This window comes from Pholcus phalangioides, unplaced genomic scaffold (assembly GCF_987345545.1).
Source record: "Pholcus phalangioides strain wild (caught in Gottingen) unplaced genomic scaffold, Ppha-v1.0 ptg000029l_1, whole genome shotgun sequence".
NCBI classification, from domain to species: domain Eukaryota; kingdom Metazoa; phylum Arthropoda; class Arachnida; order Araneae; family Pholcidae; genus Pholcus; species Pholcus phalangioides.
This window is the reverse complement of record NW_028301619.1, coordinates 3,577,730-3,721,908: the sequence shown is the minus strand read 5'-3', so window position 1 is coordinate 3,721,908 and position 144,179 is coordinate 3,577,730. Positions and strand designations below refer to the sequence as shown.

The 144,179-nt window shown below is 35.9% G+C and overlaps 4 protein-coding genes across 10 annotated transcripts; 2 read left to right on the top strand and 2 right to left on the bottom strand.

Annotated features, from left to right (window-relative positions):
- The first annotated feature begins 3,378 nt into the window (after positions 1–3,378).
- LOC149067592 (cyclin-dependent kinase 6-like) lies at positions 3,379–43,188 on the top strand. 4 transcript variants are annotated; one of them, XR_016195319.1, is made up of 10 exons: positions 3,444–3,535; positions 3,861–4,169; positions 10,430–10,577; positions 13,236–13,400; positions 20,575–20,684; positions 20,929–20,979; positions 36,986–37,121; positions 39,229–39,374; positions 40,262–40,348; positions 42,248–43,130. XR_016195319.1 is itself a non-coding variant. In XM_089252444.1 (9 exons), the coding sequence occupies exons 2-8, from the start codon at positions 3,868–3,870 to the stop codon at positions 40,334–40,336; spliced, it is 987 nt and encodes a 328-aa protein (XP_089108570.1). In that variant the 5' UTR covers positions 3,379–3,535; positions 3,861–3,867; the 3' UTR covers positions 40,337–40,348; positions 42,248–43,188. The 4 variants fall into 4 exon arrangements, 2 of the variants coding, with proteins under 2 accessions (XP_089108570.1, XP_089108571.1); XR_016195320.1 differs by having other exon boundaries at positions 3,513–3,767; XM_089252444.1 differs by lacking the exon at positions 39,229–39,374 and having other exon boundaries at positions 3,379–3,535; positions 42,248–43,188.
- A 30,951-nt stretch (positions 43,189–74,139) lies between these two features.
- Positions 74,140–103,674, top strand: LOC149067591 (leucine repeat adapter protein 25-like). Of its 3 annotated transcripts, XM_089252571.1 has the most exons (4): positions 74,174–74,218; positions 74,303–74,471; positions 76,652–76,948; positions 97,722–103,674. In XM_089252571.1, exons 3-4 carry the CDS (start codon positions 76,661–76,663, stop codon positions 98,046–98,048), a joined length of 615 nt encoding a protein of 204 aa, XP_089108697.1. In that variant the 5' UTR covers positions 74,174–74,218; positions 74,303–74,471; positions 76,652–76,660; the 3' UTR covers positions 98,049–103,674. The 3 variants fall into 3 exon arrangements, with proteins under 3 accessions (XP_089108698.1, XP_089108696.1, XP_089108697.1); XM_089252572.1 differs by lacking the exon at positions 74,303–74,471 and having other exon boundaries at positions 74,140–74,218; XM_089252570.1 differs by having other exon boundaries at positions 74,147–74,471.
- Positions 103,675–108,398: 4,724 nt separating this feature from the next.
- LOC149067590 (uncharacterized) lies at positions 108,399–125,174 on the bottom strand. The gene is made up of 3 exons (XM_089252573.1): positions 124,864–125,174; positions 117,667–117,795; positions 108,399–109,978 (listed from the first exon to the last, which is right to left on the bottom strand). The coding sequence occupies exons 1-3, from the start codon at positions 124,903–124,905 to the stop codon at positions 109,862–109,864; spliced, it is 288 nt and encodes a 95-aa protein (XP_089108699.1). The 5' UTR covers positions 124,906–125,174; the 3' UTR covers positions 108,399–109,861.
- A 5,298-nt stretch (positions 125,175–130,472) lies between these two features.
- LOC149067589 (protein dpy-30 homolog) lies at positions 130,473–143,119 on the bottom strand. Of its 2 annotated transcripts, none has more exons than XM_089252574.1 (4): positions 142,860–143,119; positions 139,643–139,728; positions 138,158–138,294; positions 130,473–134,860 (listed from the first exon to the last, which is right to left on the bottom strand). In XM_089252574.1, exons 1-4 carry the CDS (start codon positions 142,867–142,869, stop codon positions 134,782–134,784), a joined length of 312 nt encoding a protein of 103 aa, XP_089108700.1. In that variant the 5' UTR covers positions 142,870–143,119; the 3' UTR covers positions 130,473–134,781. The 2 variants fall into 2 exon arrangements, with proteins under 2 accessions (XP_089108700.1, XP_089108701.1); XM_089252575.1 differs by lacking the exon at positions 130,473–134,860 and adding an exon at positions 134,901–137,864 and having other exon boundaries at positions 142,860–143,079.
- Positions 143,120–144,179: the final 1,060 nt, after the last annotated feature.

Below are 144,179 nucleotides of genomic sequence, written 5' to 3'. Positions count from 1 at the left end.
TATTTAGCAACCTTCAATAAAAAAAATCCGACCGAATTTAATTTTTCTCGTTGCTGTGCAGCCCGAGGGGACTGCCCGGCGACTTACAGACTGCCCTTGATGGCTGTGACCAGGGTTGGGTTTTTGACGTCAAAAACTAGTTTAAACTGTCAAAAACGGGTTTGAACTGTCGAAAACCGTCAAAAACCTAAATGAATGCCTTTCGATAATGTTTTGAACACAATAGGTGTACAACATGATGAAAAACTTACTTTTTGGCATATTACAATGTTTTGTTTTTAAACATTAATTTATCACAATAATTAAAACAAAATATTAATTATAACTTGCAATTTTGAATTTTTCAACATAAGAGTCTAGAACATATAAAATATAATTTTATGGTTTATTTATCTAAGCTACTCATTACCTGTGTTCAATTTGCTAAGTGGAATAGAGCTGCTTATTCAAAATATGTATAATAGGGCATCAGGGTTAGGTTTTTGACCCCAGAAACTAACTCGGTATTAAAAGTATCAAAATCTTACTATCAATGATGTCAAATAGTTTTTGTTAACTTGATAGATATGTTAAATAACAAAACAGTTACTTTTATTTAGATTAAAGATTTTTATATTTAGAACAATAATTACTGAGGAAAAATATATATTTTGATACACTCATGCCCATAAATTAAGGATAATGCCAGCTCCGGCAAATAAAGGTTCAGAAACAAAACAAACGTTACTTACTCATAAAGCCCATTTATTAAACAAAAGATAAAGAACAAAAACGATGGTGTATGTATGATACCATTCATAAAAACTACGATTTTTGCTCCCTGGAGCAATTGTAAAAAATATCTCCTTTACAAAAACTTACTATTACATGGTTGGTATGATGGTTAATACATTGTATGTCTCCCATGCGATGAAATACAGTCCGTACAACGCCTAGGCATGCTGAGTATCAAATTATCGATCTGATCTTGGCGAAGATCACTCCACTCAGCAAGCAATGCTCTCCGAAGTTCCGGTACACATGTAGGAGGTGGTTGACGGGCTGCAACTCGTCGGCCAAGCATGTCCCACACATGCTCTATCGGATTCAAGTCAGGTGAGAATGCTGGCCATTCCATACGGGTCATATCCTCAGATTCAAGGCATTCGTTTACGATGTTTGCTCGGTGAGGACGGGCGTTGTCATCCATAAACACAAATTCTGCGCCCATGGCACCCCTAAACAAATGTACATGTTGTTCCAGAATGATGTCCGATAAATTTGGGCTTTCATGGTTCCGGTTTGAACATGCAGATCTGTTCTGGAACCCAGTATAATTCCACCCCAAACGAGCAATGCTGCACCACCGTAACGGTGTTGTTCAATGATGTTGTCTTGGTGGTAACGGGTACCTGGTGTTCTCCATATGAAAGTCCGACGTGAATCAGACTGCAAGCTAAACCTGGACTCGTCGGAAAACATCACGCAAGCCCACTGTGACGATGTCCACATTGCATGTTCTCTACTCCAGGCTAATCGCTGCCGACAGTGAGTTGCCGTGAGCGGAACACATCTGACAGGCCTGCGAGCATATAGACCAGTATCTCCCAAACGTCTGTACACGGTTTGCCTTGAAACTGTGGTACCCGTGGCTGCAGATAGCTGACGAGACAGGTCGGACGCTGTGCTCCGTCTGCTTCTTTTGGCAGTTACTGCCAAATACCGGTCTTCATTCGGCGTTGTAACTCGGGGGCGACCTGTACTGTAACGTCTACTGACATTTCCGTTATCTTGGAATCGTTGCCAAAGTCTAGAGATGACACTTTGGGCAATTCCAAGTTCCTCGGATACTTCCATCTGAGTACGCCCACATTCCAGGCGGCCGATGATTCTACCACGTAAAAAATCATCCACATGCGTCCTCTGTGTCATAACTATTCGCTTATGGCACTGAGCGCCTTACAGAGCTCTTGTGAACAATTTCACTTCTTTGCCACCATTCCTTATATACCCCCCCCCCCTTACACTCTCGTCATTGTGACGTACTATCGGCATCATCTGGTGGCTTCCTGAAATTTGCATATCATTCTTGCTGATGTGTGTGATAATTCTACAGGTGGAATTTTTACTTTAGATTTCGATTTCCGTGTGATTCTGAATTATCCTTAATTTATGGACATGAGTGTATTTTAAATTTTCTGATCTGACCAAAATTTTATTCCATATAAAAATTCTCATGCAGCATTTGTTAATGCACTAATTAAACTCATTTATTTTCACCTAAAAATTTCTTAGATCAGGGTGTATAAATTCACAGAGCTTTAAAGAGTATTTTCAACCAAAGCAGAGCTGACAAGACTTGATACCCAAAGCATTTGTTTTGCACATTTGAATACAGCTTCGATTGGAAAACCATTGCATTATAAATGCTAGTAAATGTACCATATCATAATGCAAAAGTAAGAATAAACCAAGTTTGACATATACAAGCTAGCATTGCCAAATTAAATGACATTTTAGTCCTACAATTTAGTATTTTGATCGCTAGATATATTTCAATGTTATGCACAACAAGAGTATCGTTTTAAGTATCAGTGGTTATCTAGATAATTTGATAACAGAAATCACCATACATATATGATGTAATAAACCTTTTTTTAAACTCTGATCTGCTGTAAAACGAGTACAGCAGATGGTTTATATCAATGCACACATATATAAGCAGTTGAAGAAATTTTGGAAGGTCAAGAATCATTTTGAATCAGAGAATGTCAAATCATTCCATAGTTTTCCCTTTCGTGTTTATGCTATGCTTTATTCAAATTGTATATTTTATAAGAAAAAAAAAAAAATATATATATATATATTGTGCAAAATAATTTTGTAGAGAGTAGACAATTATTTTAGAATCATATTAAATATTTATTCTTTGTATAACATAGTCACTTTAAACATTACATGCAATTAACATGTGCATTTCCAATGGGAATTTTTATATCGAAAAGCAATATTTGAGGTTTTTGACAGTTTTTGACGTGACAGTTTAAACCGCGGTTTAAACTGTCACGTCAAAGTAAGTTAGTTTAAACCGTCAAAAACTGCCATGTGTCAAAAACCTGCCAATCCTGGCTGTGACATCTACAGTATTTCATTTCTGCATTTCTTTAATTTATATTTGTTCTTCCAATCTTTGTGAGCTGTCGTGGAAGTCGCCATGTTGGTTGCTTTGGATACGGTTTGTATGTCGTCCCTCAAAGAAAGAGAGAAATATCACGTGATTCAAAAACCTCATTTATAATCGCAACATCCCGTATTTCTCCAAGAAAGTATGGTCAGCTGACCTAGAAAGAACATATTTTTGTCTTGTGACGTCAGTTTGACGTCATGATAAACGTGCTCAGTGACTCATGCAGTAATGTAAGCAATTCAATAACAGTAAGATCTTTCCCATGTGCTTCCGTAAGCCGGCTTTATAGCAAGGATCTAAAACCCACTTGTTGAAACCTGTTCATTGTTCAAGTTTTGCTGCTGTCACAGGTGTTTACAAGTTGAACAGGTGAGGTGTTTATATATATACACTAAAACTTTTCCTCTACGATGTTGGTGAATGGCATTCGTAAAATCCAATGTTGTAAAGCTCAATATTTAGGACCAGTTTTTTGAGTTTGATAAAAAACTATGAAAATCGGAAAAGATTAAAAATTTTACACATCCATTGTTTTTGTTTGATTTCGGGAAGTTTAAAAACAGTTCCGTTTTGGGGGTTTTTTTTTTCGTTGTTCTTTTAGGTGAGAATAACTTGTTTATATAATATTTTATTATAAAAATTTATTTATTAATGAACAGTGTTTTTTGATTTTATTTCCAAATTTTACCTTAAGTTTTAGGATGCAAAATAAATCTGATGAAGGCGTGAATAGTTCTTTTGTGATGGATGATGAAGATTCAGATTTAGATGATGATATCCCAATTGCGGAGATGAAAAAAAGATATAAAAAAATTGAAACCATTGGATCTGGAACATATGGTACTGTCTTCAAAGCTAAAGATATGGCTCATCCTGGTGTATTCGTTGCAATAAAAAAAATGGTATTGATTTGGAACCATGAAGAAGGTGTTCCAGCAACAGCAGTTCGTGAAATCGCTGCTCTCAAGCATGTTGAGAGTGTTAATCATCCAAATATAATCAGGTGAAAAAATTTACTGATCACACATCCTTATTAAGTTTTTTTTATTTATTTTAATGTAGGAGTTTTTGGTACACCAATTTTTTCTATTTTTGATGCAAAATGCTTGAAAACTGCCATTTATAAAAAAAGAGGAAAGTAACTAAAAACTGAAACATTAAGAATAAGAATTTTACCGAGTTTATTATTCTGTTAATGGGACCTAATAGTTTATAGCAGCAGTTCTCAACTGGTGCTCCGCAGCCGCTCGAGGAAAATATAAAAAACTGTAAATTTGAAAGAAAAACTATTGTAAATGTTTTTGAATAATAAGAGTAAATCACAGCGACTTTGATGAATAAATAAAAAATATGCTTAAGGGGCTCCGCCATAGACATTATATACCAGAAAGTGCTCCGCGAGTCACAAAAGGTTGAGAACTGCTGGTTTACAGTAACTGCTGTATTAGCCGAAGTGAGTTGGTTTTATCATGCCAAAATAAGTAAATGGCTGAAAGTGTCAAGCTTGATTCAATCAGATAATAAATGATCTCCTAAAAATAAATTAATTCACAGCTAAAATAGAAAATTTTTAATTGTATTAAAACTTTCCCATGAGGATTTGTTCCAAAAATATACTGTGGAACCTCGTTTATACATACATCTCTCATGAAAAGGCTACCCTATTTGTATTATATTTGGCTCTTCAGTCACAATTAATCCCAAAACATTTTAGTGTTAAAATATTTCGTTAATGAGACGCAGAACTTTAATTATTCGACTTTTGACTCAAAATCATTGAAAAACAATATTTTTATCCATCAAACCTGAGAGATTTTTGTAGAGTATAAAAAAAAATAATATTCCTTGCCACACAAATTTTATTATCTCTTGGATACATTTAGAAAAAAAAAGTTTGAAAAAAACATTTATGGTATTTTATCTGAACTTTTGAACTATACAATCATTACATAAAATATACCAGTATGTTAAATTCCAGAATTTTTTTACCGATATTAGGAAAGAATGTGTACAGATGGTATCTTAAGTTATAATAATAACATGTCTTTCGAAGTATAGTAAAAAGCTCTTGCTACAACAATACTCGATGAATCTCTCTGCAACAATATTTTTTCAAATCTTGTTTGGAATTGCCTGTAACTCCTGATCCACTGATATCCTTTACTACAATAAAAATCCCTCTGTAATGTTATTTTTTTAACAGACTTTGGAACCCTTACAACAATATTTTTTACATCTTGCTCAAAATCACTTTCAAAATTTTTTGAATTTGACACCGGCTTTTGTTCTGACATGAGTGTCTAATAACATAGATATTTTGTACCATCTGATCACGGAAAGTGTTTTAAGTTGTTGATATTCTTACTTTCAACTGATATTTCTACTCGTGTGTAAGACACAAAAGTGTTATTCAATAAATCCATCTACAGGGCAATGGAATTTTATTATTGTACTATGAGTCACAATTTTTTACGGCAAATAAATGTTTAAAAGCCCATTTTTCTGGTAGTACTAACAACGATTTGCAAAAGGTGTCCGCAACTGCATGAATTTGGTGGCACGCGATGATAATATTGCCTCTACAATTATATTTTTTGTTGGACCTCAAAGTATGATTACATTGAGATTTCACTGTAGTAAGATTTCACTTAGTTGCATCACCTTGTGCAACTAAGCATATTTGCCATTGTTCATACCGAGATATAGCAAAATGTAAATAAGAAATGGAAATGCAGATTAGGTACAACTTTTCTTGCCACTTCTTCCAGTGCCCCTGTCACTGCTTGTTGCACATCTTGAATCATTCCAAGTGAACAATCAAAGAAAAGAAAAAGCCATGTGGTACAAGATCAAGTAATAAGCTGGTTATAGAAGTACAGCAAAGTGTTGTTTTGACAGGTATTGTATTCTATCTAAATGAAAAACTGGAAAACTTTAATCAAACAATTGATATAGTGTTTGAGGGCCAATCAAAAGTTATTGGAAATGACAAAAAAATAACTGCAGAATATATATATGCCGGGACTTCCGGAAGTCCCCACACAGAGGACTTGGCATTCCAACCTTTCTGTGAGACATTTGAAAAAAGGTTGTAGAACATCGTGTTTAGGAATCAACAACAAATTGTAGGTCCTAGTTCAGAAATTTAGCCTGTTACAACACAAGTGACCTGAGAGTGATTCTTTTTATTTGTTAGCTTATTATTGAAAATGGAAACTTTTGTTGCATTACATTTTGATAATTTTTACATTTTCAAAAAGTTATAAAGTAATTTATCATTCGAGGTTGGGCTCAGTATAGTATATATACAAAATTTGATGGAAGTTAAAACATTTAGAAGAATGTACACATAGCTGTTTAATATAGATGACCAGTCTTTTATCAGGGGTGTTTAAAAAGAGAGAGTGATGTCATATTGTCAAAACAAAACAGAGTGGAGCACGGTAGCCCAGGTCGATACGATACTCACCTAAAGTACTGAAGGACGTTTAAAGTGTCGCGAGTTCGATATCTGGTTTGTCCTTGTCAGCCCCAAAGCAGAATGTTTAGCACTGTTCTGCGACAAGCCCTCAGCTGACTGGAAATGTTCCCCATACATGTAATAGTGTTTTTTGCACTTTTTCTTAAAATTCTTACAAATTGTTCTGCTGTTGCACCAATTGTTCTGCGAGGTCCGTCGCAGATTTTGGCACATTCTGCTTTGGGGCTTGTCAGAAACTATCCTGATGCATGGGTACAACAAAAAACGGCGACATGACCACAGAAAAAGATTGCTACCACAAGGAGTCCTGCATCAAGGGGTTAGCACACCAACCTCTCGGTGAGTATAAAAAAGGCTGCCATTCAGAATCTGCAATAAATTGTAGGTCCCAACAGGGCTGTTTGGTTTAAACCAAGTGGTTTTTTAAAAGAACCAGTTTGGTTTTTTTCAAAAAATCAAATAAAAGTGGCTTAAATATCATTTTTTCCTTGAAAAGTATCATATTGGTTCATTATTATCTAAAATTTTTCATTTTTGCCACATTTTATATTCTTGGGAGTACATTCTGATGGTATATCTTTAATTGTGTATCTTTAATAGCATAAGTTGGTATAAGTGGTTTTTAAAGTCTCATAAAAGTAGACTGAATATATATATTTTTTTCATATGAAGTATCTTAGTTATTTAAAGTTGTATACAGAAGCCAAAATTTCGCATTCTTACCACATTTTCTAACCTTTGGCTACATTCTGATGCTCTATCTTAAGCAAATTCATGAATAAGGATTGCATCACACACATCTAAATGTAGTGGTGTATTATCTCACAGTGTTACTTTTTCCCTTCACAAAGAAGCAGCAACAGTAGTGACACCATCATGTTAGGGGCACACACACACAGGTGGTCTTATAATCCAATAAAGACACCAGCTGTCCTTAAAGAACAAAGACTAATGTACTAGTAACATTACCTCACAGACATTTTCATTTTCTTTCCCATAAGAAGTAGCACATCTCCTACTGTATATCTCCAGTCTTAATATTCAATAGTTGTTTTTTATACTTTCACTGTTAAGCCCAGTTCATCAAGGTTCTACTGTATAGTAGTAACAGATTTATGAAAAATAATCAGCTATATACAGGGAGATTATAATTAAAGTTTTGATTCCAAAACTATACAATAAGTGCTGGTCAGAATGACTTGAAAATTTGCATGGATACTCCTGAAGCAATGGAAGTTTCTTTCGCAAAAAAAAAAAAGGTGCAAAATGTGCAAGTAGATAATGCTGTACTTGGCCAGCAGTATAATCTATTTTGTGCAACCACATCATTTCGGCACTTCCACAGCATCAGTGTGTGGATATATGAACAACTATCAAGATGAACATTGCAATACCAGTAAACCAGCTGCTGAAGACCCATTTTGACAATAACAGGATGCAACTTAACCCTTGCAACTTCTGGCTGTGGGGGGTACCTCAAAATGTTATGAACAGTGGTCAGATTGCAAACTTTGATGAATTGCAATCTCCAGCACATCCCCTATATGTTAGAAGTTCCTAAAGGAATATTAACGTGGGCATGGCCCCCACAGGGGGGGGGGCTGACAGGGCTCCAGCCCTGGGGCCCGGAAGTCAGGGGGGGGGGGCCCGTGGAAAGATCTTTTTGATTTTTTTTCTTTCAGATATGTCCCATAGGAAAATAGACAGGACTCCTTAATATCAATCATATCAATTTGTACTCTTATGGACGGATATCTTGAACTACGTACCTTAGATCTCATTGAAATTTTTTTTAACTATACACATGTACAAGTAAACAGAAAAAAAACAACCCAGAAACGAAGAAAAGAATATTATTGTACAAGGCCCCCCCTCCCCCCCGGCTCTCATGGCAGTCGTTCTCCTAGGAAGGAAGAAAAGATATTGTGATGGTCATAGCTACTGAGACGTCAAGGACACCAGCATTTTCTGTGTCCTCAAGGCTATAGTTGGCATCATAGGGCATTGTTAATATCATCGGAAAATGCGCTTTTATGTATTTATTCGTTACAAAAAATTGTAATTGATTAGTTTATTTATAAAATTCACTTAGATGTGTATTGTCCCTGTGCAAAAGCTTACTGCATAGTGCTTTTGTGTTGTACACATAGTGCAGCAATACAAATAACGTTAGCTTTCGGTGATCATTTAGTGCAAAATATTGATGTCATCAGACGTCTTCAAAAGAACAAGAACAAGTGGCGAAGTTAGAATTAAATTCAAAACGATTTTGAACAAAATATAAAAAATATTGTGGCGATTTCAAAATTCTGCTAAAAATATCGGGTTATAGAGGCGTTTATCATAGTAGATGATGTTGTTTGTACTGAGAGTTGACATTAAGCCAGGCAATTCCAAACAAGATTTGAAAAAAATATCATTGTAGATGTATTTATTATCGATTATCGTTGCAGCGATGTTTTGCTGCATATACAAATGCTGTATCGTATGCAGGATTTTCTCATGGGGGGGGGGGAAGAATCGTATGCAGAATCTTAGTTATAATCATCCTGTATATCGTAAATCATTGCTAATTAATCTGCATTATTTGTGCTTCATTAAATACATTATATTCACTTAATTTTTATTATAGTTTTTGCAAAATAGCTTCCTAATTAACCATACTGAAAGTAACTGGAGAAAACATCTTTATATTATATGATTAATAATAACATTAAAAGAATTTTCAACCACAAAGTAATCCATTGAGTTAAGCAAAAAATAATTAAATTGCAAAAGTTGGTTTTTGTTAAAATGTAAGAAATATTTATTGATTAATTAATATGGGAATAGTGTTAATTACATTAATAAACATTTTATTTTAATTAATTAATAGAAGTTTGAATTATTTTTCAGAAGTTTTATCGTTTTTAATGTTAATACTATTTAAAACAAAAAACCGGTTTAAACCAAAAAACCCAGTTTTTTTTTGGACACCTCGTGTGCAGAAAAAGACAGTGGTGCAACAAAAATGATCAAAACAGAGTGAGAATAATTTTGTCTGCATCATCAGATAAACAGTTCTCCACTGCATGCTATGACATTTTAGAAACACTGCACTTGTTGAAGTGAATAGTAGGCAATGCAAAGTGTAGAGGTAAATATAAAGAAAACTGGGCAAATAGTGTCCTGGTTCATTAGCAATGTGAAAACTGAGTTAAAAATCAGTGATTTTGAATAAATTTGTCATATGAATGTTTTCAAAAACAAAGCAGCTGAGCACTTAATGGAAGCATTCGTAAGGTTCTCATCTAAAATAGCTGTTTTTTGCTCAAGCTTCAAATTCATGTAGAGTAAAAAATATGCATCTGCACTTGGCAATGACCACTATCCAACCAGAGCTCCTGGAAACCCCAGGCTCACTTATCCGCCATATTTGAGCGAGGTGTAACATCAATATTATCGCTACAGCCAATAACTGTTCCCTATGTTTTTTTAATGATTAAACATTACTTTGAACAGAAAATTGGTTTTACCTCTCAACGAGTCCGCTTGGTATATTTGAGGTACCTTGATACAACTCAACTAAACCAGTGTTTTAAAAATGAGTCATAGCGCACTGTAAAGAACTGTTTATTAGAAGAAGTAGAATGACATTATTTTCAAACATCAGTCTCATGACTTTGTGCATGTACATTGTGTAGGCCTACTTTCCTTTTTTAATTGATATCACATGATGAACTGCTGAATTCACGTTTTCCTCTATTGAGTATTTATGTAACTTTTTCATTTGTCACTTTCAGACTACTCGATGTTTGCATTGGAACCAGAGATTTTCTCGAACACAAAATGATTATTTATTTGATTTTTGAGCATATGCATCAAGACTTGGCTTCATATTTATCTGAGTTGCAAGAAAAGAGAAGAGGACTTGGTTTTCGAAAAATCAAGGTAAATTGCTTAACCCCCAGCACTACCGGAGCAGTCTTTGACTGCTGTTGCAAAAATATGTGATACAGCTGTAAATGTTGATTTATTTTTAGATTTAAAGAAGTACCATAAGAACTAGGGTTTTCTGTTTTGAAATATTGTTGTATTCGTGTTTTTGGGGGACACAGGGCCCCTGGGGTCCCAATCCTGTGAAGAAATATTCTGTTTCTAAAATTTATATAGCGTATTTCAGAATGTTAATTGCTTCACGACAGCCAAGTGACACCTTACTCTAAATCTGGAGGTTCCAATAGGGCAAAACAATGGAGAATTACAAGTGATGCCAGACTTTTCATGTATAAGCAGAGCTAGACAAATCCCAGATCGCCACTAAAACATTAGTATTGGCACCTAAAACTTTGTTGTAAGAGAACACATGTTGTACAGCACAAAATTTTTATAATTTATAGCAGCACATCTGCCAACATGAAAGAGGGTGACTATGCCTCAAAAAGTGAAAAGGATTATTTTGGACTTTTTTCTTCAGGTAAATTTTTTTTTTTTTTTTTTTTTTTTTTGGTGCCTAGATATTTTTTTTGTAATTTGTCCAGCCCTGTGTATAAGGAATTATATAAAACACACAAGAGAGGGTACATGCATAGGTTTGTATGTGGTCATGAATTATTTATTTAGGGCACACACTTCACAAAAATTCTTGGGGGCTCAAGTGACCTGAATCTTTAGGTTCGGTTAGCAGAAAGAACATGCAGTGTTGTCGCAATTCTGTAGCTTTTGTTTTCAAATTGTTGCAACAGGCAAACCATTTTATTATTTCTCATATAATACTATAATGATGTCAAAATAATTGTTACATACATGTAAAAACATGCACATACGAGCACAGAGGATTTTCAGTTATGCTCTTTTTTACACTGATTTTTATAAAGAATTTGTATAAAGGGGGTTATATAATTTATAGAATCCTTAATGGTGTTTTATAGAAATTTTATATTCAGTATTCTTGGCTGTGCGCGATCATGCATATGCAAAATTCAGTCACTGTTTTGGTCTACGTTGACATAAAATTACCTTTGTGTCCTATTTTCCACCAAGTATTTGTAAGATAAAATAGATTATTTAAATTCATTCTACTCCCTTTTAAAAATTATCCCATCTTTTTTCAAGCAACGTGTATATTTGCTTCCGCCTAAAATGTAACAAAGCATGACCGATCCTATACCCTAGTTTAAGAAGAGAAAATAAATAATTTTATTTTCTAAAATAATGTATTCATAGTATATTTAAAATTTGGTTTAGCAACAAAATTTTCAACTGTGGTCAGTGACTGCTCAGTAGTTGTAGTTATAAGTTATAAAAAATCAATGCAATGACTTTTTTTTTTTTTTTTTTTTTTTTTTTTTTTTTTTTTTTGTGCCTCAAGATTCCTTTTGAAAAATTAGAAAAAGTCACGGAGTGAAAATTTTAAAATTTTAAAAATAAAGATGTAGTGGGTGATCAAAGTTCAGAAAGGGGTTAGACTGACCACTCAGTAATTCTAATGATAACACTAACACTGTGGTCATTTTGACCACTTTTCAAACTTTGATCGGTATTTGCAATTCTATTTTACAAAATTTGAAAATTTCCCTGCATGACTTTTCCTTTTATAGGGTTCTGTATTTATTTAAAACTTTCATTTTCGTCAAAAATTTTTTTTTTTTTTTAAATTAGAATATTAGAATGTTGTCTGTGTAGGGTGGCCTACTCTCCCCCGCAAACATTGGGATCTGGTGCCTAAATTTTATTTTCAGATTTGTTAAGCCCCAATATTTTTGTGCATTGATGTGATTAAAAAAAGACAAGATTGTGTGTGATCGCAGTGCATGTGTATGTCCACAGTGGTGGTCGGCTGAAATTGGTTTTCAGCAGGTCCCAACTTTGAGGGGCGAATGCAAGTCGATGTAGCCCATTAAAAAAAGTCTCACCACAGAGCAACAGCCTTACAACGATACAATTATTCATTCATTACACTTCACTCACTATGAGTTGAGAAAAAACTCAAAGTTTAAAAAAATTCATTGCAGATGGCAGCATTACACAGAAACAAACTTCACGGAAGGTTCATTATAAATACACACACATTCCAATATGTACCAATTCATTAGAAGTTCCGCAGAGGAATATGGACGAGGTGCATGTGTATGTGGGAAAAACTTGTCCTTGGCAAGGTTGCAATATAACATCATGCTGGTGTTGCGACAATAAGAAATACAAATATACATAAATGATAAAATATGTTAAGCATTACAGCTGAAATTAGCCTGTATAAGAAGTGTTAAATGTTATTTAGTTCAACTGGTTAAAAGTAAATTTTTAATGGTGGATCTAAACCAAACATATTATTTATTTTTGATATAGTTTAGATATAATTTGGCACCATATTTTATTTTTATGGGCATCTTTTTTTCAGCCACCTCATTGGGCATGTTGTGGCCTTTGTATTTGTATATCACATGCTGCAGGCTATAATAGAAAAGCAGCAAATTCGTTAAATTGTAACTATTCCAATTCAACATAGAAGAATTTGGATGAAAAAAATTTCTAATTGTTTTTCCGTGTATAAAAGTTAGTTTATGTTCAAATATCTTCATTCAAATAAGGATTTTTTCTTCCTTGTAGGATATCATGTTTCAGATTCTAACTGGACTAGATTTTCTTCACATAAACAGGATTTTGCACAGAGATTTGAAACCACAAAATATTCTCATATCAAACGGTCAAGTAAAACTTACTGATTTTGGGTTGGCACGCACCTATGATTACCAATCAGCACTTACATCTGTGGTAACCAGTTTTTTTAATTCAGTATAATTATTTTATTTAATTATTAATTATTTCATTTTAGTGTAATTATATTTTTAGTTTATGGTTTATTTGTATTTTCCAGATGGTTTTTTGTTCTGTAAAATTTGAGTGTAATTATATTTTTAGTTTATGGTTTATTTGTATTTTCCAGATGGTTTTTTGTTCTGTAAAATTTGAGTTTAACTCAAATTTTGTGTAAAATTTGAGTTTAACTCAAATTTTTTTACTTTGTCCTTTGACCACCAAGTAGTTTATAAATTGCATCATGTTTCTTTCTTACCATCTTGTAGTAAGCATGAAGAGTGTCATTGCAGTGTCCTGGAATTAGTTCCTTTTCAGTTTTTTTTTAAATTCTTATTACAGAATTAGGATAATAGTCTGCATGTAATAAAAATGTTATGATGAAATATCACAGATGTAAAACAACTAGTTTATTAAATTTGCTGCCAAATACATAGTCAGGGTTGGAAAAATCTGTTGCCCAACTTGCCTGGGGCGTGTCAAATTTTTGATCGGGCATGCAGGCATAATTTAAAAAAACCAAAAGACTTTCGATTTTGAAGACTTCTGATTTTTAATTTTTTTTTATCTGCAATGATACAAGGGTGCCTACACTCGTGTGAAATATCACAGAAAAGTCAGCACAATGCTTTGTTAGGCAGTTATAATAGTCAGAATATTTTGATCTATTTTTACAGCCCTAATATTCAACAGCCTGATGCAGTCATGGCCTTCACATCCTGCAGCTCGATCTCTAGGGCAAATGATGAATGACAATAATGCCAAAATAATGATAATGGGATTCATCCTAGTCCCCTGGGCTGAACCCTTATCAGTTCTTCCATATATGGGAGCCATAGGTGCAGCTATGCCCTTTGCACTTGCGTAAGTCCAGTTCTGTACTATTAATGGGCAACATTAATGATTCACTGGTGATATTAACAGCAACTTGTCTACTTCTTTTATGACACCAACAGTGTGGAAAATTATAATTAGTGGTTTTACTGATTTTAGATTTTTAATTGGTGACCACATTTTTTGAATGTATTTTTCAAAATTTTAATTCTTTTAAATTTTCATATCAATTTACACATTTTTTATCTAATCAACTTTTTGTAATTTTTAAAGTAAGTCCAAAGAATGTAATTTTTTGAGTATGTAAAATACTGATGCAGGCATTCATTGTTTTAAGCTACATGCCTGACTGGCATGTAAATTTTTAAAGCTATGTCAAGCCTTGCAAATGGCTTGTAGACAAATTGGAAGGATTTTAATAGTGCAAGTAAAGTCCATAAAACAACTATTTTTGGATATGTTCTGATAATTTGTCAAAATAAAAAGTTTTTTCGGCTGTCATATTACAACTACATTTTTAAGATAATTGAGGCTTTTTAGGAAATCACAAGCTGAATTTTTTTCCATTTCTTCTCTCTCTCTGCAGTGTTCTCCATACTATCCAAGGTGGTCAGCACATGGTTTGGTTCAAATGTAATAGCAAGGCCCCTTCGTGGGATCTTTTCTTTCTTTCAAATTCAAACTGAGCACAACTCAGGTCTATCAGCATCCATGGGTGATTTACTACCTAGTGAGTTGTGCCGGAAGTGTAACTGTGTGTGTGTATCTAACAGTCTGAATGCGTATGTAGTGTTGTTTGATTTTTCAGTGCCGCCATCTATATTTCAGAAGTGAAGTGAGTGACGTGTTATGACTGAATTACATTTGTACTGATTTTAGGTCTGTTGCTCTCTGTGGAGAGACTTTTTAAAGGGGAGATCAGCTCACATTCGCTCCTTAAAGTTGGAAACCACAGAAAACTAACTTCAGCCAACCACCACTGTGGCGGCAGGGAGGGGGGATCCTTCATGGGATCTATATAACTTCAGCTGATTCCTTATATCAGTGGTTTTCAAGCTTTTACCACCCGCCAGCTTCCTTGCCATGAAAACATTTATAGTGGCTCTCCAGAATAGTCTAAAAAAAGAACCACTTCAATCAACAGTTTTTCTGCATTTAGTGTTTTTCACAATTTTCTTCTGTTTTTCAAATTTGAATATTTCAGCAAATATTGCACTTAGAAACATGGCATTTTTTTCTAGTTGACAGGAGAGACTGCAACAACTTACTGAGTTTCTGAGCACACTGGGACGGCATAAAAAAATGTAATTTTTTTTATTTGCCCCCTCTGGTGCTGGTCCTGGCTTTGTGTATGAGAATAATAAAATGTTAGGGCTTATATGGTTCAGGGATTCTCCTCTGTAATTTCCCTACTTTTGTTCTTATTATATTATTATATATATATATGTTAATATATATATTAACGATCTCCCAGAAAACTTCAACTGTACCACTAGACTTTTGGCTGACGATTGCCTAATCCAGTGGTTGGCAAATCGCGGCTTGCGAGCCACATGGGACTCTTCGGCACTTTCAGTGTGGCTCTTTCACAAAATACCACGTGTGGGAGCACAAAAGTTCCAGATTTTTACGAAATCATGTTTAGACACACATTTCGGCCATTTTGTTCTCACTCCCTTTCCTTCCCCTCCCAAGTGAGTCATCTTTTTCATGGGTTTTTGCCAAAAAAAAAAGTGAAAGCCTGACGTTGTGCTGTCACGTGACACTTCTGCAACCAATCAAAACTGGATTTTGGGTTGAAACTGGGACGTTCTGGAAAAGGTTGTCGAAAACGAGGCTTTTCTCCTAAAGCTGGGTTTTCCTAGGAATAGGTTTCTTGCTCAGCGTGAACCGAATTAGACCATTTCGCGCTGGCAGAAACGTGTTACGTAATTACGCTACGCGTTTATGTTTTCCTAGCGTGGCGCATCAGATCAGGGCGGCTATATAAAGCCAGGTTTTCTGTGCCGCACGCAACGTGAATCACCCAGCGTGACACGCGTCCGCTCACCAATAAGAAAAGCAGTATGACTGTGTTCCTACCGAGCATAATATGGCTCATGGCAGCGTTTTACGTCAGGCGTTATTGGATGACTGCTTCTGGAGGAGTCAAATGCATTGTGCGCCGCGGTTTTGCCGATATTCTCTTCACTTCTTGTGTGTTTTCTTTCACTTCAAACCGGAGCAATGCAGACATCACAGAGTAGCTGATGCCTAGGCCATATACTATAATATAGCCGCCCTGATCTGATGCGCTCCGCTAGGAAAACACAAACGCGTAGCGTGATTATGTAACACGTTGCTGCAGATACGAAATTACTGTACGGTTCAAGCGGCACAAAACACCTATTCCTTGAAAAACCCGGCTTTATAGTATATGGCTTTGGCATCAGCTACTCTGTTGTCTGCATGCTCTGGTTTGAAAGGAAGGGAAAGAAAACACACAAGAGTGAAGAGAATATCGGCAAAACTGCGGCGCACAATGCGTTTGACTCCTCCGGAAGCAGTCAGCCAATCACGTCTGACGTAAAAGGCTGTCGTAGCGCTCTGTAGGGAACTGTCATGCTGCTTTTCTTATTGGTGAGTGGACAGCATGTCCCGCTGGGTGAATCACGTTGCGCAACGCACAGGAAACCTGCTCCTAGGAAAATCCGGCTTTAAGGTACTCGGGGTAGATAGACGTGAAAGACGAGTTTCCTCTCAGAACATGGGGGGGGGGGGGGGAGGGACATGCAATGTTTTCCATACTAAGGAATATCAACCTCTACCCTGCCAGATCATAAAAGATGATGCTCCTGGGCCACCACCTCTCATGATGGGTCTCTCGAGGCCTCTACAACCAACGTCGGTCAACACTGCTAGAAGTGATCCACCAAGGGCCACACGTCTGAAGATGACGCTCCGGGACCACCACCTTACCACCTCTCATCATGGCTCTCCCGTGGCCACCTCTCTCCATCCGAATCTAACATTCGTCAACACTGCTGAAGCAATCCACCAGGGGCGACCATCCAAAGACGGTGCTCCTGGGATCTCTGTCCCACAAGACGGCCTGCCCTGGGCTTTCATCAACGACGTCCTCCGGTTAACATCTCGTCGGACGAGCTTACAGTCAACCCGTCTTCCGCACATTCCCTAGAGAAGCGAGCCAGATATCCGTAAGACAACAAAATAATAACTTAATAAACTTTAAGTAAAGTTTATTAAGTTAATTTTAGAGGGAGCGTTGTGGAGTGAAGAAGATGTACTGTCGAGGATTGAAAAAGGTATGTTGAGATGGTTTGGATATATACAGAGGATGAACGAAAGGAGATAGACGAAACAAGTATACAAGATGAGTGTTGGTGGGAGAGTTGGAAGGGGTTGACCTCAGCGAATGTACCTTAATCAGATCAAGGACATTTTTAGCAAAGGCCAGCTGAGGAGTACCTTAATTAAGTTAATAACAATGTACCTACCTATATAGTTTTAAGTTTGAAAAATTCGGCTCTCAAAAGAAATTTCAATCGTTGTACTGCTGATATTTGGCTCTGTTGATTAATGAGTTTGCCGACTACTGGCCTAATCTACTGTACCATAAATCACAAGTCAGATCAAGAACTTCTCCAACGTAATCTTAATTCCATCTCCCAATGGTGCTTGCTCCACATGGCAAATGCCTCTCAACATTACATGAGACTCTCATGAGAATTGTTTTAGTAAACTTTCACCTCGCAAATTTTCTTATTTTATTAATAGCTTAACTACATCCCGAGCTTCCCAATATAAATACCTCATTGTCATCATTTCAGCAGACCTGCGCTGGAATAAACATATCGATTATGTGCACCAGAAATGTCTTGATAAACTTTTCTTTCTTTGCCAAACCTTAAGCATTCTACTTGTGATGTTAGATTCCTCTGTTACCAAACCTATATTTTTACAATTCTCTCTATGCTTCCAAAATCTGGGACCCCTACACTGCTAGTAATATCAAGAAGCTGGAATCTATACAAAATAAATCTACCCGCTTTATCCACGACAGTTGGTCAGTTCTCCTTTGTCTATTTCAGAACTAAAATGCGAAATTAATTTTTTCCTCTCTTAGTATTGTCACCGTCTTTTTCCCCCAATTAACCGTGCTTCTCAAAATTCTTCATGGACATCTAAATTTTAATACTTCCAGTATTATCTCCAAGCCAACTTGCTGAATCAAATATCTCTAGCAAACTTGACCATCCACATAAGCAGGGGTGGGAACTCTGCGCCAATTGCGCCGCACTGCGCCAAAACTAATATCTTGCTCCATCCTGCTCCAATAGCGTATTTTCGCATTTTTCTGCGCCAAATAGCGAATTTTGCTTCAGTATGCCCGGAATTTCGGAAAGGACGCCAAAAAAATTTTGTTCCTGCTAGCCACGAAACATTTCTTTACGAGAGAGAAGAGCGTGTTTTATTCCACTATACTTAAACTATCGGCTCCTGATCGGGCTTTCCATCGCGAAACCCCGATATTGTCCGTGATCGTGGAACTGAAGATGGCTTGCAATGCCTTTCAGCTTTAAAGTGCAAATTCGAGTGTTTCCGTTTAAAAAAAAAAGTCGTCACTGGAAGCAGCAGAAATTACTGTAGTCGATTGTCATTGTGTTAAATCCCGATGTTTCGTGAAAAAAATTTTCATTCCGGGAGTTAAAAGCGCATGTCCGCCGAATTACGAATGTTAGTTTAGAAACTTTGCCGAATAACGAGCGTTAAATCGCTAATTTTGCCGAATAACGAGCGTTAAATCGTCAATATCGCCAAATAACGAGCGTTAAATCGTCAATCTCGCCAAATAGCGAGCGTTAAATCGTCAATCTCGCCAAATAGCGAATGTCAGATCGCCAATCTCGCCAGATAATGAGTGCTGAATCGCCAAACATCGAGTTAATTGTTCCGAAATTCTCTCCCATTTTGCAACAATTTCTTTCCAAGTATAAAAAAATTAAAAACTTATAAAATTTTTTTAGCTCATTTGAAGTGCTGCTGTTCAAGGCAGCAAATAGTGCCCACAGTAAGCAAAAATCATCTTAAATAGACGGGTGCAAAAAATTTTATGATAGCCGCTCTTTCAAATAAGGTGTCAAAAGCCTAAAACACAAAAATCAAGCTGACGAAAAGATGTTTGATAACAAAAGACAGTGCAGTTTTATTTTGAAAAGGGTTGAGGGTTAATGAAAATATTCTTGTTAATTTCACTGCTCCAATTTATAAATATCTGCTCCGAATCCCGAATTTGCTGCTCCAAATCCTGAATTTGCTGCTCCAAAACTGCTCCAAATCCTGAATTTTGCTGCTCCAAAGCTGCTCCGAAATGGACTTAGTCACTTCCCACCCCTGCATAAGTTAAACCCTATCTCTGCTTTCACTGACTGCTTTAAATTTAGTTTCTTTCCGTATACCATAGTTAGCTAGAACATAATCCCCTCCACTGTCGTTGATTCACCCTCGCCCTTCATATTTTTGAAAAATGTAAAACATTGTCACCATCAATCGCATTCTCATGTATAGGAGAGCCAACTTACACTCAGCCAACATTATTGTGTAAATGAATGTCTTTCCTGTATTTATGCTTCTTTCATTTATAAATCATTCATGATCATCATATTGTGAATGATTTTGGAGTACAATCAGCTAATGCAATAAATATGATATATTTACTAAAAAAGTATTGTGAATTTTCAAATGACTTTTTTTCAAATGTTTTTTGTTGTCATATTCATTATCTCTGAAAATGTTTTTGAAAAATTCTGCATTTTTCTTCTTTTTGATCATCAGTTTTCACCTGGCCTTTTATTTTTTCCCCATTGCAGTGTATTTATTGATAATAGTGCCATAACAAATAGTTGTTCATTATACCTGTATATGCAAAACAAAAAAGTTATAAATAATTACATATTTGATAATGTTACATATGTACAAGAAACTTCCTTTCACTTGAGAAGTAATTTTTCATTTGGTTCTAGTCGCTAGTCAGGGATCATCTGTAAACTCTTATCTTCATAGATCGGTTCTTTCCTGTGTTTCCAGTCTCGCAGATTCCCATCCTTGAACTTTGATCTATATCCATAGAATTCCTGGGAAAAAGGGAGGGAGAACAGAAAATGATAAAAGGGTGTGTTAATATGTATGTTAAAGTAATGTGTTGTTAACCCCATTTCTTCATTCATATTCTCCTTTATAGAAAGGTAAAATAATATGCTTTTGTGAGAATAAATGATCTTTCAATTATATGTTTTAGGTTGTGACTTTATGGTATAGACCACCAGAAGTCTTACTTGGACAAATTTACTCTACTCCAGTTGATGTGTGGAGTACTGGATGCATTTTTGCTGAACTTATAGCAAAACAGTAAGTTTTCATTTTAACATATAAAACTTAATGTAATACAAGCAATTACAATGTGTATTTGGCTATCTTTATGATATTTTATGTAATCTTCGGTGAAATTATGTTCAAAAAACCATTAAGTAATCACTAATATAAAAGAAAACCAAAATTTTCCTTTTTATTTAGGTTTTTCATACAGAAACTATGTATTAAAATGTAAAAGTTTTTGCTGATTGTTAATTTTTTTTACTATATTTATCTTTAGACCATTGTTCCGTGGAATAAATGAAATAGATCAGTTGAGGAAAATCATCAGGTAAATTTTTTAACCATGTTTTTATTTATTTACAACAACCCCAGAAGGCATGCAATGCACTTACTCTGGGAAAGTAAAAATAAATAAAGAAGAAGAAAAAAAGTCATTAGGGAAAGCATTTCATATGCGAAGCTAGGTCAAAATCTTCAATAGCAAAAACAAAAAAATTCTGCGTAGGTAGCACACACACACAAGTTCTGATAGCAGGACGTGCATATTCTTGCAGTACAGCATCTGTACCTGTAATAATATATATAAATTTATATATTACTAAACTTTTTAATTCATTATAATCAGAACTGGTGTTAGACATTTTGTCACCATTAATAGATATATTGATTTATTTAAGCATGCTTAATTTCAACAAATGAATCACAATTCACATCATTGACAATTAAATTAGGTCATAAATAAGAACATCTAAGTTCTCACTTGAAATGAAAAGTAATTATGTTGCATCAGTTGCAACCATAAGCTGATTTATACAAATACAATACCACAACAGGCAAAATGCCCAACGAGGTGGCTGAGAAAAAGATGTCCATAACAAATATGGATGTCATATATTTCAAAAATACAGCAACTCAATTAGGTTTCTCAAATGGGCAGGGGGTCACAAAGTGTGTATACAGTGAACAGAGATAGTGAATCTCCACGTCCACACATACTCCTGCCTATGCCAATAATCAAATTTTTTACAGGGGGAGGGGGGTATATCCGCTATTTTCCCAAAAGGTATGTTTGACTTTTCCCCCAAAGGAAAGTTGGGGGGGGGGGTGTTGCTTTCTACCAACAAAACACTAATCTCAGCTGGGAGGGTGTTCGCTCTTTTGTGAATGCCAGTAGTATGTTACGTGTAGAGTAATTATGAACTCGTCCGGAATATCAGAATACAGGGTGTATTGCAGTATATGTTCTGACATCACGGAAAAGTCATGAAGTCCTGGAAAAGTCACGGAATGAGAAAAGGGTCACAGAAAAGTCACAAAATTTGGGCGAAGGTCACAGATTTTTACATCTTAATAAGTTTTTTTTTTTCTGAATCACTATTTCCCCCCTAAAATCTGGGCTGATTTTATAGTTGTGGCATTCAATATTTTTCTTTCACTATTTCTTTTTGCCAAGTTTTTCTTTTACTGGGTTTGGGGATGGGTAAACAAAATATAAGAATCAAAAGAAAGGCATCTGTCAATGTGTATATTTAGACATTATGGATGGCGGAAAAAGCTATTTAACTGGATAAACAAAAAAAGAACTGTTTCTCTCTTTCTTTGCTTGTTGGGACCTTTCAACATCTGATAGGACATGACCCCCACATTGTGGAGCAGGGCCCCCTACGCTGGGATCTTTGGTGGGTCCGCAAATCCAAAGTTTTCACGAGGGGGGGGGGGGTTCTATAGAGAATTCATAGGAAAAAACAAACAATGATGGTAATTGCCCCAGGCCTCAGGGCTACAGCCTTGTTAGCCCCACCCTTGTGGGGACCACAAAAAAGGATACCAATTTTTTTTCCATGAAGGAAGAAAGTTGTGTTTTTTGCAATTATATCATTTTTTATCATGCCAATCTTTACTGAATAGCCATAGCATACGACAAAAGCATTCAGTATGCGCATGTGACAGAACGAGAGAGTTCGAGAAGACAAATCCCAAACTAGAATAGGGTTCGTGAATCATTCACCATTAATTATTTTGAGATGATTAATTAATTAATGTTTGTTTGTGTTGCGATGGGGGTCAGGACCATCTCAAGACCATCTTGGGCCCCAGGCCAAGTGATTTTTGTGAGGCCCTACCCGGCAAATTCTTGAATATTTAAACCAGATCTCTCTCTCTCATTTTATAAGGCTCCCTCGTTGCTTGAAGCCCCTGGGCCATGCGTTAAGACGGCACTGGGTTCGGCCGTTACTAGGATTTTTTCCACCTTCACAATTCTAAAACTCAATATTTTTATAACAGTGTTCTTTGTTCCCACCTAAAACGGCTGCCTCTCTAAATTTTGTGTCTGGGGCAGTTCCCCCCAGTTCCAGCCAAGTGTCACAGCAAGCTTGAGATATTGATTGCCTATTTATAGTGTGAAAAATAATAATTAAGAATTATCTCGAAGCCCTTGAGCTGGAGCTCTGTCAGCCCATTGTCAGGTTGTTGACTGTCGGAATTGAAAAATCTGCCTGCAGTAAGTGTGTGCCCTCACACGATAGTTTCGTCTCCTATGAGCAACGTTTTCTCAAATTTTTTATTTTTTTTGTGCCTATATGTTTTGTTTGCGCTGTAATGCAATCAGTAAAGAAATCTGCTCATTCGTGCACATTCTATTTAGATGGCGTTTTCTTCTGATGCCCAACACTATCTGGCAATGCCCATCAATTCAAACTGTAAACCGCCGATCTTGGCAGTCGTGCAGATTATTGAACCGATGTGACAAACTGCTTATTGCTCACACCTCTCACTGTTCAACGATGTTCTAGGCTCTTTTGAGCCCACTGTTGCTATGCGTTGCAGCACTTCGCTATGCAACACGACCATTGTGCACACAGCTCAAAACGGTCAATAGTAGTTTTGCATTCGCAGGATGCGTTTTCAACATGTGCGGATGCCCCGCAGAGCCTGTTTCTGAAAGTTTCATCATAGGTGCGAAAGGAACTCCTATACGAGAAAACATTGCAGGGGGGTGTCTATGGTTGCCAGACCATACATACGATCTGCAAGGGCGTATGCAGGGATGGATTACATTGAATTACTGAGGGTTTAGGCAATCTCGCAAAGTTGCTTAGGGGATACGGGGAGGGAATTTCCTTACCCCCCCCCCCCATTGAAAAAATTGTATTGGTATAGGCGAAAAAGCAGAGATGGATATATATCTTCCCTGGTCAAGGAACAACCTATGTCTGCTTATGCGGGGGTCTTATGTAGCTTGAACCATTAGGATCCTGTCGGGTGTTGTGTTCAAATGAATTTTAAATTGAAAAATTTTATAAATTCAAAAAATAATTTAGGTTTTTATTGTAGTCGGAGAGGATCCCCCCTCCAGCGAAGCTCAACATTCATCACTACTGGGGGGCTCCATGCCATGTCTGCGTATAAGGGTCCATTCAAATATTACTCAGCATCGAGGGGGGGGGGGTAGGGTTTCTGGATTTGCTGACTTGTGATGACAATGAGGGTGGGGATTTGAATGATGCTTATGTCATCAACCACCAAAAAAAAAATGAAATATTCATAATGGCATCTTCACTGGAAATGACAAAAATTACAAAATCCTTTCCCAAGTTTGTGGAACCTGAACTAACATTCTCCTCCTCCATTGATCAGTCCCCTATAGACCTCTTTCTCTAAGGCCGTCCGCACACTGAGCAATTCCGTGGCGAGCGAACTACGATTCTTTTTTCCCTCTCCCTCACTTCTCAACTAAATGAGTTGGAGACTGCCAACGGCGCGATTTCTTGGCGATTTTTACGCATCGCGATTGCCAAGCGAGTGATTGGTGTTTCGAGTGATCTGAAAAGAAGTGCGATCCTATTCGAATTGTCCAAATCGTCAGAAAAAATGGAGGCGTTCAATCTGAAATTTGTGAGTTTCGTTGAGAGGTATCCAGAATTATATGACTACACGAGGCCCAGTTACTCCAGGAAGGATGCTGTAGAGAAAGCCTGGAGTGATGAAATAGGGAAGGAAGTAAATTTATCAGGTATGTAGCATTTTTTTTTCATATAATAAGCAATACTAATTCATCGCAGTGTAGCTATTTTTTCATTGTTTACATATATGAAACGTGATGAAAACTGGACATATTTTCATGGCATTCATTCCGGTATGGGATGAATTTTTGTTTTATTTTTTTGGCTTAATACAGTAGGATTTGCTAATGGGGGTCCATGAAAAATTCCACCCTGTGGGGGGGGGGCGAAAGCATGTTATATCCCACGTGCTTTCAGCCGGGTATGCAATGTTATCGTAAACGTTGTCTTAAAAACTTAATAATGTGATTTGCTTTTCGATGATTTAATAAATGAATTAGGTTATGCTTTTTTATTATGCGGATAATTTTTTTTTTGTTGTGAAAAAATAAGCGTCAGATCTTTATAATTACTGTTCATTATATTATGGTCATTATAAAAGGGTTTTTTGTGATCTGGGAATTACTAAACAAATGCATTTATGCCCTAAAAAACCTAAGCTTAAAAAAAACCAGTTTCCTTGTTACATTTTGCGAAAATATTTTTAGAAATCTTAGCCCATTTATTACGTGTTTAAAAATAAATGCAGCAGAACCTCGATAAGCGACTTATAAGTTAACCTCGATAACTTGAAAAATATTATTCTCATGTTCGGCATATTACTAAACTCAATGGGAGAAACCTCCAAGATGTCTAAACCCTGTTTAAGTCAACTGAAATTTGTGCTGTGCTATCACCATTAATTTTTCAAATTACCCTTGCATTGGCCAAGTCCATGAAGTTTACATTGCTCGCTCACATTTCAACATTTCCTCATTTCATTGTTTTTACATATAGTGGTGTCAGTGCCGGGAGTGTGCTCCAGCACCCACAGTATTGTGGTAAGCATCAGAGCACCCACACATTTTATTCAAAAATTAAACCTTCCTTCGTACAGCTCAAGATGGTCATCCACAGGTGTGAAACACTTCCGACGCCCATGTTTGCAGATATTCTTCACACCTCGGGTCACTTCCCACTGTTTGGAACCAGAAAATTAAACCTACTGGCTACGAGCCAAATAAATAATCCGCCTTTTTTTAAACACAGCTATCGTGACATGATACACTTTTTTGCACTCTAATATGAGATTTGGAAACTTTTTGCAAAAAAAAAAAAAATTAGTTAATTTTGTCTATTTGAGATATAGAATTGTTCACATATATATGATTATGCATGAATACAACAATGATAGCAAACCATTGTGAAAGTACGATCACACAAAACTCTTCACGAACATAACATCTGCTTTAGGTCAACATGGACACTCCCGAGTTATGGAGGTTCCACTATTTACTGACATGAAGGCCTAATTACTTTAAAAAAATTTAACACTGTGACAGATGATTGAAATTGAGATGAGAAAAAAAAACACACCATTGCTTTTTAGACATCAAGTACATGCTTCTGTAGTGTTTATTTTGATGACAAACATTTCCAAACAAGGTGTAAACATGCTCAAATCTTAACAATGACTTGATAATATGCCTGAGGAAAGGTTGTGGCAGAATATACTAGAAACTGCAACATATGTTGCAGAACATTCAGTGTTGTTGCAAAACAATGTCGGTAAAACTTTAAGAACGGAACTCTTCTGCACATGAAACACTATCGTGGAATTTTCACTGCAGAACATTTTTTCTCAGCTGAGGGCTCGTTACAAAACATTCTGCTTTAGGGCCAGCTAGACAAATTTAGATACAAAAGATGTGTACATTTACGTCTATCAAACTTCAACCTACGTTGAAAGCTTTTTATTTGGTATACAGTGTGTTTAAAAAAGAATCACCCGATTTGAAATGTGTATATTACGAAAAATATTGAACATTGGTGCTAATTACGATTAATTTTATATTACATGGCTAACCATAGTTTTTTTATAAATCACATTAAAGATGCTCAATATTTCCACCTTGGGATGCACGGCATGTCTATACAGTAGTCAAATTTGTTTTAAAATTTTACTGGAAAATGAAGGCATCCGAATCGGTTTCTAACTGTGGGAAAAGCATTTTAAAGCATATCAAGATATGTGATTCCTGTAACAATGGTCTCTATGAAAAAAAATGGGCACGCACCTTTCTCCTAGAAATTACACAAAAACATTAACTTTGAAACACCCTGCATAATAAACACTGTTTACAGCCAACTACTGTAATTTCATTGAAGTGCGCCGTGTAGCATTACACCCCTATAAGAATTATTTGTTATAAATCAGCATGGGCAAAGATCTGGGGGGGGGGGGAAAGAGGAAGCAGAATTCTCCCAGTGTCAAAGGTGGAGCCACCATTATAAGCCGTGTGCAGTTGGTATTTCAAAAACTTTTAACATCAAGGTGCACAGGAAAACATAGACATTGATGTGTGTGTGTGAGGATATATAAATCACACTATATGTACAGTATTTACAATATTTTATGCATATTATGCCATGGGAATCATAAAAAGAATTATATACAATAATTCCATTGCCAAGGCACTGACCCCTGAGGACTCAAAAAATAATGTGTAAAGTAATTCCTGACAGTGTTTGCAGTAGAATTATGGTGCAGAACACTTGGCGGCGATGAAGAGGTAAAGATGGTGTGTGCCTCGGTTGCTTCTTCAAATTGCTTCGGGGTATATGTATATCCCTCTTTTTTCCGGATTAAATTGTGTAGCGCACACACACTCTTCACTATATCCACTACTTTGCTGTTGTTGCGGCACCGTATTGGCACACTTAGCACTTGGAACTTTTCAGTCATTATGCCAAAGGTGCATTCAATTGTTTTCCTTCCCCTGCTCAATCTATAATTGAAGACTCTCTTCGAATTGTCGAGGATTCTTTTAGAATAGGGACGCATTAAATTTTGCGACAACGGGAATGCCTCATCTGCCACAAAGTAATGGGGGAAAGCACTGTCATGTTCATGGCAGGGCAGTCTGGAGGGAGCAGGAATCTCCAGTTGCGAATGTGTCAACCAATGTTTCATAGCAGACACTCGAAATATGCCGCCATCACTACTCCTACCCGCATACCCGGCCTCTACCATCGTGAATACACCATCTGCATCGCAGCATGCTAACAGCACGATGGAGTGGTACGATTTGTAGTTGAAGTTGGTAGAACCTGTCTTTGGAAGTTTTTCTATACGGATATGTTTTCCGTCTACTGCACCTATGCAGTTTGGCAGGTTCCACAATGACAAAAAACGTTCTGCAATTTGTCTCCATCGTTGCTGCGTGTCAGGTTTTGCCAAATATTGCGTGTGTAGCTCATCCCACAATATCTTTGTAGTCTCAGCTACAATCTGCCCGATTGTGGTCTCCCCTCGGGCAAAGTACAGACCAAGGGAGACAAAGGTACATCCTGTTGCCAGATACCTGCGAAATAATTTATATCAATTACATGGGGATTGGAGACAACAGAAATATATCGAAATTCAAACCAAAAATTATTTTTATTTAGCTGAATTTTTTTTAAAAACTGAAAATTGTATTTCACCTCACTTTTAAAATATGCAGTCTAACCCTGATGTAACGCAACCATTTGTCTTGCAGGTTTCTGGCGCTATAATGAGTTTGTCGTCATATCCAATAGCAAATTAACACATTTAATTCCTTTTATGTGGAAGATTTGTTCACTGGAAAATTTTGTCACTGAGCGGGGTTGGTGTTACAACAGGGTTTGACTATATGCACTTTATAACTTTGTCATTGAATATGTATTTCATCCTAGGCCTTCTGTGTTAATTTTTCGTGTTTTTATTTTGCAGTGCATGACTGCAAAGACAAATGTAAAAACTTGAGAACTACCTTTGTGCGAAAACTGAGACCTCTTCCAAGCGGTTCAGGAACACAAGTCAAAAAACCTTATTATTTGAATGAAGCCATGCAGTTCGCCCTACCTTTTATGAAGACTGTGGGGGCGCCGAGTGGGAATTTGTTGCCTGTTCCAATGGAACATTCCCAAATCGTTGATCAACCCGAAAGCTCTCAGGTGCCAACTGGTGACAACTCTTTGGGACGTGATGACATAGATATCCCAGACTCGCCACCTAAACCAAGCACTCCTCCATTAACATCAGCTGCAGCATCACTTCCTAACACACAATCTCAGAGCAGCAGTGGGATATCCCGAAAGCGAAAGACCTGCAGCACCAACGATGCAGATGCCGCCTTTGCCGCATATTTCAGCATAAAGAAGGCGAAAATGACTGCTGTTTCTGCTGCGCCTCCTCCTACAGATGATCTGAAAGAGTCCATGCAACAGTTTATCGGATGCCTTTTACCCGATCTCAGGTTGATGACTAGCGCGTAGCTCAGATTATTTAAGAGGAAGTCGATCCTTTTGATAGACGAAATTCTTGGAACCAGTCCCTTTGAGACAACACAAGCTGTTGTCCAACCAGTGGAATTGATACATCAGTGCACAGATGTTAGCTTCGATTCTAGCATCCTTCCTTCCATATGAACAGGCTGATACAAGTTTGAGTGAATAAAATCGGTGAAATCAATGTATTTCTCAACAAATTCAAATCAAATGATTAGATAAAACTCCATTATCATTTTGAAACTATGGATTTCGTTATCAAAGAATTAAAATTAAATAAAAGGTCTAATATGAAAAAGACCAAAAGATGCCAAACTTGAGTTGTTTTCATTCTAGACCTTTTTATTTAATTTCATCTTTTTTTTTGAAAAACTGAGTTTTACCTCATCATTTGATTTTATCGAGAAATATGTTTATTTCACTGCTTTTATTCATCTTGTGACAAACATTAATTATATACCACTTAATATAATTGTATACCTTCTGCATTGTATCTAGGGATATGGTTCCAGTCTGATATTTACCCATTCTAAAATTTGTTTTCTTCAGATGTATTATTTCTTTTATGAAGAAATATTTTTTATATGCCAACTACATTATTAGGTTATTGATGTTTGAATTTCCTAATTTAAATGTATAATATGACGGTTTTAACAGCTGGCTGAAGGGGAGATATATATAGGAAAGAGAAAATTCAACTGCCCTTGCAGGGAATCGAACCCATATCCTCTCACTTGCATGGTGAGCACACTTGACTACAAAGGCAATGAAAATCTTAGTCTTTCCTTGGAGCTCATGTGCACTGAACGGGACTGTACATGGGCTGTCTGACTCAATTTAGGCCAAAGCTCGCAATTGTTGACACTGCCACCAGATGGCTACTTAACTAGATTTGACCATCCATGTAAGGTCCCGTTCAGTGCATGCAAGCTCCAAGAAAAGACAAAATATTTGTTGCCTTCGTGGTGTAGGGCACTCACCCGGCAAGTGAGAGGACAGGGGGTTCGATTACTCACAAGGGCAGTTGAATTTTCTCTCTTTCCTGAATATGTCTTTGCATCAGCCAGCTGTTAAAAACCTTCTATGGATAGCCGAGAGTGATATCGTCCTCCGATGAATGTATGATGTTTAAATTTAAAAAAAATTAGGTAATTTGAATTTACTATTAGCCATTTTATTCATTATTAAAATGAGGCTAATTTAAATTGCCATATTCTGTTAGGAAGTAGTATGATCTGTGTGTATCATTGATTTTTTTATCTGCTGTGTGCGTTCTCTAAATAAATCTACAATTTTATGCCAGACTTGAATGATAGGCTACTGTGGAAGTTTGGCAAAGCTGGGAAAAAGAAATGTTGGACATTTGGTCTGCACAGGCCGAATGTTTACCGCGGGTCAAGGGTTACCAAGGGCTTAGAGTGGTAGGGTCGCAATGAATTTCTTGAGCAATTTTGGGTTCTTAGTCTTCAAATAGCATTGAAATTAACAAAAATTGATTATAATAACATATAAAGATATTTTGTTTCGAAATTGTAAAAAATATTTTTACAATTCTTTTAAAAAATATTTTGTGGATTAAAAAAGTAAATTTTTGATCATCTGGGGGGAAGCCCCCAATTCAGATTCCACTGGCCTGCCTCGAGTAGCTCGTGGCAAATTCCCAGATTGTTTGAGTGAGTGATTTCCGGGGGGGGGGGGGGACTTTCTTTCTTTCAAACCAAGCACAACTCAGGTCTATTACCATCTATGGGCAATTTACTATCTAGGAAGTTGTGCTGGAAGTGTGTGTGTGCCTAGAGTTGCTGCAAATATAAATAATTTTGTAAGAAAAATCTTTGTCGGCTGTGGTTTTTATTTTGAATAATTGGAGGGGGAATGAATATCACTTTTAGAATTTTTATAATTTATGTGATGCTGTTATGAGTTATATTTTTGCCTAATACTTGAAGGTTTTAGAACACTTTGGTGACGACAGAAAGCATGTATGTGGATTGATTATTTTATGAATTCTTATGATGCTGGGTAACAAATCAAAACTTGTAATTTTTTAACCACTTCTACATCTATATTTTTAAGAAGAGGGAAAGTTTGTTTGCAAATTAAAAATAAATTTGCATAAGTGCCCCGCCCTTTTTTTTGCTGTAAAACTTGTGCAAGTTATGAAGTTTGCCATGACTCCTTAAAAACTGCTTGAAACTCCTTAAAAAGTCCTTAAAAACTGCTTGAAACTCCTTAAAAAGTCCTTAAAAACTCCTTACTTTTCATTTTGAAAATTTTGTATGAACCTTGTAACAGTGTGCTTATGTGTGTGTGCCCAGCATTTGGCATGTTTTGTGTTCAGTAGCTGGTGCCATCTATCTAGCGCCGCAACTAGATACTTTCACAAATGGGTCAAGTACACATTTTTGCACACCCATGTAATGTAGAAGAAGCAGTTATAAAGGGTGAATTTGGTTCCCCCCTATAGTCCAGAGCGCAGGACACTACGCCCGCCTGCCCCTCCCAGTTGCGACCCTGCATCTATTCTCCAAACTGGTAATGCATGCATTTGAAGTTCAATGTATGCATATTTGTATTGTAGGTCTGTGTGATCGGCGTGGCAACCAGAAGTTTTTTCAAAGGAATAGCCAACTCAAAATATGAAATCTTTAGAAAATCACATTTTTAGCCAATTACCATTGCGCAATCGCTAGTTCCAAACACAGATTTTCACCAAAAGCAAAATTTGGGGGAGGTTATAGGGGGCTCTCTTCCTCCTCCTCCCCCCCCCCCCCCGATCAAAAATTAAAAATACTTTTTTTAGAGAATTAACATAATTTATTTTATACTATCAGTGAAGAAATTGATTCTGGTGGCCCTCCAAAAGTTTTACAATTTAAACGGGCGTTCCAATCCTTTACGATTTTTAAAAAAAACGTGCATTCGCAATATTGTAGGAACAAGACTAATTTACGCCGTAGAGACGCAGCCTTTGAATGCCGGCCAATAGCCGCGAAAGTACAGTAATTTCCTGTATATAACCAGAAGGGAGAAAATCTGCAGGGTAATAAAAATCCGAAATTTGAAACTTCTGTACGGCCCCTCATTCAGGGAAGCAACTAGATATCCCTCATCTTAAGCCAAGTTTTTCCTAGGAATAAGTTTTTTGCACAGCGTGAACCGAATTAGACCATTTTGCGCTGGCAGAAACGTGTTACATAATTACGCTACGCTTTTGTGTTTTCCTAGCGTGGCGCATCAGATCAGGGCGGCTATATTATAGTACATGGCCTTGGCATCAGCTACTCTGTCGTCTGCATGCTCCGGTTTGAAGGGAAGCGAAAGAAAACAAGAGCGTGAAGAGAACATCGGCAAAACACACGGCGCATTTGACTCCTCCAGAAGCAGTGGGCCAATCACGCCCGACGTAAAGCGCTGTCGTGAGGCGTATTGTGCTCTGTAGGAAAACAGTCATGTTGCTTTTCTTATCAGTGAGTGGGCAGCGTGTCGCGCTGGGCGAATTACGTTGCGTGCAGCACAGGAAAACTGCTCCTAGGAAAATCCGGCTTTATTCTTCAACAACCCGCGTGTATATCAATACAGTACAGTGTACAAAGTAGTAAAACCAGTTTTTCAGGGTCGTGCGATCATGATACATGGTAAAAAGAAGATAAAAAAGAAAGGGAAAAAAGTTGGGAAGGTTTTTCTTCTTAGAACTAAAAAAAGAACGCATCCCGGAGGACGTGTGAAGAAAATTTTTACGCGTCCTTTTCCGAAATTCCGGTTATTTGACGCGTTACAACGCATCAATGGCATCTCTGGTTATAATTGGCTTTACTAGGTTTCATTTGAATAAACCATTGTGGGCGCAAAATGATTGTGGTGCTGTAAAAATGAACAAATTGCAAATTTTCTGAGTAATAAGACTCTGATAGAGAAATTTGCTTTCTTTTTATGCTGTAAAACAGTGCTTACTATGGGCGGAGATACGTGGGAACATGAAGGGGTTGCAGCCCCCCTTCCCACAGGATCAAAAATTTGTACGGTTGATCAAAATACATTTGTGCATATATGTATTGACATCATCATGACCCGCAAAAAGTTGCAAAAGATTAAAATTGATTTCTTATCATATGTTTCTGTTATGTAAATTCACTCGCGTTCCCCCATTCCATGAAGACCGACCCCCTTTGTTTTATTAACACAACCCACTTCCCCAGGGGGTCGTGACTCACAGTTTGGGAACCACTGATATGAAAAACTGTCCAGTATTGTGTCCATTGTGTCAAACGAGAAAAGGTTACCAAAAAGTCCCAGAAAAGTCACAAAATTTTGCTTTTGGTATGTGGTAAACACCCTAGAGTACATTAAAATGACTACTGTAGACTCTGGACTATCTGGCCTAATGTGGCAGAAGGGCAGGCCAGAATTCTATCACTACAGTACTCATTTCCTATCCCCCCCAATACCATCAAAAACATCTTTTTTATACCAAAACTCTCTTATTCATTATTTTTTTACCTCAAAGTACCGGCAAGTACTTGATAAATGTTTGGTATGTTCTTAACTGTTTCTGTTTTAAAAATTTACTGTAGAAAAACAAAGGCCTAGAATAAAAAATATTGCATACATTTCAAGATAAAATCTATAATGTCTAACTTAATTGCAGGAAACCAAAAATATATATGATGTACACTGTACGGCAATGTTTTTCAATGGACCCCTATGGGTCTGTGGGATAATTTTAATTTACTATTATTACGTAAAGATTTATTGCTTCTATTATTGCCATTAAATTACATGTAAAATTGTAATTCACTACAATTTTTTATGGTATGTAAATTATAAAAAATGACACATTTTGGATTTCATGGGGTGGCATCATGTGAAAATAACCTTTTGCTACAGGGAGTCCACCGCATAAAAAAGGTTGAACACCGCTGTACAGTAAAGATACACACACACCCTTTCAAAATGAACAAAACATAAACATATAAAACTGAGGCCAAGTTCTTACAAAAATTATTTAAACTTATTCTACTGTTCATTGATAAATGATTACACAAATGTGAAAGATAATATTGTAATTGAAGGGTCGGGAAAAATGGCTTCAGTCCAATAAAATTGAAATTAATATTTTTTCAGTTTTTATAGCTCAGAGCCATCTCTTTCAACCACGTAAAACACCAGAAACAAAAATGCTTTCAGTCTGCTGTAATAAAGGAAGAAAGATATGGGCATAAAGGAGAACAATGATTTTAGTCACAGTGCACAGATGGAAAAACTATCAGAGTCCACCACATGCACAGTAGAAAAGGAATTTGTGACATACGCAGAAAGCAATACCAGATTTCTAAAGGAAAAATTTTCTTTTCCGTCTCCTGAAAAATTTGGTTTTATGGACTGAAACCATTTTTCCCCGACCCTTAAATTCATTAATGTATTATTGTTTTCAAACTAAGCTGGACAGTCAAATAAAAGTTTTCTCAAATGCATACTTCAAATTAGTTTCAACTAGTCAATTTTGCTTTAAAAAAAATTTCTTTTCACTGTACTTAACTCTCAATGATATATTTGAGTATGCGAGGTATCTATAATTAAAGAATGCTATTTCAAAGTTGCCTACAGCCAAAACCAATCAGAAAATTGTGAAATTTTGTGGATGACCTAATAAAAGGATGGGACTTCAGCCAAAAAATTCTAAACATTGCCAGCAGAGGGCATATTACTTTGAAAACTTGTAGTATGTGTATGTAAATTTTTCTGACGTCATGCAGCAGCTGTTATAAAACCTGGCAACATTTACAGAGATCTTGTTTTCAATGTGCTTGTTACGCATAATGACCTTAAGTTTACGAAATCACTCTTTGTTAGTAAAGTTGTTTTACCAAAGTGCTGATTCTGCACTGCTGCTGTAGAGAAATTACAGACTTTGGAAGGAATTCAAGGTCCAATTCAATGTGTTAAAACCTCTAGAAATGATAAAATTTAAATAAAAATTCTTTTTCTAGGAAGAGTAGAAAATGCTGTTTCTGCAGGGGCGGTGCAGGAGGTTGTATTTGGCAGAGGGCAGAACTTCAATCTTTCAGGCCAGCACCAGTGTCCGCCGTATAGCAGAAAAATTGGATAGGCCACGTTGAACTGTCCATAAGATCATATGATCTGTACAAACTTTCACTTGTGTAGCAGTTGCTTCCACGTGATTTTGATGTCACACTCTAGTTCTCACTTCAGTTTCTTGCTTGTGGTGATGTCTATCCAAATTGGCCTCAGAACACACTCTGGATAGACGAAGCGCATTTTCATTTGGACAGTTCAGTGAATTTGAATTGCTCAGTAGCGGTCAAAAAGCAAATAGAATGCTCCGTTTCATTATCAAAAAGGTCTCTTCGTGTTCTCTGAAAGTCGTTCTTCCTCTTTTCTGAGGCTTGGTTTGTCCTGGACTGGAGTATGCTGTAAGGTTTTGGAGACCATACCTACAGAGAGACAGACTTGGTTGAAGGGGTGCAGAAAAAAGCTATGCATTGGCACACAGGGCTTGAGTTATGAAGAGAGACTTCATTTCCTGAATATGTTTACATTGGATGAACACGGGTGTTGGGGAGATATGATCGAAATGTTCAAAATTTTAAACGGGATGGATAAGATGGACCATGATTTATTAGTACACAGCCAATCCACTGCTTTTACAAGGGGACACCAGTATCAATTGGTGAGGGACAATGCGAGGTTATGGTGTCGCAGGGAATTTTTCTCTAATAGGGTTGTTAATAAATGGAATAGCTTACCCTGGGAGGTAGTAAATTGTAACACAATTGACACATTTAAAAAGAAATACGATAAATATGTTGGGGTAAATCAAGAAGCTATCCATACTTAGAAAAAGGCAACCATAAATACATTTTATGGGCATTGTATAATATCTTATCATGTATGTATCTATTGTTTATAATTTTTTGATTGCATTTTTAATTGGGTTGCTGTATTTCAGTAATATAATGACATCCATACTTGTTATGGGCATCCTTTTCTCAGCCACCTCGTTGGGCATTTTGCCTGTTGTGGCTTTGTATTGGTAATACAATTGCAGAATTTGGGAACCACAAAATCTGTGTTCTATCCTAGAAGTTCTGTTGCATTCCCCAAAAGTGACAGTATAATGTGGATTTTCTGCATCGTTTATTCTGGGCCCATACTTCTCCAACAGGTCCAGTGACATGCTTAATCACCGGACAGCGAAATGCATCGCTGTTAGAGAATGAAATTGTTCCAACTCTGCAAGCATGTTAATGCCCTGCATGCACAATCTTTATGCAAGATGAAGCTCCTCCACACACATTGCGAAGTGTGTTAAGAATGTTCTTAAATGACATCTTACAAAATAACGTGTCATCAGCCAGCACTTTCCTAATGTGTAGCCTCCCTGATCCCTAGACTGCAATCCATTAGATTTTTGGCTTTGGGATATATTAGAAACATCTGGTAAGTCATGACAACACAAGAACTTTGCTTTATCTTAAAGACAGCATTTCACGGCACGTGCTCAATATTCCCAACCACATACTTCACTCAACTGTGGAATATGCCATCTTGTGATTTCAGATGGTAGCTGAAAATGATGGTCATTATGTAGAACATGTTTGGCTGAAATAAAAATTGTACAAGTAAAAAGTGTGACTAAATGTGTAATTTATTAATAATGTCCTCTGGTGGCGATATTTGGAACTATTTTTTTTCACTGAAAAAAATTTCCATCTCTTTATTAAGTCATCCAAAACATTTCAGTTTTCTGATAACTGGTTTTAGCTGTAGGCAGCTTTGAAATCGGGGCTCTTTAATTCTGGAATACCTGTACATAGCAAATACATGGTCAAAAAACCCATTATGCTTATTTCTTTTCTCAATTGCTTTGGTATTTTAGAAAGTACATCATTTAGTATCATTTCAGCTATATAAGTACAATACTTTTTTATTTTTCTAATGATATATATTTTGTAGTGTTCTTGGAACTCCTCCTCTGGCTGATTGGCCTTGCAATACCTCTTTATCAGTGACATCATTTGAATTCAGTCATGGAGTATCGCTTCGAAGAATCATTCCTAATCTTGATGAAGACACTGAATATCTGATTAAAGTAAGTTCTACTTAACAAAAAATGCCAGAATCTCATTTCTTTGTGGATAGAAATAGAGCTTTATACAAATTTTTATCTTGATTTAAATCCAGGATTTTTTATTGCTGCTTCTGTGAGAAAGAAATATAAAAGCAGTGTTTTAAATAGGACACACTCATAAAATGTTTTCAAAATCCATTTATATCCTTTACGCTAGAAGGACTGACATTTCATTCTACCTAAAGGGACCTATGCTGCTCAAAATCACCAGAGGTTGATTTTCACTACATACTCCTAAGTTTTGTAAGTTTTATTATGTTTAATTGTACATATGAGTGTATAGGGAAGTCATAAAATATGAAAAATAAAAATTTTTTCCACTAAAATTTCATAATTTGATTTTGTTTTTAATACCCAAAAATTCTTCAATGTTTAACTGATAAAAAATATCTACGTGCTAAATGTAGCAGCAGTTTAATTTGCATATGACACTTTTTATATTTTTCAATATCTTTGCTGTTGTAGAAATACATTTCTCGCCCTTTGAAAATTTATTGTTTTGTTATTTCATAGAGGGATTCTGTCATCACTGTCTTTTTCCTGATACAGTAGCACATTTTGTTGTCAACAAAACTCTAATTTCTGAACAAATAAGGTTCTCTAATATTTTTAAGCTAATTTCAACAAAGAAATAACCTTATCAGTTTTATTTTCTGCAAATCAACCAAGTATTTATTGAGTCTAAAAAAATGTGCTCTGGCAATCTGTGTAATGATACTCCCATGGTGTGCTTTCTAGACATTTGATTAACATTATCAATCATTTTGAAGGAAACTAATCCAAAAACTTGATTTTTGATAAATCAAAAAAGCCATCCATTTTTAAATTTGATTTTTTTCTTTTTTTTACAAAGAGCAACATATGCCTACAATTTGTCATATTAGTAGGAACGACATCCTGTTTTTGTTTGCATGTTATCAATAGGTTGTTAGCAATAATTGATCTAATAATGGGGTGGTTTTTGTTTCCTTCTTCAAACTGGTGATTTAATTATGCAGCATTAGTTTTACCAATTTCGCCTTTTTCTTAACCAAATACTGCTAAGATGAATATAGTAAAATGCATAAAGACCAGTTTCATTATCAGTGAATGGTGATTCAGACCAACTGTAAATTGAGTGCATCCGATTTATGATGCAACTTTTGAGTGTGTGGCAATGCAAATGGGTTGAGTAAAAAAAATTTGCAATGAAACTGCACAAAGAAAATTTACATCATGAAGCAATGCTTGAAACTAGGCAAAACATAGCTAATTAGAAAAGTCTGAATAATTTATTTTGATTTCAAAAGGGATTTTTGGCAATTTGAATATGCAGAGTACACATAGGTAACAGCATGCACAACATTTTACTGGTGAATCGTTGATCCTAACAGCATACTTCTAATTAGAAAAAGTGTCCATATATTGTGTAAAACTCAGATACATCATTCATGTTGCAAGAGGTTGTATTATATTATAGTTGTCAAATTTGCTCCCCGGATAGATACCCATTTTCCCCCAGGCTGGATTTTTTAGCCTAAAAAAAACCTGGGGGGGGGGTTTTTGGGGGAAAAAGAGCTTTTTTTTTAGGGGAAATTGTTTTCAAGGAAAATGCATTGCTTTCAGGTTAAAATTTTATTTTAAGGTTAGTTTATGCATTCCAAAATTTGCTGCATAGCGCAGTGTTAAAATATGTATATTTTGAAGTATTTTTTAAAGTTTTTTGGGAGCAAAAATGGGATAAATAATTTCTTGAAATCACACTTTTTTATAAAATTCTTCTTTATGTAAGCATTTAGGTGCGAGAAAGTTTGGGTTCGATTAAAAAAAACTTTATGGTTCTGGTTACATAGCTAAAGGTTTTATTTTTGATGGATCAAATTGTTTAAATATTTGATATTTTTCCATTGCATTGTTTCTTTGTGTTTGTAGCTGTCTTTTTTTAACCATATTTTATGTTGTGAAAACAAAAATGAAAGATATATATACATGTCTACATATAAATATTAATTTCCCAATTAGGTTCTTTAATACATGGGGGGGGGGAAGATTTTTAAACAAAATAAAATTACTTTTTCCCTATATCCAGGTCCAGCTGCAAACCATGTCTCTGTCCAGATGTGTATTTTGACAGGTGTCTGAGGTCCACAAAATTGCCTAGCTGTGGGAATGGGACAAGGATTAAAGCTGAAGAAGCTATGAGCCATGAATGCATTACTGCAAATTTCAATCAAAGCAAGTTTACTAGCTCTTACAAACAGAACTTATTCTAGAGGTAGTATCCAATAGCTAATATCCAATAGAATGCTCAAAATACACAAATCAAAAAACTCCATACAGCTGATTTAAATCTAATATAGCCCTTTCATTGGAAATTAATGAAGGAAGAAGAAAATGGTCTGCAATAGTGCAGAAGGTTTATGTACTAGTATTTTGAGCTTATGTACATTAGATACTGCCTCCTCTATCTGCTTAAACGGTATTTTCCTTTATAGAACTGGTTTTGTTCAGTCAGTTCTATCTAATGCCTTTTGATGAAGTCAATCACTGATGTTGGAGAAATGTTGAGTCAATACTTGAACTCACAATGTCCCCCTCCCCTCTTAGCCCAAGACCCTATGAGATAATAACAGCTATTTATATATACTAGCTCTTGTTTGTATCCTTTGTGAAGCGGTTGTTTGAACTGGTCTTGATGTTTTGGAGATTTGTCTTCTGTTTCATCTACTATAATTGGTTGTTCTCATTTTATTTTTATGACTAAAATTTGAACAACAATAACATGACCACAGAAAATGATTGTTACCGCAAGGAGTCCTGCACCGAGGGGTTAGCTCACCAACCTGTCTGTGAGTATAAAAAAGGCAAAATGGTTGAACGCTGCTGTTTGGAATCAGTAGGTCTTAGTCTAATTAGCCCTTGTGTGCAGAAAATGACTGGTGCAACAAAAATGATCAATGACTAAAACTTGATGATTTAGTATGGTATGAGACAGAGGCAGATTTATTGAAAAAAAAAATGAGCTTAAAGTTTTAGAGAAATTTTAATTTGGGATTTTTTTATACAACACACTGTTATTTATTTAGAAATTTATACTTAAATTAAAATTTTTTTGTTTATAGAATATGTTGAGGTTCAACCCTTCTCGAAGAATCTCATGTAAAGATGCTCTTGATCATCCATATTTCCGGAAATGATCAGCAGTTCAGGTAAAAATGAAATGAAGTAGCAAATTTTAATAACTTTCTTTTGGGTCTAAATATAAATTTGGGTTAAGAAAATATATAAACATACAGAACTTTTGAAGCATATGTCTGTCTATGATAAAGCAAACACATATAATTGTGTATAGGTTTTTCTTTCTCGTTTTGCATTTTTAGTGAACCTTTTTTTTTTTTTTTTTTTTTGCATTCAAGCTACTAATTTCACTATCCTTAAAGTAGCCTCCCTTGTTAAAAAAATTAAAGAATATTGAAAAATAAATAACACCAGTTTTCTTCCTTGACAGATCAGTAATGGTCTTTATAACCTAAGCATTCTCACAATTGTTAACTAATCTACTCTAGTTTCGGAAAAATGAGCCGCTTTGGCATTTACATGCACATTTGTTTAAAAAAAATTGAAACATCCCAGAAACTTGGGGACCCAGTTCATGAAATCCTTATATTTGAAAGTCCAAATTAACAGATAGCTGTAATTAGTATTTCCGTCTTCTGAGTAGTTTCTCTTGAGCATATTAGAGGTAAAAAATTTTACATTTTGTTGATTTCGAATGCCTCATAAAATTTAAAAATACTTTTTCCCTTTTGTGTCAAAAAAAATTTCGACACTTGAATTAAATCTAATTTGTACATGAATGTTTTCATGCAAATGGACATCAGCTTATCTTCCCTGGTAATGTATGTAAATCTGGAATATTTAAATCTTAACAATACAAGTACAAAATAGCATTCATAAATGCAAAATTATGTGTACATTGCTTCAACAGTGTAGGAAAAGCCATGCCAATATTATGATAATGGATTAAGATATGGTTATCTGACTTTGATCATGCCACTGAAAAATCAATGAAAACATTGACGGGTTCACAAGAAAAATCACACTTAATAGATCTTCCCTCAAGGATGTCACTTGACTAAACGATGTAGCTGAGTCATGTACATGCTCAAAGTGGGAGCATACAAAAGTCTTATACTTTTATAGTCTTAAAGAGAGCATACTCTCTTTGGTCCTGAAAAAAGTTTTCATTGCTTTTGAATTCCTTTCTTGTATACGTCTATTCAGTCACTTGTGACGCTGCTCATATATGGCGAGCTGATTTTTTAATTTGTATAAAAATTTGTTTTTGGTGGCAACAGTGCTTTTTTAAACATGTATAAATACTTAAGCTGTAATCTCCCGATTGCCTTTTGCTTTACCATGCATTTATCATTGTACTAGTTGGTTGATATTTTTCAAGTTCAATAAATTAATCATGTCTAGATGGAAGTACTTCTGATCAAAGAATAATTTGGAAATATGTACCGGTTGGAGTCTCTCAAATTGATTTGGCTCGGTGTATATGAACAGTGCCATACATTTATAAGGTCCTAATTAGTTTTACTAAAAAATTTTGTTAGATAATTTCTTTAAACTCTAGACCAGTGGCTTTTGACCTTTTTGCAAGGTTGCACACCCCCAGTGAACTCCAGTTTACACATTCTCACATCTTTTTAAAAATAACAATATAAGTGCAATCACTATTATTTATCACATTTTGTATCTCACGACTCTGGTTGAGAACTACTGCTGTGGAGGTAATATGGAGTTGGCAGCAATATGAAAATAATTTATTATTTAATATTTTATTTATTTAATATGAAATAATTTAATTAATATCATTTACCTCAATTTTGCCAAATTGTGATATCTAGAGTAAGCCTACTAACAATAAAGACCATAATGTTATCACTCACCAAGTCATCGTCTTTCCTTTTTTTGTCTTTGAAAAAGTTTTAATTGTTAACATTATTTTCTAATACTGGGAAGCTCTTAAATGAATGTATAATTTTCATTCGTGTGCTATGTGATGTTTTTTGCTTGAATTTCACGCATATTTTTTTCCTCAGGGTTATGTGTGTACATACAAGAAAGTATCGAAAATTATGTGCATGTCATTAGATTCATGTTGAGAAGTCAAATTCATAAGGATATTTGTTAAAGAAATGAGTAAATACATAAGTTGGAAAATATTTGGATTTCGTGAAGCAAATGCTCAGAATAATTCTTCATATACTCCACATAGAATATTTTTTTTATATTTAGAGGACATTTTAGTGTGTGGGTACCACTTGTTTTATTTGTGTGTGCTATGTTTTATATTCATTGTTTGAATGATGTTTATATGATGGTTTTTTTCCTTTACTGTGGCATCATGATATTGTTTGTATATTTGTTTAAATGTTTTTGTGATTCATATGTTTTAGTAGATTTATGTTTGAATGTGGTTGTTGATGACAATAATTATTTCTTTTACAGTCAATGCTTGATTTTATAAACTATTTTTCATGTCCATACAGGTTTATAAAAACAAACATTAACTGCATTTCTATTTATCCAAGATTTTTATGTATGAATATTTAATGAAGATGCAAACTCAGATATGTATTATTCATTATATCTCAAAATCATGTTTCTTTTGCCTTTAATTTCTTGCTTTCATTAGCAAATTTTGTGCCAAAATAGTAATAAGTGCCATTCACTCTCTCAATTGTATTTGGAACTTTTTCGAAGTAATTGAATAAAGTGCCTTAATTACTTTTACAATAATAAATTTTTTTCAATCTGCTCGTATTTTACATAAAAATATTCAATTTTAGCTCTCGCATATTGTGCCATGTTTATTTATTTTTTAAAATTTTCATATTCACTGTTATGTCAAACAGTCTTTGACAATTTTTTTGATATCCAGACTGAATAAAAATGTGATCGTATCTCTCATCCTTTATATTCATCTTGATGTCTTTTTGTTGATTATTTTTAAATAAAAGTAAAATAGGTTTTTTAATATATTTTTAAGAATTTTGGTAGACATCTCCTAGCAAGCATCCAGGGTTACCAGTTGCTCAATATTCAATATACTGCAGTTTCTAATTCCTAAAGTTCTTCTTTAGAATATTTCCCACGCCTGCCGATATTCAACTTCATTTTTAAAGCTTTTCCCAACGTATTGGGTGCAGCAGAGAAGTTTTGTGCTCCAGTATTTCATCTGTTATGTAGGTATTTCAAGTTGCAAAGTCTGTGGCTTGTAATGGTAAAGATACTACTGAACAGTAATAATGGTATTGGTGGTAACCATACCAGGGCCGGGCTTTGACAAAGTGGCACACTGTGCAAGATGAAAATTTTATGCCCCCACCCCCATTTCTTTTTTTTACTGTGGTGATATCCAAATGTTGTCACGGCTCCATAAATAGATAGAACCTCTCACAACCCTGGACTGATGCAACGCAACTTACTGCCGTTACCTCAAAAGAGGCAGGGTTGTGTCGGAAAAAATTAGCAAAGATTTATAGCAGTGTCCCCACTTGCCCTGTGTTCACAAGTATCCAGGGCTGGGCTTAGAAATTTTGCGGCCCAGTGCAAAAAAGTTTTTGCGGTCTTCCAAAAAATTCTATGTAGTCGCTCTTTGACTAATAAGCTTTTTGAGTTACAAACATAAATCTTGAGAAGGGTGAAAAGAATCGAAAAACTCGTTTTTTTTTAATTATTTCAAAAACGTGTTGATAGTTGGGATCGTAATCAAAAGAACCCGAAAGTTTAGGCACTAAAAATGGCTGAAATAAGCAGACAAAAAGGCACTAAGAATACCCAAAATAAGCACTAAAAAAGCATAATTTAAGGGTCCAAAAACTAGTTGAAAAATTGGTTGCACTTAATCTGTCTACTGTTTCAATTAGAGTTTATAATAACTGCATTATTATCCAGGTTAAATTGATTTCAAGCTCAAAATAAAGTATTTGAGGTCCCTCAGGTCAATTCCTGGACCACCATTACCAGACGTGGGGCCTGAAGAGAAAATGATCTGTGGGGCTCCGTGTTGTGAATAATTCTCTTTTATCTTATGTATTACTTGGAATAATCACTATTGTATCTATAATTGAAACATAGCTACCTTGTTCTATTGGAGTAAAAAAAAAAAATTATTTTTGTATTCCCACATATGCAAGCACAGCCCTGAGGGTAACACTGGTCAATTTAATCAAATATCAAAAAATATGTTTGTAAAATAAATGGTTATGGTTTTTTTTGCAGTGCGTTTGAGGTGTAAAAACAATCGAAACAATATGGGTCCCCGAAGCTGTCTTTTACTTTTCCTCAGGACATTAACTGATGACCTCTGGGATCAGTCTTCGGTCAGTTATACATATACAACGTAGTCGAATGCCTGCGCGAGACATGCCTATGATCTGAAGCATGTGGAGAAGCAAAAATTTTTAATTTGCCTCTGCTTTTCTAGTATGGGCTGCATTCATCTGAAACGCCACAACCAACACACATGGCCTCCACACGGGTGGGGCTGACAGGGCTCCAGCTGGGGGGACCCACAATGATTTTAACCTTTTTTTTTCATGCAATAAATTCACTTTGGGGCCCGTGAAACATCTGACAAGGAGGCCCACCAAAAATCAGCCGAGGACCCTTCTATAGTGAATATATAACAAAAAAATATGGTAATTGTCCCGGGGCTGGAGTCCTGTCAGCCCCACCCTTGTGAGGACCATGGTTATATGTTAACACCATCAGGTCAAGGTAAAGTTAACGCATGGCAACACCAAGTTCCCAATCCAGATCATCTCGCCAAATTATTCATGTTTAAATGGAGCTGGGAGGGAACTTTCTGATGAAAACTAATACTGAGAGTTGGAAAATTTTGTAAAAAAGTTTTTTTTTTTCTCTCTCTCTCACACACAATGATTAATTAGTGTGATCTACCTGCTTGCACTTCATTGTGGCTCGAATCATATTGAACAAACATTTCCGATATATACTTTTAAAGTGTTTCTTCATCCTCATCAAATATATGTTGCAGTTCGATAACTGTGATCATTTTTCAAATCTTTTATTGCTGTTTTTGCTTGATGTAAATAATATAGAAGTAAAGGAATGATATACTGAGATTCCCAAAAATAAAGAAAAACATTCTGAAACACGTTAGAACTGCATTTGAAAATGTAGATTAAATTTGAAAATGTAGATTAAATTTGAAAATGTAGATTAAATTTGAAAATGTAGATTAAAATTACTACAGTATATTCCGTTTAACACGTTCCCACTTAGAAATTTTTCTCGCATAGTACGATTTATTTTTGTAGTCCTAACCTTCACTAACACTTTCGAAATTTCCCGAAAATTTCGAAATTCTATTAGTGGGATTCACTGTATATATGAGCTCTTCAATGTTATTTTACTTGTTTAAAATCAAGAGTTTCTTGTCACAAATAAAATCAAAGATTACAATCTCAATATTTGAATATTCAAATTCGGAATTCAAAAAGACTCCCTGGTATATATATATATGTGTGTAGGGGTTGTCGAATATTAACAACACTAGCCGCAATCAGCCTAAACCCAGGGGTGGAGATACGGGGGGGGGGGCAAGGCAGAGTAATGCTCCTCCCCAGCGCGAATGACAGAGCCGACTGATCTAATGTATATGCATATAGTACATGAATTGGTATCATCATCATCACAACCCCTACCCAGCCGTTCATGTCTATCTCCGCCTATGCCTAAACCTCAGAATTTATTTAATAGTAGGTAAACACATTGTCTTATCAGAAAATTAACTATCGGGACGTCAAGAAACGTAGCCTACATCCTAAATTTTTGGACCTTCGTGCTCTTAAATGCTTCTATTCATGAAACAAAATATCTCTAATGTTGGTACTGTACTAGGTGAATAATTAGATTGAGGAAAAAAATCATAGAAATGTCTTGTCTCTTTTTTTTTTTTCGGAAGTTCAATAGTAAAAATTTAGAATTTATACACATTGTATATTCGTCTTCCGGAATGGATGAGGGAATGATTCAGATGATGGTGTTTATGAATGAAAAGTACTCAAGCCTCCTTGGAGAAACATGACAGTTCCCAGGAAGGCATGCAATTAACACTCCGGAGGACAGTCGAAGTTGTCTCGCTCCGAGGCAGTCATCATCTAGAGATGTCCGTGCTACAAACCAGATGGTAACTCCGACGAGAGGGGAGGTTTGCAAGGATAAAAAATTACTAGATTTCTTTTGTGGTGGCCCTTTTCGTTTCATGCCCGAAGCATGTTTTTCCCCTTGGTTAATGTAGCCCTGTTATTCTTTAATGGCACAAAGAAAGGCCAGACTTTTTTCAGGAGTAAAAAATGCGACTCCATCCGCATACACTCTTTTCCTCTTTGAAATAAGCTAATACCATACCTAATAACACTAAAAATGATATTATAGGGGCTTCAAACTCATAGGCGGAGATAGACTTGGAAGTCTGGGGGCACGGTGATGATGTGAATTCATATATACATATATATGCATTAGATCAGTCGACTCCACCTTTGACACTGAAAGGGGGGGCCGTATCTACGCCCATGTTGAAACTGAAAGTCCCCTTTCAAACATTAATAGTTTAATGGGAAAAAAATTAAATTTTAATCAAAAATTTCCAAAACATGCTGAGAAAGGAAAGGGTTTCGTTCAGAAAAATTGCAGCCCGGTGCGACAGCACCTTTCGCAACCCCCTAAGTCCGACCCTACAAGTATCGAATTATACGCGTCATTCTCCCCCATCAACTCGATGTAACGTGCAAGCCGTTAGACTAAAATGGATAGCTGAACCCAATGACTAAAGAGAAAAATTGCACATGCGCCCAGTGGCACATAAGGGCCGAAGACCGCAGCCTGGTATTTGAAAAGAAGTGTGAAAACGACTTGTGGGGCAAGTAAGAAGTTGGCATGTTGAAGTGGAAGAGATTTGAGAATGGTCTAGATCAGCGGTTCTCAACCTTTTTTGACTCGCAAAGCCCTTTCTGGTATATAATTTCTATGACGGAGCCCCGATGGTCTATTTTTATTTATTCGTCAAAGTTACTGATTTATTTTTCTTAATTAAAAAATATTTATAATTATTTTTTTCTTCAAATTTACTTTTTTTTATTTTCCTCGAGCGGCCGCGAAGCCCCTGGAGAGTGCACGCGGAGCACCGGTTGAGAACCGCTGCTATAAAGCGCTATTTTTGACCTCAGACTTCTTTTTTTGTTCACAAACAGAATTCGGAAGGGGTTTAAAATTTGGAATCTGTTTCCAAACACAGCTATTAAAAAAAAATCAAATTGGATTTTTTACAAAAATTCCTCCTCAGTTTCTTGAAACGAAAAAAGAGGAATTTCATTTTTGAGGCCCGGTATGGGGCCACAACTTGCATACAGGGCCGCAATCAAGAGAGAGCAGGGACGTCTGGCACTCTGGGTACTGGAAAATCAAGGGCACTGAGTCACACTTTTTTTTCTGTTAAAAATTACATTGAGTGGGGCGTTACAATTAAACCTGTTCCGGGCGACAGAGTAAACTTTTCCTCCTAGTTGCGCCCTGCTTACGCACCAGATTAATTCTGGGACTGGGTACCTGGGGAACTTCGTTCCGTTCATAATCCCGACAGACGAAATCCGGACAGGGTCACAATCTCGATACGGTTGAATCGAAAAATTTAATTTCTCCATATATATATATATAAGCCGCACTTCCCACTTTCTCTCGAGATTTACATTTCTCGCGGCGAGGGACACCGATAAGAAGAGAAATTGCGATAAAATAAATTTTCTAATTTTAATTTCATTGTATATAATCCGCACTTCGGGATTTGCATTTCTCGCAGCCATGAGGCGTTGGGGCGCCTATAAGAATAATAAATTGCGATCAATCATCTCTTGATACGGTGAATTTAAAATTTCAAAATTTATTTGATCGCAACTTATTCTTATCAGCACTCCCCCACGACCCTCACCGCTGGAAATGAAAATCTAGACAGAAAACATGAAGTGCAGCTTATATGGTGAAAATGAAATTTCAAAATTTACTTGATTGAAATTTCAAAATCTGCTTGATCGAAATTTCAAAATCTGCTTGATCGAAATTTCAAAATCTGCTTGATCGAAATTCATCATCTTGATCGACGCCCCTCGCTGCCGCAAATGAAAATAATGAAATTCTTCGGCAGGAAGCGCGAAGTGTGGTTTATACGGTGAGATTGAAATTTCAAAATTTACTTGGTCACATTTTGTCATTTTGAAGTGGTCCCAATGCCCCTTGCCTCGAGAAATGCAAATCCCATCAGCAAATGCGAAGTGCGGCTTATACACACTTTCGAATGAAACTAAATATTGTTACTTCAGGACTCTGAAGGACAAAAGCAAAAAAATATTGAATAATCTTGGTAGAATTTTGGCAGAATTTATATCATGAATTTATTAGTTTTAAACGAACATATAAACAATAGTTATTACCTATAATATTATAAACAATAATTGAACAAGAACTGTGAATCTATATGAGGGGAGTTCAAAAAATGTTTAGAAGCAAACATTTTAATATCAGAGTGATTAATGTTCTATCTTCAAATATGCTTCAGAGAAACCAGATATCCAACATTGGCCAACTTTGCTCATTTTGTCTAACCATGTTCTGAAACATGCCGCCAATCTTTTGGAATGACATTCAGTACCTCTTTTTCCGAAGAGGAATGTGGATGAGCTGCATGTGTGGGGCTTAGTAGTAGTACCTCTTTTGGAAAAAATCTCTCTGCAGAGAGCAGAGAAAATAATGTATAAAAAATTAGAAAAAATCTTGAAATTCATGCATCTTGAACTTTTTGTATAAAAACAAAAAATTCAAGATGCATGAAAGAGTTTTTAATAATTAAAATACTTCTGCTGAGAGACAACCCATTTATTTCAAAAAAAAAAAAAATGTCTCCCCTCTATGCTTAGGAGCATTTATCCTGAACACTATTTTTTTTATCTTGGTATCAGATTTCATCCTTCTTATTAAGTCATCTCCAGTGTGTGCCCCCCCCCCCCCGATCTAGAGTCACATTCACTAGAGTACCTCGTTCATAGGCACCGAAACGTAGGGGCTGAGGTCATTTAAGAACCCCCAATAATTTCTGAAAAAACAATGCAATGCAGCTTTACCTCTCCTGCATACGTGCTTGAGTGCCCCCCCCCCCCACCAATGTTTTCTTCATGTCGGCGCCTCTGACCTCGTTTACCAATCTTTGTGATCATTCCTGGATAATAGAGATGAATGAGGTTCTTGCTGTTCTGAAATATATAAAACCAATAAGCTATCTGGACATTACGCGGCGAACTTGGAAAAAGTGTTGTGCCTACTGTGCGTGTTTTAAGGAAAAAAGAATCGTCTTTCTGTGGTGTACTGGTCAGTGCGTTTGCCCTGTATATGCAAGAGATTCTAGGTTCGATTCCCAGTGGAGAGAACGACGCGCTTTTTTTCCAAGTTCACCTCAGCATAATATCCACATGTGGATGGCTTTTATATAAAAAGACACCAAGCGCTATTAAAAAAAACTGAGAAAAAAAAGCTATTTAAAGTTATCTTTTGATTCAGTTATCTCTTCAGTTTGGTAGTTGTTTCAAGTGCATACAAACGGCATCACAGCCTATATGTCACTTAGTTCTATTTAGATAAAAAATCCCACCTCTTTCAATGGTTCAGATGTCAGTATATCACAAAAATGTTAAAAATGGCGCTTGGTTCCTTTTATATAAAAGCCGTCCAGATAGCCTATTGATTTGATTCCTGGATAATATTTATCCTAAAAAACTAAAACATTGTGAATCCTACATATTTATCTTCCTTCCTGGTCACATGAATGGCATTGGCTTCTCACTCAGAGTTTCTGTTTCATACCAACTGTAACTGTTATCTGATTCTGCATGCGCAACAGACTCGGCATCACGTTCACATGGTGAACATTTTTCTGGTCTCATTCGTTTTGACACTTTTTGTGCTAAATACAGAAGATGCTAAAATATTTGCACCTGTGATGAACTCTGTAAATCCAACGCAAAGATGCTCTTCCCTGGAGTCACATTGAGTCTTCTGTTTCTTGTCTACCTTTTCTTGTCAATTGAGTTCTTTGCTGATTCAAGTGCTCTATAAAGCTTTTCTCTCCATATTAATTTTCTCTCTCTCTTAAACGTCCACGCAGGGGCTACTTAAGCGGTGCATGAATGAATGAACGCCAGAACTTTGCCACTGGACTTATCCCGTTGCCGAGATCTCTTCCAGCCCAGCTTCGCGGCAGTCTGGAACACTTTATTTTGTGTCAAAAAAGAAAAAAAAAAATTACAACATATTTTCCCCGGACAATTGGGTACTGTCGCGATTAACAAATTTTGTAGTGATTACAGACGAGATGTAAGCGAAAGTGCAAGGGGTGCAATGCATCCAGGGAGCAGATTGAAAGGGGCGGCAGCCCGAGCTTTTGTTTAGATACATAAATTTTTATAAAAGTTTGGATAATAAAAATTCACACTCATCACGCGTACTCACTCTTTTGAGTCATACTTTGACAACTGAAATGTTCAGAAAGCTTGGGGGAACAGACCAGGCCGTGGCCATGATAACAGAAACAAGAATGGACTGTATCACATGCAGTATAGTGGTCTTAGTGCGGTGCAACCTGCGCAATTGCACAGGGCGCCAAATGATAGGGAGTGCCGAAACGGGTTAGAAAAGTTAGATACACATAAATGTAAAATAATCCTTAATGTATTTAAAAAGTAATAATAATGTGCTGCCCCCACACACATGAGACATGAACACTTTACACATAAAAAAAAAGCCAGATTCTTACCCAAATACTCAACTAGATACTCTTTCAGCCGGGCAAACATACATTGTGCCCCTCCCGTGTAATTTTAAAAGCATTTAGCGCTTCTCTCTCTGGCCTAGTGCTCGGGGCACCAGATCCACCTGAACTTTTCTCTTTACTTGGAGGGGGAGGGTGGTTCTGTGTTAAAATCTTGGCCAGAGGGTTCGATGTCTGAATTTAAGAGGTCTTGGACAAAATTTTAAGTTATTGCTTTGTGAAAAAGTTGTATATGAATTGACATCATCATCATCGTGCCCCCCCCCCAGCAATAATGACCTTGCCCTCCCAGACTTCCAAGTCTATCTCCGCCTATGGTGTGGCTGCACCAGTAGTATAGCCAGCGTTCCACTGCCGGAAGTGAGACGCCCCTTCTCCCCCATTTTTCTTCCCCTCCTCCTTCATGACGTCAACTATGACTCCCTTTCTCCTTCTCGTGATGACGTCACCTGATTTCCAAGATGGCTGCCTATTTTCAAGACGTCTCGCTATCCCTCTTGGTCATGTTTATTTTCACGAATGTTTTATTTTTCAGATTTTATTTTCAGACTTTATTTGCTAAAAAATCGTTATCCATTTCCGCCGAGGATCGAACACATGACAGCTGATAAAGCTATGATACGTGTTGTCATCTCGTTTTGTTATCGTTTTACTCAATCAGAGGGCTTTTAAACAATAATACTCGTATTCTGATCTCATCAACAATACTTAACGAATTCAAGACATGTTTTTCACCCTTCACTAGATATTGTCATCTCGTTTTGTTATCGAGTGATGGTTTTATCTAATCAGAGGGCTTTTAATATAATAAGAGATACTAACCCCCGGCCCGGCAAACATAGTTCGCCATACGGGGTTCCCCGAAGGGAGCATTTATTTTCTTCAAAAAAAAAATTCATTTTACATCTTACCCCAGGGAGGAACCATTAACAACTCGCGCGCAGTAATTTAGTGTCCCTGGGGTTTATAATAATTACTTCACTTAAGTATTACATTTTATATTGTAATTATCACACTGTAGATATACATTTACATATCATCATATGAGTCCGACAATCATTTGATCTTTCAACAAAAAAAAAAAACAGAAAAACCTATAAATATCGGGTCAGCTGAAATATACAAAAGCAAATCAATCACCCAACATTCCACCACGAGATCGAAGAAAACTGTGATACAAGTTATATATTTGAGTCAATTTATGAATTATAACTTACAGTATTAGATATTAACATATATTTTATATGCACTGCAATACACATGTTATCACGAGCTAGAAGATTACATATTTTAGTAAAAAATAAGTATATGACATAAATTCAAAAAAAAATTGTAGTACATATTATTAAAATTCACAGTACAACTCAGCAACACAAAAGATTCAAAAGTGAGAACTTTACATTTAAAAAATGGTATATGCTAATCCAGTCGAAATCAACAAATCCTGTCGTATTCATCAAATGCACTTATATTAACACCTTACAATTATTCAAATAACTTTTCAATAATATCTATATATTTAAACATATATATCATAATATGTAAAAAATCTTGTCATGATAGGACATTAATGGCGATGTATATAATATTCCACGCTTTTCTGCGTGATGGGGATTTTAAGAAATTAGCTATTTTCTTATTTTTCACCAATGTTAAGATTTTTATGTTGTGATCGCTAAAATTGCTTTCTTTTCTGTCTTTGTCCCATGCTTCACATCTATATACTATATGTTGAGCGTCGCTAGCCTCCTTCTTGCAGAACATACATAATGAGTCTCGTCTGTGGAACCTTGCCTGATACTATAGTCCCAGTGCCCATGTTGAGTTAACAATTGGTTGATGTAGAAGTCTCCATAGATGTTGGTTGTTTTAACCTTCGGCATTATTGAGTGTGTAAATCTTCCTTTTGTAGTTGAGGTCCACAGCCTCTGCCCTTCATCCTGTATATTGTTTATGGCATTTTAAGTTGTATTTTCAGTGATTCAGTGATTTCAGTTGTATTTTCAGTTTTATTGTCAATTTGTTAATTTTTTGATACCTCTTTTGCTTTAATATCTACATAGTCATTTCTTTTATTATAATTATACGCTTTGATCCAATGAAGTTTAATATTATTTACCATAGCCAGATTTTGTATTGTACGATGAATTTCATTATCATTGTTAGGATTTGCTAGCGCTTGTGGTGCCAATTTCGAATCACTAAAAATGAGCATATTTTAAAGGTGATTTTCATCAGTGTATTTCACTGCCTGTGATATCGCTGTAATTGCAGCTCTAAATACAGTGCTATGATCACCAGGGCTGCAACTAGATGCTTGGTCACCCGGGGCAAGTGCGCATTTTGGTACCCCCTTGTAATGTTGAAGGTAAGGCTTGAGAATGAAATTTGCGCCCCCTCTGGCCCAGCGCCCGGGGCACGAAACCCGCCTGCTCCCCCCTAGTTGCGGCCCTGATGATCACTAAGCCTTGTTAGTTGCTCCTTTTGAATCTGGGTGTTTTTATAATGCACATAAGCACACCCTACCCTGTTTTCAATCCTGGATCCATCTGTGTAGACTGAGTTTCCCATAGTATCCTTTTGATCCTCATTCCAGTTTATTTTTCTCTCCCACGGTGGTATTAGAGCTGGCTTATCTTCTTCTATGTGCTCTCTTTTAACAATATATTTTGATTAATGCATATTTTTTCTCCAAGTTATAACGTAATTTCTAACGTTTCAGCATGTTTTGAAGCGTAATCCGTATGGGTGGTATCCCAGTAAGTACATTCAATGCTTCATTAGAAACAGTAATATAGCATTTTGAGATAACAATTATATATATAAAGCTTTCGCCTGGATAGAAATTAATTTGTCATCCTGAGTCCTTGTATTTGTGTACCAGATTTCGTACCCATATATTACCATTTTCTCCAAACATTCCAAATAAATTTTTTTTAGCAAATGTATTGCAGATGGTCAGTCCAAGAGAAGTTTCTATTGATAACTACGCCTAAGTATTTGAATTTTGTTACATATTTTAGTGATTTTTTTTATTCATCTTTATAGAGGGGATTGTTGGTATTTTCCCCCTTTCTTTTATTATCGTAAATAGACATGTTTGAAGATTAAATTTCAAGAAAAATCTGTCCGCCCATCTTGCAAGCTCCTTAAGGATGTTCTTTGATTTCTTGATGAACTTGTATATTATAGTGCTTCTCCTGTTATTATGATCAAGAAGTCATCAGCAAACGCTTGTAGTATTATACCTTTAGTTGTGGTCTTTTTTAGTATTTCATTTGCTGTGCGATTCGATTTCTCTCGTTGTTGAACTCGATGTTAAATTAATTAAACCATTATAGAGAGTGAAAGCTTTTTTTTATTTTGTTGTTTTTTAAAACACGTTTTTCCTATCCCTCTTTTCGTTTTTTATTTGATCCACATGCAGCGACATGTATCAATAATACTCGAGTTCTGATTTCATCAACAACAATGCTTAACGAATTCAAGATGTTTTCGTTCCGGCGGTTTTCTAACGATAAGCAATGCGATTATTTGTTTATAGCGGTGATAAAAGGAATCAGACAAATACACAAATTAATTTATCTGATATACACGTCTTCCATGTGCCGTATTAATATGTTATCATTATCTCGCAGGGGGACTTATACTAGAGATTTCAAACCTCTTGAATTAGACTTGATGTCACACCTCTCGAATTGTCGCTAACATAAACAATCTTTAATTACTCAACGGATGTCGGTTTTGTGATTAATGTGGGGATCCGTTCTCACGATCTTCTACGATGGGAACTTATCCATAAAGGGAACGTTCTCATGATCTTCTACGATCGGAACTTATCAATAAAGGGAACGTTCTCACGGATGCTTGATCTTACTGATAAGCACAATCTATAAAATTTCGTGTCAGCAAGGGGAGACCATTCTTAGTTTAGAAGTACCTAACATAACTTAGGTAGTACTTTTGAGGGGATATTCTGTGACAGCCCTGCTTTGGAGTGGTCAGTGATCTTTCAAGCTGGAAGGTCGTTATCACAAATCAACACAGTAAAAGTTCTTCAGAAAGAATTGGGATTGCTTCACAAGATATGCCAACCGCCTTTCAAGAGGGGCCAAAAAGCTCAATATAAGTTTGATGGAGATGAAAATTTGGTTATCCTAGTGAAATTTTCGATTTTTTGTTCACAGTATTAGTTTTCACAAGTTATACGATTTTTTCGACAACGTAAAGTGAGTTATTTCTTTCTGTTTTTCTTTGGCGGGTCACCAGGTCAGATTTTCCATGGGACTCTATAAAAAATTTATAGTCTGAAAAAACAAAAAATGATGAGAATCGTAACAAACTGGGAACCCTGTCAGCCAGTGCCGTCTTAAGAGCATCATTGGCCCCTGGGCAAAGTGATTTTTTTGAGGCCCTACCTGGCTGGAAATGTTTTTCCGTAGCAATTCACATGCTTACCCTCGAGAATTTGAACTAGATCTATTTTCATGAGGCCCCCTCCCCTGCTCTTAGGGCCCCGGCTTGTGCCCGGGTGAACTCATGCGTTAACATTTCACTGTATGGCAGTGGGACTTAGACAAATTGGGCAAAGCAGAATTTGGGTGGGGGACTACGGCAGAGGTTCTTAACCAGGAATTCCGCTTGGGAGCCTTTAAGAGGTTGCGGAAAAGGGGCAGAAGTGGATTAAGGTTGGTTAAGGCCCCCGGTGCAGAAGAAAATATTGATTCCCCTTAAATTAGAAAAAAGTGTAAAGTTGATGTTTTGTGGGGCCTTCTGGAAGTTGGGGCCTATGGTTCGCACCTGGTACTCCCGCCGACAAATCCGCCTCTGGGAAGGGGGCCAGTGATCTTGGATGAAAAGCAACAACTATAGACTCCAGCCCTCTGGCCCAGGACGATTCTAATCAATTTCGGTTTTTTCACACTATAAATTCACTATAGAGGAGCCAGTAAAAAAAATCTGGCATGGAGCCCACGAAAGATCCCAGCCTACGGGCCCTCCTGCAAAGATGTGGGAGGACACGCAATTAACTCATTTTCACATTATTTCTGAATTTATCACTATACTGAAATTTTTCTGTATAGAGGGATCCGTGGCCTTCATATTATTGGCACAAGGGCAGGACTTTCATAAGAGTACCCTTGGGCCCCCCTGGCCAAGTGATTTTTCCGAGGCCCTACCAGGAAAACTTGCATGTATGCTCATAGAAAATTTCAATTATATCTCATTTTTGTGAGGTTCCTCTTCCCTTGAGGCCTCCGGGCCGTGCCCGGGTGAGCCCATGCGACAATGCTGTCAGCCTCACCAAGTAATTCTTCGAGACCGGTCAAATAAACACAAAGAAAAAAAATTGGGTTCTCACTTGTCCGGGGTCTGAAGCACTAGAAACCCCTCACTGTTCCTTAGTTTCCACCTTGGGAACCTTGCAGTAGGTATTTTAGCGTTAACAAAGTTCAACTCTAGCTGGCATAATTAAAAGCAGTGAAATAATTCTGGACCAAAAAAAACGGGCAGTTTCTTTAAAAGCAAGTCGTATGGTATATTTTGTTGGTTAACCAATGGTGTGAAGCTTCGGACGAATGAAAGATGAGGTTTGTCTCAGGATCACGTTGGCTAAAGCCCTTTCAGCCTTTCACCAAGGACGTCTTTGGGGCGGCACATGAGGTTTTGCACCCGGGCGGCAGATGAACTAGAGTCGCCCCTGCATCCACATAATTGATTTAAAACTTCTTCTCTGTTTAGTGGGTGTATATCAGCTTCCTTAAATCCGAAAGAAAGGTTTTTCTTTCGATTTTCCTCACCTTCATTTTGTCACAAAGTTATGCCGCACTTCTTCAAGTCACACATATTTCGTTGAAAAATGCAAGTAAATATTAACTCGTACCACAATAATTTTTCCACTGAATTATTATAATAAACTATCTATTCAAATGAACACACTTTAAAACCCACAGCTGCTGTATATTTCGCACACATAATCACAAAGTTTCAACACTTTCCTGAAAATCATTCAATGTGCCAATTACCTGAGATAGCTACAGGACTTTCCCCTCGTCGTGCGTGTACTTCCGCGAGAGTCATATCATCACAACAGACGACAGAATCTTCTGGTCACACTCTGCTGAGACATTTCCTCCCTCAACCGCTTAGGAAAGACCGGCAAATTTTAAAGTGTGTTATGAGGCATAGGTGTCACAAAGTTTTACCCGCTGTCACAAAGTAGCCCAGGTTAATGTACCTAACTCCCCTGTAGTCTGAAATTTGTGGGAACACGTTCAGGAGATCTCACTGCAGGCCTGTAACTTAGCTGGGACAACCGGGGCACTACCAACACCATCTATAGCAGAAGGCTTCCGCGCGAAGTTCGTGACGTCACCGAAGAAAGTCATCTCACCTATAGCCATTCGATATAGCAGGCCAACGCATGCGCCATCTTTACCTTTTTTTGTAGTATATCCAATGGCTATGGGTGAGATGACCTTCTTCAGTGACGTCACGAGCTCCGCAAGGAGGCCTTCTGCTATAGATGGTGTTGGCACTTCCCCCAAGGCCCCCACAAAAGTGTACACTTATTTGGCATAATAACCCTTTCAAGGGGGCCCCCCCCAAGAAGGCATGCTACGGCTTTGTTTCTCTGATCCATATCTAAAAGGTCAAAATTGACGACGGCCAACGAAGATCGGTATTTGATCGGATCTTCGGGTCACAGATCTAAAACCACACAGCTCTCTTGCGAGCTCACTGAAACCAAAGTTTCAATCATTATCGTTTCGCGAGAGCATTATGGGAGAGGTCTCTTGTGAGAAAACCCGCTTTTTCTTAACGAATGCTACTTGTCGAAACAGATTCCCAGTGCTCTATTGCCCGCGCAAGCAAGATAGCGAGTGATAATGATGTTTGCCGTGGTTCTGATTCCACACACTGGAGGTGGTGTCATAATTTTTTTTTTCTCACATTTCACTCGAAAAGTATTGGTCCTAAGAGATATGAGAATTTTTAATTCACCTCGTAGTGGGAATTCCTTTTCTACACAGTTTATGCGATCTTTACAGGAGAGAGAGAGAGAGAGACACTCAGTTTTATAGAACAATACATTTTTCTCAGCCGGCTGACTTTCAGCCGCAGAGATTCCAAAGTTAATCAAAAAATGTTTCAGAATGTATTCATGTGAATAATGTATGCCAAAATGTATACCAAATAAAATTCCGTTGAATTTATGTTGGTTGTTTTGCTTTTTTTTTCACAACTCTTTTTTTTTTAATATTTATTTATTATGTTAGTTTCACAATTATATATGCTAAATTTTCATTTCCGCGTTAGAAAGAGTACAAATTCCAAGAAAGTTTTACTTCATCGATTTTTGTAGATGAATTATTGGCAGTATTTACGTTTTATTTCATTTGATTATTTCACAATCATTAATGCATGGAAAAGGTTAGACCACATAAGTTCACCGAGAGTTAAAAACCGATTCCCCAAACCTAAGGCTTTCCGTATATATTGCCTTATGCACTAACCACCCTGGGCTGTCAGACCAGGAGCATGGGTGTTACACCTTGCTACACGGCCCTTAGACTGGGATCTTTATCGGGGGGCCCCCAGACCACACTTTTCACGGGCTCTCAATAAATTTATAGAGTTAAAAAACAAAAAAAATGGTAAGAATTGTCCCGGACTGGATCCCTGTCAGCCCCACCCTTGTGGGAAGAGGGCATGGCCAGGAGGTTGGAGGTTTAATCATAACCTATAGTACAGTGTTTCCCAAAGTGGGCAATATCACCCCCTGGTGGGCGATGGAATAGTCCAGGGGAGCGATAGAAGCTACGGATATAACATGGGATCCTATAGATTCGTTTCAGTTGGAGGGCGACGAGAGAAAAAAATTTGTGAAGGGGGTGATGAAACAAAGTTTGGGAAACTATTCTACAGTACAACCACTGGTATATTTATTATTAGAAATATGCGTGTAATCAAAATAATGCAATAACTTTCCTCTTATCGAATTTTACACCTGCAGACATCTTCACTGTATAGCCGAACTTGAGTCACAGCATTACGTTCTTCTTTTTTATGTACGTCATCGCGCACATAAATCGTAGTGGACACTGGGATTGAATTCAGTCATTGCCTTGGCATGTTCATGTTTAGTTTTCGGTCTTAGACTTGTCTCTTACTTCATTTCAAAATGACGGGTTACATGCTTTATCGTTTTGAATTGTTGAAAAATTCTCGTTCCTGTGTTTCCCTGTCTCCGAAACATCACGATGCAGGAAGAATTTCAATATACAAAAGGCTAAATTTCCAGTGGAAAAAGATAGATTTGTGTGACGAAAATGAATTGGACAAGGTGGATATTTTGTCTCATGCAGACATGATAGGCTACACTGGTAGTAATCATTATGCTGTATCTTACCGGTCGATTCTAAAATTTTTGTCAGAAAACGTGCGAGAACAACCAACCATCTTTCAGGATGTCTTTGAAACTACGGTTACCTACTCTCGCTGTACCCTCTATAAGAAAATATATGATGATTCCGGAGAGCTCATTCGTCTAGTGTATCGTGAAGATGCTATCTATGAGGAGTTCTTCTATGAAGATATCGAAGGTAATCCTTTAGTTTTCGATCACATGGATGTCGTTGAATTGCGATTAAAGTTGATGGAAGATTTTGACGAAAAGGAAATACACGTCTCGGGGCCCTATAAAAAGGGCAATGGTTATCAATTTGTCTTTAAAAAGGCATTGCAATCTGAGAACTTCGAAGAAATGATCGCCGAAGTTAGTGCTTTGGGAAAGGCACGCGTTGACAGGAGTGCAGAAGCTGTTGCTTCTAATATTGATGATAATTCTAAGATTCTAAGTGCTTACACGAGCAAATGTGTATTAGGACCAGAGATAACAGATAAAATGATGGAAAACGCATTATCATTTGTTGGAACAAAACCTCGCGTGGAGTTTGTCGAAGTTGAGATTCCTAACCACTCTGTGATATCTGAAGCTGTTTCAAAGTTCGAGCCTAATGTGGACACTTGCAAACCTGACGTGGATGTCCACAAACCTGACGTGGATGTTCGCAAACCTGACGTGGATGCTTGCAACCCTTTTGTGGACACCTATAAACCTAGTGTTGTTGATTGTAAACCTTACATGGGAACTTTCAACCCTTTTGCGGACACCTGCAAACCTAGTGTTGTTGATTGTAAACCTTACATGGGAACTTTCAACCCTAATGTGGACATTCGCCAGCCTGGCGTTGGCGTTTGCAAGCCTAACGCAGGCATTTGCAAACCTGATGTAGACGCTTGCAGATCTGATGCGGACACTTTGAAACCTAATGTGGACACTTTGAAACCTAATGTGGACACTTTGAAACCTAATGCGGACACTTTGAAACCTAATGTGGACACTCCCAGACCATCCAGAAAGAATCGAAAACCACAAGATGTTGCGCACATTGAATAGACACTTGAAAATATGGTAGGACTCATAGGCACCGGAACCTAGGGGGCTGAGGCCGTTTGAGGACCCAAATAATTTTTGTAAGGGGGCTGAGCTTCTCCCAAATAATTTCTGAAAAACCATGTGCAATGCACCAGCAACTTTCAGCCCTCTCCCCCCCCCCCCACCTAATGTTTTCTTCATTTCGGTGCTTCTGGTAGGACTTACTTATACCGTATTTCATTCTGTGATTCTGACGAGGGATAATATTAAATGACATTTTTTGATATTTTCAGATTATCTCAGATGATTAAATGTAAATTGAGAAGCGATTATGTTACATTGTACCGTATTGTATAACAGTGGTCGGTAGAGCCTTACAAAATTGCTTCATATGTGTTATGTTCTAAGCTTTACTGAATTTATGTAGGTATTGTACTTCGAATAAATCTGTATTCGATTATGTTATATGCGATTTTGAATTTAAAGTGTGCTTTTATTCGTGCTTTGTAAACTTTATAGCTACGTTTTTTGTTATTTTTTTAAATTAACTTATGCCTGATTATTGAAATCGAATGGATGAATAATCCTATAAAAACATGGAAGAGTTCGACAGGCTGGTTCAAGACAGCAGCAACTCAAAAAATTTCATTTTTGAGTTATGTGCAAAAAGGACTTTAGGAATTGCAAAAAGTGTTTAGGAATTTTTTTCCATTTGTTATCATTTTGAAAAAATAATCTCAGTTTAACCTTTTCTAATATGCAATAAACTTGCCTAGGCTTGGAAGTTAAAGAACCTGAACATAAATCTGCTAATACAGTGGTTCTCAAAGTGTGAGTCGCAGCTCTTAGGGGCGTTGCCAACTTTTGTCAAGGTCGTCGCGATGTGCTGGCGGTATTGATGTTTTTCTGTTCTCAGTGCTTTAAAGCGGTTCTTTTATAGACGAAGAATATGTACTGGACTATTCTGGGGAGCAGCGGATGAACTTTGACTAGGGAAAGGGAGCTGTGGGTCCCAAAAGTTTGAGAAGCACTGCGCTAATAAATACCTACAATTGAACATACAACAATGAGAACAAGTTTTGTTGATCTGTCGGTCATTAAGCCGATGGCGTGCTGTTTCAGAATCTCATACCTTAGTGTAGGGATTCTCAACCTGAGGGGCGTGATCCTTTGGGAGGGGATGTGAAGACCAAAAAGAAGGACTCAAAAATTAAAATTAAAAAACCAAATTATTTCAAATTTGGTTTCAAATTTCAATTAACAATGAGAAAAAATGTATTTACAAATACAAATACAACGCCACAACAGGCAAAATGCCCAACGAGGTGGCTGATAAAAAGATGCCCATAAAAATATGGATGTCATATGTTTCAAAAATACAGCAACCCCATTAAAAATGCAATTAACACAAATTATAAACAGTATATACACATGATAAAATATTATACAATGCCCATAAAGAATACTTATGGTTGTCTTATTCTAAGAATGGATAGCTTCTCGATTTACCCCAACATGTTTATCGTATTTCTTTTTAAACGTGTCAATTGTGTTACAATTTACTACCTCCGGAGGTAAGCTATTCCATTTATTAACAACCCTATTAGAGAAAAATTCCCTGCGACACCATAACCTTGCATTGTCCCTCACCAATCGATACTGTCCCCTTGTAAAAGCAGTCGATTGGCGGTGTACTAAAAGTTCATGGTCCATCCTATCCATCCCATTGAAAATTTTGAACACTTCGATCATATCTCCTCGACACCTGCGTTCATCCAATGTAAACATATTCAAAAAATGAAGTCTCTCTTCATAACTCAAGCCCTGTGTGCCAATAAGGACACGCGTAGCTCTTCTCTGCACCCCTTCAATCAAGTCTATGTCCCTCTGTAGGTATGGTCTCCAAAACCTTACAGCATACTCCAGTCCAGGACGAACTAAGCCTCGAAAAAGCGGAAGAATGACTTTAGGAGAACGCGAAGAGACCTTTTTGGAAATGAGACCAAGCATTGTATTCGCTTTTTTGACAACCGCTGAACAATGTTCAGAAAACTTAAGTCGCTCGTCAATGAGAATTCCCAAATCGGTGACTCTAGTTGCATCCGGGATAGTGACACCATTCAACTCGTAAGATAACCATGGGTTGTTCGAACCAAAATGAGCGACCATGCACTTATCTACGCTAAACGTCATGCCCCATTCATTTGCCCATGCTGCAATCTTGTTTAAGTTGGTCTGGAGCAACTCCCTATCGCTTTCATTCCCGATTACCCCCATTAGCTTCACATCATCTGCATGATATGAAAATTTATCCTCACACAGAGATACGATAGCTAAATAATTTCAAGCAGGTAATTCAAAATATGCGTAGTCGAGTCAGTTTGTGGTGACCAGTGACCGCATACTATTTTTGGCGTCAACTGTGTTTAGCGAATGAGATAAAACGAAAGTCGCGAGCTGACTTGTAGCGAACATAAACTGAAATGTAAGTGAGCATTCTGAAAATGTATCAGTCGTTATTGTTTTTTTTTTTCACAGGTTAAAACAAGCTATTCATCAGATTTTTAAAGAAAATCGATGGCTCCGATTATCGAATGGGCAAATGGGGCATTTGATCTGGGCCCCGTGATTTTGCACCTGTTGCTCAAGGAAGCATCCGGAAATGCTGTGTAGATTTCGTATGGCCTTCTCGAGGAGGTGGGGGGGGGGGGCGTAGCCAGAAATTTCGTTCGGGGGGGGGACCACTTTCATTTCGGGGGGGGGGAACCAAAGTGACAGAACAATGGATATGGCCATCTTTTTCCCTTTTTTCGGTAATTTTCTCACATTTCGGGGGGTGGGGGGACCAGACCCCCAAGTCCTCCCCCTCGCTACGCCCTTGTGGAGGGGGGGAGGGCCTCAAGTGCATATGGAGCTTCGTGATAATGAGATTTGGCACTGATTTTCGGGAATAAGTGTAGCAATTATTTGACAGGAAGTTCCAGCTAGGTGGGGAGTGGGTAGGAGGGAGTAGAACATCACGTTAAAGCTAGTTGAACTGTTAAGACGCTGAGGCACATTTATGGTTTTGCCTCCTGCGGGCTACACAAATTTTGCCGCCCTTCTCCCATTCTGGTCTAATTTTCTTGACTCTCTTTCCTCGAATTCGCCACCCTGTTCTATAACCTACTTGGCCTCCCTCCTCTCTTGCAAGTACATCCGTGTTTATAACTCACTCTTTTGGTCACTCCCATGTTCACACACTCTATAACTCACTCTTTTGGTCACTCCCATGTTCACACACTCTATAACTCACTCTTTTGGTCACTCCCATGTTCACACACTCTATAAATCACTCTTTTGGTCACTCCCATGTTCACACACTCTATAAGTCACTCTTTTGGTCACTCCCATGTTCACACACTCTATAAGTCACTCTTTTGGTCACTCCCATGTTCACACACTCTATAAGTCACTCTTTCAGTCACTCATGCTTGCACACGCTCTAGGTCACTCTTTTGGTCATTGACATGCTTTCACACTCTCTAGGTCACTCTTTTGGTCATTGACATGCTTTCACACTCTCTAGGTCACTCTTTTGGTCATTGACATGCTTGCATTCACTCTAGGTCACTCATATACTTGCACTTACTCTAGGTCACTCACATGCTTGCATGCACTCGAGGTCACTCACATGCTTGCATGCACTCGAGGTCACTCACATGCTTGCATGCACTCTAGGTCACTGTTTTGATCATTCACATGCTTGCACACGCTCGACGTCACTCACTCACTGACCTGGTCCTTCGGTCTGTAGGTCATTTTTTTGGTCATTCACATGCTTCCTCACTCTCCAAGTCACTCTTTTGCTCACTAACTTGCTTGCAAACTCTCTAGGTCAATTTTTTGGTCACTCACTGACCTAGCCTCTAGCTGTTTGGACAGAGACGGATTTATTGAGGGTTATACAAATTGCCGCCCTTCTCCCATTCTACTAATTTTCTTGGCCAATCATTCCTCAAATTTGCAGCGCCTCTGAATTCACCACCCTGGGCTTTAGCCCGCTACACTCCCTGTAAATACAAATACAACGCCACAACAGGCAAAATGCCCAACGAGGTGGCTGAGAAAAAGATGCCCATAAAAATATGGATGTCATATATTTCAAAAATATAGCAACCCAATTAAAAATGCAATTAACACAAATTATAAACAGTATATACACATGATAAAATATTATACAATGCCCATAAAGAATACTTATGGTTGTCTTATTCTAAGAATGGATAGCTTCTCGATTTACCCCAACATGTTTATCGTATTTCTTTTTAAACGTGTCAATTGTGTTACAATTTACTACCTCCGGAGGTAAGCTATTCCATTTATTAACAACCCTATTAGAGAAAAATTCCCTGCGACACCATAACCTTGCATTGTCCCTCACCAATCGATACTGGTGTCCCCTTGTAAAAGCAGTTGATTGGCGGTGTACTAAAAGTTCATGGTCCATCCTATCCATCCCATTGAAAATTTTGAACGCTTCGATCATATCTCCTCGACACCTGCGTTCATCCAATGTAAACATATTCAAAAAATGAAGTCTCTCTTCATAACTCAAGCCCCGTGTGCCAATAAGGACACGCGTAGCTCTTCTCTGCACCCCTTCAACCAAGTCTATGTCCCTCTGTAGGTATGGTTTCCAAAACCTTACAGCATACTCCAGTCCAGGACGAACTAAGCCTCGAAAAAGCGGAAGAATGACTTTAGGAGAACGCGAAGAGACCTTTTTGGAAATGAGACCAAGCATTGTATTCGCTTTTTTGACAACCGCTGAACAATGTTCAGAAAACTTAAGTCGCTCGTCAATGAGAATTCCCAAATCGGTGACTCTAGTTGCATCCGGGATAGTGACACCATTCAACTCGTAAGATAACCATGGGTTGTTCGAACCAAAATGAGCGACCATGCACTTATCTACGCTAAACGTCATGCCCCATTCATTTGCCCATGCTGCAATCTTGTTTAAGTTGGTCTGGAGCAACTCCCTATCGCTTTTATTCCCGATTACCCCCATTAGCTTCACATCATCTGCATGATATGAAAATTTATCCTCACACAGAGATACGATAGCTAAATAATTTCAAGCAGGTAATTCCAGTCCAGGACGAACTAAGCCTCGAAAAAGCGGAAGAATGACTTTAGGAGAACGGGAAGAGACCTTTTTGAAAATGAGACCGAGCATTCTATTCGCTTTTTTGACCACCGCTGAACAATGTTCTGAAAGCCACTGTTAAGATGGCAGGAACCAATAAAAAGTTGCTACGTAACAATGGTAACAACTATGGTGAAGTTAATGAAATATAATCCGTTTTTGTGAATAAATTTGGACATTTCCGCCCTCCGCCATTACGAAAAATCACACATGCTCCCGTAAACGCATAACGGTTCGAGACTACTCTCTTGCTAGAGACCAGTTTCCCAAACTTTTTTTCTCATCGCTTCACTGCTTAGATTTTTTTTTGCATCCCCTCCTTCCTTCTTGAGAGATACCATAGATTCTGTATTATATCTACACGTGTAAACATTAGAGGGTAGTAATATCAGGGGATTTTAATTATCCGGGCATCGATTAGGATTACCGAACCGATGGGCTTGGGATCAATAGAGATTTTCTTAAGTTTGTGCTTGATAATTTCTTGTATCAGAAGCACCTGGACTAAATTATATTTATCCTAGGGTACTTAGAAAATTTGCTAATGAATTGTTGGAGCCAGTTGCACAGATTTACAGAAGTAGTGTTGCTGAGGGTATCGTTCCAGGGGATTGAAAGCTTGCTAATATGGTTCTGATATTTAAAAGGGGTAGTAGAGAAATCGTGTCGAATTGTCGTAAAGTGAGTTTGAGGAGTTCTGTCTCGAAAAGTTTGGAAATTATTATCAAAAGGCAATTCGTGAAGTGAATAAACGAGAATAACGTATTGTCAGAAAACCAGCATATGTTCAGGAAGGGAAAGTCTAGTGTAACCAACCTCCTTTGCTTCTATGATCACGTGACTAAGGCTTTTGGGAATGGCAAAAACGTAGAAGTAGTTTACCTTGATTTCTAGAGGGTATTCGATCGTGTCCAACATGGTAAACTCTTGAAGCTGGTTGAGAGATGGGTCACAACGGGTTATGGCGATGGTCATAACGGGAATTTTCTGCTTGGACAGGTTTCGAAAGTGGAGTCCCTCAAGAAAGTGTCCTTGGCCGCATAAATTTTTCACTTTTTATCGAGAAACTCGGTCATGGTATCGATAGGATTGTTAGCAAATAGGATTGGAATCAAAGTGATAGGGAGTTACTCCAGAGTCTAGACTCTAGACCAACCTAAACAGGATTGCAGCATGGGCTAATGAATGGAGCAAACCGTTTAGCACTGACAAGTGCATAGTCGCTCATCTTGGTTCGTCGAACGATTACGAGTTGAATGGTATCACTATCTCGGATGCAACTAGGGTCACCGATTTGGGAATTCTCATTGACGAGCGGATTAGGTTTCCTGAACATTGTTCAGCGGTGGGCAAAAAATCGAATAGAATGCTCGGTTTCATTTTGAAAAAAAGGTCTCCTCACGTTCTCCTAAAGTCATTCTTCCGGTTTTCCGACGCTTAGTTTGTCCCGCACTGAAGTATGCCATAAGGTTTTGGAGACCATACCTACAGAGGGACATAGACCTGTTTGAGGGGATACAGAGAAGAGTTACGCGTGCTCATATTCTCTCACAAGGCTTGATCTACGAAGAAAGACTTGATTTCTTGAATATGTTTACATTGCAGGAATTCAGGTGTCAGGGGGATATGATCGAAATGTTCAAAATTTTCAACGGGATGGATAGGATGGACCATGACTATTAATACTCCGTCAATCAACTACTTCGACAAGAGGACTCCAGTATCGCTTAGTAAGGGACAATTCCAGATTGTGGTGTCGAAAGAGAGTTTTTCCCTGATAGGGTTGTCAATAAGTGGAATAGCTTACTTCTAGGGGTTGTGAATTCTAACACAATTGATACGCTTAAAAAGAAGTATGATAGACATAATGGGATAACAAGGAAACAGTTATTTTCCGTATATTATGCTGAGGTGAGCTCGGAAAGAAAAGTCATCACGTCCCGGCGGAGACGGGTGATATCTCTGGCTGAGAAAAAAGCCATCTATATCTCTCTAAACCGTCCCACCCGGGGGCCATTTCCTGAGTGTTAAGAGAGGCTACTAATGCCTCTACTTCAGCGCCTCACGACACAGTGCGTGAAATTAGGAAGGCAGATTCATGTGTCTCCAGTGGTGTAGATGGTAGCATGCTTGCCCGGTATGCAAGAGGGCCTGGGTTCGTGTCCCGGCGGAGACGTGATGACTTTTCTTTCCGAGCTCACCTCAGCATAATATCCGGAAAATAACTGTTTCCTTGATATCTCTGGCTGAGAAAAAAGCCGTCTATATCTCTATAATGGGATAAATCGAGAAGCTATCCATACTTAGTTACGACAACCATAATCTTTTTATGGGCAGGTATATTATATATGCAGGTATACACATTTATTATATTTATTATACATATTTATATATTATACATATTTATATATTATACATATTTATATATTTTTTGGGGGTGATATATGCTTTTATATTTGGTATTCTGGTTATATATTTGGCATCCATATTTTTTTATTTGAAAATTTTTTCAGTCACCTCGTTGTGCAATTTGCCTGTTGTGGTCATTGTATTTGTATCTGTATTTGGCGCTCCTACTAGAGGGTGGCAGAAATCATTTCCCCTAACTTTTTTCCACCCTTTCTACGTCAGACTTGGCGCCCCTTCTACAGCGGGCACAAATAATTTTCCAATTTTTTTTTTGCTCTTTCACTTCGGATTTGACGCCCTTCTAGAGCACACCCTGTGCCACCGAGCTGCCCCTGGTTGAACTAATAGGAAAGTCTGGTGAGTCGGAAGACTGGCCAGTGATCGGGGGCGCTAAAGTGCATGGGTTTTCTCATGTGAGCACATTTTTGTTTCTCCTTCTGTGACAGGTAGGAACGTGACCCAAGTGCAAGATCCCTATTTAAAATGGTCAGCTAATCATAGGTTTTAATTCATTCATTTTTTTAATATTTTTTTAGAAATACTGTACTGTATTGAGATTCGATTCTACGTTTTTAATAAAAGTAATACAAGTCGAGAAAAAAGAGGCATTAAAGGCTTTCTGGCTCAAAATATTTCCCACATCAGAAGACCACTTCAATTCCTGTAATACTCCCCACAACACAGGAAAACACTTTTCCTTTCGTTAGTAGAAAAATTGGGTGACCGCGAGGTCGATTCCTCTATCATTTTTATTTTTTACTGCACAACAACAGAGAAAGAAATTGCTTCTGCTCCGCCCAAAATCTCCTGCAGGGGGTAAACGAAAAGAGCTCGAGAGAGTGTGTATTTTTATCTGACCAAAATCGCTATGTACTGTACGTATATAGGTGCACTGCCAATCGATTATTTTCTTTTCGAAAAATAACCGTAATATTATACACACTCAAACCTTTTGTTTGTTGTTTTTTTTTTTTAAATTCTCATCTCGGTCATTTTTCATGTATATTTTAGTTTTGTTTTTATAAAAATACGTATCTTAAAGATAATTTTTCTAGTAATCTATATTTAACGCGTTCGCCCTTCTCATTTGGCGCCCGGTGCAGTTGCACCGGTCGCACTGCCCTAAGGCCGCGCCTGCACTCAAGTGATATGTGATTATATCGCGGATCACTTAAGTGATATGTTAATATTCCGCGGGGTCACTTAAATTATCAGTAAAGGTGCTGCAGGCCTTTAAGGGGGCCTCATAATTTTTAACATGGTGAAAACTCTACTCTAATAGAAATATCATTAAAAATCCCATTTAACCAATAGCTTCTTTCAAATTTTTTTTCACATGTTCACAAATTTTAATTTTAAATTTCAAAAATTTTTTAATTTAAAATTTAATTTTAAATGAGATTGAGACAATGAAATCTCAAACTTTTGCTTCATTTCATGAACTGAACAGTTTCTTTTATACATATGCAGGGTGGTAACTATCTACCACCCAATAATAACACACGTGATTCCTTGTGAAAAACTAATATGGAAAAGTGTTTTCAGTTTTTTTTATTTGACCAATAATTAAGGAGTTATAACACTTCTAAAATTTATTATGTCATTCCAGGTGCCGGAACCCAGGGGTTGAGGTCATTTAAGCCCCTCAAAATAATTTTTGAAAAAACAATGCAATGTGTGTGCACCTTTCCTCTCCTGCGTTCGTGCTTGAGTCCCGTATATACCGGACGACCAGCGAAACTCTTTCAGCCTCCCCATTGTTTTCTTCACGACGACGCCTCTGACGTCACTTCATAACCCTACCAAATTCACCGAACGTGCACCAAACATATAACTTGGCGTTTTTGAAGGTGGTTAATAAGTAATTATCTGATTACCCAAACAGAAATCAAAGAAAGCAAAAACAAGTTCCCCCCCCCCTTTTGTGTGTGTGTCCGTGCTTTTCAAATTTTTAAGTGATTGTTATTACGATTTTCTCGGATTGCAGTTTTTGAGTTCCTCCGTGAGATTTAAAAAAAAAATACATCCTCTAAAATACTGAAATTTCGCAGAAATGTTTATTCGCCATGTGTTGTTGGTAAATGAACTTCAGATTTAGAAATTAACCCAAGTATTTTTGAAAAAAAAATATTGAATTCAGAATTTTGAAATTTTTTCTTTTTTTTTAAAGCTTTAAAAATTCATAAAGTTCTAACGAATGATCAGATATCGAAGTTCGAGGTTCATTTTATCAACACAAATCGTATAAATATTCCTACAAAATTTCAGAATTTTTGGAGAAGTAGTTTTAACTAATCTTAAACGGATGAGCTCAAAAACTGCAATTTGAGAAAATCGAGTTCAAGTGTTTTTTCTTGTTCAAGCTTAAACTATAATTCATTAATTTTATTTTGAAAAAACAAATTGACCTGATTGACACGAAATTTTTTGCATTTTATTTTCAATTGAATGAAATATTTTTTAATGTCACGTTTGAAAAATCGACTTCAGGGGTCGTGACACCCCCTTAAATGAATAAAGTATCATTAACAATTTCGAGATGATATTTTTTTATGTTCCAATTCAGAAGTTTCCGAAGATTTATATGTTGTATCACAGATTTTGATTGTAATTATACAACACAATTAACTTGATTAACACAATAAGCTTGTTGAATGAAATCCATCACAGAGTTACAAATTGTCATAGTGAAGTCCAACAATTACAGTTTAACATTTGTAAGGCATCTCATTTATGTTATGAGATTATGTATGAAACAATAATCAAACCATAATCAGAAAAACAAATAGTAAAGAAATAGCTTTCATTCTGAAAATTGAGAGCTAACGGAGAAGAGGATGATTTTCCTGATAAAAAAAATTAAGAAACGAAATATAAGACCATTTCAAAAGGGCGGCAAAATTAGTAGAGCCTAGGGCCCGTATCTGCTAAGAGGCACTCGAATCCACCTTAAATACGTCCCAAAATGAAACTTTATCTGAAAAAAAGACCAAGCTTTGCCATCGTCATCTATAACTACAGTAACTGTGATTATAGGAGGTGTTAGCTCTGCGGGAATCATCGCAAGTTGTCGTCTGACGTCAATAAAAACGTTTTTTGGAAGTCATAAAATGTCTCAAACATAACATGATAAAATGGCCATTATGTCCAATTTGGAAACGTCAAAAATGACGTAAAAAAAAAGACCATTTGCAGATAATTCGACTTTCAGAAGATAAATGGCACTATTGGAAGAGATAAAATGCATGCCGTTACTCGGATTCGAACACAGACCGTCGCAGGATTGCCACACTGTATTCACGCCATGCCACTGCCGATCGCGCTATCGTTACAGTACCCACCGCATGTTATTTTATGAAGACTTCACGAGTATTAATTAGTTATATTACAATTTCCGTTAAGTAATTTCCTGCTGAGTTTAGCCGATGGCAGTTATTTTTCGTTTTCTTTTATTTTTTATCCTTGAAAAATACAATATAATAATAATTATTAATAATTATTTGCGTTATTTATAATTATCGGAAAGAAAAAGATTTTGAAAAATTCATTTTTTTAGTTCAATGTACACGTGGATATGGATGCAGTTATAATTTATATAACGTGTTGATAAATTTATATGAACAATTACTCATTGAAAAGTTTTACGTTTCCACTCAAACAAAATGGCAATTAAAAGTACTTCATTTATCTTGTGACAACCAGTAACGAATAGACCTAGGGTAATTTTGAAACACCCTCTAAGGTTCATTAACATTTTGGATAATTTTGATATTTTCATCCGAAACAGAATTTTTCAGTTCGAAAGAAATTCGTGATTTTTATGTCACAAAATCATGTACGCCATTTAATATCACGTCATTTCATGACCGTCATGGCTAATGAAGGTCATGAAATGACCTGATATTTCATTAAGGTCATCAAATACCACGTTATTTCCTGACCTTTACTGTTCACGGTCATTAAATGACTTTGAAATGACGTGATTTTTTCTTGACTGACGTCATTCAGAGAAAATGACCAAATTTTCACGTCATATTTGACGTCAGGCGACTATTTGGGATGTATCGCCTTATTTATTCCAGCCGGAAATTTCGAAGTCGAGTCAAATCTTTCTTGTAAAAATGTAAAGTAAATTTATTAACATTTCGTCGCGATTAAAAAATTAGTTGCAGTCAGAAGGTAATTAAAAATCTTCGCTGCAACATGTATAAATCGATATGAAAATGTGACTCAATGAATAATCAATAGAAAAGACCACTAATTATTTTGAATATGCCAATTCATAAAACAATTACGGCCGTATTCACCAACACAGTTTCAACTGCGATCGCAGGTTAAACGATCAGCGATCCACACGGATTGGTTAAAATCCTTAATTTAACCAATCCGTTTCGATCTTCAATCCTTCCACCTGCGATTGCAGTTGAAACTGTGTTGGTGAATACGGCCGTAAGTTTGATTAAAAACTTATACAAATACAAAGGCCACAACACACAAAATAAACAATGAGGTGGCTGAAATAAGATGCCCATAAAAATATGGATGCCGAATATGTATACCTAAACTACATCAAAAATACAGCAACCCAATAAGAGCGATAAAAACCAATAATTATGATAAAATATGTAATAAATAAATATTATAACTATATATAGTATAGTATAGTATAACTATATACAGTATAGTATAGTATAACTATATATAGCATAGTATAGTATAGTATATATAGCATAGTATAGTATAGTATAACTATATATAGTATAGTATAGTATAGAACCGAGCACGCCCAGGCTCCGTCGCTTTTGCGATATAAGCTCATTGATCGTGACATCGTGGGAGTGCCAGAAAAAACTCAAACCGGCAAGCCGGCCGGGAAAGCAGATCCGGTTCGGACCAACATCCCACCAACCCCCCAAGCAGCACAACCACACCCCCACACCCAAACCCCCAATCCCAGGGCACATCACCGCTCGACAAAGTCAGGACAGCACCGCGGGCGCGACCTCCTCAGCCCTAACACCCGCGACAAGGCCCCGCCGGCGCGGTCCACAGCGCCCCAACACGCCCGCGAAGGGAGACCCGCGACCACCCCCACCCCCAAGAACTTCCACTGCGGACACGAGAGAGAACCGCCACAGGACGGGAACACCACCCCTCATCAAGGAAAAAATATTACATATACCTATAAAAAAAAATAATAAATAAAAAAAAAATATATATATAGTGAGAGAGGACTGCGCGTGTGTGTGTGAGAGAGAGAGTATTATATCTCTTTATTATACAAATCAACGATTAAAATTATCTTTCCAACTCAGAAATTACATTACGACTAGGCTGACCATATTTCCTCGAGAGAAATACGGGACATTGGGATTCCAAATACGGGAAAATACGGGACATCGCCAATTATCGCCAAAAATGACGCCAAACCCAAACAAAGTTGCCAAATATTGTTAAAATTACGGAAAAATCACAATGGCGGGAAATGATGCATTACTGCGAATTGCAGTGGATTAAAATGTATTCCACGAAAAAAAAACGTTTACCAAGGCAAATGTGGGAGATTAATATCGCATATATAGTTGTAACTATCATAAAATAATTTGAGTTGAAAAATAATTTCAATCTTCGACTTCAATAAAGAATAAAAATTCAAGTAGGCTTCGTGTAAAATACGGGAAAAACCGGGACATTTTTGCCAAAAAGTCGGGACGGCCAAAAAAAGAGAAAATACCGGGACTGTCCCGGGAAATACGGGACGTATGGTCACCCTAATTACGACAATTACGACTACGAATAAGAATATCGCTTTCACACATTCGTCATGTTTTTTTTTTTAATTCACTGCAATTTGAAGTGGTGCTTCATTTTCCTTGATTGGCAACTTCTCTGTGATTTTTGCAGGAGTTGGCGACTTTGCTTACTTTTGGCATCATTTTCGTGATTATTGGTAATGTCCCGTAATTTTCCTATTTTTCTGGAGCAAGTATGGTCAGCGTAGGTTGACTAGGACATTCAGTTCTTCGAAGGAAAAAAGTCAAAGCCGTCTAGATTTGGATTATTTTGTTTTGTTTACATGAAAGGCTTTATATAAGTCAACACCATCTACTAAAGCTGATGTTGGCTAAGTACGATCATATTGACCAATCTAGCATACATGTGTTAATTCTTTATTTATTTGTTGTTTATAATTCACTTGTTTATAAATTCAGGATCGAAACTGTAAATGAATGCCACGAAACTTGGACGAGAATACTTTGGTGCTTTTCCACACATTGAGTGATGCACAAATTTCGAATATAACGAATAAATTGGTCTCGTAATTTTTAGGCTGGTCATATGTTATTTTCAAGTTCATCATAAACCCATTTTTATATAAAGGTTGGTATTAATGGTCATAAATCAGTCATTTTACCAAATTATTCCCCAAGAATTCGAACAGACTTTGTTTAAATGGTTTGGGTTTGAATTCTATCTGAGATATGTTCATGAAAGTCATCAGAATTGCTTTTAACTATATGTCCTGGCTTTAATGGCCAAACAGAGTTTGTGAATGATCGTGATAATGGTAAAAAGAACGACAATAGACTTTGCTGAAATGGATTTTGTAGCACCAGAATGTAGTGGGAGATTAGTAAGTTAATAACAATTTCAAATCATTACTCAGGGTTAGAACTTGAAAGATTGTATGGTTTTGTGGGATTGTTTACATAAAAAAGTAAGCACATCTGACAGAACTTATAATAAATTGTCATATTTGGGTCAGTGCTGAAAGTCAGCCGGTGGTTGATCACACTTTTAAACAAGGTTTTTAATTTCTTGTGAGGGAACACTCATTGCATAGCAGTGTCACTGATAGCTGTAACTATTCTCTGCAACAAATACTCGTACCAATAATCACTATTGCCTAAAAACTGGTCATAATTATAAAAATATTAGAATAAAACAATACGCTCTACCATATTCTAAATGTTATACAGGGAAATAGTTATATAAAAATACTCTGCAGGCCAAGAAATAATATATCATTACAGAGCAGTGGTTCTCAAACTTTCCTCACCCACAGCTTTCTTGCCCTGTCAACATTCATCCACAACTCCCCAGAAAAGTCAAACAAAGAACTATTTCAAGGCAAAAAACAAGCACATGAATATGGCAGCCCACCTTGACGCTTCTGACAAATGTTGGTGACACTTACTTTAAAAACCACTGTTGTAGAGAGGGGGATTATCATCATAAAATTGAGAGGCAGCATTGTCATTTCACACCACCAAATTAATGCTGTTCTTGATGTCTCTTCCAAATTGGCATTACCAGTACCACCAAAAAATACACTTTTAAATATTTATTTACTGCAAAAACTTTAAATTGATTAATAAAATTCAGTTGGGTTTTACTCTTGTAAAAGAATTTATCACATCACTCTTTTATGTACTACACAGAAATTAGTAAAAAGTAGTAATGCCAACAACTTCATCAACACCTTCTGTGATGAAGCGACTCATAATATCGATATTATCAGATGTCCTCAGATGAACAAAATGAGATGACAAGTTTAAAAGCATATTAAAGACAGTTTTGAGCAAGATACAAAAGTACTGTTTTGTCTGTTTCAAAATCTCTTTAAAAATATTGTTATAGAGGGAGGGATTTATCATTGATAAGGATATCATTGTATCAAGAGAAGTTTAACATTAGACTACAGTGGCACCTCGACTAACGAAAGTAATTTATTCTGCAATCACGTTTATAAGCCAAAATCTTTGTAGCCGAAACATGATTTCCTGTAGGTTTCTATGGAACAGAACAGATATTTAAGTCGTTCTGATAAAACCATACTGATAAGAAAAGTGTGAGAGGTGGTGTGCTATGTGATATAGTCATTTCATTACTCTCTCTCTCACATGCAGATGGAAAAGATGAGTTCCTAGAATCTTCAGTTTGGTGTTAAGAGTCTTATCATATGTACTGAAGCATTCAAGTCTTAGGATTTTATTTTTATTTATTTATTTGAATTCTCTCTTAGCGAAATCATTAATTTTTTTACATGAAATGATTCAAAATTTTCTGAAAAAAAAAAATATGTAATATATATATATAAATTAATCTAGCTTGAATGACAATTACTCACTCAATGGATTCATTTTGATGGGCATGAAAATTTAGCATGCACCACGGTTGTTTTCTGTTAGCACATGCATCTACATCCACTGAAAACGTGAAGATCACATTATTTAAAAAAAACTAAAATGTTTGCTTAGCTGAATCCGTATTTGTTAGACAAGGCATAAAAACTTAGGAGAAAATCTTCATTAGCCAAAAAATTTGTAAGCAAGGCATTTATTAGCCGAGGTGTCACTGTATATGCATTTCTGATCAAGATTTTTTTAAATATTGTTCTAGAAGGATTAATCATTATATTGAGCATATTATAGTGCCTATTGTGGGTATTATATTGACTGCAAATTTAGAATTGTGCTGAAAAAAAATTGAGTATGATAAAGTAAAATTTTGGCAAATGCATGGTATTGAAAGTTCTCAAAAATGTATTTTTTATACAGATTTTAGAAATGGCATCACTCCAAGGACTACCACCATTGCCGAAAAGCTTAAGTGGGCTTTTAAACTTTAGTAGTGCACAATGGAAAGAAATGGAAAGATTGCATGCTATGCGAACTATGATACAACAGGACTTGAGTCGTGGCATAGCAGAAAGATCTAGTTTAATGAACAGTCAAGGGAAAAATGATCCATCAGAGAACTCACTAAATGAGCAAGGAAGTCCAAGTTCTGAAATCAAAACAAAACATCGTGCAAATCAACTTGATGTGCAGCTTGCTCTTTTGCGCAAAGAAATGGTATGTTTAACAATTAACACCTTTTCAAGGTATATACAGTCAAACCTTGTTAGTGCGTCACCCGGTTAACACGTCACTCCGCTTACTGGATCACTTTTTGGAAGTCCCAATTATCCTCAGGCAAGAATTGGCACAGCTATGGCTTACTCCGTCTAACAAGTCACTCCGCTTATCAAGTCATATTTTTGCTCTCCCAAGAGTGTGACTCATTAACGAGGTTTGACTGTATATTAATTATGTTGATTTCACATAATGCTACTCTTTGATAGGCATCCGATTTTTTTTAAGACAGCATTAATCAGCAAATGTTTTTCTTTTTTGTTTACTAGTCAACATTTTAAGTTGAACAAAAAAGAATTGTTTGAATGTTTTTTTAACAAAATTTATGAGCATTAACCACAATTGGTAATTAAAAACAATAAAATTTCTGGAAAATCATTCAAACTTCTAATAATTAATTAAAATAAAATTTTATTAATGTAATTAACACTGTTCCCATATTAATTAATCCATAATTATTTTATAGCTTAACTCAAGGAATTATTTTGGATTTTAAAATTGTGTGTTTGTTGTTATTAACCATATAATAAGTTAGATGTTTTCTCCAGCTACTTTCAATAGGCTTAATTAGGAAACTATTTTGCAAAAACTGTGATAAAAACTAGGTAAATGCAATGTATTGTTTAATAAATAATAAAGCATAATTAGAGCAGATTAATTAGTGATGGTTTACTATATAGGCCTACAGGGTTTTTATAACTAAAGTTCTGATTTCAAAACACTGTAAAATAAGAACCACTGTCAGAATGACTTGAAATTTGCATGAATATTCCTGAAGCAATGGAATTTTGTTTGGCAAAGGGGGAAAAAATACTTAAAAATGTAAAATAGATGATGCTGTACTCATCTAACATATTTGAAATTTGCTCGTAGAATGGAAACTATAGCCATTCAGGGTACTACAATAACGTAATTAGCATCTCACGATTTCATAATTTATAGAAATAACAAAATCAAGTCATTACACAAACAACTATAACTTACACAAGAAATGTTAAATATGTTGTCCACTGTGTTTTAGCAATGAAAGGTGGAAGCACAAAAATACTTATTCAACAACAGATTAGAGTATGTCATAGTAATCAGTGGCGTCGGAGCCAGGGCTACTCTCTTGTAGAACGGGGCAGAGCACCCACAGAATTGATTCAGGAATACAAATCTCCTATAGAAATTTCTGATTTTTTTTCCCGTAAATATCAAACACAAAAAAAAAAAAAATTAAAGGAAAAACTGCCTGTTTCCTCTCTATGAGTCTTGAATCTTGCTGGAGTCCCCGTTGCCATCACAATTGATAGAGCCTCAGCAAAAATTTTACTTGTAGTGCTCCCACACATCCCTTCCCCCTGCTTTCTCACATTTCTGCTTGTGTCCCTTTTCCCTGTTTTTCCTAAGGGATGGAGGGTATCCAGGTACATATGTTTTGGTGTGGCGTCAGAACCGGGGGCTGCTGCTTGAGCACCCAGTGTTTTGCAGTAAACAAAAACCTAACAAAAAATGAAAAAATATTTTTTTCTTCATCCTATCTGTCTTGTTCTGTCGTGTTGCTCTACTTATGCAGTGGTTATTTGTGACACCTTTTCAGGCACCTATGATGGGTATTTTTGGAGCCCACACCCGCTTTTTTAATGATTCTGTCCACGCAGGCAGGGGTGCAACTAGGGGGGGAGCAGGCGGAACTGGTGCCCCAGGCGCTGAACCAGGAGGGGCGCCAAATTCATTCTTTAACTGTTTTCTCTACATGCAAGGGGGTATCAAAATTCCGGTTTGCCCCGGGTGACAAAGTTGCGGCCATGCACGCAGGCGTACTTCCTTTATCTCAGGGCAAAAGTATTTTACAATAAATGAAATTCTGCATTGATGGGGGCGATCCAGACACACGTTTGAATCGAATAAATGAATGTGTTGGACTGTTTTCCTTCTTTTTTTTCCCCCTCCATGCACGTGCGGGAACCGGTTGTTCCGACGCTATATGCAAATCGGCGGCTGCGTTTTCTCACCCTCGGGAGCACGGATATATAGACTGGTTTTTTCTCTATATGTGAGATGTCTGTTTTTTTTCATGTATGTATGTCGGGATTTGATTTGTCTCTCCGTTTTTGATTGCCGGCCGTATTTTCTGATGAACTTAAATGATCTTTTTTTTTGCAACTTTTATAGAATAAAAGTTAGAGTTCAAAATTAACTTCCGATCATTGTTTTTCTTTCTTCAGCTCAGTCGACACGCTCTGCCCCCAACAAGGGTTATGGGCCCAGAGCCCGTTTTGGACTGAGTTGTTGAAATTAGGGACTTGAAAAATTTTGAAAATGACGTCGGATGGTAGCATCTTTGCTTATTCGAAGTTGAATAAGGACAATTATCGTCATTGGAAATTCAACACAAAGATGTTGCTGATGAACCAAGAACTTTTTGGTTTTGTGGATGGTTCTGAACCCGAGCCTTCATCGGAAGCTACACGGAAAGAAATATCGCAATTCAACGCAAAGAGGGATAAAGCGCTCTCAGTCATATGCCTGAGCATAGAGGATGAATTGAAAAACCTCTTATCAGAAACCACAGATCCGAGAAAGGCTTGGAAAGATATAGAGCAAGCCTATGAACCGAAAACGCTAGCAAGAGTGACAGCACTTCGAAGTGAATTCATGGGAATAAAATTCATGCCGTCTGAAACGATGTCTATGTACGTCGGCAGAATTTTCAGAGCTGTCAACGATTTGGAACTAGCTGGACGAAAGGTGCCTGATGATGAAGTGGCGTTTAAACTTCTAGCCCATTTACCGCAGGCGTATGACAACATGGTGATGCAGTTGTATCAACTTCCAGATGGAAAGTTTACATCAGCGAAAGAACGCGAAGTGCTTTTGTCGGAGTACGATAGAGTTCAACATCGTGAAGATGAGATGACCTCTGAAGATACAGCGTTTGGTTCGACGGAATGTCAAAAATCATCCTAACAGAATGCCTGCAAAGATTTTTTAAGGAAAATTTATCTCTTTGTTTATGACTGATACCGGCAGACATTGGCGTACGCAAGGGGGGGGGGGGTTCGGGTTATAACCCCCCCCCCCGCCCCCCCCCCCCCCTCCCGTCAAGATTATAGTGTTATTTTGCAGGAAAAAACCTCCCCGAAGGGAAAAAAATCTTACCCCCCCCCCTAGAAAATTCAGCGTACGCCTATGCCGGCAGATATGGATAATTTGCTTATAAGGTCTTGACAGTGGTGCAGTTGTGCGTGCATTTATCTCCTTAGACCAGCAGTTCTCAACCGGTGCTCCGCGGAGTCCTTGGGGCTCCATGTACACTTTGGGAAGGGCTCCGCAATCACTCGTAAAAAATAAAATAAATCAGTAAATTTGATAAATAAATAAAAGAGACGAATCTACGGAGCTCCGTTATAGAAATTATATACTAAAAAGGGCTGTGAGTAGATAAAGGTTAAGATCCGCTGCTTTAGACTGTTCATCAAGGCAAGTCCTCTGAGTGTTTGGACCTTCTTTTATTTGAAGCAGCTAGGTAAGCAATAGTTCCACTTATACTATATCAAGTGGTTCTCAAGTGTTTGCCAACCACGGCTCCCTCGTGCATGGCCCCTCCAGGATGTGGAGGCCATGAGATTGTGAAGGCACAAAAGATGCCAGCCGCTAGAATGGTATCTTTTCCGGGGGGCTGCAACCTGACATTCACGGGCCCCTTTATAATGAATTTATAGCGTGAAAAAAAAATGACGAGAATAGTCCCGAACCCAGAGCTGCAGCCCTGTCAGCCCCACCCTTGTGGGGGCCCTGGTCCTAGCCATCGTTTCTCCTCCGCCTTTTAGAAGTACTGAAATAAATCAATTTAGAGCACGGAACAGGCACGCATCAATGTTGCAAAGTCACAGTGACACCCACTAGGAGCCACAACGTGCACTTTTTAGAACCATCTAAACTTTATATCTAAATTTGTTTATGTAAAAAAAACTTTTTACATTAATGTATAGCAAATTTGTTTTTCACTTTCCATTTTGTTGAAGCAGACCAGACCTAGGCAGTTGCGAAAGGTGCGGTTGCACCTGGTCGCAAAATTTAGGGGACCGCAATTTTCGCAAAAGAAATCCTTTTCTTCTGAAATGGAAAACATGATTTTTTTTCCCTCCTGAAACTTACATTTCGTGGGAGAAGAAACAGCTTCCAGTTTCAAACCCTGATAACATCAAAAAGTGCTCGTGGCTATTACAATTAGTGAAGGAATTCCAAAGAGCATATGCAAAGACAGGGTTTTTCAGTTTGACCGACATCCCCTTGGGTGCGGAAGTAGCAGTGGATATATTAGTGTGGGGTAAATGGTATGTACGTAGGGGGGTAGGTAACTCCAAGGAAGGAAAGGTAATAAAGATTTTGAAACCATTGATATTCCTCTTTCTTTTATTTTCCCCCAACGCTAAAAATGCTATTAAAGGATCAGTAAAGTTTGCCGACAACCAGCTGTAGAAACGTGTGAGATTTTTTTGGTTGTCCGATTTTGCCAATGGCCAATTCTTTATGTTATTAGGATGTTATTTGCATGGTTGTGCCTACAGCAACGGCATTGTGCCAATTGCCTTAGTCGTCGTCATCTCTTTTTTTTTGCATGTTAGATAGCAAGTAAAAGTACAGTACTACCATGTTTACTGCTGGCCAGAATGATTGCCTATATAGCGGCATTGCCCCTTTCGCAGCTCCCCACAATAGTCTAACAAAGAATCGCTTCAAAGCACCAAACCGGCACACATCAATATCGATGGCTCAGCATGGTGCCCCTAATAGCCGCAACGCACACGTTGAGAACCATTGGTGTGAACAGTGAAGATGAAGTACAAACATAATTACTCTATCGAAGATCTAGGCATTTTGTATTTGAATTTTCCAACAGGTGAATTCACTAGCTAGTGGTAAGATTCATATATATAATTCGATGTTAAACGAAACTGTTATCAGCAATATCTTTGTAGATTTTTCGTACAGGCAGTGCCGTCTTAAGGCATGGGCCCACCCGGGCACGGCCCGGGGGCCTCAAGCGAAGAGGGGCCTCACAAAAATGAAATATGGTTGAAATTTTCTAAATTTATTTGTTGAAATTTTCTAAATTTATTTGGTAGGGCCTCAGAAACATCAATTGGCCCGGGGGCCCACGATACTCTTAAGACGGCCCTGCGTACAGAAACTGTTTCTCATAAGATCTTGTTTCGAAAGTTAACGGCGGAGTGTTAATTCTCTTAATTACCGGACTTGAATCGATAGATTTACAGATGAAACTGTTGTGCTCGAGTGTATAAGAAAAGTTTTTCTTCGATGCAAATACATCAGGGTGAGTTTGTGTATTCTAATTTTCATTATTAATCCTATTACTTGAAAATTAAGCAGTGCGTAAGCTGAATCCAATGAAGATTGACAAGAACAGGTTATGTAAAATGCAAATAATTCTATATTGCATGTGAAATTCATTTTCCCCGACGATTTCCTTATATGTATTTCAATTTTTTTATCACTATTCAAAGCAGGGCTGTAACTAGGATATTTGCCGCCCCCACAACTTTAAAATTCGATAATTTTGTAATGGTGTTTTTTATTCCCATCTAAAGCTGCGCCCGGGGCAGTTGCTCCCCCCTAGTTACTGTTCAAAGTACAAAATAAAATATTTTACTGCGGTATAAATTTTCATGATGATAAATTAATGATGCATTCGGTGCCCAAGCTAGTTACTGTCCTGAAGTTGGTGCACCTGACTACGTGAAAATTGCTAGAACAGCCAAACCTCTTTTTCATTGCACCCTTAGAAAACATTTCTAATTATTTTTTTCCTTAACCCTGATGTGGTGCCTCTTCTGTGGCCCCATGGGCCTGCGTGAGTCACACCTCATTTGAGCTGCCACTGAAGAAAAAATTCATTTTAATTGTTGTTCTCTCCCCCTCTCTCAATTGTAGAAAAAATTTATAACCAGTGATCTGGCATGACTAAATACTAATTCAATTGGTTATGATTAGCGGCACAATAAATTTGGTTGGTACTTGCCAAATTATTTGAAATTTAATTTACTCTTCGATGGCTCGACAGTCTGCTTAAAGACCCTATTTTTAGTTGACCTCTTCACAGTCAACACTTTCAGGTTGTAATTATTGTATGCTATTCTGAAAGTATCCATCTACCTTAACCAGTCAGGTGGTTATGACACCATATGATGTCGCGCCAATATTTAATCTAATTATTTCAATTTTTGAAAATTAATTAGTAATTATTAAAATTCTCATAATTTTTTTGGTAGGTGATTTAAAAAAAAATGAGGAAATCAGTCTAAATGTCTTCATAAAAAATTTTAATCAGGAAAATTCATTTCATTAGCTTCAAACTTTTAAAAAGGAGAAATTAATTGGTCATCTGACTGGTTAATTACCTTACCCTATCATAATTACATGCAAGTAACCATTAAAACATTTTGTATAAAAATTCAAAGATTTACGTAATAAAATATTTTCATAGATTAGGCTCGTAGCAAAAATAATTATAAAGAAAAACCATGACTCTTGTTTATTCCAATAATGAATTATTAGAAAATTTATTAATTACTGGAGCCGAAGAGTAAATAGATGAGAGATATAATATTGTAGCAGCATATAAACAGGGATCGCTCTTACTGCTTTAGAAAAAAGTGTTAAGTCAGGAGTAAAGAGAAATATAATTGCAGAAAAGTTTAGAGAGAGAGAGAGAATGTGTTTCGTGTCTGTAAAAACACACGAACTATAGCGCATTAATGACTCTCGGAGAAAACTAATTTTTTATGCATTTTATCTAGCTAGGAACACAGTTGCGAATTTTCGGGACCACTTTTCACTGAAGCGGCTTATACGGCATAGTGACGCGTATCCAATGTCGTCTCGCATGGTGAGACTTTTGCCCCGAGGCTCAAGCCACCCATGGTATACAGAATTTTTACTAAAAAATATGTTTGTGTTTTTTTTTAAACATTTATTTTTACAAATATGTTTTTAATTTTTGATGTCCTTCAAGCCGGGACCCCCCACCCCCCGGCGAACGCCTGCGTGAGCACCCACTATTCAAAAATACTTCAGACACCCCTGATAGTAATGATGTGGATGTTCTTTCAATCCCAAAAGCAGAATATGCCAAAATCTGCAACATACATCACAGAACAATTAGTGCTACTGCAGAACAATCTGGAAGAATTTTAAGAAAAATGTAAAAACACTATTATGAGAATTTTTACTGCAGAATTTCTAGCAGTCAGCTGAGGGCTCATTGCAGAACAATGCAAAACATTCTCCTTTGGGGCTTGGGGCTTTCAATTCACCAAAGTTTGCAATCCAACCACTGTACATAACATTTTGAGGTATCCCCAAAGCCAAAAGTTGCAAGGGTTAAGGGCAAATAAATGTGGCAGCCAGCAAGGTTGGCAGGGTTTGGCGCATCACAGTTTAAACCTTGGTTTAAACCCTCCATTAAAAACCTTAAATATTGCTTTTCAATATAAAAATTCCCATTGAAAATACACATTGATTTTTTTAAAGAAATTTATTTAACACAGACACCATACCATACAATACAAAACAAAAATACAAATACAGGACAATGCAACAAAAAAATACACTATACAGCTCTTAGCAACACACTTGCTCCATCCTACAGTGTAAAAAAGAAAAAAAAAAAGATTTGATTGCATGTGTAATGTTTAAAGTTACTATGTTATACAAAGAATAAATATGTAATTTGGTTGTAAAATAATTTTCTACTCTCTACAGAACTATTTTGGACAATATATGTGTATTTTGCTTGTAAAATATGTAATTTGGATAGAGCACAACATAAAAGCTGACGGAAAAACTATGGAACTATTTGATATTTTTCAATTCAAGATAATTCTTGTCCTCTCAAAATTTCTTCAACTGCTTATATATCTGTATTGATATAAACCATTTGCTGTACTCTTTTCATAACAGATAGGTGTTTAGAAAGTTCTTTTATGCCTTATGTGTAATGTTTATTTCTGTTGTTATTAAATTATCTAGATAATCATAGAAACTTAAAACAATACCCTTATTTTGTGAATAACATTAGAATATAGCCTATCTAACAATTTAAAATACATACTAAATTGAAAGACTAAAGTGTCTTTTAATTTGGAAGTGCTGATTGCATACGATGCTTAAGAAACTCCTATAACTTATTTGTAGCGCAAAAGTTAAAATGATCAAGTTTGACCATGATATGGTATATTCACTAGCATTTATATATAATGCGATGGTTTTCCAGTTGAAGCTGTATTTTAAACGTTCAAAACAATGTTTTGAGTATCAAGTCTTGCCAGCTCTGCTTGAAAATGTTCTTTAACAACCTGAGCTAAGAAATTTTTAGGTGAGAATAAATGAATTAAATTGGTGTGTTGACACATGCTATATGAGAATTTTTGTAATGGGCAGATCAGAAAATTTAAAATATCAAAATAGATATTCCATACTCAAGACTTTGAATTATAATACTCACATTTATCAGGTTAAAAAATAACTATTTGACACAATTGACAATGAGTTTTTGTCTGTTTTAATACTGAGTTAGCTTCTGAGGTCAAAAACCTAACCCTGATCTCCTATCACTCATATTTTAAATAAACAGCTTTATTTCGCTTAATAAATTGAACACAGGTAATCAGTAGTTTAGATAAAATGGACCATAAAATTATATATAATCTGTTCCAGATTTTTTGTATATTGAAAAATTCAAAATTTCAAAAAAAAAATTTCAATTATTGTAATAAATTAGTGTTTATAAAAATAAAACATTGTAATATGCAAAAAAGTAAGGTTCTCATCATGTTATATACCTATTGTGTTCAGAATATTATCCAAAAGCATCCATTTAAGTTTTTGATGGTTTTGACAGTTTTAACCAGTTTTTGACATGACAAAAATCCATCCCTGGCAGCCGGGTGTTGCGCCAGCCTGTTATTGTCAAAATGGTTCTTCAGCAGCTTTTTTCTTTGCTCGTGTTGCAATGTGCATCTTAATAAAAGTTGTGCTATCCACACACTGATGCTTTTGAAGTACTGAAATGATGTGGTTGCACAGAATAGATTATACCGCTGGCCAAGTACAGCATTATCTACTTGTTCATTTTAAAGTATTTTTCTTTCGCCAAAGAAAATTACATTCCTTCGGGAGTATCCATGCAAATTTCCAAATAATTCTGACCAGTGGTTCTATTGTATAGTGTTTTGGAATCAGAACTTTAATTATAATCATCAAAAAGAGGTAGTACACACAAAAACAATTTTCATCAAAGAATGCATGGTCTAAACTGAAATGCAAGCGTGCTACAGAGTGCAACATAGTAAAACTGAAAATACGACGAGAAAGTGCAAGAATAACGTATATGTTAAAAAAGAAATTTTAATGAATAATTTACAATAATTGTTCAAAAGAGCATTAGCCAACAGTGATGCAAGAATAACAGTGGCGAAGGAGGGATTGGTGAACACTCTGGAATATTCCAGGCATATTGTAAACCTCCCCAGCAGCAGCCGAAAGTCTTATGATTAGGTCCTCTTCACACTCAAGAGGACTCTCATACACCAGACTCTTCAGCTGTCCCCACAAAAAGAAATCAAGACATGACAGATTGGGTGACCGTGGTGGCCAAGCTACAGGACCACCTCTCCCGATCCATCAATTTGGAAAAATGATGTCCAGATAGTGCCGTAGCTCTCGCCCAAAATGAGCTGGAGCTCCATTGTGCTGGAACTATGTACGCTGCCAGAGGGCAGTTGAAACATCCTCTAACAAGTCTGGCAGCACCTCTTGCAGAAATGTTCGATATTTGCCCTCGTCAAGGCATTCCAGCAGAAGGTACGGTCCTATTAGGTGGTCGCCGAGGATTCCTGCCCAAACATTGATGGAGAAGTGTCGCTGATGTGCATGTTGATTTACAGACCCCCCAGACATATTTAATGTGGGTATTAAATGCACCATCTCATGCGAAAGTGCATTCATCAGATAAAAGAACAGTTGCCGCAAAATCTGGGCATGCTGCACTCTGCTGTAGGAGCCAGCAGATGAACTGTACGGGCCGAGCATAATCTTCATTCGATGCTTGGACTCGTTGAAAATGGTATGGGTGCAACCACTCACCTTTCAGCACCTACCATGTTGTGGATTGTGGCACACCAAGGCTACGGTCTGCAGCTCATGTGCTTGTAGTTGGCTGATCTGCCACCATCTCCAATATCTTGTCTTCTACACCTGCTGTTCTGACAGTCTTTCTACGACCTGCATCAGACTGGGAAGCAAGAAAGGATCCAGTTTCACACAGCTGCAGATGCGAGCATGCAAATGTTTTTGGAATGGGCAACCGCCTGTGGGAAAAGCGCTCACCGTGCATTTGTGCTGCCTCTGTGGTACTTCCATTTGCGGCTCTGTAAATGAAATGCATGTCTGCTTTTCCAGTATTACTAAAGTGCGCCATTATCTTGTATGATTTTTAAATTTTCATGTACCATCAACCATCATTTTCATCATACAGAACTTCCACATCCTATTGTATAGGTCCCGGCCAAACAATATTGTATAAATAAATAAATATGTTACACCTGTTAGAACGGTTGCATGCTGGAATAACTTCACAGGGCTGGTGTCCGCACTTTTTATTCACTGTGACGCAGATTTGCATACGGTTTCTTCTTCCCCAGGTTACATTTGCATGCATGGTTTTTTTTCCTCCTGATAAATTTCAACAGGAATGCTGTTTTAACATTTGCGGAGCGGCCATTTTGAAACATGCTAGCACGTTTGCGTTTCATGTTAGACTGCATTCTTTAATGGCAATTGTTTGTATTGGTGTGTACTATCACCTCTTAAAGTTTTCTCATCTTTACTGAATCACCCTGTATACATATTCAAGTCACTTTTATGCGATTTTTGAAAAAAAAAAGCCCCACTTGTACCATTTAAAGATATACTATCAGAATGTACCCAGAGAATATAAAATGTGATAAGAATGAAAAAGAATGTGATAATAATGAACCAATATGATATTTTTCAAGGTAAAAAATCATATTTAGGCCACTTTTATGTGAATTTTTGAAAAAATCACTTGGTGAAAACCAATGTGATTTAAACCAAACAACCCTGCCATTAACTCATTTTTCTCTCATGGATGATAAAATCACTTTTGGCAGTTTATCAATTTAATCCAACATGATTTATCAGAAACAGAGTGAAAACTAAAACAACTTTCAAATGTAGATCAATTAATTGTAATTGCAACAAAATGAAAAAGGTAAAATTAAAAAAACAAAAAACAACTGTTCTTGAGAGATAACATAGATACCAAAATATGTGTATCAAAAAAAATTTCTCAGTTAGTTACAGGTACTTATATTTGTTATGAACACATATGAATGTTCCACGATAGTGTCAAAAGGGAATAAAATTGTATATATATTTTTTTAAATAATAGTAAAATATGGAAAAATTCTTGCAAAAATACAAAAAGAGTGATTCAGCTGTAGTAGTAGCATCTTGGTAAAACTGGGGAAAAATATAAAAACAATTAAACATTTTAACGTCTCCACCTCTCCTCTACCAATCAAAAAATGTCTATTAATAAAATTTATATCCCTTTTTAATGTAATGAAAAGTATTTACCCAGTAACCAGGATTGGCAGGTTTTTGATGGTTTAAACCAGTGTTTCCCCAAAGTGGGCAATATCGTCCCCTGGTGGGCAATGGAATTATCCGGGGGGGGGGGGGGAGAAGATAGAAGCTACGAGTATAACATAGAATCCTATGGGTTTGCTTGAGTTAGGAGGCTATGAGAGAAAAAAAATTCTGAAGAAGGGGGCGATGGAAGAAAAAGTTTCGGAAACTATGGTCAAACTGTCACGTCAAAAACCTCAAATATTGCTTTTCAATTTTCAAAATTCACATTGGAAATACACATGTTAATTGTGTGTAATGTTTAAAGTGACTGTTAAACAAAGAATAAATACTTAATATGATTGTAAAATAATTTTCTACTTTCTATACAGAATTATTTTGGACAATATATGTTTTTTTTCCGTATAAAATATACAATTTGAATAAAACATAGCATAAAAGCTGAAGGAAAAACTATGGAATGATTTGATATATTCTTCAATACAAAATGATTCTTCACCTTCCAAACTTTCTTCAACTGCTTTTATATCTGTATAGATATAAACATCTGCTGTACTATTTTTATAACATATAGGTGTTTAAAAATTCTTTTATGCCAAAAATGTAATGTTGATTTTTGTTGTTATTAAATTATCTAGGTAATCACACTCTACTTAAAACAATACCCTTATTGTGCATAATGTTAGAATATATCTAGTAATCAAAATACGAAGTTGTAGGACTGAAATGTCCTTTAGTTTGGCAGTGTTCTGATTGTATATGATGCTTAAGAAACTCCTGTAGCTTATTCTTAGTGCTAAAGTAAGAATCAGTAATTATAATTGAAACTATAAAACACTTTATGCTACATAAGAGTAAGTTTTTTTGTTATTCAACATATTTATCAGGTTAAAAAAGTATTTGACAACATTGACAATAAGTTTTAACTGTTTTAATACTGAGATAGTTTCTGAGGTCAAAAACCTAACTCTGATGATCTATTACATATTTTGACTAAACAGCTCTATTTTGCTTACCAAATTGAACACAAGTAATCAGTAGTTTAGATAAAATAAATCACAAAATTATATTTTATATGTTCTAGACTCTTTTTTTATGTCAAAAAATTCAAAATTGCAAATTATAGTTATTTTTTGTTTTAATTGTAATAAATTGTTTTAAAAATAAAACATTGTAATATGCAAAAAGCAAGTTTTGCATCATGTTAGTTATCTATTATGTTCAAAACATTACCCAAAAGCATTCATTTAGGTTTTTGATGGTTTCGACAGTTTTTGACATTTTAAACCAGTTTTTGACACTTGTCATGTCAAAAATCCAACCCTGCCAGTATCTTTTATACTGTAAAACCTGTCTTTAACGGAATCGCAAAGGACCTAGATTTTTTTCCGTTGAACACAGGTTTCCACTAATAGAGGCTCAATTGACACACTGTGTAAAATTATGTAATGATCTTGTATAAAATTGAATTAAATTTGATGAAATTAATTGAAAATAAAGTAAATGTAAAAAAAATAAAGTAATGTACATAATTATCCTATAATTATAAAATATTTATCACTTGATATTTATTTCCATTATTTGTTAAAAATACATACATGTATTTTAGTGATTAAAAAATTAAAAGCAGTACTTCAAATAAATACATTTTTATTTTTTTTCAGTGGTCAATAAGAGTTTTCTATGTCTTGGTGGATGATGAAAGACCCATATCGACAAGCAGAGATTGCATAAAAAATTTTCTGTATAGCAATTTAACATTTTGTATGATCCCTTGGTATATTGGTCGTGAAACACTTGTACTGTTGATGCAAAATTTTCTGTTAAGAGGGTACAATTTTCCTTTCCATTTAATCCAGGTTTTTTGATACGCAATTTGGCATAAAAATCACGGGACCAAAATTTTTTTTCCATTAAAGACAGGTTTCCCTTAATACAAGTTTCATTAAAAATAGGTTTTACTGTATTTGAAAAATTGCTGAGACATCAATGATTGAAATTCTCAATTTTTTCACTTTTATGTGCTAAAATAACTAAGTTCCGAAAAATTTCAGGACTTCAAATGTCATTGTTGGTATTAAAAAAAACTGTTCATATATAATTATGTTCTGGTAAAAGTGATAAATCTGGTGATTTTGCATAATCACTGGAGCCCGGAAGTTCAGACACTAGAACTGGTCAAAATAAACAGGCAAAAGGCACTTAACCTTCTCAAAGGCTTGGGGGTCAAACACAAAACCTCTTCAAAAAAATCTGCTTGTTTTTACAAAATGTCTTTATAAAAACCAGAGATCATGTGATTCTAAAATGACTATCCCCCTCCCGTATGTGACAATGGGTAACCAGCATGTATGATAACCCGTCGAGAGGGGGGGCTGAATCCAAGTGACAAGGTGGTAGCACCCTGTGATTAACCCCTTTCTTCTTAGCGCTGCACATCATTCTTTGACTTATTTAAGAGATTTTTTTCTTACTTTCCCTGGTAAATTAAAAAGCATGATAAGGTAGGAATCACTCAAAATTTTAAATGTAAACACACATGTTTTTAACATGATTATCAGAAGCACTCTATTATTACTAATTCTATTAATATAAATCAGTTGTCTGAAAGGCATCAAAATTTACTTGCTCTCATTTGTGAAATATAGGTATGATTAACGGAATGGCGTGATGTAGTAAGAAAAGATTACAAATCTATTTACCAGATGTTTAAAATGCCCTATATTTTTAAATAATATTATGTAATTTTATCAAATTCTTCATGTACGATAATCAATAGATCAAGTTAATATTTATATAGGTGATCCAGAAAGAATCAACAGATTTTAAAATATTTTTATGTATTTAAAGAAATAACAAATACAGAACGATGTGTAACATATATGAGCACATAAAGAGAAATGTCTAAATTTTATATTATAAAAAATTAATAATGCTAGTGTGTTGTTTACGAAGTTTTTTTATGAAGAAGTGGGTCATTGAAAATATTGGGAGAGAATTAAAATCGAAGGAATCAAAACATTACGGGATCCTCAAGATACGCATTCCATCCTCGTGGTTCTGTTGATGACACCGTCCTCAGAATTCAAAGCTAAAAAACACTAGTATAGTGCAGTGGTTCTCAACAGTTTGATGCCTGCGACCTGGTTGGTTTCTTTTTTCTGAGTGGAACGCCCTGTCATACACGCGAATAATGGGAAATAAATATAGAAAATGAAACTGTGAATCACTTATGCCCGGCAGTTGAGAAACACTGATATAGAGAACACACAGACAGACATGCAGAAAATCAATTTTATATGTATGTGGGGGAGAGGGTTGAGAATTGAATTAGTATGTCACTTTGAAAATTTTTTCAAGACAAAGAAAAAAACATTTGAAATTATTAGCAATTATCGTGTCAGGAAAATTATATTGTTGCCATCTGTGGGCTATTTTATCAGCTTGAACTTGCATCACTTCATTTCTAAGTGAGCATCAAAATTCTTAGTTATTTTATGTACGTTATGCGACTAAGTACAGATTAACCAAATCTGGACTTACACCACTTGGTTTCTCAACCCTCCATATATAGATGTAGATTTGCATCAAAATATATTGAAAATGGAAATATCAATTGGGTATTAAACTATGAGGGGAAAAATACATGACATAAAAATAATATGCAAAGCATTTGCCAAGTTTTCATACAATACTCGAAACAAATAAAACTGCAGAATTCAAAATGACTGAATCCTGAATAAAAAAAGTTGAAAACGTTATTACAAAAAAAATTTCCACCCACACGTTTCTTAGGAAGTTTATTTTTCCTCAGTTTTTTTGTCAAGGATTCCGAATAGATACAAACAGTTACCAGTAATACCAAAGTGAGGAGAAAAAACATGACTTTTCATCTTTGTGTGAACTATTATGATTAAAAAAAGGGATTGTCAATATTGCACAGCTCTCAGCTACATGAGATAAAAGTTCCTCTTCTGAGAAAACGTTCGTCAGGTTCTCTGTAGTCATTTAGGGATTATTTATGTCTCGCCGTGGTCATTTTTGTGCACACAAGTCCCTGCTGTGAATACTAGAAGAATAGTCAATTTTAATATATCCGATAAAAAAACAGGTGGTAAGAGGGAGGAATTGAAAACACAACACACACAGCAATAAGATTTTTCATCTCAAGAACCATTATTTTGCTGCATTTACGATAGTCTGGATTTAACAAGCAAATTGACGGAGTCTGTCCCTTTCAGCAAGATGAGTTTTCTAGGTAGCCCGGATTTAATGAGGAATTAAGAGGAGGACTTTGTGAAAAAAGATAAATGTAAAAATGAAAGGTTTTTTAATCTGTGAAAGATGAAATAAAAATCATAAAAATGCTGGCAAAAAAGTGAAATAAAATATACTTCAGATAACAATATAATCTTATCTGAAAATTAATTTAAATAATTGATTTAGCGAATGACCGGATAAAACGAGTATTTTTGCTGAAAATCAGCTCCTCGTTAGACGCAGTTCCGACTGTATAGGTAACAAGGCACATGCCATTTTAAATGTGAACCGTTGATCCTACAGCATAATTTCAATTAGGAAAAAAAAGGTATCCAAATAACGTGTGTAATACTCAAATATGTCATTCATATTGCAAGGGGATTCATAGTTATTAAAATAAAAGCATTGATTTTTTATGCAGCCCAAAAACTCAATTAGAAAGTTGTTTCCTTGTCTCTCCTGCTACCAACAAAAAAATTCCACGTTTTTGAGTGCAATATCCACTGAGATAATCAAATTCTAAAAATGGAGAAAAGTTTGGAAAAAAATAGCATTAAGGGGTGCCACGGTCCCTGAAGTCAAATTTTCAAAAATCACTTAAAAAATATTTCATTTGATTATAAATAAAATACCAAAAATTTCATGTCAATCAGTTAATTTGTTCTTTCAATATAAAAGACACACACACACACAAAGAAAAAACACTGTGAACACGTGATTTTCTCAGATTGCAGTTTTTAAGTTCATTCTCAAGATTAAAAAGAAACTGCTACACCAAAAATTCTGAAATTTTACAGGGATGTTTATTTGATTTGTGTTAGTAAAATGAACCTCAAACTTGAATATCAGACAATTTGTTAGAATTTTATGAATTTTTAAAGTTAGAAGAGAGAAAAATATATAAATTTCAAAAATCTAAACCTTTTTTTCTAATAAAAAAATCTAAATTTTTTTTAAAAATACAGTAAAACCTCGTTAAGTTGTCACTCCGGTTAAGTCGTCATTTTTCTTCAGACCCTTCCAGCTCTCATAGACCACAATGTTATTAAACCCTCGTTTACTCATCGCTAATTTCAGTTAAGTCGTCACTATGAAAAAGTTTGAGAAAGAGGAACAGACTATTTTTATGGCTCCCATTAAAAAAAGAGCTTGTTAACAGCATTGCCATATGCTTAAAAGTCACCATAAAATCCTATATACCCAAATGTAACAATTTAAGTAACAAAAGTTACGCTGAGGAAGTTCATTTGCCTTATAAGGTTTTTGGAACGTTGGGGACTGTTCAAGCTAGATCTCATTTCTGCCTGGGCTCCATTGGAGAAACTGGACAAAACGTGAGACACTCAAGCTCTGTCGCAAGAAGCAACGTAAGCGCTTCGTCCACTTCCCTCCCCGGGGGGGGGGGGGGCAGGGCATCTCCAGAAAAACCAAAATTTATTGATATGTCAAAGATTACATAAAGGAAATCAAAAATTACGTAAATCAAAGAATCAAATTAATCAAGTTAAAGTCAAAGTGCAACGGGCACGGATAATAAATAATCATAGAAAGCATGGGCTCTACTAATTTAGGGCTTGAAATTTAAGCAAAGTATCTTTGTTGAAAAAAATTAGACATTCTTTCCCAAGTTGAGGTCTTCTGTTTACTTTTCCCTGCCCAGGGCCCCTCCACCAAGTCAAAAGTTTTCGAGATTACTTTGTAGTTGCATCATGAACTACTGATGAAGAATTCAAACACTAAAATTAAATTTGATGTATATGTAAAATTAATGTGCAATAGAGAGTTCTGTTATGAAGAAAAGCTACTTATTCAAACAGTTGCTCTGTTAGTCTATAAATTAAAAATTACTAGTTTAAATCAAAGTGCATTTTACCACAATAATTTAAGTAATAAGAGATCAAAAAATTATTATTTTTTCTTTCGCAATCTATAAATTTTGTTAATATTGTTATTTTGATTCATACTTTAATAAATGTCATATTACTTTAAATTTATACGATTTTCATAACATTGCACATTAAAACTGACGGAACTCCTCTTAAGCTGTCATAATTTTTTGATAACTTGAGGTGACGACTTATCAAGGTTTTACTGTACTTCCCCTTATTCAATTGCTAAATCCAAGGTTCATTTTACTAACACATGTCAAATAAACATTTCTGCAAAATTTCAGAATATTTGGTGTAGCAGTTTTTTTTTAAATCTTATGGACGAACTTAAAAACTGCTATCTGAGGAAACATTTACACTATAATTCATTACTTCTTTCTTTTATAGGCCTATTGAAAGAACAAATTAACCGATTGACAGGAAATTCTTAGTATTTTATTTCTATTCGAATTAAATATTTTTTGAAAATTTGACTTTAGGGGGTCATGACACCCCTTAACCCATTTGCATCATTTGAACTAGTGGAAAATTGGCCCATATCACCAAAAAATTTTTATTGTATAAAGTTAGAAATATTTAAAAATGAAAAAGCAAAAAACAAAATGGATGATTTTTGTTTTACCTAAAATAACTCGCCATGTTTATTTTCAGAGCTTTTATTTGTGGTGTAAAAGATAAAATAAAATCAAAACAGTAAGGGTCCAGGGCTGGAGCCCTGTTAACTCTCACCCTGGTCTATTGGAGCCATAACGTAGACTGATGGGGTATTGGAACAGCAGTAAATTGACACAGCATTGCAGATGGACACTCATTGGTCAGCTATTCATCTATAATGCTGTGTGATGTGTGAGCAAGACATGTTATGGAAGTCTGTTCAGAAATAAACTTTCTAATTTATTCACAGCTTATGTCTAGAGCTCTTACAATGTTGATGTGAATTTGACAGTATGTGTGTGTGTGTGTGTTGATAGCTATCTGAAAGCTATGTATAGCAGAGATGAAAAGTCTGTTGCTTCTATGCCTAACACTAATTTCCATCTCTCTCTCAGGCACATATGCCTATTTACGCCGAAATGGGATTAGTAGGGTTGAAGATTTTTTAAAAAAAATTTTGAAATTCTCAATGCTAAAAATATGTAAATTCTACAGAATGTTGCCTCTAAAATTCACGAATAAACATAAAAATGTTGAAATAGACATTTATGGCAGGAAAAATTCAAAAAGGCCTTTTTGCAAAAAAAAGTTTGAAAATAGTCAAAAAATGTATTTATGGCATTTTGCATGAACTTCCAGGTTCCAATAATCACAAATCATTTTAGTGACTGTGATAAATTTTGTTCATTCACTATGAATTAATCACATTCACCACTTATTATGTGCACAATCGCCAGTTAGCATTAGCAAATATAATAAATCGTAATAAATTAATTTAATTTACCTGACATTATATTATAATCATCATTCTGTGGTGGTGAATTTGATTGATAAGCAGTTTAGTGTTGGTTTTGCAAGACATGATAATTTTATATTGTTATCTTCATTTATTTATTTTCCTGTAAATTAACTTTTATAAATTAGGTATCACATACAGGCAATATACTGATGGTTTGATGAAAATCTTTTACAGTACTCAAATAAATGAATAAAACTTATTTTATCAGCCTTATAATGCTGACTTTTGCTATGTACATTACAGTATAAAAAAACTGGCCCTACACAGTGATATTAACCCTCTAGCTGCTGATGGTTTTTAAATTTTTCTGTAAGAAATCGCTTGCTATTTTTATCCGCAATGTGTATGGAACATGATAATAGTGTACCCCACGAAATTTTATAAATATGTGAAATGGCGATATTAGCGCTGCTCGTGGCTAGAGAATTAATCTTTATATTTCCAAGATAAAAAAGATTATTAATAAATCTTTATTAATAGATTTAACCCTCTAACCACATTTCCCATGGCTAGAGGGTTAATCTTTATATTTCTCTACATACATTTAAATTTTAGCCAATAAGGGCTTTCAAACATATCCATTTGTATAAAACTATTTTTTTTTCAATTAAAAAAGATTGACATTTACAGAACATTTTTTTTCCAAATATATTGTGTTCAAAAAGCATTCAGAAGTACAGATTATATAGAAAAAAATTGCATATCATTCAGTCCCAGATATTTCAAGTTTTTGCATTATTTATTTAGATGCACATTAAAAGAATACTAAGTTTATTTCACATACAAAAGTGAGTGATAAACTGGCTCCTGATACTAATATCTACAACTATTCTGTGATCTGTAATTTGTTAGATTTGACCTAATTCAAATTAAAACCTAAATATGGTTTCACGTTTATGTAAGATCAAAGCTTTATTTATATTTTCAACTTTTCATATTCATTGTTGTTTTCATAATCATTGGTAAAAGTGGTAGTTATATATTCTTCATATTATAATATTATTATATATAATAATAATAGTATATGAAAGATAATGTAATAATTATAATTATATAATAATATAATATGCTTTCATATTATATATTATAATATTCTTTCATATTATATATTATAATATTCTTTCATATTATATATTATAATATTCTTTCATATTATATATTATAATATTCTTTCATATTTACCAAATTTACCTACTTGGTTATTATGAATAATTGCTGATAAAAGTGATAAATGTAGTGAAATTTATCAAATATACTGAGATGATCACTTGATCATGAAAATTTTGTAAGCCGAGGTATTACTGTATACGCCTGTATATAATCAAAAATTGAATATATCTGATTGTGAACTTCAGTACGGTTTATAGATTATAATCATTTCTACATGGATGAAATAATTTGAATTTAAGTCCTCATATCTATCATCTTACAGGTGGGATTACGACAACTAGATATGTTTCTTCTGTGTCAATTGTGGTCATTAAATGAATCCATTCAAGAGTATAAGCAGCTTCTTCAAGACCGCATGTCTCTCAGCCTTTCGCCAATACCAGCCTCATCACCAGGTTGGGACAATGGACTAGATTCTCCTAGTAGTGAGGAACATGGAGAAATCAACTGTAAGTCCTTAGAATTGGATGGACCTAATAATGGAGAAGCTAAATTAGGTGCTGAACAAGGAAACGTAAATTCTGTACCTGCAAAGCTCTCTTCTGCTGAGAGTGACTCACATTCCAGTCTTGAATATGGTGACATTTAGACATTGCTGAAGGTGCTATTTTAACAATAGATGTAAAAATTTTAAAGTCAGTGGCAGCTAGTTATATTTATTGAATGCAATCTTACATATTTTCTTTGTTGAAATGTAATTTTGTATACAAGGATATTTTTTCTCAAACTATTCTTGCATTTATTTATAACTTATTTTTACTGTTTGTTTCTTATATACAGTGAAACTCTGATTTAATGTCTCAATCCATCTTAATTCACACCCAGACTAGTCTGGTGAATCAAAAGTTAGTATGCTAATTACTCAGTTGCCAGGCAGCTTTTAATGATTTCTTATTAACGTTTTTGAAATATTTTTTTGAAATATGTTCATACACATACATATATATAATGTGTCATGTACATACATGACTACATTTAGTGATTTATTTTTACCAGGTTCTGGTTTACATGTAAATGTCATTTCTGTTAAATGAGCAGTTCTCTTATATACCCGTAACAAAAAAAAAAGACTTGGTATGTTCTGCAGTGATGCATGTGTGTTCCTTGCTTTGGACCTGTAAATTCCCCAACTTTCATAAATTGAATATATATTTAGAAATATTAAATTTTTCAATTTTCATAAATTGAATATTTAGATGTATTAAATGATAGTATGAGCAGGATCAAGGAAAAAGTTTTTTTTCCTATAGACTAGTAATTCATAGCTAGAAATGTAAAGAACACCAGATAAAAAAATCCCTGGCATAAAGTAAAGCCATGGCATTCCTCTACCTGTAGGTATTTTTCTTTATCAATTCAATTTTGTCGTAGAATGACTATGTTATCATGATTTTTACATATTTTGGTTTTGAGCGACTTTCATTACTTTAGTCTTTGAAAGCTGTTTTTTCTGAACTTCTGTTATTTGTTTAAACAATAGAATAACTGAAAATGAAGTAGAGTATATGTGGCTCATTTTCTTTTTGAGAAAAAATAAGAATGCTAAAAAAAAGAAGCAATTTTTGGTAAATAAGCTATCAGAATTTTATAATCCACACTTAAGAAAAATGAGAAAAAAATTTTCCTCATTCCGAAGGTTTTTTTTTTGTGACACTGTCACTGCTTTTTTACGTGCTGAAACTTCATATAAGCAGAAAAAAATTTCCCTTAAGAAACTAAAAACAAACTACTTAGATATACCACCCAATTTTTCTTTGAGAATTTCATAAATATTATGCAAGAGTACATTAATGTAATTTTTGAACTGGATTTTTAAAAGAAATGCATTAAAAAATTCCCAAAAGAATTTAATTGGCCACAAGAGGTAAAAATTAACTTTTGAAGCAACATAAGCCATATCTTTATTATGGCAAATTACCGTAAATCGGTATGCAAAGCCTGGCACATACATTTCATAGATATCTAAACATAGGTTAGGTACATTACATTGTGGGTGTATATGAAAGGTTTGTGTACAATTTTGCAACATTATATCTGAGTTTTACTGTGTGTATATATATATATAATATTTGCTGTGTTTATAAAACAAATTCAGTTGAGTCTCTGTATAACAAACTTTCATTTAACAAATTTTTCTATATCCCTTTCAAATCCAATATCACTCACAAACGTGGAGTTTTTTATTTTTCTCGCTGTAAATATATTTTTTTAACCTCAGAGAGTTCAGCCCTGACCAGGCCCATCATTTAGGGGGGGCAGGGGACCTCCTCCCCCCGGCTTTCAAAAATGCACTAAAAATGGTATATATATATATACACACAAATATATATATATACATACATTGAGTACATATGCTTTGCCGCCCCCCCCCCCCCGCCCCTGGAAAAAGTTGAAATGACGGCCCTGGCCCTGACTTCAATGATATAACAGTCATTATCCTTGAAGTTAGGACTCAACTTTCTGAGGTTAAAAAATTAATTTATAATAATCATTGCAACATAAATTTCTCTACCATATCTTACAACCTTTCTCTTACATCACATGAAGAACAGTTTGAGTACATTTACTTTCTTCATTTTGATTATAAATTATGCATAGGACAGGGGTTCTCAAACTGTGCGCTGCTAACTTTTGCCAGGGGCACTATGGTCTGCCAACAAAGGTTTTTTGAAGAAATCCTTTGTTAACCTTCCCAGATAAGCATTGATTAGGGTAAGGGGCATCATGAGTGGAAAAAGTTTGAGAACCCCTGGCCTAGGAGATGTTTAACCAGTCATCTGGCTATGATGGCATATAATTTCATGCTGATTTTTGGTCTAATTATTTCAATTTTTGAAAAATAATTAGTAATTATCTCAATTGTTATAATTTTATGTTGTTGATGATTTAAAAGCATGATGAAGTCAGTTCCAATCAGGGTTGGTAAAAAAACTTCTTTTTTTCCAAAAAAACTTTTTTTTGGTTTAAATAACATTTACATTAAGAATAATAAAATTTCTGAAAAATCATTCAAACTTCTAATAACTAATTAAAATAAAATTTGTATTAATGTAATTCACTATTCCCATATAAATTAATCCATAAATTTTTTTTGCATTTCCACAAAAACCAACTTTTGCAATTCAAATTATTTTATAGCTTAACTCAAGGAATTGTTTTCTTTGAAAATTCTTAGTGTTATTAACCATATAATAAATGCTTATCCAGTTTGTTTTCTCCAGTTACTTTCAATATGCTTAATTAGAAAGATATTAAAAAAAACTGTGATAAAAACTAGGTAAATACAACATTTTTAATGAAGCATAATTAATGAAGATTAATTAGCAATGATTTACGATACAGAGGGTGATTATAACTAAAGTTCCAATTTCAAAATACTGTCAGATGAGAACAATTGGTTATGAATGACTTGAAAATTTGCATGAATATTCCTTGAGCAATGGAGTTTTGTTTGGCAAAAGGGGGAAAAATACTTTAAAATGTAAAATAGATGATGCTGTACTCACACAACACATGGGAAATTTGCTCCCAGAATGGAAATGATAACTTAATTAGCATCACACAGTTTCATAATTCATAGAAACATCATAAAAATGAAGTCATTAAACAAACAACTATAATTTAATAAATATGAGAAATGTTGGTGACATGGCCACAGAAAAAAGATTGCTATTGCAGGGAGTCCCACATGGAGGGGTTAACACACCGAACTCTTAGAGTATAAAAAAATGCTGCCGTTTGGAATCAGCAATAAATTGTAGGTCCTGGTCTAATTAGCCCTTGCATGCAGAAAATGACTGATGCAATAAAAATGATCGAATTAGAAATGTTAAATATGTTGACACCGTACTCTGACTATGAGGTGGAAGCACAAAAATGTTTGTTCAACAAAACAGATTAGAGTATATATAGTTGATAAGGTTTTCGCGGCCATCATTTGATAAAAATTGTTTTTTCGGGTTCGAAGACCGTCGTTCGTTTGAGTTAGTTCTCAACGTTTCCCCAACACTAGTGGTTGGCATCATCAGGAGAATAGATAAACTGGATCAAAGACTTTGATCCGAAAAAACAATTTTTATCAGATCAGAGTATGTCATGGTAATGATGTGGATGTGCTTCTAATTCAAATTTGCAATCCGACCACTGTACATAACATTTTGAGGTGCTCCCAAAGCCAAAAGTTGCAAGGGTGGTGAATGTGGTGGCCAGATGTTGTAAGTATCCATGCAAATTTTCGTCATTCTGACCAATGGTTCTTATTGTATACAGTTTTGGAATCAGAACTTTAATTATATCACTCTGGTTTTTTTTTGCACTGATTTATTTTTCATAAATCACTTACTACTGTACAGTTGAACCCTCATTAACTGCGGGTAATGGTGAAAGTATTTTAAAAAAAACTATTGAACATTAAGCCTAGTGGTGATATACAGTACGAGTTGTGCTGCTTCTTATGGAAAGAAAATAAAAATATCTGTGAGATAAAAAATTTAACTACTAGTACACTGGTCTTTGTTCTTTAGGCGCAGCTGGTGTCTTTATTGGATTATAAGACCATCTGTGTGTGTGTGTGTCCCTAGCATGATGATGAAGTCACTGTTTCTTCTTTGTGTGTGGGGGAGGAAGCTTCTATATTCTTACAGGCTATATTCTGGTCACTTTCATGAGATTAAAAAAACACTAATGCCATCTTATACCATTTAAAGATATACCATAAGAATGTACCCTCAAGAATAGAAAATGTGGTAAGAATGAAAATTTTAACTAATAATGAACCAGTATGATATTGAAAAAAACTGGAATTTTTTTTAAAAAAACCAGCTGGTTAAAACCAACATGGTTTAAACCAAACAACCCTAGTGCCAATGTATTCATAAAAAATTTTAATCAGGTAAATTTATTTTATCAGCTTTAAACTTTTAAAAAAGGAAAAAATGAGAAATTAGCCAGATGATTGGTTAAATTTATATGATTTTAATTGAAATTTCAATTCACACATGCATAAAGACATGAAAAGTGTCAGGGCTGGTGCCCTGTGTGCCAGACCAGAGGGGGCACAAATTTCACCCTTTAACCTCTGCTTAAACATTACACAGGGGCAGCAAAATGTGTGCTTGCCCCAGCTGACCAAGCATCTAGTTGCAGTCCTAAAAAGGTGATGTAAAAAGCTTCCACATTGCTGCAAGCAGTGTATCAATAATTATTAAAAATCGCTAGTCAAATCAGAAAGTAAAGTATCAGGCAAGGAAAAGAACATTGATGTGTCTCTTGAAAATTTGAATACAGAAATGTAATAAATCTCAGGGCTAATGTTTTCTTTTTGCTGTGTGTGTGTGCTGTTACACACCAAAAATTATTAAATATAACCATCTGTGTTTAAAGCATATTGCATTTACTATACGCAGAAAAAAACAGGTCTTCTAAGTTGAAAATAATTACAGGGAATGTTGCTCAATACACTATAATTTAAGATGAGCACAGTGATAAAACAGAAATGCAAAGAAAACCAACTAGAACTATTCTTTGAAAAGGTTTGAAATGTATGGAAGAGAATGTTCTTGATTATATCATTTTTTTCATTTTCAAATTTTTATGAACATGTCAGTGTGTCTCATGACAAATAAAGTGAATTATTGATTTATTTAAGAAAATTAAATGTATGTATTGTGGTATAGTTATTTTCTTCTTTTAAACGAATTAAATTTTTAAATTTGGAGTACATATAATGTTCTGAAATTAACAGTAACTAAATAAATGCATTAATATTTTTCTAATGCATCTAAAATATGTAAATTTCTATAAAAATTATCATTCTGATTTCTGTGTAACAAATTTTTTTGTTTTAAAAACTTTTTGGTGGAATAAAGTCATTTTGTTATATGAAGACTCGACTGTATAAAGGCTGCTACACACACTGCATGGTCCCATGTCTCATCAGTGACATAGTGAATTCTGATATGTGGGACCCATGTCACAGAATTCCCATGAATCAGAATTTGCGTCACTGATGTGACATGTGACCATTGCATGTGTATAGTCGCGTGGTCATCTAGTATATAGTGGCCTTAAGAGAGATCAAATAGAAATATAATTCACAGTACAAACAATACTCCTTAGGCAAATTATCTTAAGTTCATAAGTTTTAGTGCCAAAACATATATTATTGAAATTTTGTAACTAAATGGTATTAAATAAATTACAAATATTAAGCTCTAGATTGAAGTCTTGGTTTTTGTCTAGTTTTTAGTGAATCAGTGGTTTTCAAATTTGAAATGTAATGATCAGGGCCAGGATGTTGATGACATTTGCATTTTTTTGAATTCTCAATACTTTTTCACTTTTAACCGTTTGAGAGGTATTACATAGAAAAAAAATTTTTGGCCAAACTAACTTCATATACTTGGTACATAGGTCTCATATAAATATATTTTGCAACTATTCTCTTTCATTTTCAACAAAATCCAGCAAACAATAGGTGGTCCCACAGCAGAGTTTTCACCCACCTAGAACACTGAAAACTTCCCTAGGGTGTAATGCAGGAAAAGCAACATTTTGTTTAAAAAATTCCCTTTCCATCGATTTTGTAGGCCAAAATGATCAACATAAGCATATTGATAGCTGGTACATCTTTTCAATGAGATGGCAGTGTACGTTTTTCTTCTTGAGTGGTGTATAAATTTGTTCGAAATGACAAATTTTCCATCAGTGACACTGAAAAAAAGAATAAGAGCATCAAGATTGCCGATGTATCTGGCATTGATAGAATTTCCTGAGATGGCCCACATTTTCCTTGAAATCCGGATTTTGGTTCTTGATTTTTTTCTCCCAAACCATCTGAAATTGTCAAGAAGATTCAGGCATTGGGGGAATGTATACCATCATATTTGTCATCATGCAATAAACTTTGTTTTATTTTCTTCATCTGAGGTATCATCAGATGCATTAGACTCCAGATCAGAGGAGAGCTCCGAAATTAGTATAATATTGCTTCCTCTGCACTAAGGAATTTTATAGGCATTTCACCACCAATAAAAGTAATAAATGCACAATATTTGGGGGCTCAAGGCAAAAGAAATTTCAGAAAATAAAATTAAAACAGTAGAGAGAGCATAGAAAGTAGTCATCAACAGTCGCTCTAAAACTACTAGAATGAAAGAATGGTTATGTACAAGACAAAAAATAACATGTTGCGTCTTCCATTCTAACCCCCGAAACTCCTCCACAAATACAGAAAAAAAATGTTGCTTCATCTCAGAGTGGTGGTTTCATACTGACAACACACTAGGGGTAATTTGGTTCTTGATTTTTTCTCCCAAACCATCTGAAATTGTCAAGAAGATTCAGGCATTGGGGGAATGTATACCATCATATTTGTCATCATGCAATAAACTTTACATCGAAGTGCAGTACACACTGCACTCTAGATGTGCAGTGTCCTCAGTATGGAACCACCTTTTTAAAACTTCCATAATTTGATTTTAAACTATTCTTAAGTTTATTGAATGGCTTGATTTCAACAAATAGGGCAAAAACTATAAAAAACCATCTTCAATTTTTGAAAAAAAAAAATTTCATTAGGAAATAAATTTTAAAACAAGTATCATATATAAAAATAGAGAAAATGGTGGATTTTTTTACCACTTGCAAAACAAAACCAGTATGATGCTGCCGTCTCTGATAGAAAATCTAAATCTTAAGCTAGGTAATAGGATTTAAATTATTTCTGTGCAAATATTAGTTATTTTTTGATGAAATTTTGAAAGGGTGGTTTCACTATGGGGACACCGCACTGGAAAGGTTAAGGCATTTTTTCAGGTGTTAAGACATTTTTTGGATGTTTTTTTCAATTTTGAAATTTTTGCCAAAATAAAAAGTAGACTACAACTTTTTTAAACAAAAAAAAACATTATTTCCATCACTCAACTTGTATCTTCCTTTACAGATGACAAAGTTTAGAATCAATTCCAGGTAAATTTAGTATTCATCAAAAATTCCAAGAGCTGGGCACACTTAACCAAACAATAAATGAAAGTGAGAATTAAAAAATTCTGATCTTATATGGGATGTTGAGAGGGAGAAATTTTTATATAAAAGAGAACTGGTATATAGTAATAGTACTTACATGTACTGCAGAGAAAATTTTGAAATCTGCAAATTCACATTGAATGATGATTTTCATCTGTAAGAATGCTGCATGCAGTAAGATTTAGTAAGCTTCATTTTGCCTCTGTAATATTGAACTGATGACGTACATAAGATCAATCTTCAGCATTCTAGTTTCCACCATTCAGTTTTACAGAAAAGTGTGGAACTCATTGATACTATCGGTAAAGTCAGTGTGCTAAAAGTGGGGTAGGCCAATTTGCTATCCTGAATTTGAAGTCTTATTGCCGGCAGAAAATTTTTTGATGGCTTTCGGGAACATCTAAAAGTTTTGAAATTAACACTGTGACTAGATCAGATCCCCTCCAACTATTCCCCAATGGCATCTGTTGATGTTGAGAGCAGTTTATTTTGTCTTTTCAGAAATTACTATATTGTTCTTGTAGATTTCCTGACCCACTCATAAATTATGAATTATTTATTTGAAAAATTGCAGGGGTGTTAAAACTTTGCGATGCAGTGCCCTGGTGTCACCAATCTTTGTCAGGGCCACTGCTCCATGGTGCCCCTGACAAAGGTTTTTTTGAGAAATTCTTTGTCAAACTGCTCTCTGGGGAGCCACGGATAAGTGTTGATTAGGGAGCTGGGCACCGCATGTGTAAAAAGTTTGAGAACCCCTGCTCTAAGTCATGCTTATGGTCATTCACATGCTTGCAAGTGCTCTAGGTCACTGTTTTGGTCATTCACAAGCTTGCACATGTTCTAGATCAGTAGTTCTCAACATTTTTGGAACAGCCACCCGGTGAATCAAATTTCTATAAGTCTACGCAGGCTTGTCATTTAAGGGAGGCAGTTGCCCCCCCCCCCCGGCTCTTGAAAATACATAAAATTGGTATATATATACAAATATATATATATACACATACATTTAATACATGTGCTTTGCCCCCCCCCCCTGGAAAAAGTTGAAATGACGGCCCGATTTGGAATAGTTTACTCGTCCATAAGATAATAATTGATAAACAACCAATTACTTAAAAATTTGTGCTAATTATTCACCTAATTCATTAAAAGCCCTTTAATTGATTAATTAAATACTTCTAATAAATTAAGCACTTTGATTACCACCATTTCAATTAACTAAAATCCTTTTAATGAATTGAATCCATTATTATCTTACAGACTAAGACATTTTTTTTTGATACTGTATTAATAACGTGCAGAAGTCAAAACATAAACGAAACATCCTCATTGCATAGGCGCTGGAACCTGGGTACTGAGACTGTTTGAACGCCCTAATAAATTTTATGAGGGTCCCTCAACAATTAATGCATATACAATGCAACACACCACTTACTCCTGCATCAGGGCTAGAACCAGTGTATATGGGACAATTGTAACTTTCAGCCCTCAATGTTTTCTTCATTGTGGTGCCTCTGCCTCATTAGAAAATTTAATTGATCGCAAATCAATCGAAACGCCTTAATATATATTCAATTTTATAGAATAATTTTGCATAGTTTGCAAAAATACAACGTTTTTATTCACAGCGGGCAATTATATTTATTTGGGCTGATATCAATGCAACACTTATTAATTAGCACTTCGTTAATAATTTTGTGTAAAACATATTTTATGATCAAATTTTGTGTTCAATCTTAGCTAGAAAGAAGCTAACGATATAAAAAATTGTCGAAATGATGTAATGATATTTTCGGGGGGGGGGGGGAAGATAAGAGTATGGAAGAAAAAAAATTTTCCCTGTTGTATTTTTCGAGTTTCATGACTGCGGATACTCAAAATTGTGAAAATAAAAAAAAATAGAATTAAAAATACTAGTTTTGAGGGGGGGAACCAGTGACACATGTTTTTCCTTGAGGGCCTTGCAACAAAACAAATGATTTTCAGTGCGATAGGGGAAGAGGGATCCTCCAAATTCCTATAATTTACAGTTGCAGCTGGAAGCTTTCGTTCTGGAACTACAGGAAGGTTTTTCATCTTCCCCCATTCTATGACATTTAGACTGAAAAATTTGAATAATATATTCCACAATGTGTGGTGAAATAAACCAATTAATTATTTGTGGAAATGCTCTGAGAAATGAAAGGGTAATAATGAATATATTCTCATGGCCCAGCGGTTGACAAACACTGCTCTAGATCACTCTTTTGGTCATTCACATTCTTGCCCATACTCTAAGCTGCTCTTTTGCTCATTCATGTGCTTGCAAACTCACTGACCCAGTCCCTTACTGTCTGGGCAGAGGTGGATTTATTGAGGTTGAGAAACAAATTTCGCCACCCCTTCTCCCATTCTACTAACTTTCTTGGCCACTTATTCCTCAAATTTGCAGCCCTCTGAACTTGCCACCCTGGACTATAGCCTCCCCTTTAAATACACCACTGCATAAGTTAATGAACTTTGTTCACTTATTTAAAACAAAAAAAAAAATAAAAAGTCATTCATACTTCATAAAAAAATGACTGGTACTAGTAATTGACATATTTGTCCATGCCCGAGTGTGACTCAAAAAGGCTTTAAAATTTTGAGCTAAACTAGTTAAGCTCATGAATATAAGATTATTAGTGTATGTTACTAGCATTTTATTCAGTTTCTTAGAAACATTGGGAAATGCAAAATAATAATTTTCTGGATAAGCAAACATCATATATATATATATATATTACTTTCAAATATGAGTTTACTGAACTGTCCATTGTATTCAGAATCCACTTTGCACTTTTTTTTTTTGCAAATATTTTGACAAACAATAAATAAACATGAATTATATTTGAATATGTTGATGTTTGGAAAAATAAAAAAACTCATATTATGTAGAAATCAAATTTTATTGTCTTGTAGTGCATAAATCAAAAAATGTGGCTCTTGTAATAATCTTGCAAATATTTTTTTATGTTTATCATTATTTTTTTAGCTTGCTTTCAATGAAACTAATTGCTTGAAATGAATGCAATGAAACTTGATTGCTTTCAATGAAACTAATTTCTTTGAATGATTACTTCTTCCTTCAGAGATTATATCAGGCAAAGGATTACTTACTCTTCCATATTACTTGAATACATATACAAACATTTTAACACAAAAAAAACTTCGATAAAATAAGTTCATCATACCTACTTGGTGGAAAAATAATTAAATAATGGTCATGTATTTACTAATCAACATAGTTTATATATACATAGTAATGAATATGCATCAGTGGCATGAAGTCATGCAACTTCAGCATTTCTGACTAGAGCTATTACGTGCACTTTTTGTTTCATCAAAATAAACATGGTCTAGCCCAGAGCTGGACTAACACCAGGTCATCATGGCGACTAAAAAATCTGTACTGGCACTTGAAATTTTCTAAATGTGGTTGCAAAATACCATGCTTGGCCCCTAAGAAGTTGGGCTGGAGGATAAATATTTTTTTCAATTTGCCAAGCCATGGTCCAGCCTACTCATAACTAAATTGTATACAGTGATACTTGATATAACAATATTTTTTTCAAATGTGGCTTGGAATTCTAATTTTTTGCGGTGAATGTCAACACCAGCATAGATTTCGTGCCGCAAAATGACAATGTTGTCTCTCGATCATGATCTGATAATCCCTTTACAACAATATTTTTCTTGGTCCCCAGAGTATCATTATATCAAAATTTCACTGAATAATAAAGCATAGATAATATAACCATATGAAACTTTAACAACAGAACAATATCAACCACTTGTTATTTTCAAATGTCTAAGACATGGATAGCATTTTGTTTTCAACATGCAGTGAGATTTGTCTCATTTTAAAAACTTACATCATGTCTTATTTAATTGTCAAGGAAACTTTCTGAACATGCATTACAATTTCCAAAACCAGATTAAATATCACATAGTTGAGATGAGGTAAGGGAGTAACTGTGGAGGGAAGAACATAATATTACATCAAAAACAAGGAGCAAGCATTGCTGTGGAAGGAAAAAAAATGCTGTGAAATTTTGTTTTTTAAACCTGGGGTCTGTTGAATTGAGGGTTTACTGTATTTCAGTAGCAGTCAAAAGATTAATTTATTCTTAAATTTACAATGCAAATATCTGGGACAGTCACATTATCGAAATTAACTAAACATGCTAATTGAAAACAAATATAAATAAAAGAAGATTTATAACAAAATTTAAGATAAATAATTTGTTCACACAATATAACTAAAAAACTTTTTTTTGCTGAATTTGTTATTTGTGTGTGCTGTCATAAGCACATCGGTCACATAACTTATCAAGCTTGCATAAAAACACACAATTGTCATTTTATTTTGGCTACAAACAGAGCTATTTGTCTTTCTACTTCATCTCTTATTTGCTTATCTGTTGCATGGGGATGTGCTTGCACAAACTTGGCGATTGCTAGTATAGCTTCATTCTGAAATAAATTGAATGATCAATCAAACATGAGAACAAACACTAATAAAATGAAATAATAATCAGTTAACTCTAAAAATATGTGTGTTAAAAGTTAAAAGCAAACATCTGTACACCTTGAATCATTCTAAATTTTCAGTGCAAAGCAACATTTTAAACTCCTTGTGGGTGTCATAGTTAAAAATTTCATCTTTGTGATGAAGTTTGTATTGCTTCTGTATTGTGCAAAGCTAAGTTCAGCCAATGACGAAATACAGAAACAATGGTCTGTAAAAATCACAGCAAGTGAGCTGTTGATGAGAAGAGTTCAAATGTGTAACAGAAACAATAATTTTTAACAATCATCATTTCAGATACCTGATGAAAAACAAAATTACCTTGAGCTTTGCGAATCATAGGGCTACCATTGGTTCTCACTGCTTTGAACATTGTACATAATATTTATATACTTCACAATTCATTACAAGCAATTGTTTTAACCTTGTTTTTACACTGCTGGGTCAAAATTAAAAAAAAAAGTTGCTATATCCAATACTTTGCAAGCATTATATCTAAATTTGGGTGGTGGTCAGTTATCGGGATGACTTTTGGCATGCTTCTTCAAATTAGCATAATTTGAAGTGCTTTTAAATGTACTCTGGCATTCCTATTTCTGCTTGTGATTTAAACTCTCAATCCACATACAGGGGTTCGACAAAATAATGTGAACACCTGTGCAAAAAACAACACTCGAGGGAACCTGTCGTATACGCTCGCCCTCTAGTGTGGAAGAGTTCCACTTAGTGGGCGATAATGTGCACACATCAGTCTAGTCGTAGCAGTGATAGCGTTCAGATGCAATGTATATTGGGGCGTTAAAACTTCGTTATGACTGACCTCACAGATTTCGAAAGAGGCATGATTATTGGAGCCCGTCTTGCCAGAGCCACAGTAATGAAAACGGCCACCCTTGTTGGTGTCAGGAAAAGTACTGTGTCGATAGTAATGACAGCCTATAGCAAACAGAGAAAGACATCATCTACCAAGCATAACAGTGGCCAAAAGTCGAAGATGGCTGATAGACCCAGAAGGGTTTTGAAGCGGATTGTGGCCAGAAAGCACAAGATAACAGCATCCCAGATAATATCTCAGATGAACACACATCTACAGGAAGGTGTATCGACAAAAACTATTTGCTGCGAACTGCATGCAGCAAACATACAAGGTAGAGTGACTATTCCAAAATCATTGGTGACACCAGGCAATGCCTTGAAACGTCGAACATGGTGTCACGAACATAAGAATTGGACACAACAACAATGTTAGAATGTCATCTGGTCAGACATTATTCCAGATTAACGGACGTGTTTACGTTTGGAGAATGCCAGCACAATCTTATGATGGTGACTGTCTCCTTTCTACTGTTAAGCATGGAGGGGGATCAGTGATGCTGTGGGGCGTCATGTCTCACCATGGTATCAGCCCACTTGTTGTCCTGAATGGGCAGGTTAAAGCAGTGGTTCTCAACCGGGGGCCCTAGGATATTCCAGGGGGGACCACGGATGAAAATCTTGCAAAAGGGGAGCCACGGCTACTGATACGGGGGCCACGAAAAAATTTGTGACATTAAGTTTTTTTAGTCACTCTGACTAAAAAAATTTAATTTCATACAAAATGCATAAAATATCTTTTTCGTAATTTTTCCCCATTCAAGTAACATTAACATGAGGAAGAAGGAAATAAAAAAAAGTGGTTCATGTAATCTCAGTGGTTTTACGACTTGGGGGTGACAGTAGGCCCTGACACAAACTATACAAGAGGTTTAAGCAAAATGGAATAATTGTAAAGACAGAAGATTGCGTGTTCAGACTTTTCATTCAAAGAGGGCTGCCATAAAGAAAACAGACAAAGATTTGTTGACCATTCATTGACATTCTTTTGAGTGCTGGTAGTAAATGTAATCCAAGAAGTAGATGGGTGGAAAAATGTAAGCTTGTAAAAAAGCCCATCGTTTTCATGCAATTACAGACGGATAGCCATCTAGTTTAGCACAAAGCTATCTTCAGCCAGCACTGAGTGGTCTGATGAGGAATATATTTATAAAAATCGAATAGAGAATGATTGCTCTGGGGTATTTTTTTATGAATTTTGAAAGGGGGTGCCAATCCATTGCCTCTGCTGAAAAGAAATAAAGTCGAATTCAGTTATAACGAACTCCAAGAAATCAAATCATACATGGGGAAAAATACCCACGAAATTTAAAATTTTTTAAAACTACATTGCTGTGATAATGTATTGGGACAGTGGCGGCTTAAGCGAGGGTGCAAGGGGTGCGGTGCACTCGGGCGGCAGGTTGTAAGGGGCGGCAGCGTAGCCTTTACTTAAGACAACAAAATTTAACACAGTAAAAATTCACGACATCACGCTTTTGAGTCCTACTATACCTCGACAACGGAAACGTTGAGAAAATAGACAAGACCTCTGATCGTAATACCAGAAAGCTATCTGGGCGGCTCGAGACAAAATATGTACCCGTGTGGGACTTATTTTTTGCACCTCCTACCTATTGCTCCCTCCATAGCCCCTACCTCCTGCGTCAGGGAATCTTTCGTGGGGCCCATGCCCGATTTTCCACGGGGGCCCTTCTACAGTTAATTTATAGAGTGAAAAAATAAAAGTTATAAGGATTTAGTTCCGTGCCTCAAGCTGGAGCCCTGTCAGCCCTACCCTTAGAAGGTCATGCCCCTCCCTCACAATTTATCCAAACAATTCTTAACAAAACATTTTTTCGGCCCTTCATTTCCGATTTTGCGCCCCTCCAGAGCCGACAGTTTGGTTTTTTTTGGCAAATTGAATTTTTTTTTACCCATTCACCCCGGATTTAGCATCCTCTTAAGCGGTGCCCTGTGTGGCCGCAATGGGTCGCGTGGCCAAGTGCCACCCCTGTACTCTATTACAAGGGCCATTTTGGTTCCCTCACCCATGGCCCCTGCAAGAGCCCGGGATAATTCTCATACTTTTTTGGCCTTTTCAGGCTTTAAATCAACTATAGAAGGGGCTGTGAGAAATCTGACTGGGAGGGGGCCTGCGAAAGATCCCAGCCTAGGGGCCCATACCCTCACTCAGAATTTGATCCACAATAGTCAAATGAAGGCAAAGGAAAATTTTAGTTTTTCACTTGTCCGGCCCTGGAATACCAGAAACACCTTTGAAAAAATTTTCGTAATAAAAATTACCCCATTGAATATCATTTTTACAGGATAAGTGATGATGGCTCACAAAAATAAGTGCTCTTTCAAGGATTAAGTTATCTGGCATTTATTAAGAATGGTAAAATAATTCTAGAACAAAAAATGTTCGACTTCAAAACGTATGGACACGCACATTTTGCACGGTAAACAATTATGTGCGGCTTTCTTCTGAAAAAAAATCAGGTATATTTCCAGGTGCCCTTCACCGAATCCCTATCAGACTCCTGGCAGGGTCGCCAGTAGGGGCGGTACATGAGGCTTTGCACCCGGGCGGCAGGTAAGCTCGAGCTACCCCTGTATTGGGACTTCGTCCAAGATTGACACCACATCTTTAAAGTTTTTTTAATCGTTACTGTAATGCTTCCTTTTAACTGCCCTACTAATTTTATCCTATCCTGCAAGAACAATGTTGTGGACATCAAAAAAAAATTTCTAAAAAGGCGTATGACTACATTTAAAGCAATTTAAATCCGTTTATTAGAGATTCGCTGCATCTGCTGATTTCTACAAAAAGTCCAATAAATTCTCACGTTAAGTCTTCACTTTGAAATGTCCATAACCCGCTCAATGCGCCTCTTTGTATCTGTCAACCTAAAATTTGTAGTTTTTAGTGTTGATATTACGCATGCAAAACCAATTCAGCGATGCGTTTTCACAATCTGCAAAAACTGCTTGGATTTGATAGTTGGAAATGATGTCTAAATGCCAAAGATTTAGAGTTCGAATAAAAATGAAAATGTCAAATAATTGAAATTGTGCTTTGTATAAATGAAATATTTGTCGTAAGTGAAATTTTGTCGTAAAACAGAGTGAGGCACGAATCCCCTTGCACACAAGTGGAATTTCAAGGCATTTAAGCACAACCGAGCTAGTCTTGGCCATTTTTCTTTTTCTCCCCACCCTTTCTTCCTTTTGTTTCCTTCCTAAATTTATAAAAGTAAAAAGGACATAATCATTATAAAAAGGACTATTTTCAGATCAAATTGCCGAAGTTCCATTACTTTACTGCAAAAATGTCAGATTTTTTGGGGGGAAATATAGTCAAACCCAAAGCGTATTAAAGACCCTTTATTAATACGCTTTCGTCAAACCCCATTAGACCGGAATTCCAAGAGACCCGAGAAATCACTTCGTAATAACGAAATTTCGTTACAAAGGAATTCCAGATTTTTATATTGTTCCTATGTAAACCTATCCGAGGGATTAAAAACGTTTTTGTTAAAACTATATTTTTCCCGTTGTAATGGTATTTGTTACAATGAGAGTTGACTGTATTTCGTCTCAAGCTATTTTTTTACGTGTATTTGGAGGCTGCATGGGTAACAGGGCGTATGGCACTTTACTGGTGAGCCATTAATCTTAGAGACATACCCAACTAGAAAAAGTATCCAAATCACGTGTCAAACTCAGATATGTCATTCATGTTGTAAGGGGTTGTATAGCTATAAAATAAAAAAAAAACAACTCTTTATACCGTCTCCGTGTGCCAAAGAACCCAATTAAGAAGTTGTTGCTCTGTCTTTCCCGATGCCAAATAAAATAATTTCACGTTTCTAAGTGTAATATTCACCGAGATATGTGAATTCAAAAAGTTGAAGAAATTTGGGAAAAAACAGCATTCAATGCGGGTAAAATGGGTTCCCCTCATTTAATGCTGTTTTTTTCCAACTTTCTTGGAATATCTCAGTGAAAATTTAAACTTAGACACGTTGAATTTTTTTGTCGGAGACCAGGAAACAACTTTCCAATTGGGTTTTGGGGCACAGGGTATCCACATAAAAAGTTAACATTTTTATTTTAATAACTCTGTAACCCCTGGCAACATGAATCAAATATCTGAGTACTACACATTATTCGGGTACTTTTCCAACTGGGAGTATGCCTCTTGGACCAATGGTTCGCCAGCAAAATGCCATATGCCCCGTTACCTATGCGCCCTGTATATGAAATATAGTACGGACTGTTATGTGAAATATTGTGTTGTATTTAAGCCAACACGCACGTTGCTTCGTTCGCCTGCGAGAGAGCGGTCACATTATGAACCAAAAAGCCACTTGAAGGAAGCTTGTCATTCAATGAAATATCAGATTTTCACTGTATCGAAATTGAAGTCAACAAACTGATAATTTTCGTATTTGAAAATCTGATTATTTATGTTTTCCGATGGGCTTGAAATCCTGATAATGAATCATTATTAGGTTCACACGAACAGTTTTGTCACTGCGTACGATTTCTCTGGAATGAATGGTTCAAACAAATATTTAAAAAAATTTTCACGCGCATTTTAGTTTTTTTTTAAAATTCATAGTAGGGCTACAACATGAACCTATATCCGTGATACATGTATTATTGTTGAAAACGATGTGGAAGGTTGAACTTTCAATTGTGATTCATTTGTGTGGCTACTCCCTCACTACTACATTTATCCGCACAAAGAGAATAAAATTAATAAAACTGCTTGCTACCACTTTTTGCGATTTTTATCATTATAAGAATGCATATTTTGGATGCTACAACTGGCATTTCTCAATGAAACCATAATCTTTTACGCACAAAAAAAAAACTAATTTGGAAAAAATACAAATTTCATCATCCAGTACAGTAACTTGATGACATTGTGCCGTCTTCAAGCACAGAGTTTACATTGATTAAAAATATTTTTTTTTAATTTGACTGACACAACCCATAAAACATACAAATCAAACTGAGAAAAACACAAAACAATAAACTTCACAAAAAGTAACATTACGATGATACAGACCCTTTGTGACCCCAAGGGATTTATTCTATTTTTACTGTATTCTATTATGTTTATTTTGCTTTTTCGTTATTTTCATAAATTAAAAATTAATCAAATTAAATTCACAAATATTTATACTTCTGACAATTTTTGAATAACTATCTTCTAATGAGAAAACGGGGGGGGGGGGGGGGGAGAGAAAGGAAGGGGGAGTAGAAAATTATTCATGTTCGCAAGGGGGCCACAGGAATGAGAAATGGTTGAAAGGGGGCCATGGACAAAAAAAGGTTGAGAACCACTGGGTTAAAGCATCGATTTATGTCAGTATTCTGGCCAACCATCTTCATTCAATGGTGCAATATTAGTTCCCTGATTCTCGACCTGTGTTTCAAGATGTAATTCGCCCGTTCACACTGCTGGAATTGTCGGAGACTGGCTTGATGAACACGATAATGAAGTGCAACACCTCGTGTGGTCCACTCAGTTCCTTGATCTTAATATAATTGAATCTTCGTGGGGTATTTTGGAGGCCAAACTGTGCAGTAGGTTTCCACCTCCAAAGACACGTTCTGAATTAGTGACCTTTTTACAGGAGGAGTGGCTATGTATCCCCGTGACTGTGGTGCATGACTTGTATTTGTTCCATCCCATGACGGATACAAGCTGTAATTACTGCAAAAGGAGGGCCAACAGCCTATTAATAAATATTTTGTCTCATTTGACAGGTGTTCTCATTTGACAGTTATTTTGTCCAACCCCTGTAGGCTTGACTAATTTTTCCATTTTGGCTGTCATCTGGGTAACTGACCACATTATTACAAGTGAGCTGGATTGTATAGGTCTGTATGGAAAATTGAAGGCCAATTGTGGGAGAAACATTATAGTTTATGTCCATCAAACAATTCAAACTGCAATTGTAAATCTTTAAAAACATGGATTCTTTCAAATAAATAGCCTATGTATATTTTAAGAAAATATGTAAATTTTGCACAATTAATTATATAGTTTTCTGTTATTTAAGTTAAGGTAAAATATTTGGACTTGCACATGTGATAAATTAATATTTCAGGTTCTATTTCTTAAAGAAAAAAAGATATTTTCAGAAAGCATATATCTACAATAGATGCTTGCTATAATGACCATGCATTATAGTGACCATTCCATTACAGCACAATTAGTCCCAAATGTTTTCATACAAGGATTATCTTATATTATTTGGTTTTTTTTTACTATAACAACCACCTGATATAATATCCATTTTGGTTGGAATGAGCGTTTTGGGGGAATCGTTATAACAAGCATCGACTATATTAATTCACTACATATTTATTATAGAAACTTAATTGACCAGTCAAACTTGGGTATGAGTGACGTGTATATGCATCATGGCTGATTGCTCTGATGTGGTGTGGGTCTGCAGACAGCTATAGCTGTCATGCACATTTTTGATCTACTTGCCATTTTGCCTATGGGTATGTGTAAACATAATCAGCCCTTTATGTAGTACAAGTAATCTATAAATTTTTGAGTGTTTAATATGCAACAGCGGGTCATAATGGAATGGAAATGCTATTCCCAAATGAATAATTGCAAGAATAATTTTTTAATAAAAAAAGAAGGCCACTTCCCTAACCCCTTTAAATACCCACCATGGTTGCACTTTGAGAGTTTAAATACTCAGATGACTGGTGAATACAAATAAATCACATCATCAGTTACCCTATAATCTTCAGTAGAATCAGTTGATACAAGTTCTTTAAAAAGGCCATTGAAAACTTTTGCTGCTAACACAGCTTCATATAAAAGCTTTGAATCCTCACCCTTGTGAACATATGCTAGTAAGGCAATCTGAAAAAAATCACATCAAAAAATCACTACAGTTAAAAAATAGTTATGCATATAAACATATAATTCACATATTTAAATTTATGGGTAAAATTGAGAACAAATAAACAGTTCAAATTTAATTAATTGTATAATTTGCTTGTTTGAGAATCGACAATTTGTCATTATTTAGTTCGTTGTTTTTTCTGCTTGATTTTAGTTAAGTTTTAATACTTTTTTCGTCATTCTTGCTTGTTTACCAAATACAAATACAACGTCACAACAGGCAAAATGCCCAACGAGGTGGCTGAGAAAAAGATGCCCATAAAAATATGGATGTCATATATTTCAAAAATACAGCAACCCAATTAAAAATGCAATTAACAAAAATTATAAACAATATATACACATGATAAAATATTATACAATGCCCATAAAGAATACTTATGGTTGTCTTATTCTAAGTATGGATAGCTTCTTGATTTACCCCAACATGTGTATAATTACCAGTGTATAATTTGTATAAACCAGTGTATTCCAAAGTGGGCAATATCGCCCCCTGGGAGGGGTGATGGAAAACTCCAAGGTGGTGGTAGAAGCTATAGGTTTAGTATTGGATTCCATTAATTGGAGGCAATTAGAAGAAAAAAAAATTGAAGAAAAGGGGGCGATGTAAAAAAAATTGGGAAACTGGTACAAAGCTTTGAGACACTGAGTAAACTGTAATATTTGGAGAATATGGAATATTAGAGTGCCTTATTAAAAGGCAAATGAAATAGCCACACTAATCTGTTGCTGACGAGCAACATTTTATACACAAAATGATGTATAGACCCATGGATGGCTCAAGCTTACCTGCCGCATGGGTGCAAAGCCTCATATGCCGCCCCTAAAGGCGACTCTAGTGGGAGGCTGGCAAGGCTTCAGTCAGGGGGACCTCTAGATAAACCTGATTTGTTTCAGAAGAAAGCCGCACACCATTATTTACCTTGCAAAATGATCGTGACCATATGTCCTGCTTTTTAAGCAGATTTTTTCGGCTTTTTGATCCAGAATTATTTCCCCGTTCTTAATGCCAGATAACAGGTAATTTAATCCTTAAAACAGCACTTAATTTGGAGAGCCATCATCACTTATCCTATGAAGATAATGTATAACAAGCTTATTTTTATTAAAAAATTTATTTCAAAGGTGTTTCTAGTACTCCAGGGACCGGATAAATGAGAAGCCAAGTTTTTCCTTTGCTTTCGGACCATTCTGGAAAAAATACTGGGTGAGGGAATCAAAATGTATACTTACCCTTCCTATTGCGGCCGCACGGGACGCCACTCAAGAGAGGTGCTAAATCCATGGTGAATATGTGAAAAAATTTCATTGGCCAAAGAAAATTATTTCTGTCCGTTCTGGAGAGGCGCTGAATCCGAGATGAAAGGGCAAAAAAAAAGTTTTTTGTTAGGAATTTTTAGGATAAGGGAGGGGAATTTGTTAGGAATTTTTAGGAGGATGAGGGAGGGGCATGACCCACAAGGGTAGGGCTGACAAGGCTCCAGCCTGGGGGCCCGGGACTTTATCTTTACCATTTTTTTTTCCTGCTATTAATTAACTGTAGAAGAGTCCCCCATTTAAAATCTGGCTTGGGGCTCATGAAAGATTCCAGCCTAGGGGCCCTGAAGCAAGATGTAGGGGCTATGGGGGTGAATAGATAGGAGGCACAAAAATCTGAGAACCCAAATAGAGATTTTGTCTCAAGCTGCCCTGATAACTTACATTCTTGTTTCTAGTATTACAATCGTAAGCCCTGTCTATTTATTCTAAGTTTTCTGAACATCTCCGTTGTTGTGGTATGACTCAAAAGCATGATCCCACATGTGAATTTTCACTGTGTGTAAAATTTTTAAAAATTTTGGAGTCTTAACTAAAGTCTATGCTGCTGCCCCTTACAACCTGCCACCCAGGTGCACTGCACCCCTTGCATCCTTGCTTAAGCCACCCCTGTATAGACTTATATATGTATGAAATATATGGCAACAAAGACAGATTTATGCTTTGCTGCCTGCGAGCTATTCAAATTTTGCCACCCTTCTCTATTCTAATTTAATGTTCTTGACCAGGGCTGCAACTGGGGAGTCTGGTGTTCCAGGTGCTGGACTAGAAGGGACAAAAATTTACCTTTTAACATCTCTTTCAACATTACGGGGGGGGGGGGGGCTCAAAATGTGTGCTTGTCTTGGGTGACCGCCCATCTAGCTCATAGTTTCCCAACTTTTTTGTCCCATCGCCCCCTTCTTCCGAAATTTTTTCTCCCACTGTCCCCCCCCCCGACACAATTTAACCTATAGGATCCTATGTTATACCCGTAGTTTCTACTGCCCCCTGGAACTTTCCATCACCCTAAGGGGGCGTTAATGCCCACGTTGAGAATCACTGATCTAGCTGCTGCCCTGTTCTTGACCACCAATTACTAAAAGTTTTCACCCCTCTTAACTTGCCGTCTTGGGCTATAGCCCGCTTAACCCCCCCCCCCCCCACATAAATTCACCTCTGTTTGGCAATGATTCCATGAGCATGATGAACACTAATCACTAACTTGTTGACTTATTTTCCAATGCCAAGATTTCTGATTTGTGGTTTCGCTGTTGTGCATTTATAATTTGCAAACATATTGCTTTAGAGATTTCTGCAAACCACGTGTACCGCTTTGAATCAGATTAGAAAACATGGTCAGCAGCAGTGTTTGCCAATATACATCTATGCATCATCATGCATCAAAATTCAATTATGCTACTCCAAATTTCGTTAAGGAGTGAAAATATTGCTTCAAATTTTAGGTAATTTTTTTAATATTATTATTTCTCTGTTATTCATAAAAAACATACCCCTATTTTTACAAAACTAATCCTCAAAGTTTCAGAAAAGTTAATTCCAATTATTTTTTCAGGTAAGGGAAAGAGCCAGAGAAATCCGTACCTCTCTCTAATTTACATGAACAGAGCTGCTATCTTGCAAGAGTGTCAGGAAACTCTTCAGAACCATTCAGTTGACTACTCGCAGTGACAAAGTTGCCTTGATCTTTTTATTTACACTTTAATTTTATAAAAATGGTTTTTGTTATAACTTGTTACATTGCGAAATCAACTTTGAACAGTTATATATTTATGCCTTACAGAAAGTTTTTCATCAGTTGGCAATTGATAATTACAGGTTGCTAATTGAATATTGCATTGCAATTGTCTTAGTCATGTAGCTGTGGTCATTTAGTCAGGAGTAGTCCCAACTTTTGCTATAGCTGAATTTCTAAAACTGTCCCATCTGAGTCAGAGATGCCATTGACGCATTATAACGCGTCAAATACCCGGAATTTTGGAAATGGATGCGTAAAAATTTTGTTCACGCATCCTCCGGGACGCATTCTTTCCTAGTTCTTAGAAAAAAAATAGAGAGAAAAACCTCCCCAACTTTTTTCTCTTTACCATGTATCATGATCGCGGGACCTTGAAAAATTGGTTTTACTACTTCGTAAACTGTACTGTATTGATATACACGCGGGTTATTAAAGAATAAGATGAGGGATATCTGGTTGCTTCCCTGAATGAGGGGCCGCGTGTACAGAAGTTTCAAATTTTGAATTTTTTTATTACCTGCAGATTTTCTCCCTTCCAGCTATATACTGGAAATTACGGAACTTTCGAGGCTATCGGCCGGTATTCAAAGACTGTATTAGGCGTTTATATGGCGTAAATTCGTCATGTTCCTACAATATCGTGAATGCACATTATTTTTCAAATCGTAAAGGGTTGGAACGCCCGTTCAAATTGTAAAACCTTCCCGATATCATGGAAAAAAACTGCATCTGTAAAAACTCTACCTTGAATATCCACAGTTTTGTCATCTAGCTGCTATGTGGTAATCAGCGTTTTGCATCGCTAAAATCAGGGGTGTGTAAGCAGAATCGGCTTTTGGAGGAGCACAAGGATCTAATTCTTCACGGATAATATAAAAGAAATTATTTTATTCCAATATTTTAATTCTCTACAAAAATATTTTTAATTTTTGATCTCAGGTGGGGAGAGAGAAAGGAAGAGGCCCCTTATAACCTCTCCCAAATTTTACTTTTGGTGGAAATCCGTGTTTGGAACTTGCTATTGCGCACAATGGTAATTGGCTAAAAATGTGATTTTCTAAAAACTTAAAATTTTGAGTTGGCCATTCCTTTGAAAAAACTCCTGGTTGCCATGGCGATCACACAGACCTACAACACTAATATGCATACATTGAACTTCAAATGCATGCATTACCAGTTTGAAGAATAGATGCAGGGCCGCAACTGGGAGGGAGAGGAACAGGCGGACCTAGTGCCCTGGGCTCTGGATTAGAGGGGGGGGCACCAAATTCAACCTTTATAACTGCTTCTTCCACATTACATGGGTGTGCCAAAATGTGTACTTGCCCCGTTTGAGAAAGTATCTAGTTGTGGTGCTAGATAGAAGGCACCATCTACTGAACACAAAACATGCCAAATGCTGGGCACAAGCACACTTAAGTTTCTCCAACACAAATCTGACAGCTCCCATATTCAGGTGTTATAATATGTGGCAGTTAAATGGCGACAGATCAGAATGGTGGACCATCAGGGAAGGAAAATAAAATAATTTTACCAGGAAAACCAAAGTATGAATAGGGATGAGTGTCTCAGAGAGGAGAGAGAGAATCTAATTTGCTTCAAATTTGATCAGAAGATATTGAAAATGCTAAGATATTTTTAACGAAATGTAAAATCAATCAGAAGGGAATTTATAGATTGATTATTAGTAAATATGTAAATGTGTGCCTTCAACTGTTAATTAAGGTGGATCATGCTTATAACGTTTTTCAAAAAACCGTCATAAAAAAATTATAAATAGGAAAACACTTTAAACAGGAAATCCCAATGAGAATTACTTATTGTTAGGACCACGAAAATAAGTTGTACTAAGTGGAAAAATATTTTAACATTCTAAATGGGAGAAACATTGTAAGCGGGATCAACTGTATATTTGTTTTAGATTTATTACATGTGCGGAATTCCATTCATAAAATTCTCAGCGCTAATGAGCTTCTTCGCAAGCTTTTCCCACTAGTAGACAATGAGAGTAAATGAACCTTTGGATAGAACATGTTTTTAGAAATGAATAACTTGATTCACAGATACCTTCTCTTACCCAGAACATGATCCACCGCTCAGTCTCAACGAGGAAATATAAGCAGGTTATCAAAGACCTGGGGCATACTGGTAGAAAATTCATAGAGATACCAGTGAATTATGGGGAGGGGGGGGCATAAGTTTTTCCAAGATACATTTTTTTTTTAGAGGGACCCACTTTCACTCAAAAAGGACCCAGATTTTTCAAATAACCTGGGTCCCGGGACCCAGGTAAATTAGAGTCCAGTGGCATCTCTGTGAGTATCTTAAATTAATCCCGGGGATGGATTTAGGACACTCATAATGTACTTTTCTTGGGATATACATCTTTTTTCCCTAACGTCTTAGACTCATTTTGATTGATGTATGAAGAGACATCAAGAAAGTTCCAGTCATCCAGCCTTAATGTCTCATAGAGCCAGGACCTCATTCTTGGTGATAGGAAGTCTCCATAAAACATCTCTAAAATCCTCTATGGAAAAGAAAGAAATGATGGAAGAGCGTAAGGAGAAACAAGCCCAATCAAACGCAAAAAAAATATCACCATTAAAGATAAATACAAGCCTGGAACATCAACAACAAAACCTTCCAAAAATAAAACAAAGAAAAATGTCTCTATCAGGCCCACAGCTAGGCCAGGGCAGCCAAGAGTGGAATAGGGCCCCTAAAATTTTTTCCCCCTCATTTAACATAATAGCACTTTCATGAGGGGGCGCTAGAAAAAGTCTACCCCAGGGTCCCAAGAAAGCACGCTACAGCCCTGGTCTCTATTGATATATTAAAACTGGTAAAGTGTTCAAAATAGTTCAAGTGGTACAACAATATGTGTCTATCAACAACAAAACTCAAAAACTTTGTTTGCGATTTCGGATCACTAAATAATTTAGATGTAATTTATTTACTCATAAACTTATTTAACCTACATATAAAAATGTATAAACATGTTTTCATCTCCATAAATTTATTATAAGAGATCTTAACCAGTCAAGTGGTTACGACGGCGTTTGCCGTCGCTGATATACGTAATGATGTTGCCTACGCAGACTTGTTGATTTGCCAACACGCAGACTTTTCTGTCTTTTTCACATAGATATGACAAAATAATTTGTCATACATGTGCTGCCATCCTTCTTCTTTATTATCTCATCACTAGATGGAGTTGACAATTATATTTCAAGGTCTGAGATTATTATTACTATTATCTTTGTCATGTTTTGCAAAGCTGCATCCCCATCGCTTTTGTTTCAATTTCCAACTTCCTTGTGAAGATGCACATCTGTTTTATTACTCATATATCTTTCAGCAAAGTTTCAACTACTATGGTTCCACATAAATCCATCAACAGCATATCTTTTAGTCACAAGACATTATGACCGCCCCTCCCCACTTTTGGGGTGTCATATTATGTCTCGACACATTCGCGCTATAAAAAAAATATTTTAAGATTTCAAACTTCCAAGAAAAGGGAAAAAAAGGGAAAAAGCGTGCGCATCTTCAAAAAAAAGTGGGCATTGCGGGTAACGCTCGGAGAAATTAATTGGACAGTTCACTGGTTAACACTTTTTCAATCAAGTTTCCAATAAAAATAAATGTGTAGATAATAACTAGAAAAGAGTGACGGCTGATGAAAATCCAAAATTTGCATTGTTCTTATTAATTATTGTTATTTTCTTTCTTGGTTAGAAAAAATGGAAGGATATTAATTATAAGCGATTATAAACTAGCTTAGGGAGACGTCCATAATTTCAAAATATCTTTACACACATGATTAACATCACCGAATATTCATTTCCACGGGTTAAAAAAGCCGTTAATCTAGAAATGAAGATTTACAAAATAAAAACAGCAAATTTTCTCCATTATGTCATTTTTATTTGAATGCCGGAGAGAAATGCAGAAAATAAATACAACACCTGCTGAATTAGTTTCCAGCGATCATCTTTTTCGAAAGCCATCTTCAAAAAAGAAACGCAATTTACTCGAGGGAAGTACTATTTTAGCTCGCGACTTCACGAATTGTTTCGATTCGTATTGATCTGGCCGGTCGTAACTACACACCGGTATACATAAACATGAACCATTTTATTGTGCCACTTTAGCCTGCGTGACCCGTATTTTCCGGGACTTTTCCCCCTATTTTCACGCATCGTCTCTTAGATCTGAAAACTTTCTCTTCTTTTCATATCATCCCATCTCCATTCTTTTTGTAGTAAGCTACTACTTTGTTCTTTTTCTCTATATTAATGATTTGTTATATATTAAATGAGGCTTTTCAAGGGCGTAGCGGAGGGGGGGGGGGACTTGGGGTATGGTCTCCCCCCCCCCGAAATGTGAGAAAATGACCGAAAAAAAGGGGAAAAAGATGGCCAAATCTATTGTTCTCTATCATTTTGGTCATCCCTCGAACAAAATTTCTGGCTACGCCCCTGAGGCTTTTCGAATAGACGTCATAATCATCATCTCTCTGTGAGGGACAAACACCAGGTTATTCCCATAGAGATCAATGTTAAAATTGCCGATTTTAGCGTAGAAATCTTAGAGGAGAAATAAGGAACTTATATTTCTTCTCAATGTGGTAGAAATGCGGAAATTTTTATTGGGGTTTTCCGCCACGTCAATAATTTTAAAAATTGGATTGAATTTTTGATATATTGAGTTCACTTAGAGATACGAAGCCCAGAAAATTAAATATAAAATAATGAGCCAGACCCCCCCCCCTCCACTTTTGAGGTAGATATCCATGCAATAACATTGATTTAAACTTTTTCATTTATATCTTCTCAAGCGCGAAAATGAGAATTAATGTCTCCGTATTGTCTTATATTATCCAATTGCATCTCAATCCATATAGTTTAGGAGGTTTTGAAGTTAATTATGTGTGTGCCCATATAAATTACATTGGAGAAATTCCGCAGCTTTAATCAAGCATTTTTTGAAGCGATTTTTTTGGCAGATCGATCAAGTTAAAAAAAATCGAAATATCTAGTTCTTACACAAGGATGACGTCACTCTCCGCTACCATACGAAGGTTTTAACAACTGGCTGTTGCGAAGATATATTTTGGAAAGAGAGAAAATTCAGTGGCCCCTGCGGGGAAGCAAACCCACGTCCTTTCACTTTCCGGGTGAACGCCCTAGACCACTAGAGGCACCGATTCTCTCAATCTTTCCTTGGAGCTCGTGTACACTGAAAGGGACCGTACATGGACGATGTGTAAGTCGCCATCTGGTGGCAGCGTCAGCAGTTGCGAGCTTGGCCTGAGTCTGGTCCGGCCGTCCATGTACGGTCCCTTTCAGTGTACACGAGCTCCAAGGAAAGATTGAGAGAATCGGTGCCTCTGTAGTCTAGGGCGTTCACCCGGAAAGTGAAAGGACGTGCGTTCGATTCCCCGCAGGAGCCGCTGAATTTTCTCTCTTTCCAAAATATATCTTCGCAACAACCAGCTGTTAAAACCTTCGTATATCTAGTTCTCCCATTAAAAATAAAAAAATGATTCATTTCAATGTTTCTTTCATGAGTTGCACAGAAAGTAGCTATATTGGTTACCTTGCATGTCCCTCAAGAAAAAGGGAAATATCACGTGATCCAAAAAGCCTCATTCTCCCAGCCAGGGAATGGTCATCGTGGCCAATAGCCCGGCTTAATTCAATCTCAAACGTTTAATTGGTAACCCTTATGAATATAAGTTTTTTTTCATTTACCTCAGTTGTCCCCCCTTTTCTCTACATCGCTATTTTCCCCAGCTTAGCCACCACCATCTTGATATCAGATGACGATGGTGACGGCTTAGCGATGTGCAAATCATTTTTATGAAGTGAATGATCAAGTGAAATAGGATAGGGAAAAGTGTGAATAATTTTAGAATTCAGTAGAACACTCACAAGAGGGAAGTTGATGGGTATCTAGCCAAGGGCCAGAAAATCCATCTTATTTATAAATTTTTTTGTACATAAATATCAATTTATAAGTAGAAAGGTCTTCGGTCTTAAATGTGGGGCACTGGTCAAGACAGTGGATTAGAAGAAAAACATTGTCAAAAATGGGGTGGATGCGAAAAAGGATCAAGAAACACCGATCTATATTAATTACAACCGAATATACATAGGAATGTCGAATATTATACCATACATTCAACTGACGTATAGATGGTTTGTTCATCCTCTCTTTACAGAAGTTTCGCGAAGTTGTTTTACCCGGGAGCCTCAAGTGCAGAGAAAATGAAATCTGGTTAAAAATTTCAAGAATAAATCATGCAAAATTGGTAGCCAAGTAGACGCATCAGAAAAAATTACTTTGCCCAGGGGCCCACGATGCTCTTAAGACGGCAAGATTATTTCGGATGAATTTGGATTTCCTTGCTGATCTAACAGAAAGAACATTGCAATTGAAGAAACACTCGGAAGCATTGTTATTAGTAATTTGAAATTACAGTCTTCATTTTCATCTATAGGAGCGGCTTAAGGGTGTAAAAGATGCGGTGCACTCGGACGGCAGATTGTAAACGATGGGAGCCTAAGCTTTAGTTTAGACACAAATTCTAAAATAAAAATTTATGCGACACTACGCGCTGTCACTTTTGAATCAACGAAAATGTTGAGAAAACTTGATGGTACTGATAGGTCCTGGGGCTGCAATACCAGAAAGAAGAATGGATTATCACACAGGGTAAGTGTGCATTTTGATTCGGCCATGGCCCCACATCCTGCAGCAGGAATCCGTTGACTGGGATTATTGGTGGACTCCCAGGTCAGATTTTTCATGGGCCTCTCTATAGTAAACTTATAGCGTGGAAAAAAAAGATCGTCTCGGGGCCCCAACCGCTCTACCCAGAAAATTTTCGGGAGCGGTCAAATAAAGAATTTGGTTTCTCTTTGTCCAGGGCTTGGACCGCCAGAACATTCTCATACTTTCCTAGTTTCTGCCCTTCACACACACGGTAAAAAAAAAAAAAACTGGTTTATTCCAAAGTCCCCTTAGCTGAACCCCTTTCAGCCTCCCACCAGGGTAGTCTTTAGGGGCGACATAGGATTTTGCACCCGCATGAACGGATACGGGTCCAAAAGAAGTTTTAACAATTGCAATATACTGAGCCTTTCGGGGACGAGCCGAAATTCACACGCACCTACGGAATGTTCATGCGGGTCCGGACGTCGTCTGCATGAGTCAAAACCTAAGTGCGGGCTCCGCACCCGCACATAGAAGTTTTGACAAATGGGTTATTCGGAGCTATTCACACAATGTGGATGCGGAGCGAATTCATCCGCATCTTTGGCTACTTTTTAAAAATGATTTTGCAAGGAATTTTTAATTATTTGCCATAAATACCCTTAAAAACACCATATGAAGGTTGTATGTACCCATATACGTCTATCCCTACGTTTCCTTCTGAGATGGAGATATAGCAACTTTAACTACCTTTTGTCCATACTTTACAATTTTATACAATAAAACTTGTCAACAACGGCCACTGACACGGGACCAAAATTATAAGCCGTTCTGTTCACACACACATTACGAATTGACTACATACTTTAATATATATAACTTTTAAATTTAATTAAAAAATTATTTTTTTTTCTTTTTAAAAATATATATTTTTTAATCTTTTTAAACTTCATTAACTAAGGTAAAAAAAAATACCTTCATTAAACAACGTTATTCACGTGCGGCGTTCACTCACCGCTTCACGTTTGAAGGCCCTAAGTACTTGAATAGTTTTGGTGGTCCCCCGATGTCCACAAGTATATTTTACACTATATTGAGTACAAAACTAAAAAAAAGTTGAAATTTCAGAAGTGACTAATCTACGGATGGGATTTCACTCAAAGATTTATGAAAGTTATTTTATAAAACTTGAAGAAAAAAAAAACCCAATAAATTTATCGGTTGAATTCGAGCAAATGCAACCGATCAGCTTATTGGTTGAATTTTTAAAAGAATTATAAAATTTTTATAGTGTAATCCGGGCTTAAAAGGCCGGGATTATACTATAAACATTAATAAAAAATCTAATATAAAAGTTGAAAAATTCAACCAATAGGCACATTGGTTGCATTCAAGCAAACGCAACCGGTGATCTTATTGGTTGAATTTTTCACTTTTGAATTCGTTGAGTTTATCAAAAAGTTTTTACAAAACTTAGTGTAATCCCGGCCTAAGACAATTGCGATGTGAATATTTCTAAGTCGACATTTTGAAAACCTCCACCCCTCCCCTTTTTTTCTACTTGCAAAGTCTGATATCTCCTGAATTTTTTTTTTGGAACATCATTGGATATTTTTGGAAAATTTTTCATATTTTTCCGAAAAAGACATTTTTTTCAAAATCTTTTGAAAATATTTTAAGATATTTTCTCCCATCGACTGCTTGTGAGGACCGGGGAATGAAGGCATCTTTATACCCATATTCTATGGGGCTCTAGGCTGCCTATGGGCAGGCTAGGGGCAATTAGGGATGGAGAAAAATAAATACAAAAAAAATTGAAATTCCTGCATAAAAACTTGTTTCGCCCGCATCTTTAGTGCTCGTGTGAAAGGGCCTTGGAGCCACATCAGGGTAGAATTTTGGAAGCATGCAATAATTTCCTCATCAAAGAGAATTATCTCTGAAGAAACAGACATTGGTTAACAGAATGTTCCAGATAATCAAGATTCTACTGTAGCATGCACAATCAAAGAAAAACAAATGAGACATATGTTTACAAAGATTTAGATTAATTCTCTAGTAACTTAGAACAAAATAAAACAAAGTTTATTTGCACACCAAACTGATTTTATTTATTCAAAAACCAACCAATAAATTGCTTTATCACATTTAGCCAGAACTGTGATTACAACAACCATTTATAACTATCACTTAATTATAGCAACAAATTTATATAAGATTAAGAACTCAAGATCAATGTTATTTGAGTATCTCAGATTATTAACTGTTGCATGATCAATGACTTTAACCAGTGTTGAAGAGCTGAAGGTTCACGTAAAGAAAATGTTGAAAAAAATTATGCAATCTTGCAACCATAAGCGTACGCAGAATTTTCTCGAGGGGGTTTCAGATTTTTTTCTCTTCTGGGGGGGTAAATTTTTTCCTGTAAAATAACACTATAATCTTGGCTCGGGGAAGGGGGGGGGGGTTAGAACCCCAAAACTCCCCTTTGCGTACGCTAGTGCTTGCAACTCAACTTCGGCAGGATTTCACAAGATCTTTTGCAATGGTGCTTGCATATTAAATGTTTCAATCATGTGTGTATATACACCTCATTTTTCAATTATGTATGACTAACTGTGAATAGGAAGCCACACTGTATAATGAGAAATATTACTTTTGATAAAGCACAGAGAATTTCAGGTGTATCAAAAGATTAAAAAAAATTGAAAACCACTGGCATACAAATAAATCCTGGAGGCATACAAACAAAAAGAAAACAATAAAAGTAAAATATTTTGTTCGTTATTTTTTAAAGTTTTTTTATTGTTGTAAAAAAGCTTATAAAAAGCAGATATTTAATTTTTTTGAACAAAAAAAAAAAAAAAAAAAATGCAACAAAAACAACCTATTACAAAATATAGGAGAACCTCATTTTACCATGTGTATATGGGGTACACATGGTTAACCATAATATTATAACAGTACATATATAAATGCAAATTTACTCAATTCAATGACATAACGTGAATCTTAATGGCACCAGTGACAAATGTGATTCTGTGGTACTTCAGGATGTAGTGGTGCAACAGGGTTCCAACTGCATGGGCAATGGTTATTGATTGGGATATGATTTAACTTTCTTTTAAACTGAACACAACTCCAGGTGATAAACTAGTGAAGGAAAATTGTCTTTTGGATGAAAAAGTTTTGCATTTTAAACAGAATAAATTTACTCATAAAAATGCATAGGCATGTAAAAGACTAACCTTTTTACAGCAAATATTCTTCTAAAGAATTTTCCATAACCATCTCATAAAACCAAACAAATGAAAGCCACAAGAATGAAATTATATACCATATTATGCTGGTGTATAAGACACTGTTTTTCAGATCTATTCTCAAAGAAAAAGCATCTTGCATGCTAGCAAAAAAATAATTTTTCATTGAATTTTCAAGTTCAGCCTAAAACAGTCAGATTATGGTATATTGTGAACCCCTGTAGACAATGATTTCATAAGGATGATGAATAAATAATGAGTGAGCCCAATTTGCTAATTATATTGGCAGGGATCTTTTAAAACACATTATAGATGGGATGACATTAAAAAAGTGATATACAAGGTTTTACTGTATCCAACATTCAACACCGCAGCTGAAAACATTCACTTATTGAATATGAAAATTATTTAAACCAACCTACTTTTAAAACAATATACAGTCAATGCTCGATTTTACAAACCTCCAATTTACACAAACTTTTTTTTTACGAACTGATCCTCTGTCCTGAACAGCACACCATAGAACATTAATGTTAAAAATTCTGCTCTATTTTACAAACTCATTTCTATCAAGTCTATTTTTTTATGAACTTTGTTTTTCTTCGTTATTTTTTCATGTTACTTTACTTTTCCAGCATCCTCTTCCGAGCTTATTGCAACCAACAGTAAACTTTAGTTCCAACATTCTATGTGCCTTAAGAGAAAATATGGGGAGGCAATTTCCCTTTTTTGACACTGTGCCCTTTAACTCTGGCATACCGATATAATGTCATGTATGTAAAATCAAACCTTGATATACAGTACCAGAAACTTTAAGCAAACAAATTTTCCAAATATAGAAATTATAATAGGTTCAAGTGTAATTTGATGCAATACCAAAAATATGTTTGGTACCAGAATTCAGTGAAACAGATGACATTAAAACAGGCTCAACTATATAAGGTTCAGGACTTGATATATCTATTTATATTACATATGTAATCGTCAATTTTGGACTTTGGCAGTAACACACACCTTCTATACACAGGGTGAAAACTATTTCAGCTCAAATAACTCTTGAACCTTTAGTTATAGAAACATTTTTTTATATATAATTACAAAAAGTATCCAAATAACACATTTTAGATGTGCCATTTTACTAAAGGCCATATTTGTACAATACAAAATTTAATTTTTTTTAAATTCTTCCCCCCCCCCCCATCCTTTAACTTCAGCTTAATAAGGTGTCTCTGCTGAACCCCCTCCCCCAAAAAAGTCATGTTTCCGAGTGTGATATTAGTAGAGATATTAGAATTCAAAAATATCTAAAAATAAGGAAAAGAACACCATATAATAACGGGCATTGTTCTTCCCCTCATTTTCAGCAATTTTTTTTGTTCGGCTCAGAAGAGACAGGGAACAGTGTTTCAATTGAAAAATTAAAAGATGGGGAAAAGTGAGAAGAAAATAGTGTTATTTAGATACTTTTTGTAACAATGTTTCTATAGCCAATAGTTTATGAATTATTTGAGCTGAAACAGACTTAGGTTTCCACCCTGTCTAAAGAGAGGACTATATCATCCAGTAACATTAGATAGGATAGTCTTGAAGACACATAGTTAAACCTCATTAAGAAAACCTCACTTAATATGAATTTTTGAATACCTTTGACATTGATTTTTTTAATATTGGGAAACAGTAATATTTTTGCTTAATATGAACATGTAAACCAGACAAAATGACATTTTAATTTTGTATGATGAAAACCTGATTATTTCTGTTGTAAATTTCTACCCCTAGAAACAAATCCATAACAAGCTTCTTAATAATCTTTGTATAATATTTTATCATGTGTATATATTGTTTATAATTTGTGTTAATTGCATTTTTAATTGGGTTGCTGTTTTTTTTTTTAAATATATGACATCCATATTTTTATGGGCATCTTTTTATCAGCCACCTCGTTGGGCATTTTGCCTGTTGTGGCGTTGTATTTGTATTTAATGACTGGTGACACTGCCTCCTTGTTGACGATTCCTAATGATTTAATGATGCTCTACAACAGTGATTCCCAACGTGGGCATTAATGCCCCCTGGGGGCAATGGAATGTTCCAGGGGGTGGTAAAAGCTACGGGTATAACATAGGATTCTATGGGTTCGATTGCGTTGGGGGCAATGGAAGAAAAAATTTCTGAAGGGGGCGATGGGACAAAAAGGTTGGGAAACCAGGGTCATCATTTCAACTTTTTCCGAGGGTCTAGTGTATTTCCTAAAGCCGACCCCCCAAATGACGGGCCTGTGGAAACCATGCTCTACAACCTTGTAACCGTCATTTTCTACTTTGCATTGTTTTAGAGTTAGATTTGAAATTTTGAATAGTCTTAATTTTTGTAGTCCTTTTGTCTGATAAATTAAACCTAATTGAAAAATCTTCAAGCACTGAACATGTGGAAAAAAATTCATTCTTTTACAATCAAAATTGACAGGGTTACGAGAAATTAAATTTTACGCATTTCCGCATCTGAAAACACATTTCAGCTAAGCTGTAATGGTCATATAAAAATTTATATCCAATAAACAATATAATTTTCTTTAGATTTCATTCACTGACTTTTCACTAGAAGTTTTTCAACTATTACAAGACCCAGCAATCAAAAATTAAAAAAAATTTCTTTTTTTGACCTGAACTTTTAAGATAATTACCATTTGAAGCATTCTTGTAATTAAAATCAAGGTAACTAATCAAGAAAAAATAAGGTATTAGATAACAAGAGTGGACACCCTATAAATACAGCAATCATAATCTTAGCCTTTGTAAAGAATAGAACATTATTTAACCAACACAATGTTTCAAGTTTAATGTAACAGATTATTCACAAATGATAGTAAAAAGCTGTCATCAAAAGTGATCTTCTGTTAAAAAACTGAAACGATGTATGTTTCACAAATTAAATCTAAAACTAACAAGATTTATTCACACACTAGACAAATAAAGAAAACTTCATTCATTACATCATATATAGAAATTGAAGAGATTAATTATTGTTAGCAAAATAATGAAATGAACAGAAATTCAATTTTTATTTAGGCTTATAATATATTATGATGAATATGATACAACAACAAAGATTAATTAGATGATTTGTTTGATTTATTGTAATTTAATTTTTTACAAGTTGCTTTAGCTTATGACATAAAACCTTCATTAACATACAGCAGGAATCAAATCTTAATTTTTTGGAGGGAAAACCCTTTTGCATCATTTATGTACTTTTGCATTTGATACAATAGATTTGTCTTTAAATACACTATTTGTTTCAATAAAAACAAGTTATGGATATAATTTTTTTATACAGTGGAACATCTAAAACTGGGGGAACTGAACCCATTTTGGATATGAGCAAATATCTCTGTAAAAAGACTGAAATAAAGAACTTCCAAATGAACTTAATGGAGGGCAAAAAAAATTACAGAAATTTACGCTTGTTTTGTTTATATTGTTTCACAAAAATCTGCTAAAAATTAGCTTTTTAATTTTATTTGCACTACTTCTTCAGCCACTCAAATGCTGATGGAAAGTGTGCGCGAGATATCCTTGAAAATGCTCATGTAAAAAGTGTTTCAGTTGTTCTGGACAAAATAGTTCAAACTGTACAACCAAATGGAAATGAAAGCTTATTTCTCGTGCACAATACTACGAGATATTCAATTCAAAACATCTTAAAAATTATTAAATCAAAGATTAAGCTTAATGAGAAATATGAACATTGTAGTTTTATTTTCTGCACATAAAATACCAGATAAAGATGCTAGTTAAAATCAAAAGGAAAGCTGAAATGAAAAATAGTTTTTGTACACACCTGATATATATATACACATACACACATACGTGAAAAGATATATTTCAGACATTTAAGTATGTCTATTTAATTTGATTGACTTGGCTGGAACTGCTCTTTGTTCCTTTGAAGGTAATCAGCCAAATATTCAATTGGATCGGCAGGTCTAAAGGAGAAAGATACACTTTAGACATGACAAAAGATTTACTATTACGATTACTTTTAGGGAAGCATATTTATACAAAAATTAAAGAAATCTAAATCCCAGAATTAAGATCTTCTAAAACTATTTATTATCTGCATTTTATTTATTTTTTTATATATATATAATTTTTTTTTTTTTTGATAGTTATAACTGGTCCCCCAAGAGGTTGCACACCTCTGCTCTGCAATATTTTTTCTTGGTTCTCATAGTATTTGTTACATCAGGATTTCACTGTGTGTCTATATAATACATAACATTTATATAAAACATCAGGAACAAATACATACACTTTTTTGCAACTGTTGTTTTGTTGCCACTCAATGCAAAATGTCTGTCCTTGCTCGCAACAACGAGTGTCTGTAGATATGAATACACTGATTTTAAAAATGCATGTCTGAAATTGTAAATGTCTGTAGATATGAATCTACTCTTTATTCTTTTCACCTAGCTTCAAGGTTTTTCATCAGTGTTTGATATGTCCCCAAAGGTAACAGGGGGCCAACAGTTTTGTCTATGTGGTTCAGGAGGGGGAAGCAATGCTTGCTACACCCCCCCCCCCCCCGTCAAACGTGAAGCAGATTGATCTAATGTATTATATGCGTATATACCTAGTGTCCAACAAAGGACTGCGTTAATTTAAAATTAAATAACTCTGAAACAGATAGATAGAACACTGAAGTGATATGTTTATTTTTAAAGCTGTAAAATTCTGATACAGAAGTTTTAAAATTAGTTACAACTGTTGCAGACAAGTGACACAGCACTGTATATCATAGTTGCAGAGTCAATCTATAAAAAGAGTGCTGTGAAGCACAGAACTATGTCTTCAGACAGTTTTTGTTGAAACATGAAAGCAAGGTAGAATACTGAAGGAAGTGGATAAAGTCATGTATTCTATGGAGCAACGTTTTTCTAGTATCACTGGTTAAATCAGTCCTACAACAACACAGTTTCAATCCTGATTCAAAGTTGCAAAAGGTCCTGAAGCGAACACAATTCACCAGCTTATCAATGAATTTCAATAAACAGGCACATGGCTAATGAGTTAGTGGGAAATGATGACCCTACGCAATCTGCAGTTACTCGTGTAAATGTGACAGTTTCTGCAGTAATTCAGCATAATCCAAGGATATCCATTCAAAGAGCTGCAGCGAATTCTGGATTAAAGCAATCCATCACACATAGAATACTGAGGAACACCCTGCACGTTTCTGTACAGGATCCAATGTCAGATTGAGCTGTATAACAAAAAGAGCTGTACGACAAGGAGTTCATAAATAATATGCTCACAATAATTGATGATAGATTTAATGTTGGTTGCATATGGTTCAGAGATGAGGTCCATTTTTCACCTGGATGATTATGGGAACAGACAGAACTGACAATTTTAGGGTTCCAAAAACCTTTATTTGTGTCCAGTACGACCACTGCATTATCCGAAAGTTACTGCTTGGGTTGCAGTATCCAACAAAGGCATCATTGGTCCTTTTTTATTGTGAGAAAAAATTGCTACATTTAACGGTACATTGCAGTTTTGGAACAATTTGTGGCTACAATACAAGCATTGGAGAATCAATCAGGCACTTCATGCAAGATAGGGCCCCAACCACACTGTACCACAGTGGTTTTTGACTTTGAGAAATACTTCAGGAATGAAGTCATTGCTTTAAACTATTCCACATTTACAGGAACAGGCATGGATTAGCCTGCCTGCATATTTGTCCAATCTCATACTTTTTTGTGGGGAACATTGAAGGACACTTTATCGGAACGATCCTGCAACACACTTAAGCTTCAAGATTTAATCTTGAACTACTTCTGTACTACAACTATGATGTACAGTGCCACCTGTCTGCGATATTTGTGACTAATTTTGAAACTTCTGTATCAGAATTTTATGGCTTCCAAAATGAACATGCCACTTGTTTCATTGTTCCATCTCCATTTCAAAGTTATTTCATTTTAAAGTAAGGCAGTCCTTTGTTGGACACTAAGTATAAACTGATCATGTCTCCTCCAGACGTTCAAGTCTATCTCCACTTATGATGTGGTTACAGGTTCGGTGCGGTCTTGCAATTTGAAACCGAAATTATTCAAGACTGCACATGAAAGCCTAAGCAGAAACATTCAATTTAATTTAAATGCTTTTTGTCCTTTCTTATAAGTTCTTGATTAAAATTATGAGTGGTATATGCAAAGCCGCAGCTTTTCTATAAAACCTTTTTCCCCCAGTTTTTCTTCTGTGTGGTTTGGCTTATTTATGATACTTTAATGAATTCATGTAGCAGCACTACACGTGACTCCATGTGTGTTCAAATCATTTATGTCAGGGCTGGACAAATCCCAGGTGCCAGGTCATCATGGCAATTAAAATATTGGTATTTACACCTTTGTGCAGTTACTAAATTGTAGGCTGAGAGCAGCACAAAATATTTGGAATTTATAGTAGCATATCTGCCAACATGAAAGAGGGTCATTATGCAAAGTCAAAAGAAGCATGATTTTTTTGTGATTTATCCAGCCCTAATGTATATGGTATACTATTATGTATGCAATATTTGTTTTGCATTGACATATTACTGTAGTTAATATTGAATTAACCAGTGTATAGCATATGACTAGTTAGTTTACTACACATGAACGATTGATTCACCTCAAATGAAATACTGTATAAACCTGTGCCTATGTTACACCCCTATGATTCTATCAAAATCTTCTATCAAGATATACGGTACTGTGGACATTGTTATAGGATTATGGAGTTATATTCAAAACCATCCAATGCAAGGGTGTCCAAGTCAACATATTTTACTGTATTAAATCCTTAACACTTGAAACTAAGTGGAACTTTTCCAGACATCTAAAATCACCTTATTAGCATGCAGATGGTTTATACTGTATCTCATATCACAGTTCAGCATTCAAGTGTCTGGCATATGTCAATATTGGCAACTGATCTTTAAAACTGAAACATAAGTTTTTGTATTCAAGTATAAAATATAAAAAAAGGTATTGAATAAAGCATTATCCGCAAAAAAAAAAAAAAAAAAAAAAAAAAAAAAATCAATGCATTGTCCGTAAAATTAAATGAGCGTCAATATCAGGATTTACGTAGATAAAATATGGTTCCATCCTCCAACAGTTTACGTTTTTTTATTTTATAGAATGTACAACTAAGCACATTTTGTTGAATGTTCCTAATGACAGTTGAAAAATGCCTTTAATTTAAATAGGATAAACTGGAAAAAAAAATCTTACCGCTCTTTTGCCAGATGTGATAAACCTTGAAGCAAAATAGGGACAACAGTATGATCCAAATACTGACGCACAGGCATAGAGTTATAATCAATTCTAGGCTTCTTTTCGGTTTCAGCAACGCTAGGTGCACTGAATGCCTTCATGGGGGAAAAAAGAATTTTAAATGCTGATAATAAATCCAGATTTAGACTTCGATTAAAGGTGTAGTTCATTTAAATGCATTAGCATATACTATGAGTATTGACATAGTCTTGGACATCACTACCAATAGAAATGACACAAATGAAAAGGTTTTTAAATTTCTAACATTTTGACACACCTTTGCTGTCTTAAAAGAAAAGAGATGGCCAATAATCAACAATATGATCCTACCTGAACTGGGATCTCTCCGGGACTAGCCTGATACTTCTCCACACCACTCAATGGACAGAATGATAACACATTTGATAATTCAGGTGCTAAGGTAGAAATTGTTTGGCAATGGGGGGGGATGGGAATTTTCTTTATCCCATTGCTTTGGAGTTTATATATATTTATATGGATAATTCTCTAGGTGAAATTTTTTTTCAGCCACTTCATTAGGTATTTTTTCTGTTGTGGAATTTGTATTTGTAAAAAATTGTCCCACTTTTTTGCTACACGGGTTATGTGAATGTTAGGGCCTGATTTCTGCATGGGCAAATATGATTTTGATTCTCAGTAAAAATATTCTCTGGCTAACAAAACATCTCTGAACCTAGTTACAAGCTCTAAGTTCTACATTGCCCCAGGCCCCTTTATGTCAAGCTTGGGCCCTGGAGGATGTCACATTTGCCTTATGGGAGGGTGAAAACAGACGAGTGACTCTTCAAGCGTAATCAAAGAATTAGAAAATCATGAAGAATTCAAATAAAATAGATTATTAGTTTTTTTATGAACACATCTAAAAATAACAAACTCATTTTCATGCATCAGTTTACACAAAACCATTTGTAGTTGCTCAGCCCTCCCATGCCAGATCGTGCCACCCTATCCATCAAAGTTTGAACTTTTTTCCATATGTTAAGAGAGCCTCCGACATCTGCTCAGATAAACTTAATTTAGAAGAAATGAGCATCACACACATAACTCTGACAACATAAATACATTAGCGGTACACGTAGTCAGAACCATGTTCTAGCATGTACCAATTCATTAGAAATTCCCCCAGAGGAATATTTACGAGATGCATGTATGGCTGAAAAGGTAGGCCTACCTTATGCTCCATCTTTATACCACAAGATTAAAGATTCAATTTTATACACTAGAATGATTCAAATTGAATTATTCAATTTAACTGTTGTCAACATCTTAAACAAGAATTTAAAGCTTAGGTGGCCTAAAGATCTTAGGTTTCATAAAAACAATCCATTGGGAGGAAGGGGAATGTATTACATGTCTTGTAGCGATTGCCCCCTGGATTACATAGATCAAACAAGATCAATAAAAGCAAAAACTGATACTGACCTGCGAAATGTCTGATGCTGCTGTGCTATTCATAGAATGGCAACTTCCTGCTTCTCCCTCTGTTATAACTGATGAACTATCTTGGTCTAAAATATGAACATACTATTTAATGATGAAAAATAAGATTAAAAAGTTATTCAGATTTACCAATAAAAAAAATGAATAAAGTTTTCCAAAATATAACACAATAGAAAATATTTATGAAGTTGCATACGTTTCCCATTTCTAAATTTTATACCATGAAGCTTCATATGTTAATGATTAACTTTTTGAGGTGCAGCAGTAGCACAGATGGATAAGGTAATCACTAAGGTAAAGTACCAAAGGATTTTTAGAGGTGTCACGAGTTTGATACCCAGTTCATTTTCGTCAAAAGCTTTCCTGATGTGGAGGTACAACAGAACCAGCGACATGATCACAGAAAAAGATTGCTACCGCAGGGAGTCCTACAACAAGGGATAAGCCCACCAACCCTTCTGTGAATATACACAAAAAAAAAAAACTGTCATTCAAAATCAGCAATAAATTACAGGTCCTGGTCTAATTAGCCCTCACGTGCAGAAAACCCTGGTACAACAAAATGATCAACTTCTTGAAAATATTTTTAAAAAACAGACAAAGAAAGCTGTGTGACACTTGAATATCAACTGCTTCATTAAAAAACTTTAAAGCTTATAACCCCTGGCTCTTTGTAAAATGTCTATACTCATCAGAAGCAGTCTATTCATCATCTGCTTGATGATAGTGAGTAGTTAAAAATAATAAATTTCATTCAAAAAATAAATTCACAAGATTAATTTTTGTTTCACTAATTCATTCCAAAAATTTATTTTACTGATAGAATGAAGTTTTTCTTGTCCCTCTAAAGAGATTTCCCTTTATTTCTACCTTACCCATGATGAGAATTCCATTTACTCTACACTAGTTTATCCCAAAGTGGGCAATGTTCCTCTGGGGTGATGGAAGCTGCCAATATAACACCGGATCCTATAGGTTTGCTTGAACTGGGGGATCGATGAGAGAAAAAAATTTCTTAAGAAAAGGACGATGAAACAGTTGGGGAAACTGTGCTCTACTTGCCGAACCAATTAATAGTGTAAAATGATACATCTGTACTGTGTACATCAGTGGTTCCCAAACATTTTTGAAACTTGATCCCCCCTTTTGACCCAAATTTTACTTACACCCCCTCTTTTGACAAGAATTTCATCCACGACCTCCCTCCCCAAGCTTGCCATAATTAGGGTGACCATACATCCCGTATTTCCTGGAACAGTCCCAGTTTTTGCTGTTTTTTTTCGCTTTCCTGACTTTTTTGTAAAAATGACATGTTGATCACACAGATCTTATGTAAAATTCACTAACTGTTAGAGAAAAAACTGGCGAAATACGCCATTTCGATCTGAACACTCCGGCCTGCAACCTGACACAAGCATGAAGCAGCTCAAACCAGCCTTTTCCACAGAAACACTATTCCACTCCTGGTCATTGCCGCACAGCCAAGATCTCAACTCTGCTCCCTATCTCCACTAAGAATACCCGCCACTGATATTGCAGAAAAATTTCATAGTAATTTATCTGGATGACTGTTCTTTAGCTCAAAATCTTTTAACCTTGACACAAGCTGTGAAAGCCTACAGCCTATTAAACAATAGTAATTTGCTGACATTTCTACTATGTGTGTGTATTCTGAGAAAAAAAATATATCTTACATTTCCTTTTAAGGAATTCAAAATCCAGCCATGGCCCCCCACATCTTGGAGGCGTCTCCCTAGACCAGACTTTTCAATGGCTCCTCTGCAGTGAATTTAAAGCAAGAAAAAACGAAAATGACGAGAATTGTCCTGGGCCCCGTATTTTTGGGGACCATGAATCGAGCAGACCATTTTTTGAAATAGACCATTGCAGTAAATAGAAAAATACAAAAAAAAGAATTGTTTTCAAAAATAATATGTTTGGTATATATAGGAATAAATATACTTAAACAAATATGGGCTCTATTTATTTAAGTCTCTTAAATTTTTCTGCATTGTACATTATTTGAAGGGTTTGGCCAAACAACAGTTTATGCGAAACTCTAAAATGGTCTATTCAAACTTTAGAGATGCAATGAAAGTTATTGCTGAATTAAGTTTTTTTTTGCCTGAAAGTAACAGACCGTTTGAAAATAATCCGCCTGGGAAAGTAACTAAGAAAACAATGCACACATGGTGACATGGATGATTGTTACAGTTATATAAAACTTGCCATGGGCAAAGGTACAGGAGGAGAGCAATGTCCCCCCAGATTAAATGACGGAGCAGACTGATCTAATGTATATGCCAGGACTGGACAAATCACAAAAAAATCTAGGCGGCAGAATAATATTTTTAGGCCCCAAAAAATTCTTTCTAAAAAAATTTCCATAATGCTTTTGATTTTTTCAGGGTATAGTGACCCTCTTTCATATATATAAGTTGGCAAATATACTGCTATAAATTCCAAGTATTTTGTGCTACTTTCAGCCTGCAATTTAATAACTATACAACGGAAATTTTAGGTTTCTTAAATTTTTTTTAGTCACCGTGGTAACCTGGTGCCTAGGATTTGTTCAGCCCTAGTATATACATACATATATATGAATTGGCATCATGATCATGCCCTCCCAGACCTTTCATGTCTATCTCCACCTATGCAACTGCATAAAGTGACATAGTAATCACATACCAGGGTTTAAGGTACGGTCGCATTTTTCGCAAAATGCGAAAGAAAATGCATCTGCTCCCTTTACTTTTTTGAATGCCTAGTAGTGCATTCATATTTGTATGAGTGAAATTATGAATCATTATTTTCATTAAGAGTACCACTCATGAAGAAAAAAACCAGTCTGGCGCCAGGTAGCAAACACCATCAGCAGATGGTGATTGAAAAATTCCCATCTCAAATGAATGACAATATGTAAACACATTGTAATTATTGTGAAGAATTACGAAAAAGAAACGCGTTTTGTTAATAAATGAGTACTTTGGGTTTCAGCTCTCAATGTAAGAGCTCCATCAAGTCCGGAATTTTGAGATTTTAAATCATTTTCAAAGAAGTATTAAAAGGGGGAGGGCTTTGAATATGTTTATTTTGCACCACACAATCAACCACTTGCTATGGTCAAGAACTTTTCTTTCCAAATAAAAATAATGAGATAGGTAAATCAATAAGTTAGATTTTGCGGAAATTAACTCACCCTCCTCCATGGTCAAAGCTAGCTTTGATAACTATTGATTTTAATTACTGTAAACGCTCGAAATCTTACAACGAAATCAATTCTATAAGCCGCTCGAAAACCTCTCACATCGCTAATAATATGCGTAGACGAAAGCTAGACATGCTAAACACATAAACACACTTAAAGTTTAACCCCGCCCATTCATAAGGTTCTCTCATATCAACCAATAATACCGATTGCTTACTATTGATTTTTTAAGATGTGTGACGTCTACCAATAAAAATAACGCTTACAAAGAAAAAGAATTACCATGATTTTAATATGATGACCATACAACCCGTTTTAAACGGGACTGTCCAACTCTGACATATTTCATCTGAATTTTCTCTTTCCTAAATATATCTTCGCATCAGCCATAGGCGGAGATAGACTTGGAAGTCTGGGGGAACACGGTCATTATTTCTGGGGGGGGGGGGGCACGATGATGATGATCTCAATTCATATATGCATATATACATTCGATCCATGGAGGAAAGAATAACTGTAAAGAATAAATATATTTTTTCCTTCATGCATTAGATCAGTCAACTTCACCTTTGACGCTGGGGAGCAATGCCTCCCCCCACGTATCTCGGCCCATGGCATCAGTCAGCTGTTAAAGACCTTTGTATGGATAGCGGAGAGTGACGTCATCCTTGGATGTCAACTTCTTTCTGTCTAACTTCTTTCATTCAGACAAATACGGGTGATTTTGCAAGTTTAGTAATTTTCAAACAATTAGGCGCCTTATTCCTGCGAAGACACTGAAGTTTCTTGAGGACGGCTTGAGAATTTCTAAATTTGTAAAGGTGCTCAGTAATGAGTTTTTCGGTCTGTTTTGCGTGTTCGTGTGGTTTATTTTTCACTGGCTTGTGGCTTGCGTATTAGCAAACGAAGACTAGTTCGTAAACCGAATCATTTTTTGTTGTTCGTAAACCGAATTGTTTGCAAACCGAGGTGTTCGTAAACCAAGGGTTGACTGTAGGTGGAGATTTTGAGCAACATCAACAGACAGTTTCTGGTTGGGTTACCGTATTTCTAAACTTAAAAATTAAGACACACACACACCAACAAAAACCTACTCTTGAGGACAAGACAAATTCAAACCAATGATGGCCTCCGAGCACGAAAAAACACTTCTCATATGACAATGACCCTAAAAACGTTATCAACTACAAACGATTTTTTTTCCACCCAAAGTGAACTGGACACAGAATTGAACGGCCGTGAGTAGAACCACTTTTAATTTGTAGGGTTACCATATTCCAAAACTTAAAAATGAGGACGTATGCGTGCTCA

Bases quoted from the DNA above. Each gene is read 5' to 3' on its own strand.
- LOC149067590 (XM_089252573.1), bottom strand. From the start codon at position 124,905: ATGGCTTTCGAAAAAGATGATCGCTGGAAACTAATTCAGCAG. The intron at 117,796-124,863 runs GTGTTGTATTTA...GATTTTTTTCAG, and splicing joins GCTGGAAACTAATTCAGCAG to ATTGCCTTACTAGCATATGT. The intron at 109,979-117,666 runs GTAACTGATGAT...AATTTATTTCAG, and splicing joins ATTCTACTGAAGATTATAGG to AATGAAGCTATACTAGCAAT.
- LOC149067589 (XM_089252574.1), bottom strand. The intron at 138,295-139,642 runs GTCAGTATCAGT...TCCCCCATGAAG, and splicing joins CAGCATCAGACATTTCGCAG to GCATTCAGTGCACCTAGCGT. The intron at 134,861-138,157 runs GTAAGATTTTTT...TTTCTCCTTTAG, and splicing joins TCACATCTGGCAAAAGAGCG to ACCTGCCGATCCAATTGAAT.
- LOC149067591 (XM_089252572.1), top strand. From the start codon at position 76,661: ATGGCATCACTCCAAGGACTACCACCATTGCCGAAAAGCTTAAGTGGG. The intron at 76,949-97,721 runs GTATGTTTAACA...ATCATCTTACAG, and splicing joins CTCTTTTGCGCAAAGAAATG to GTGGGATTACGACAACTAGA.
- LOC149067592 (XM_089252444.1), top strand. From the start codon at position 3,868: ATGCAAAATAAATCTGATGAAGGCGTGAATAGTTCTTTTGTGATGGAT. The intron at 4,170-10,429 runs GTGAAAAAATTT...TGTCACTTTCAG, and splicing joins AATCATCCAAATATAATCAG to ACTACTCGATGTTTGCATTG. The intron at 37,122-40,261 runs GTAAGTTCTACT...TTTTGTTTATAG, and splicing joins ACACTGAATATCTGATTAAA to AATATGTTGAGGTTCAACCC.